The sequence below is a fragment of the Camelus dromedarius genome, chromosome 9, assembly GCF_036321535.1.
Source record: "Camelus dromedarius isolate mCamDro1 chromosome 9, mCamDro1.pat, whole genome shotgun sequence".
In the NCBI taxonomy this organism is placed as follows: Eukaryota; Metazoa; Chordata; class Mammalia; order Artiodactyla; family Camelidae; genus Camelus; species Camelus dromedarius.
In genome coordinates this window covers 70,172,242-70,287,053 of record NC_087444.1, presented here as the reverse complement: position 1 = coordinate 70,287,053, position 114,812 = coordinate 70,172,242, and the positions used below count along the sequence as shown (strand labels likewise).

At 53.6% G+C, this 114,812-nt stretch overlaps 4 protein-coding genes across 9 annotated transcripts; 1 reads left to right on the top strand and 3 right to left on the bottom strand.

The window, feature by feature from the left end:
- Positions 1–20,699: 20,699 nt before the first annotated feature.
- RABAC1 (Rab acceptor 1) lies at positions 20,700–23,500 on the bottom strand. The gene is made up of 5 exons (XM_010981455.2): positions 23,316–23,500; positions 22,812–23,024; positions 22,415–22,512; positions 21,035–21,136; positions 20,700–20,952 (listed from the first exon to the last, which is right to left on the bottom strand). The coding sequence occupies exons 1-5, from the start codon at positions 23,369–23,371 to the stop codon at positions 20,864–20,866; spliced, it is 558 nt and encodes a 185-aa protein (XP_010979757.1). The 5' UTR covers positions 23,372–23,500; the 3' UTR covers positions 20,700–20,863.
- A 3,836-nt stretch (positions 23,501–27,336) lies between these two features.
- ATP1A3 (ATPase Na+/K+ transporting subunit alpha 3) lies at positions 27,337–46,551 on the bottom strand. Of its 2 annotated transcripts, none has more exons than XM_010981454.3 (23): positions 46,416–46,551; positions 42,336–42,425; positions 42,170–42,229; positions 41,782–41,985; positions 40,439–40,552; positions 40,191–40,325; positions 39,694–39,811; positions 39,298–39,566; positions 37,705–37,903; positions 37,518–37,627; positions 37,301–37,435; positions 35,235–35,427; positions 34,773–34,948; positions 34,551–34,687; positions 33,758–33,908; positions 33,469–33,637; positions 30,720–30,874; positions 30,520–30,643; positions 29,615–29,760; positions 28,898–29,028; positions 28,380–28,481; positions 28,059–28,150; positions 27,337–27,736 (listed from the first exon to the last, which is right to left on the bottom strand). In XM_010981454.3, the coding sequence occupies exons 1-23, from the start codon at positions 46,419–46,421 to the stop codon at positions 27,708–27,710; spliced, it is 3,045 nt and encodes a 1,014-aa protein (XP_010979756.1). In that variant the 5' UTR covers positions 46,422–46,551; the 3' UTR covers positions 27,337–27,707. The 2 variants fall into 2 exon arrangements, with proteins under 2 accessions (XP_010979756.1, XP_010979754.1); XM_010981452.3 differs by having other exon boundaries at positions 42,336–42,464; positions 46,416–46,448.
- A 4,171-nt stretch (positions 46,552–50,722) lies between these two features.
- On the bottom strand, positions 50,723–102,132 carry GRIK5 (glutamate ionotropic receptor kainate type subunit 5). 4 transcript variants are annotated; one of them, XM_031456989.2, is made up of 20 exons: positions 97,968–102,131; positions 94,399–94,527; positions 93,933–94,097; positions 91,488–91,585; positions 91,227–91,392; positions 89,333–89,511; positions 87,799–87,852; positions 87,538–87,699; positions 85,840–85,992; positions 85,379–85,483; positions 85,150–85,257; positions 77,084–77,287; positions 66,364–66,480; positions 66,059–66,168; positions 65,481–65,654; positions 57,613–57,778; positions 56,871–57,096; positions 55,562–55,690; positions 55,347–55,468; positions 50,723–51,705 (listed from the first exon to the last, which is right to left on the bottom strand). In XM_031456989.2, exons 2-20 carry the CDS (start codon positions 94,475–94,477, stop codon positions 51,277–51,279), a joined length of 2,946 nt encoding a protein of 981 aa, XP_031312849.1. In that variant the 5' UTR covers positions 94,478–94,527; positions 97,968–102,131; the 3' UTR covers positions 50,723–51,276. The 4 variants fall into 4 exon arrangements, with proteins under 4 accessions (XP_031312849.1, XP_064345456.1, XP_064345457.1 ...); XM_064489386.1 differs by having other exon boundaries at positions 101,946–102,131; XM_064489387.1 differs by having other exon boundaries at positions 66,364–66,477; positions 101,946–102,130.
- Positions 102,133–102,451: 319 nt separating this feature from the next.
- On the top strand, positions 102,452–108,004 carry ZNF574 (zinc finger protein 574). 2 transcript variants are annotated; one of them, XM_010981448.3, is made up of 2 exons: positions 102,452–102,616; positions 105,030–108,004. In XM_010981448.3, the coding sequence occupies exon 2, from the start codon at positions 105,050–105,052 to the stop codon at positions 107,738–107,740; it is 2,691 nt and encodes an 896-aa protein (XP_010979750.1). In that variant the 5' UTR covers positions 102,452–102,616; positions 105,030–105,049; the 3' UTR covers positions 107,741–108,004. The 2 variants fall into 2 exon arrangements, with proteins under 2 accessions (XP_010979750.1, XP_010979751.1); XM_010981449.3 differs by lacking the exon at positions 102,452–102,616 and adding an exon at positions 103,881–104,788.
- Positions 108,005–114,812: the final 6,808 nt, after the last annotated feature.

Sequence of the window (114,812 nt, the reverse complement as noted above, 5' to 3'; positions counted from 1 at the left end):
ATGGACACGGAGAACTGGACCTGGACACGACTGGCGCACACACAGTCTGGGTAGCAGACACACAGACACGGACATGGGGACAGACGGACACAGTAACACCGACAGTGCAAACACACACACAGGACACGGCCTATGGACATATGGACACACAGCTGTAGCACACACACACACAGAGAAGCATATACACAAACAGATGGACACACACAGCCTGCACACACAGATCTACCCTGACCCACAGCCACTCCCTGATCCACTGAACTACAAACTGTACACATGGACACACACAGATCCATGGTGACATACAGCTACACTCCACCCCTGACACACAAACCCTCTGACACATGAGCCCAGGGTATGTGGACAGACACAGAGACAATCACAGACAGAACCCAGGGCAGGCACACTGACACTCCCCTTCACATGCCCACGAGGTCACAGGAGAACACACACACACACACACACACACACACACACACCTGCAATGACAAAGAAGGGCTCCGTCCCAGGATCTGATCCCATTGAAGTAACAAGTAAGTAGACACTGGCCTCAGGGCCCGAAGAGCAGCAGCCCCCAACCTCAGAATTCAGTTCCCACCCTGATGCCCTGGCCCAGCCTGGCACTCCTCCTTATGATCTACTCTCCTTTTCCCTCTCTTGCCCCTTCCTCGCCCCTTCTCCCTTCCCTCCCCCACTGCTCTCTCCTATCTCTAAGGTCAGGCTCCGCCCCCAAGCCCCAATGCCACATCCTCAGAGGATGGCCCTTGGAGTTACCTGCCTCTGGAGGGGAAAGTGTCTGGGGCAAGACAGTAGTGGCCAGGATAGCTCTGAGAGATCTCCCTAGCCCCACGGACCCCCAGGTGCCAATACTGAGGTGCTGAGGGGATGAGGAAGACTTCAGACAGGCTCCAGGCTCCACCCTCCTGATCCCCACACCTCACCTGAGCAAGTCACTAAACATCCCCCCCCACCGTCATCTCAGTTTTCTCATCTGGAAAATGGAGCAATAATGTCAACTACATGCCAGGGTTAAGAAGGGAGTGGGGAGAGCACTTGGCCCCATGCCAAGTCCCAAATAAATACCCCTGCTGTCAGCATTGCTACTTCAAAATCATGTGAAAAATGCTGCTAGAAAATTAGAACGCCTTCACTTGTCTCTGCAGAGACCAACACTCTTTCAAGAAGCTAGCAGGACGCCCCTGCCCTGGGTGTCTCTATCCCGTCATTAAGCTGTACTTGAGACCCCTCATGAGAGCCAGCATCCTCTGGATGTCTAGAACAACCCAGACTGTACACAGCATCCCGGAAGATAGCTCACCAGCTAGATCTGTACCTCTTAGATGTCTGTGACACCCACCAGGCTGTGGGGACATCTTTCTGGCACCTTCACAGTGGGTGGCTCTGACTGCCACAGAAGAGGTTCCAGAACCTCATCTGCACGTGGCATCCTTTGGGAGAGAGACAACACCCTTCAGGTGGAATTGACACCCTTTAAGAAAGCTAGAGCAGGGCGTCGAGAACACCAACTGGAATGTATTTTATGAACATTAGATGCACAAAAGGACACGTGGGGAAAGAGAAAGAACACCTTCTGAGCAGAAAGAACTCAACTGGCTGCATGTTATACCTTTCAGCAAGACAGCACACCCTCTGGGAAGATGCTGTTTATTACAGAGCATACAGCACCCATCCTTGCAATGTTTGTGGTACCCGCAAGACAGAAAAGAGCATCAGTCAAGAGGACTATCACACTCTTTATCTCCAAGCCGCCACACCTCTAGGAGAGATGAAGGCATCTTGGTGTCAGAAACACCGTTAGGTTGTAGGTAACACATGCGAGGGGCTTACAGTGCTCAATAGGGGAGTATGAAGGACCCCAAGGAGAGCTGTAATGCCCTCAGTGGCCAGGACCAGATAGGCTGTACGTCACACTGGTGTACATCACCCATCTGACTGCTCAGAACTCCCCTCCAGAGAAGACACCTTCCTGATTTCTGTAACACCTTTTGGGCTCTGCATCTTTGGGCAAGCTATGTTCCCTCTCTGAGCCCCAGGTGGTTGGGAAGATGGACATCAGAGTGTGCCCTGCTCTGTGAGCACACAGTAGCTGCTCAATAAAAGCCAGAATTCTTGCTGTACAGCATTTCCGAGGAGAGGGGGAGCGTGACACCCACTGCGGCTGTGTATTCAGTGTGTTTACTCGTTAGCAGTATCACCTACACCTACTTGACTTGAAGGAAGCATCTCACACTAGGGGAACCATTAAGCTGTACTTAACATCCCCGGGGAGGCTGCAATAGCAGCAGACTATCATTAACACCCCGCTGAGAGGGAACACCCTCAGGGTGTTTAATGCCCCGGGCAAAAGAGAGAGGGAGAGGAAGAGAGAGAATACCCTTACCAGCCTGTAGCACCCAGTGGACTGAACTTACCACCCGAGAAGGAGAGACATCTCTAGTGTCTGTAACATCCATTAGAATCTTTTTAAACCCCCAAGGAGTGCAAGGACCCCTCTGTGAGTACTAACTCATCCCTTTAGATTGCAGGTAACACCCTTGAAAGAGGCCTCCAGGTGCCTGAACATCACTAAAGGTGACTGAGGGTGAAACCAGGAAGGGTGTAAGCTGACTCCCTCCCCTCAATAATCTATCTCCCTAAACTACCCACTGCCACAGCCCTCCCTGAACCATAGGAACACAAGATTCCCGGGTGGAGGTGGGGGATGGAGGATGGGCCTGGGCTGAACAGGGTCTGTGCACAGTTACAAGAGCCATGGCAATGAGCACGTTAATGGCATTTGCTCTGAGCAGGCACTGGCCCAAACTCTACACATAGATTAACTCTTTTACTTCTCTCAGCAACAGCCCTATGACGAAGGTGCTTATATTAGCATCGTCCCAGTTTTACAGGTGAGGAAACTGAGACGCAGAAGTCCTTGCCCGCTGTTGCTCGGCTAGCTGGCGTTGGAAGCAGGCCAAGGCAGCCTGGCCAGGGCAGGAGGAGGGTGAACTGGGGGGAAGGGGGCTGTCTGTGTTCCTAACCACCTGGCTATAGTACCCTGCTGTGTACACTCCTGCAGATTAGACTCTGATTTTCAGCACTGATTGACATCCCCCCACCCTACCCCCTAGGCTCTCTGAACTTCTTCTGACACAGTGTGCCACCCCCACTCCCACCCCGGGGGTCCCTGGCTGACTCAAGTCTCCCTGAGGGCAAGGCCTGTGTCTGATTCATCTCTGGATCCCCCCTGAGGGCAGAGTTTGGCACAGGGAGGATTAGGAAGGGAGGGAGGGGAGGGTGGGGTAGAAGGGAGGGAAGGGGAGGCTGTTAAGGGGAGCAGGGAGGCTAGGAGGGGAGAAGCAGTTAAGAGGGGTTCAGGGAGGAGGACAGGCAGCCCTGAGTTCCTAGGAAGGTGGCAGGGGGAGCAGGGCTGGAACTGGCCCAGGCCACACCCAGGGTGTGGGGGAACACGGAGAGAATCCAGAGCCTGGGGAGTCAGGTCTGCTGGGGGATGGGGAGCAAATCGCATCCCACCCCTCCCGACCCCTCCCCCCGCACCCCCTGGAAGGTGGCGGGAGGATGCAAGCAGGGGATGACAGGGAGGACAGACAGACAGACAGCCACACAGGCCGTCGGGAAGACCCGTGAGGCAGCCAGCCAGGGCATTAGCCTGTGTTGGGGGTGGGGGAGTCAGACAGACGGACAAAGGCGGAGTGTTGAGAAGACTGGTGGACAGATGGGGGGAGGGGTCCCAGGAAAAGGACGGACAGACTTAGGGCTGGGGTGGGGAGGACAGACAGACGGCGGGGGAGACTGGCCACGTGCCAGGGGAGGACGGACAGAGGACATGCAGGGAGCTGGCGGACAGATGGACACCGGAGGGACGGCCGTGCAGGCGCGGCCCGAGAGGCCGGGGCCAGGCCGAGGGCGCGCGCGGCGGCGGCCAGAGCAGGGAGGCGGAGGCCGGGCGAGCGGCGGTGTTTGTGGAGCTGTCGGCTGCGGTGGAATTATGAAAAATAGCAGGCATCGGAGCCGGCCTTCAGCTTCGATTAGGGGAGATGGGACATGACAGGTGCGATCAATACGCAGCCGTTCTATAAAGTGTCAAGTAATGAATCAATTTCGACTAAATTTTCCATTTTTCAGAGGCCGTTCTCCGAGAGAAGAATATCCTCTTTTGTAAAGATATTATTATCGATTTCGGCGGCAATTTGACATCAGGGGTAGTTAATTCCACTCAGAATAAAATTGAAAACACTTGAGAGAGAAAAGAGAGAGGCGAAGAGTGAGACAGAGAGGGAGAGAGGGGGAGGGAGGGAGGGGCTGGGAGGAGAGAGAGATGGATGGACAGAGAGACAGAGACGGAGAGACAGAGAGAGGGACAGTGAGAGAGACTGTGGGGCGGGGGGGGGCGGGGGGAGACAGAGATCTGCAGAGACATGGAAACACAGAGAGAAACAGAGACTGCAAAGCCTGGAGTTATAGAGAGGGAGACAGAGACAGAGAGAGAGACATTCCGAGAGACTCAGAGATAAAGAGACAGGATGCGGGGGATAAGAAATCAAGACAGACAAATTGAGAGCGTCTCTGAGAGAGAAACCCAGATGTCAGAGACTTCCACAGAGGTACAAAGAAATGGACAAAGACGAATTCAAAGAAAGAAAGATGGAGAAAGAGGCAGGAGAAACTGACAGAGACAGACAGACAGAAAAGATACTGAAAGTGAGAGGAGAGGAGAAACTTAAGGATCTGGGGAGAGAGACTGAGGGGAGTGTGAGCAACAGAGAGGAGGGAAAAAGGAAAGGAGAGAGGAGGGGTGGGGGGCAGAGGGGAGGAGTGGGGAGAGAGGCTGCAGAGGGGGAGGGGGAGGGGCAGAGGCTGAGCAGGGTCCCTGGGCCTAGGACGCACAGAGAGATGGCGTCTGGGGAGAGCCTCCTGCTCTGCCAGTACTGTCCCCCAAAGTCACTGAAGCAGGGGGGAGTGTGTGTGTGTGTATTTATTTGTGTGGCATAGTCCAAACTACAGGGCTGGTTGAGATGTCGTGTGAGTGTGTGTGTTGTGTGTTTGTGAGCTTCTCTGGGAGGCAAGGGGTCTGACCCTGGGCTCCCGAGGTGTGCCTGGGGCAGGGGTCTCTGTGTGCCCTTGCGTGTTATGATGAAATCCCATTACTTGTGTGTTTCCCGGAATCCATCTGTATGTGTCCCTGTCCCTGTGCCTGCACACGCTGTGGGTCCCTGGCCTTGCAGTCCCATGGGTCTCAGCAGCAGGCAGTGGTGACAACATTTCTGGTTAGTGCCTGTCAGTCCCCCAGCTGAAATCTCCATTTATCCCTGAGCAGGTCACAGGCTGCTTGGAATTGAGGAAAGAGGGGGCTGGAGGATAGGATCCCTGGGTTCTGAGAGAGAAGGTGACTGGGGACCCCAGCTCCCAGGTCTGAGGGAGGAGGAGGTTGAGGGGCTGCACTCTGGGTCTGAGGGAGGAGGGGGCTGGTTGGCTTGGATACTCCTGAACCAGATGGTCTGCAGACAGGCAGTGGGACTGGCTGGGAAGCTCCTCAGCCATCCTGTCAACCTCCCCACCAGAAAAGCCTGTACCTGCTGCCCCCTAGTGGACATGAGGATTGGTCCAGCCAAGGGACTGGGAGCTGACGGTCAAGGAACCCCGGGAAGGGAAGGCAGAAGGACAGACCCCAATGGGAACAGAGACTGAGAGATTTGGGCAGAGAAACAGGTGGACACAGACAGGAAGAGAGATGAATAGAGGACAGTGAAATAGGCAGATAAAGGGACGTGGATCTGGCAGAGGACTGAGATCTTGGTTGAAAGAGAGAGGGGGAGAGAGAGGACATGGACACAGGGGCTGAATTAGAGAGGGATTGGGAAAGATGGGGGACAATGGGGGTCTGCCCACAGAGCATGGACACAGAGTAAGGGTGACAGAGAGACTGCTGTTGGACAGAGAGAGGCTGGTGGGAAGACTCAGATACAGATAGCACGAGAGACAGGAGCCACGTGGACAGAAGGACAGCATGACAGTGGGACAGCAAATAGATCTAAAGAAGAGAGATGAAGGGAGATGTAAAGAAGAAGAAAAAACCCAGGGAGCAGGCAGAGAGAAGTCAGGTGGACAGAGTGAGATGAAGGAAGTAGGGGGGGACATAGAGCAAAGGACAAACAGATGGACATGTCTCGTGGACGGACAGATGGACAAACAGTCAGACACACTCAGAAAGATAAGAAAGAGGTAGACAGAGAAAGACAGGTGGGCAGAGGGGTACAGAAAGGCCTGGGCCCCAAAACCCAAATGGACACCCAGAGCGGGAGCAGAAAGCAATAGGTGGGCGGGAGGCTGAACCCAGGACTGGGGGAGACTGGCCTGGCAGAGGTTCCAGGCTGAGGGACTTCCCGAGGCACAGCTTTGGAGTGGTGCTGGGGACAGGGCTCCCCTGGTCGGGGTCTCTGCACGCCACCCCCCTCCTAATACCCCCCCACCCGGCGGGCTGCCCGGCGGAGGCGACAGATTGAGCGATGAGACGCATTACGCACTTAATCCGCCTGATTGAATGTTTTGCTTTCGCCCAAATTGAAACATTAAACAACACGGGACGAGAAGAGGCGGCCGCAAATCACTCATGAAAGATTCATCTTCTCCCCAGCAGCCGCCACCGCCCGCCTCCACCGCCGCCCGCCCCAAGCCTGGAAGCCTTGGGGTGGGGGTGGGGGCGGGGGCCGTGCCCTGCCCACTCCGTAGGACCCCAGCCCTCCTGGCCCAGGGAAGTTCTTCCCACTGTCTGGCCTCCATCCCACAGGTGGTGCCAGAGACCAGGACCCCAGATCCCTGGATCAGCGGGGACAGTAGACCTTGACCCTGCCCTTCTCGGAGGGAACCCCTTTCGCCCCTCTGGGGTCTACCTCTCCAGCTCCCTTCCTGGCCCAGCCCAGGAACTTGGGGTGTGGAGGGGGCTATTCAGTGGGTCTAGGGCGGCGGGGATGAGGTCTGAGGGCCTCCTCCTATGCAGGAGCCTTTCTGGTTTCTGGATCCAGCAGCAGAGGTGGCATGGGGTGGGGCAGGGGAAGTCAGTGGGAGGCGGCGGTAGGTCAGGATGCGTGGGGAAGTGGGGGGAACAGGGAAGGTTCGTATGTTTTCTGTCACTCTGGAGTTCAGTCTGTGGGTCTGTCTGCCTTGCAGGGATAATGGTACTTTCTGTCTCTGTCTCACTCTGCCAGTGATGCTGTAACCGCTGTGTGACTGTACCTGTCTCTGTGTGTCACCTCCCCCATGCCTATGTGATCCTGTGTGTGTGGCTGTAACTCCTGGGCCTGTGTCTGTCTGTCTGTCTGCCTGTGGGTGTCTGAGTGTAACTTTCTTCTGTTCCTCTTGTGTGTAGTAATTGTGTGTGTGTCTCTGTGACTTTCAGGATGTGACTATATGTGACTTCCTGTGTGCATGTCTGGGAGCCTGTGTGCCTGTGTCTGTCTGTCTGCCTGGGTTTGTGTCTCTCTGTTGCTTGCTCTGGGTCTGTCTGCAGGTCTGTGTCTGGATCTGTTTTGTGCATCCCTGGGTGTCTGTGACCCTGTGTCTCTCTCTCTCTCAATCTCTGGGGCTTCCTTTCTCTGTCTCTAGCTGAGAGGGCATCTGCTGGGGTTGGAGACGAATCACCAGAACAGTCAGGGCCAGGGTGGGGAGAAGCAGGGGAGAGAGGAGGCAAGAAAGACAGAGGGAAAGACAGGACAGTGGTGACGGTGACGCCCGGGAGCAGGGAGCGAGCGTGAGGGAGCTGGGGGGGCTGTAGTGGGCGCCACGGCCGGAGCGGGTGATCAATATTCGATTTAGGTTTTAATTCCGGGGCTTTCGGAGCCTGTCAGCCCTGATGTATGAGCTCACATAGGGGCCGCCCAGCCAGCCACCCCACGGATGCCCATGGCCTGGTGGCCTGTCCTGGCCCCAGTTCCCTTGCCCGGCTGGCTGTCGGCTGTGGAAGAGGGGGAAGGGGAGAGAGGGGCTGGGGAGGAGGAGGCCCTGTCCAGGGACAGAGGGAGGGGCTGCACACACTCGTGTGCACGAGTTCACCTGAGTTCACAGTTGAGTTCACGCCTGGTCACTCACTTACCTAGTGGACCTGCAGGCCTGCTCCCACCCGCCTGTGCCCGAGGGAGATAGGAAGGGAACCCTGGCCCCGGCCCCAGAGATCTCCCCAGAGGTCCTCACTGTCTCAGGGACACCATGCTAGAGTCCCGCAGCCCTCCTGTCAGCACCGATCACACACATGGAGACACTCACAGGCTGACACACATACTGCTGGGCTCACGAATACCTGTGCATGTGCAAGCCCGGACACACGAGTCCACACACAAAGCCCAACAATCAGGTGTCCAACACTTACCCCTGGACTCAAACACACATTCACACAAACTCTGGCACCCATGTCCACATACACATTCTGACACACACGTGTCGGCACACAAAACTCCAAGATGCACACTGACACACGAATAAAGGCATCCCATTAATGGAAGGTGGGAGCAACGTGGGGAAACTGCCTTCTGGCACAAGAGATCGTAAGAGACAGAGACAGATGCAGAAACTCTGAGACAGAGACTGACAGTGACAGAGATGGAAGAGACACAGGCAGGTAAAAGGAGCAACAGAGAAAAACTCAGAGACAGAGATGCAAAGAGAAAAGCTAGGGGAGGCTGTGAGGAGAATTGCCCCCCCCACCCCACCCCCATCCCACCCCCGCCAGCAGCGGACGGGGATCAGTGAGGGAGGGGGATGGGGAGCTCTCCCTTCATCTCCAGATCCTCCCCCCAACCCTGTCTCTCTCTCAGGAAGATGGATCCACCGCCCTCCCTGATGACAATGCTGTCTGTGCAAACTTTAATTAACACTTTGAGTTAATTAGTTCGAGATCATTTAGGAGTAAAATGTTTTTATTAGGGAGGCTGCGAGCCTGTTGATGGATGGGGCGCGATTCGCTCTTCCGCCCGCCGGGGACAGCCGGTAAACAGAAATCAATCAGGGGCCTCCCAACCCAGCACCCACCGCCCCCAAGACAAGCTCCCAGCCTAGGGCCCAGGAGTCCGGGCTCCTGGCCTTCTCGGACCCCGAGTTCCGAGCCGAGTCGACCTCTCTCCCAGATCCAGGTTTCCGGACCACCCCCCCCCCAACCCGGAACTTTCTTTTCCCCCTCAAACCTCTGAAGGCCTTGACTCCTCCAGCCTTGGCAGGGACCCCCCCCCCCACTCTCACTCCCTTCCCAGTCTCTTGGGCAGAGAATTAAGGATCGATTCGCTATTGGGGGGCTCCTTTGGCTGCTAGTCAGACCCTTCCCTCAACTCCCTCCCACGGTCCCTGACTCCGCGTCCCCAGAACTTTCCCTTCGTCATCTCGGCGTCTCCGTCTGGCTGTCTCGTTCGGTCTCTGCCAGGGCCTTCTCGGTCGGCCTCCCGCCCCTCCCGCCCGGCTGACGGCTTCATCAGGTGTCCGGGCGGCGGGGGCGGGGGGAGGCCGGGCCGGGCGAGGGGGAGGCCCGGGGACGGAGGGGGCGGAGGGGGCGGGGGTTCCGGGACCGATAAATCTTCATCAGGCGGCGGCGGGGGGGCCATTAGGCGCTAATGGGAAGATGGAGGGGCCTGTCGGCCGCGCGGGCCGGGCCTCATTTGTCCTGCTTCCCGCTCCATTGGCCGCCGCCCCCGCCCCGCCCCGCCCCGCCCCCGCCGCCGCCGCGCGCCCCATTTCCGTTTCAAACCTTTGGAAGGGATGGGGCGGGGTTGGGGGGGAGAATCTGGGGGTGGGATGGAAGAAAGAGGGAGCTGAAGTGCGGGGACACAGTTAGAAAAGGAGGAGGGGTTGCAGGACGCGGAGGGAAAGGGGGTTAGGCAGCAGAGGCAGAGTTTAGAACGTGGGCGACTGAGATAGAAAGCAGGCGGAGGGGGGAGCAGATCGCTGTGCGGAGGGGTCAGGACGTGGAGAAAGTAAATAGAACTCCCCGGAGGGAGGAAGAACTCGGGAGGGGCACATAAAACGCGAGAGGGGACTTGGAACGCGGGAGGGATGGGGATGGGAACGTAGTGGGGAGGAGGGCGCGGGGCTGGAATTAGGGGAGGGGTCGGCCTCCGGGGCGGGGGCCCAGGGAAGGCCTACGGGCGCGGCCCCCGAGGCAGAGGCGCGGCCCCCACCCATCGCCCGCAGCCGCCGCCCGCTCCCGGACTCGCGCTCCCCGCGCGTCCACTCTGATTTCTCGGCCCATTTTTCTTCCTCTCCTGTCACTCCGGCGCTCGCCCTCCCGCCGCCGGCTGCCCCGCCGCGCTCTGCTTCCCGCGGGAACCCCCCGCCGCAGCCAGCCCCGGGGGCGCAGGCCGGCTCTGCACCGCAGCGCCCCGACTCCCTCCCGCCCTGGCCCCCTCGGTGCCCTCCAGAACCACGTATGCCAGGCGTGTGACCCCCAAATCAGTCACTCCAGAAATGGATTGCCACCCCCTCGAAGATCCACAGGAGAGGCCCGGCTTTGGGGGTAGCACTGGGGCTGGGGTCCCCTGACCTGGGGACAGGTCTTTAGCACTTCTGTCCCCAGTCTCAGATTCCCCCAAAGGAGGCGGCTAGAAACCCGCAAACCAGGCATGTGAATCCCCACCGTCTCTCAGAAACCCCCAAGCAGACTGGAGACCCCTAGGATCAGCCTGATAACCTTGACCTGAGTCACCCCAGGCCATATAAAGTTACCCAGACTCAGAAACGCCAAGGACAGTACCCACAGCCCAGCCGCAGACATCCCAAAATGAGGATTTGGGGCTCCATTCACCCCAAACCTCCAGCCCAAGACACTGATAAGGAAGATGGGCCTTAGATCAGCCACCCCAAAATAAGTCAGTAACTACAGGCTCCCCCTAAAATAGGCATTGATTCCCCCAGAATCAGTCACCCCAAAATTAGGCATCAGAGGCCCCGAAGTTGTTATACCTGAACCTGACTTTCCTCATTGGCCCCCAAACAAACATCAGGACCTTGAGATAAGTCACCTGTTGTCTAGACAAATGGTCCCCCAGCTGCTGTCACCGCACTCAGGGCATAACCCCCATTCTCAATACAAACTAGGACTGAAACTCAGTCACCCCTAAACTAAGCAACTCCAATCCTGACATCTGGATCCCCAGACTCAATCAACCCAAGCTTGGGATCTGGGCCCCACCCAGCTTAAGTCTCCCCTAGACTAGACAGCTGGCTCCCCAGATTGTTTCCACTAAAACAGGAACTTCCCCACCACCAGCAAGTCACCTGACAGTAGTCATCTGGGTCTCTACTGCCACCCCCAAACTTTGCATCTGGACCTGCTCACCGGTAACCCTAACCTAGGCATTTGAACAATCAGCTTTAACAGCTTCCCCACTTGGCATCTGGAACCCCTCATCAGCTGCCCTTAAAATGCACATCTGAGCTCCCCCATCAGCTCCCCTCATAAGAGTGAGGAACGCCTCGGCAAGTTAGCCCATGACCCAGGCAGCTGGCCTCCCACCCAACACATCCCCAAAGACAGGACTCTGACCCTGAAGCCGTGATACCCAGACTACACCTCTGGTTCCCAAACTTCAGTCACCTCGACACTAACCATTAGTATCTCTCAGGCTGTTACCCTAAAAGTAGCCAAATCAAGTCAAGAACCCCCAAATCAGGCATGGAGAGCTCACCTTCAAGGTCAGTCCTCCTAAAGTAAACACGGGCATTTAAATAATTAGAGGCCTCAAACGCAGAATTTAAGGTGCCTGCCTCAGAAACCCTTTCAGTGGGTTGTGGTGGCCCCCCAAAAGATATATCCATGTCCTAACCCTGGAACCTGCTAATGTGATGTTATCGGGTAAAGAGTCTTTGCAGATGCCATGAAGTGGGGGATCTCCAGATGAGACCACCCTGTGTCACCTGAGGGCGCCCTGAATCCAGTGATGATGTTGATGTCCTTATGAGAGACAGGAGAGAAGATGAGACACACAGAGGAGGAGGCCATGGGAAGACAGAGGGAGGCAGGAGGGCTGCCAGCCACCAGAGGCTGGAAGAGGCGAGGAAGGATCCGTCCCCAGAGTCTTTGGAGGGAGTGTGGCCCTGCGGACACCTTGATTTTGGACTTCTGGCCTCCAGAACTGTGAGAGAATAAATTTCTGCTGTTTTAAGCCACTTGGTTTATTACTAGCCACAGGACACTAATTCAACTCCCCAAAACCAAGCCTCTGTATCCTAAACTCAGTGACGCCCCCCAAACTGGGGATATGGACCCCCATAATCAGGTGCCCCAAACCAGCCGCTATTCCCCAGACCAAACTTCTGGATCTCAGCCCAAGTAGCCACCACAGACTGGGGCATCAGGGACTCACGGCCACCCCTAGATTTATTGACTAGATCCCAAGGCTCACTCAGCCCCGAAACGTGTTTGTGGAGTCACAGCTGGGATGACCATGAAAAAGAGCAGTGGGACCACCCACAGGCAGTAACCTCCAACCTCTTCATCACCACAGCCTCAACAGACACCTGACATTGAGACACCTCAAAAAGAGGCAGCTGGGCCCCTGGGATCAGCACCCCCAAAATAAAATAAGCACTAGATACCTTTGAATATGAAAATGAATATACGTATGTATGTGCATGACTGGGACATTGTGCTGTACACCAGAAATTGACACAGTGTAACTGACTGTACTTCAATTAAAAATAAAATAAAATAAAATAAGCATTAGAGCTCCTCTAGTTGCTAAACCCTAACTCAGCATCTGGGCTCTGAGGTTAGTTCACCCCAAACTAAGTATCCAGAACCCCCCTTTAAGCCACCCTTAAACTAGGCAGGTAGGCCCGCCACGATCTGAGCCTGCCTGTCAGTCACCCCTTAACCCCAAATTGTATGTAAGTATTAGGAACTCTTAATCAGTAACCCCCAAACTAAGCAGCTATTCCCCACTCTCAAATGCCCTCCAAAACTAGGCTTCTGATACACAAAGAATGAGAACCCCCCCACCCTGGGAGGCATCTGATGATACAGGCAATTGCAGGCAACTAAGGGGGGGGTCACAGCCAAATTTGACATCTGAGCCCCAGCTGTCATCCCAGACTGGCACCCAGTTGGTGATCACAACCTCAGCAGGAGGACCCCTCTGAATAGACATCTGAGCAGTTTGCCTTGGCTACCCCCAAACTAGGGCTCTGGGCCCCAGCCCCAGAACTGCCCATCTGGACACCAGGGTAAGTCACCTCTAATTTGGCATTTAGGGCCCCAGCCTTAGTCCTCAAATTAGAACTCAGGCCACAGTCTCACTCACCTCTAAATTTACTTGTGGGGCCCCACTGTCATAAAGCCACAGCAAGTCACTCTCAGAAGAGGCATCTGAACCCCACAGTAGTTGCCCACAAGCCCGGCATCTGGCCTCCCAGTGTCAGATACCCCCAAAAGCAGGGTGGGGAACACCCAGGCTCAGTGAGCCCCAAACTTCAGTCAGCCCTGAAGTAATCAATGGGACCCCAAAATGAACAGATGGGCTGCCAAATGTGATCACTACCAAACCCAGACTAGTCACTCTCAGCTGGAAAGCTGGGTGTCCGAACTCACCCAGACTTGACAGGAGGCTCCCCCAGTGTGGCCACCTAGGCCCCCGACTGTCAGCACTAAGGCAAGTCTCTGTGGCCACCTCTGGCCCCCCACGGAAGTCCACACTGTCACAGATCTAGAGCCTGGTTTTAGGCACCCCAGATCAGGAACATGGGCCCACAATCACCAGAACTTGGCAGGAGGGACTCCAGTCACCCCAAATTCATTATCTCTCCAAAGTAGGCATCTGGGTTCCCAGTGTTCATCACCCACAACAATGCATCTCAACCACCATAACCACCATGTGCCCTCAAACTGGACTTTGACCCTCAGGACCCTGTTGTGCTTGATAAAGGCAGCTGAGCCCCTCAAGCCAGAAAGCCCCTCAGCCCACTGTGCCCTAGCCTCAGAGACCCCGCCAGCCCAGCATCCAGCCCCGTTCTCAGCCCTCCCCACCCTGGGTATCTCTGCCCCAGTGTCCATCACCTCCACACCCATGTGCAGAGATGTCCCAGCCTTGAAAGTCATTGGCCCTTTGTGGCACTGACATCCCCAAACCCAAACACCTCTCAGGTGGATCCTGGGCCCTGGGGCCCTGACCTCTCCAGTTCCACATGTCCAGACTTCCAGCTTCAGTAACCCCCAAGCAGGGCTCCACACCCCAGGCCACACTTCCTCAGAAATCCACTTATCCGGGGTCCCCAAGCCTGCGGGCAGGAGACCCCTGACTCAGTCACCCCAGGAACACGCAGGCATCAGCACTCACACTTGGCATTTGGAAGGCCCCAGGAACCCAGGCTCTGCACCCCAACAGAGTACCCTCGGTCTGCGTCATCCACAGGAGGCAAGCTGGTTCCCCCATTGCAATTCCTTCCAACCATCCACCAGAACCCCCAATTTGTTACCCCCATACCATCACCCCCAAATATACTGTAAGAACCCCAACTCTTTCATCCTGAAGTCGGTGGCTGGCCTCCCACAGTTCTTGTCACCCTGAACAGAACCATTGTTCACACAAATTGGTCCCAGACTCGGGGACAGGAGGTCTCTGTCACCTGGAACTGAGAGACGGTACCCACCCCAATGCGTCACCTTTGGCATCTGGTCTCGTCACCTCAAGCTAGACAACTGATCCAAGTACCTGTCTCCCCCAGTGGACAACTGGACCCCAATCACTATCAACCCAAACTAGACAAGAGACCCAGCTATGATCACCCCAAATTAGAAAACAAGACCAACAGCTCCTGTCACCCCTCTGGGCAACTAGACCTACAGTCTCTGTTACCCCAAACATGACAGTGGATGAATAAGATCTGCCACATCAGACCAGACAACCAGCATGCAAACTCTCTCCACCAGTTAGCAAGCTGAGCACCGGGCCCCCACCCAGACTACACCACCAACTTCTGGTCTTAACCAGTCTGCCACCCCCTAAACACCCTGGGACTTGTCAGTCTCAGTCCCACAAAACAGAAGACCACATCCCAGACTTTGTCACCCTGAATGCTCCCTGAGACCTCCGTCTCTTTTACACACAATTAGAACCAGACCACAATCTCTGTCACCACAGATATGCCCTGGGACCTGAGTCTCTGTTCCACGAAACCAGACAATCAGACTTCAGTCTCTGCCACCCCAAAAACATTCCAAGATCCCAGTCACTATCCTAGCAAACTAGACAACCAGATGCCATTCTCTGTCACAACAAATAAACCCCCTTAGGACTCCAGTCTCTGTCCCCCCAAACTAGACAACCAGACCTCAGGGCCACAGTCTCCATCCCCACAGACTAGAGAACCAGACCCCCATTATTATCACCTCAAATCCACCCTGGGACGCTGTTCTCTGTCCCCGGAACTAGATAACCATGCCTCTGGTCTGTCACCCCAAATACACTCTGGGACCCCAGCTTGTGATCGCTAAAATTAGACAACCAGACCCACAGCCAAACCTTAAAATACTCCTTGGTAACCCCAATTTGACACTCAGCACTGGGCAGCCAGGTCCCAGCCTGTCACTCCACATACACATGGAACCCTAATCTCTGTCTCACAAAACTAGGCAAGCAGACCTCCAGAGTCTGGCAACCGAATGGATCCTGGGACCTGGTTTTTACCCCACAGAAGGATATAACCAAACCTTCAGTCTGTAACACCCCAAATATGCCCTGGGACCCAGTTTCTCTCCCCCCAAATAAGACAATGGTACCTGTAGGCTCTCTCACTCCACACTGAGCACCTGGATATATAAAATGTCACCTCAAACTAGAGACCTGGCCCTACAGCCCTGTGGCCTTCATCTTGTCAACCAAACTCCAGTCTGTCGTCCTAAACTGGACAACCAGACCCCTGGTCCCACTCGTGCCCAACTAGGAGAGCAAACTGCCATTCTGTGTCACCCTAAACTAGACCCAGAGCCCAGGCATGCAGCCCTCACTGGACCGCGGATCCTAGTCTCTGTCATCACAAACGAGACAACTAACCTCCTAGTCTCTGTCACCCCGAGCCAGGTCCTGGACCCTCAAACCTCTGCCACCTCAATCTAGGCAAATGAACCTCCACTTCTGATGCCCCAAACTGGACATCTGGACCCCCAGGCTTAGGCAATTCACACTCAAAGAAACCCCACAGTCCCTGAAATCTCATGACAGCAGCTTCGCTGCTCTCTGCCTCCCAAACCGAACAACAGGAGCCCGGTCAGTCTATCCCTGCGACCAGGCAACTGGATCTGTAGTGTCTGCTTCTTCAAACCAGCCAAGTGGTCACCCAATGTCTTTGACTTCAACCCCAGCCCCGAATCCCAGTGTCATCACCCTAAACTGAAAACCAGTCCCTTGGTCCCAAGCTAGACGATCAGCCTTGTGTCTCTGGCACCCCAAAAGGAATAACCGGACTACAACTACTAGACACCCCAGTGGGGTCTATCAGACCCCTAATTTCTGTTGCTCCAAACTAGTAACTGAACCCGCAGTCTGGCATCCCAAACTTTAATGTTTTGGTGTCTCAGTCTAGCAACTAGACTGCCATTCTATCACCCCAAAAAAGAGCAGACTCCCAACTCCGATAGCCCCAGGGAAGCCCCAGGGCTCAGTCTTGGTCACCTGAAAACTAGATAATCAGACCCCCAGGCTGTCACACCAGACTGGAATAGCTCCTATCACTCCAGCCTTGACAAGAACCCCAGACTCTGGCCCCTCCAGCAACTCCAGTCCCTGTCACTCCCAGCCAGACAAAAGAGTCTCCAATCTGTCACTTAAAATTTGAGAACTAGACCCAGTGTTTTTAACCTCAAACTAGACAAGCAGACGTTCTCCAAACTAAAAAACGTGATCTCCTAGTTGCTGTCACTTCACACTGGGCAGAGAGATTGCCCCCAATCTCTGGTGTCCCAGATGGAACAGAACCCCCAGGCTTTGTGACAGCGACCAGACAGTGTTGCTTGCTCTGCTACCTCAAGAAAACAACCAGACCCCGATCAGGTTGCCTCCAGACAAGGGGACACCTACCTTGTCACCCCACACTAGGGCCCTGCACACCCCGTGCCATCGGGAAGCCCCATCTGTCACCTCAAGCTAGATAACATGACCTCAAAGTTGGTAACAGACCCTCAGTTTCTGTTACCCCAAACCAGACACTGGACTTCAGGCTGTCACCCAAAACAACACAACAGTCTGACACCCCAGTGAGGTGTGGGCATTCCCTGGCCCTGTCACTCCACACTGGACACGTCGATCCCTTATCCCTGTCACCTCAGGCCTGGGCTCACAGGCTTTTTTAATCATGACGTTGACAATCAGATCCCCAACGTGTCACTCTCAATCAGCCAACTGGACCCCCAGCCTCTGTCACCAAAATAGACCAGCAGACTTTTGGTTTCTGTCTCCTTGATGAGATACCAAGCCCCCTAGTTTCTGTGCCCAAACCAAACCTCTCAACCCCAAGGTCATTCAGGAGGGGATAGATGGGGAACTGGATCCTCAGTCCTGACCACCCCCATGGAAGCTTCGGGTCTCAGCATCTCAATAGCTCAGCATCAGAACTAGGGACCTGTAGTTCATCACCTCCAGATTAGGCCTCTGGACTGAGTCTCAGCCTCCCACCACCAACCCCCAAACCCAGGCTGCTGATCACTTGCCTCAGTGATCTCAGCCCCAGGACGCTGGGTCCCCGGCCTCAGCCATCTCCAAACAAGTCAGATGGACCACATTCACTCCAGGCCCAGCAATGGAAACTGGACGAAGGGACCATCCTCCCTTGTGGGCAGTCTCCCCTGGGAATGCTGGCCTCTGGATTAACAAGCTAAACGCCCTGTGCCATCCTCAAGTTGGGATTGGGACCCTGGCCTCTGAGTAGACTCAGGTGCCCAACTCTCAACCTCAGGCACCTCAGGTCTCCTCCTTCAGGACAAGTCCATTTCTGGCTCCTTCCCCAGAGAAGGTCTGGAAGTAGCCCTTTTCTGCCCTCTGGTGGCAGCCACTGAAAGTGCACCTGTAGTGACTAGGAACAGTGTGGACTCTGACACTCGGGCTGCCTGGAGAAAGTCTGGAGGAAGCACTTTTCCGCCCTCTGGTGGCAGCCACTGGAAGTGCACCCCTGGTGACTGGGAACATTGTGTCCACTCAAGACACCCAGGGCCCCTGGTCTTCCCATCTTGACAGAAGCCTGAAACCTGGGGGTTACCCTTAATTGCTCCCTCCCACTCAGGTCCCACGCAGGCCAGTCACCAAGCCCCAACCCTCCTCCTTCCCTTCCTTCCCTGTCTGTCCTTTCCGTTCCATGTCCCTGCCTCATCTTCCCCAGCTTGGCTCATCCTCCCTGGTCCCACTCCCTCCAGCCCATCCCCATAAGACCCCAAAGGGATACTTCTGACGTTCACACCTGACCCTGTCCCACCCCTGCTCAAAACCTTTCCATAGTTCCACATTACCTTAAACTAAATCCAAAGACCTCTCCATGGCTTGCAGGTCCTCCATCTGGCCCCCAGCATCCTCCTCACCATCATCTCCTACATCACTCCCTTTACCGCTGTCTCGTCACTGAGTGGTCCTACCTCAGGGCCTTTGTACTTGCAGTTCCCTCTGGCTGGAACACTCTTCCCCCAGATCTTGGAGGGGCAATCTCCACCCCACTGCCCAGCAAGGCCTTGCCCCACCGCTCTTAAGTGAGCTCCACTCCCTCTTCCTCTACTCTCTAGCCTGGGCCAGTTGCCTGTTTTGTTGACTTCAGAGGCTTATCACCGTCTGAGAGCTTCCTTTTGGTTTGTTGTTTGGCCTGTGTGTCTGGAGCCTCCCCCTTGGAATGTGAGCTCCCAGAGGGCAGGGCCCCCTCCGTGTGCCACTGCTGTTTCCCCAACATCGAAGCTAGCGTGTCCAGTAGAGACAGGATAAGAGCTACAGATGTAATTTTGTATTTTCTACCTAATCATTTTAAAAAATAAAAAGTGAAAATAATCTACCCTAGCACATCCAACATATCCTTCCAACACATGACCAACATAAAACATTATTAATGAAAGATTTTCACACCCTTTTCCTACCTTAGTGTGAAATCTGGTGTGTATTTTACACTCGTAGCACATCTCGATCTGGACCAGCCATGTTTCAAGAACTCAGTGGCCACATGTGGCTGGTGGCCACCACACGTGACAGAAGGAATCCAGAAAAATCCTGGGTACTCAGTGGGCCCTTGATAAACACTGAGTGAATGATGAACCAGTGAGTTCTGGTGATGAGAACCAAGGTTGGAGAGGCTGTGTCCCGGAGCTCACTGAAATGTCGCCTCCTCAGAGAGCCCCTCCCCGGCCAGCCCCATCCGAATTCGCTTTTCAGGCCCTCTCTGTCACCTCGCTCTGTTGTCCCATCTGCCAAGGGCTTCCTCTGCCAGGTGCTTTTCTCTTTTGTCAGCATCCCCACATAGCAGCCTTCACGTTACAACAGAAAGCAAATCATGTCACTCGTACCTCACTCAGTAAAACAGAAGCCCTCACTGAAGTGAGCGCCAGTCTCCCTGTCCCCCACTTCAACTGCTCCAGCCACGCCGGCCTCGTCACTGGCCTCATCGCTGTTCCTCAAACCTCCGGCACACTGATGGCTTCAAGCCTTTGCCCTGCTGCTTCCTCGGCCCAGAATACTCTTCCTCTAAAGGATCTGCAGCTGCTCCCTCCCACAATTTAAGTCTTCGCTTTAACCTATAACTCACCTCCAGAACTTTCTCCAGAAGAGTTGACATAGTAGGCCCGAGACTGCTGTCCTGAGAGAGACCTGCTTGAGTAGCGGCCCTTGGCTGGCATTGGGAACCCAGTTTTCAGCAGGGTTCTCATCGCTCCCTGGAAGAGCGGCTCTGCTGCCTAAACTGTTTGTGCAAACGATGTTGTTGATGCTGAACACCTGTTTTCTTCTGGGAGTCTGGAATCCCGGCACACGCTAGACAGGGGATGCTTACGTGGTCACCTCCCCAGCAACAGCCCCGGCACTGGGTCTCAGAGGAGCTTCCCTTGCAGGCAACGTTTCACACGTGTTACCACTCACCGCTGGGGGAATTAAACTCAGCCTGGGTGACTCCCCTGGGAGAGGACTCTGGGAAGCCTTCACCGGGTTTCCTCTGGACTTCGCCCCTTGTGCCTTTTTCCTTTGCTGATTTTGCCTTTCATGATAATAAATCACAGGGGTTTTTTTTTTTACAACTTATTCTTTAATTAGCAACCTTTGGGGGCGGGGAGAAGTCACATCAGGACTTAAAAGCAAAGGCAGAGACCCCCACACCAGCTGGTTTTTCCTGGTCAGGCTGGAGCAGACCCACTACATCCTGGTCCCAGGCTGGTTTGATTGCAAACGGTCTTCACTTCATCTGAGGGCCTAGCTCCAGTGAATTCAAAATCATAGCTTTGAGTACAACTATATACTGAGTTTTGAGTCCCCCCAGCAAATCCCTGGACATGGGGGTGGTCCTGGGGACCCTAACATACCCTCTTCTCCTCAGAACTTGTCACCATTGGCCATCCTGTCATATTTTAGTTATTTACCTTGTTTATTGTCTCCTCCCCCCAACCCGCCCTGCCAGGCCCACCCCCACCACCTTCTTGGTCTCTGCAGGTTCCCAGCGTCACCCCACACAGACCCACAGAAGATCCTGGGAGAATATTTGCTGAATGACAACTGTAACAGCTTTATTTCTAAAGCTGGAGTCCCTCCCTGGGCTTGTGATGGGAAGGGGGTCTTTGTCCAGAGCGGCAGAGCCATGCAGGACAGGGGTGAACAGGCATGGGGCAGCTGGCTCGGGAGGCTGGCAGGTCCTGGAAGACCCCTCACACAGGTTCCATCTGCAGCTCCTCCCCCTCCACGGCCTCGGTCTGGTGGAAGGCGGCGTGGGAGCCGATGACCACGAGTGTGGCTCCTGCAGGAAAACGGGCAGTTCAGGGCCTCGCCCCCGCTCCTGGCCCCCACTGCCCACTGCTCTACCCAGACCCTGTACTCACCTAGGACCCAGAAGACAGCGGAGCCGGCACCAGCTAGCCAGAAGAAGGGAAAGGAGACGGCCCCGGCCAGAGCATACTGGTGGGCTGGGGTCACCTCTCGGCCTGGCGGGGGTCAGAACGGCATTAGGGCAGCTGTTTCAAAACTCATGCCCTCTTCCAGAGGAACCCATGATGTCCCCTAACAATCTGGTGTCACAAGTTCCTAGAGCCTCAGCATCTAAACTCCGGCCAAGGCCCTCCAAGTCCTGGCCCCACCCATTTCTCCCACAGCCCCACCCACTCTCCCCTGGAATACAGCATGCCTTCCTCGGCCCTTCACCCTCTGCCCTTCAACCCCACTTCTGCTAGGAAGTTCCCAGCCTCCGTCTCCCTCCTCTTCCCCCGATTACAGCTCTCCAGCTCCAACCTGCACTCACGTAGACCTGGAGTCTCAAACTGGTGGCCCAGAGGCCAAGTCTGACCTGCAGATGCGTGTTTTGAGTCTGCATATTATTCCACAAGAATTTGATTTGATTTGTGGCTGACCAAGAAACTGAATGATTTCACATAATACTCTGTATCCACGGATGGAAACCCACGGATCATTGTACTATACTATTTTATAAAAGGGACTTGAGCATCCTTGGATTTCGGTATCTGCCAGGGACCCTGGAACAGGCGAGGGACAGCTATATAGATATCTGGCTTCTTGTGGCAGACTGGAAGGGCAGGTCTGTATGCCATGGTGGCAGCAGAGGCTGAAGCCAAGTTGTGCTTAAACTCCATGCCTTGTGCTTGCCCAACACGCCCCTCCACCCAGCCCACCTCTGTTATGTACATAACTGGCAGGCTTCTGAAGGATTCTGTCTTAGGTGCACCTGTTTGTCTGATCCCAACTCCCCCTTATCCCTACTCCAAACCTTCAGCCTCCCCTAGTTGGAAACTCAGCCTCCATTTTCTTCCCAGTAGTGCTTGGTGCCAGTCTGGGACCACATGAGACACAGTCCTCAGCTTCCCCCTCTGAGAAGTCCCATGATGTTTCTACTCCCAACCCAGGAAGCAGGAGAGGACAGAACTAGGCCAGTGTAAGGTCGCCACCTGGTGTCCGGTGTGGGTACCAGCAACTGATGCTTTTGGCAAGAGGTGAGGGAGGGAGAGGGAAGAAAGGTTTAAGGGACAGGGCTAAGTGGAGAGTGGGCTCTGGGGTATCTTCTGGGCTTGGGGAATAGCAACTTGGGAGGCTGAGAGTGGGTGGGAGCATCAGGTTGTATGAGACTTTAAGGGATCTAGTGTAGATCTAGGCTTGGGGCACACTTGGGTTCAAAAGGAATTAGGTTTGGGCTCTAAGGCTTGCATTCCAACAGACCAGGATTTGAGGAGACTGGGCAGGGGATTTCTCACCAAACAGCACAAACTTGGACTGCAACGTGCGCAGATAGAGGATGTAACAGGCGCCAAAGAAGACAGCCAGAGCTACCAGCAGCATGGGGGATGTCACCCTGGAGGAGGACAGGGAGGCATCGGTCAGGCTGCTGGGGCTGGGTCAGACACGGGGGCCCGACCTACACCAGTGGATAGCAGGCTACATCCTTGGGGCCAGGCAAGGCTAGGTCACATCTGGTCACACTGCATCCTGGCCAGGCTATGGGGGAGTAGGGACTCGGCTCTTCAGTAAAAAGGTGCCGCAGAGCTCTCTCATAGGAGCGGGGCCTGGCCAGTGAGAGGAGGGCCAGGATAGTGAGGGCGCGGCCGGCCAGTGCCGGCCGGTCAGCCTGGTGGGGGCTGGAGAGGCACTCACACACAGTACAGGATGAGGCCCAGGAACACGAACACATAGTTGCTCTGGTAGTACTCCACATTGCGTACGAGGCGCTGGCACAGCTCGCCCAGGTTGCGGGGCCGTGAGAAGCGCCGCTGGTCCACGAACGAGCCCCAGGGCCGGATGGTCGCACGGCGCCGCTCTAGCCACTCACGGCCCGCGCCAGATGGAATCAGTTTCGGCAGCAGGGTCCTAGCGGGTGCAGAGCCAGATCAGCGGCAGACAGGATGGAGCCCGGAACCCTGCGCAAGGAGGGGACCGAGGGGGGCCCGGACTCCGGGGTTCTTGGGGGGATAAGGCCCCAAACTCCTGGATCCCAGGGGAGGAACAGACTGAGGGCCCAGACTCCAGAGTCCTCGAAGAGGACATAAGGGCCCAGACTCATGTGTCTGGAGGCCCAGATTCCTAGGACCCCAAGGAGGAGGGGGCGGGGACCCAAGACTCCCGTATCTCGGTCGTGGGTGCTAGATCTGGCTTGCTCACGTGGCGCTCAGCCCTTCCGCCTCCGCAACCTTCTGCTGGTCCTTCTCGGTTGCCATCTCTGTGTTGTGAGGGGAAGAACCGCTGTAACGAGCCTGGGGCCCTGCAGAACCCGCCGGCCCCGCCCGAGCCCGGCTTTACCAGCCGAGCGGGAGCGGACGTGGCGCCGTTCGGGAGCCGCTGGGAGCTGTAGTTCTGCCGCCGAGCATTGTGGGAGTTGTAGTCCTGATGCAGTCAGGGAGCGTGAGAGCCATGATGGTGTGGCTCGCGAAGCACATGGGAGATGTAGTCGAGTAAAGCGACGCTGAGCGTCTCTGGCATTGTGGGAATTGTAGTTTCAGAAGCTGGACTTGTGAAGTCGGGGAAGGTAGTGTGCCAGGAGTCAGGGTGTTATGGGAGCTCCAAAGTCAGAAGCAGGAGCTCTAAAGGTAGAAGCAGACGTTGTGTACTGTCCTGTGCAGGGTAAAATGGGGACTGTGTAGAGCTGCCATTCTGACTCTAGATGGTATGAAAAAACTCTTGATGAAACACTCAGATGTTCTGATTCTCAGATTTGGGGTGAGATCTGCATTTCTAACAAATTCCTAGGTGATGCTGATGCTTCTGGTCCATGGACCGCATTTTGAATAGCAAGACTGTAGACAACTCGTGGGCATCTATTCCTTCCTTCTTCGAGAGGCTAATGAGGGGGCCATGGTTGCTAGAGGTGGATATCTGAGAGGGGATCAGAGCTCCCCCACAACCCTTGGGCTCCCAGGGATAAATGGGTTAGGACTAGGGACCTAAGGACACCCCTGCTTTGGATAAGAAAAAGGGCAGTAGGGAAAAGGAAAGAGTTGAGGTTTTTGTGGGGGTTTTTTTCATTTTATCTTTTTGTCTTCCAGTTTTATTGAGGCAGGGGTGAGAATTTTTAAAGAGAGTTGTTATAACTAAAAGAGCTGGGATTCTGCAGTCAGCGGTCAAAGTCCAGGCGGGGTTGACCTCATCACCTCCCTGAACCTCAGTGACTTCATCTGAAAAGTGGGATCCTGATGGTACCACATTCATGGGGTTAAGATTGGGTTTGAATGATCCACGAAAAGTACTTGAAAGAGCCTTGATATTTCACATGCTTATTTCAAATGGTAGTCCATGTTCCTGCCACTGCATTATCATGAATATTACGATTATTTCTGGAGTTTAGCCTTCTCCAATGTAACAGAACACCTTGGATGTCCCAAAGAGTGGCTGGCATCTGAGACACGGACCTTTCTTTCTCCTAGTTCCCACAGCCATGGTTCTGTCTGTCTTTGCCCCTGCCCGAGTGAGTTGTGGGAAATTGGCCAGAATTCTAAAGGGGTGCATCAGAATGGCCTCAAGAAATGTGTGTTGGGACACTCTACATGGACTGAGGTCCTCATTTTCCAAGGCTGGGTGGGGCCGAAGGAGAAAGCCCACATGGGATGTCTAGGTGACTCTAACTCCAACTCTGTCTTCCAACATCCATATCCCTTTGGGGTTTGGGCTTTGAGACCTGCTGGGTGGCATCCCCACAAGGTGGGGAAGATGGCGCCTGCCAAAGGGGCTGGTGGCCCAGTAGGCAGGGAGGCCCCCTGTCTGGGGGGTCCCAAGCTGAAACTGAATGGGCCATAGTTGAAGATCAGGTTGGCTTGTTACTGTTATTTCCCTTTGTCAGCCCCAGGCTTTTAGTAGAAGCTTGTTCAGATTTCCCACTTGTGTCCAGCTTGGCTTCAGGAAATCAAAGGAGGACTGTGAGTACACAGCCCAGAGCATTCCTGGAGGGATCAATACCTGAGTTCAAAGTGATGGGGCCAGCAGAGGTAACCAGAGGAGCCCCCCAAGAGGAAGATGAATCTTGGGGAGAGGAGAGTTAGAGGCAGAGATCCAGCTGCCTTCTCCCATGGCCAACCTTGGTACATTGGGGTTTGACTTTTGTTATGCAAGCTCTTGGGATTTCCTTATAGGAACACAAATGAAAGCTGTTTCACTCCATAACCTGCCAGGACCTGTTCTGAACAGAGGCTATATGGGCAAAGGCCTGGAGGTATTGAGCAGCATGGGCCGTGGATAGTGGGATCCAGAAGAAGGCCATTGTGGGGAGGGACCCTCTGAGTAGGACAGGAGGGGAACTTTGAATTGGGATTTTGAGGGATGGAGACTTGATGTAGGGGCAATGTGGAGGAGGAGCCCCTTGAAACAGGGATTGTGGGTGAGGAGGCCCTACGGAGGATCTCTGAGACAGGGAGACAATGGGAGATATGGGGGGAGAAGGGGCCTAGGGCAGGTGGACCCTGAATTCAGGGGATGGTGGGAGACAAGGAGGAGGTACCTGAAAAGATTGTGAGAGATGGGCCCTGGCCCTGTGGTCCTTCCAGACTGAGGCCTTCTTCCTGCCTCTTGGATCCCTGGAGGGAACAGAGCTGGGAGGGTAGGAGGACATTACCATAGACAGTCAGAAACCTGGGTTATAGTTCTGCTGTGTGACCTCAAGGAAGCCCCTGCCCTCTCTGGGTGTCAGGTTGTCCAACTGTTTGTGGGAATATTTTTTTCCCTGTACTTGAAGAATAAAGTAGTTTCTCTGGCCTCCCTAGGAGAGGTCCAGGCTCACACAGCACTTACCAGGCCCACGCTCTGTCCTGGGCATCACAAGCAGTGTCTGGCACATGTGACCCCTGCCCTCTGACTGCCCTCCCCCTCCGACTCAGGCACTCCTCAGCATTGTCTTGTGCAGCGGGCGTGAGCGCACACTCACACTAACGTAGGCTCTCAGCATCCCGGACACCCAGACACCTGTGCTGGGAAGCAGTCGGGACTGGGTCCAGCCCCAGGCCCTCCTCTCACTCCCATCTTTGGGCTGTATTAGAAAGGCTGCCTCGAGGGAAGGGGTGGTGCTGCCCAGCCAGAGTGGCTAACATTCAGAAGACTGACAGTACCAAGTGTTGACAAGGGTGTGAAACAACTAGAACTGTCATACACCGTGGGAATGTGGAATGACCCAAGAGCTTTGAAAAGGGTGAGGCTGTTTCTATTAAAGATAAACACAGACTGTCCCCTGATCAGTAATTCCATTCCTAGGCATGTACCCAACAGAGATACATACGTGTGTCATCAGAGGATATTACTAGAATGTTTGTCTTCCTAGACGCTCCCAAAATGGAAAAAACAAATGTCCATCCACTGGAGAATGGATCAGCAAATTGTATTATAGTCACACAGTGGAATACTCTGTAGCCATGAAAAAGAGTAGACTACCAATACACGTGACACCGCTGGTGATGCTTAGAGATGTGATGTTGAGGACAAGAAACCAGACACAGGAAGCAGCCTGCTGTAAGATTTCATTTCTACAAAGTCCAAGGACAGGCACAACTAAAGAATGGTGACAGAAATCTGATCAGCAGAACTCTCCAGGTGGATGGAAACATTCCATACCTTAATATGGATGGTGGGTCCATGGATGTAATTTTTTAAATCCTTGAGCTGTGCCCTTGAGATTTGTGCACTTCAAGTTTATCTCAACAAAAAGAGGAAGAAGAGCATAGCGACTTAGAGCTTAGGCAGCCTAGGTTCACATCCCAGATTTGTCACCTCTCAGCTGTGTGACCTTGAGCAAGTCACTTTCCCTCTCTGTGCCTTGTGAGGATTAAATGAGCTAATACACGTAGAGTGCTTAGAAGAGGGCAGAGCACAGAGTAGGTTCTCAATGAATCATTGGCACATTATCATCGCCTCCCCAGGGTCCTCTCCAATATGAGAGGACACAGATTTGGATTCTCTTCTGCTTCCCTGTTCTGATCCCAGGATCCCATCACCTGGTGAATTCAAGCTGCTGTCACTCTAACTCTTGTTGGATCTAAAACTCCATGATTTGATGTCTTCGAGATTCCATGACTCCCAAGCTCCTGTGAGGCTAAATTCCTGGGGTTTCGTGAATCACCCAGCCACGGGGGCCAGCCCAGGGGATGCCGCCCTGCCCACGCCCCTGGGCCAGAAAAGAAGCACGACACACACACCGCTTCTCTCCCCACTGATATATTTGATAATTGTCCAGAACCAGAGATGGCATCAGCCAAGGGGTGAAGGGGGAGTAAAAAAGAGCCCAGGGAGGGGGTCGAGAGGGGGCTGGGAAGCAGGGGTGAGGAGAGGGAGAGGAACAGACACACACAAAAGAGAGAGGAGAGAGGCAGGGGGCGGGTGGGGGCAAGGAGAGAAGCCAGCCAGAGGGGGTGGAGAGGGAGGGAGGCGGGAGATAACTTGGGGGGGGCGAGTTGGGGCCACGGGGAGAGAGGGCCCCTTCCCCCAGAATACAAAATGGGTGGGGACTGGAGTGGGCTGTCCTGGCCTTGGGGGGCAGGGCAGGGAAGAGACAGCGATGTGGTTGTGGTGGGGTTGAGGTCAGTAGTAGGTTTCCTTCTCCACCCAACCTGGAGAGACGAAGGAGGAAAGAGACAGAGACGAGAGAGACAGGCATGGACAGCAGCACAAAGAGAGAGACAGGGGCACGGGAAGGAACCGAAAGGGGCAGAGGCACAGGGAAAGACACGGAAAGGAGGCGACCCAGACAGACAGGGAGAGAGAAAAGAGTGGGAAAGGGGTCGGAGAGACAATGCAGAAGGGAGGAGGGCGGGGGAGACAGAGAGAGTGAGGTCAGCATCCAAGTCATCCCAGTGCCGCTCCCGCCACCCCTCCAGCTGCCCTGGTCCTGTCCCCCAGCTTCCCCGGCTACCCTAGCGGTTAGCCCCTCACCCCCGGGGTTCCTGCGTAGGATGAGTTTGCGGATCTCGTCGTAGACGAAGATGAGGAAACTGTAGGGGAAGGCACAGAACCACCAGCTGGGCCTGCAGAGACAGGAGAGCAGGAGGGCGTCAGTGTGGGGCTGTGATGGGGGACACAGAGGCAGAGTCCCAGAGGATAGGAGGGGCCGCACTGGACAGGGGGATTCTCCCTTCATTCTTCGTGCCCACAGGTGAAGGGTGCCCTGCCATGGCTGCGGGCTGGGGTCTCAGAGGACCGTGGGGCTCCTCAGAGGATCCTGGAGCAGGTGGTACCAGGGGAGGGGGCACTCACTTGAGAGGGTACATGCGAAGGGCCACGTCCATGCCAGGGCAGTAGGACAGGAAGGCAGCGAGGGCTGTCTCCTCAAACAACCCGAAGATCAGGATCTTGTTCCTGGAGGCACAGGCAGGGCTGGACCCAGAGAACCCCATCCGGCACCACCACCCCACAGAGACAGAGGCACACCCAAAGGCAGACAGAGAGAAACAGACATGGAGACACACAGAGGTGGAGACAAAAAGAGGCACAGAGGCAAAGACAGATCCAGGGAGATGGTGACACTGAAAGATAAAGGCAGAAAGACAGACAGTGACCCATAGACAGGCAAGAGTATAAAAAGATGAAGCAGATCTGGGAAGGGACCCAGGGACACCCCAGTACCCCCCAGTACCCCCTCTCCCAACACACACAGAGACAGACTGAGAGAGAATCCAAGATAGATGTGAAAATCAACTCAGAGGTAAAACTGAAACACACAGACAGACATATGGGCGGGACAGAGAGCAGCGCCCAGCGCCCGTGGCCCTCACTTCATGCCCTGCTGGAAAACGGAGTTCCTCCGTGTCTTGCAGATGATCAGATCGGCCCACTGGACAACCACTATGCTCACAAAGAAGGCCGTGTGGCATGTGAACTCCACCACTTTCCTCTGCTCGTACGTCTGCAGGGGCGAAGACGCACATGCAGGACAGCAGTCAGTGTGACTGCAGCCTGGCCCCCACCCCAGGCCCATGTGCTCCTTGTCTGCACCCCTGCAAAGGGTTCCAGAGCAAAGCGGGGACCCTGTCCAGATGGGGTCCCCAGGGCCTCACACGTGTCTTCCTTCTGTAGCTCAGAGCCCCAGCGGAAGAGTCGGGAAATGTACAAGGGAGAAGACAGGTTAATGGTGACCTCAGCTGTGGACCAGGGACCCTGAGGGCCTCCCAAGGGGACTCCAGCTGGGCTTCGAAGGGACAGACACAGAGAAGAGGGTTGCCAGGCAGGACAGAGAGCATGGCCAGTGGACACGAGGACACAGGTGGGGGACACACATTGGCTGGGGCAAGAATGCCAGGAGGCTCCTTGTGGCCGACAAGGGTCTTGATGCCACCCCTGGGGCAGAGGGGCCATCGTAGGAAGCAGCCAGTGCATGGCTGGGACAGCTTGCCCTGGCCCAGGATGCTGTGGGCAGGGATGCTGTGGGCAGTGATGCTGCCTGGGAGACTCCCGGCCGTGCTGTGAGTCCCAGCCGGCCCAGCCCCACTCACCCACTGCTGCCCGTAACTGTCCTCTAGGTCATTGACGGTGCGGTCATCCCAGTTCAGCCGGATGCCCACCAGGTTGCTGGGTAAGAAGCCATTTTCTGCCAGGATCACAAAGTAGGAGAAGAAGCCACCAAGAGCCTGGATCATTCCTGGGGGAGGAGAGAAGGGAGATGCACAGAGGTTCAGGTAGTGGCCAGCAGCCAGGCCAGGGCTCCTCTGAGTCTCCTTGAGATCTGTATCCAGAGGACAATGGGCTCCGTCAGTCCTCTTGCCTGAGCATTATCCGGGGCTGGGCTCCCAGAGGGCCACCTGAGGGTGCCACCTGGTGGCGGGCACCTAGATGGGCCCCCTGGGGGCAGAAGCCTCGGGGAGGGGGCTCTCCTGGGATGGAGAACCTGGAGGCTCCCTGCCACCTGACCCAGGCCACCTGGACGTCGGGAAGTCCCTGAGGACCCGCTACGCAGGAAAGGCCTCCGCAGACCTCTGACCACCAGCACGAAGCCTCTGCTTGCTGGCACTCTCCCAATGACGGGGCTCTGCACACCTTATCTCCAGGAGGGAGGCAGGGTGGGGCTTGTTCCTGCCCTCAGAGAGCTCACACACAGGCTGTCATTCCCTTCCCATCATGGAGGGGGGTGGAGCAGTGGAGTGGCCTTCCTGGGGCCAGCCCTGATCTGCTACTGATTTCCCATGTGCTCCCCGGATGCAGCCCCAGGCCTTCCCTCCACCCGCGCCGGCCCCACCTTGGTGACCACCACCCACCTTCAGGTCACTTCTTCCAAACCTCCAAAATCCTACTTTTCACTCCACTCACTCAACACACGGGTTCTGAGTGCCCACGGTGGGCCAGGCACTGCTCCAGGCCCTGGGCATCCAGCCACAGTGAGCTGGGGTCCCCGGGTCCTCACCAATCTGCCCGTAGGCCATGCTGATGAGCCTCTCGTTGACCAGCTTGTCAGTGCGCGGGTTCCTGGGCTGTCTCTTCATGATGTCACTCTCGGCAGCCTCGTACGCCAACGAGATGGCAGGGACCTGGGCAGGAAAGGCCGAGTGAGCCGGGGAAGTGGGGGACCCTGCCCTCCTGGGGCCCCGGGTGGCCAAGGCTCACCATGTCGGTGCCCAGGTCGATGCAGAGGATGGTGATGGTGCCCAGAGGCAGTGGGATGTTGGCCATGATGAACAGCAGGAAGGGCGTGATCTCAGGGATGTTGCTGGTCAGGGTGTAGGCGATGGACTTCTTCAGGTTGTCAAAGATCAGGCGGCCTGTTAGCAGGGGCAGGTTCAGACCTCGGCACCCATACAAGGGCGCCCTATTCCTTCTGCCCCTTCCCTGCCAAGTCCATGCATCCTTTCTTTCTTTTTGGGGGGAGGAGGGGAGGTAATAAAGTTTATTTATTTATTAATGGAGGTAGTGGGGATTGAACCCAGGACCTCATGCATGCTAGGTCTGCACTCTACCACTGAGCTACACTCTCCTCACCATGCATCCTTTCTAATCCATTCCCCCACTGCCCACCTTTCCACACAGACATCCAATCATGTCGCCCCTGTTCAAATGTTCTCGAAATACAACCACTTTGGAAGACTCTTTGACAGTTTCTATTAAAGTTAAACATCCCCTACCCTATAGCCTACTTCTAGGTTTACACCCAAGAGAAATGAGTGTTTTAAGTATAAGAATGTTCACCATAGCATTGGTTATAATAGCCAAAACCCAGAACTGACCCACTGGCCATCAGTAGGTAAGTAGATAAGTAAACTGTGGTCCATCCATACAACAGAATACCACTCAGCAAGCAAAAGGATGAGCTCCTGACACTCCCAACTCCACGGATGAATCTCATGGATGTTACGTTGAGTGAAAAGAGGAGCCAGACACAGAAGCATCCGTATCACATGATTCCATTTAGAAGAGGTTCAAAACTAATCGATGGTGCTGATAGTGGTTACGTCTGGGAGAGGGGATATAGACTGGAGGGGGCCTGATGAAACCCTAATGGGAGGCTGGAAACGTTCCCTATCTTGATCGGGATCTGGTGGGTGTGTGGGTGCATGTGTGTGTAAAAGGTAAAGCTGCCTGACTTATGTATGCATCTCATATCCCAGTAAAGATTCGATCAGCATAGTGTGTATAAGGTAGAAAGAAACTACAGAAGAATCCAGCCAGCCCCTCCCTCCACTTTCCCCCATGTGCGGATGGGCAGCAAGGTGTGTCATTGAGAAGGATCAGAAAGGCAGACTGCACTGTGGTACCTATGGTATGGATGGTTTGATCACCTTTGTGTAAAAATAAGGCATCTGGTTGTTCATACCTGCTATTGCCCTGCAATTTGCTGATCTCCACAAAGTACTGGGGTCTCATCCTAAAATATTTATGGGTGAGAGGATGACTTAAGTGTGTGTCAACATAATCCAGTGCGTGTGTTGAGACTAAACAAGATGGTCCATGAGCTGAGAACTGTGGCAGCTGGGTGATGGTGACACAGAGTGTCACTGTGCCATTTGCTCTGCTTTTGGGTATACCTGGAGTTTCCCCTTCTGGAAGTTAAACTTTGGGTTTTTTTTTTTTTTCCCACTTCAGGGAGACCTTCCTTGTCCCTCCTATCTAGGCAGGACCTCTGTTCTTATCTATCATAGCACCCTGCTTGTTTTCTTTTCAGCACTTGGTATAATGTGTTCACTTGTGGAAGGCTGTCTCTCCTAGCTCTTTGAGGACAGGGACCGTGTCTGCTCTGCTCACAGCTGAATCTCCAGCACCTGGCATGATGCGCAAGGTGAGCCCAATAAATGTCCGGAAGGCGTGAACGTGTGTGTCTGTGAGTATGTGCCTTGCAGACACATAGAGGATGTCTTGGGGGATAAGAAAGGGTTAACCATGTGTTCTCTGGGTCATAGGAGACAAGGCGTAAGAACCTTTAATTTGACATTCTAGGCTTAGCTTTACTGTTTGAATTTTCTCTTATCATGAATTATTTTTTACACCAGGGACATTCCAAAGGGGAGCGGGAGGCTGGAGGAAAAGCACCACAGCATGCACGGTGATTACCTCTGGATGGTGAGGTTATGGGCGGTTCCAATTTTCTTCTTAATGCTCTTCTACATTTTCTATCATTATCATGAATGACATTTAAAAAAATTTTTTTTGGTGGGGGGAGGTAATTAGGTTTATTTATTTATTTGTTTTTTAATGGAGGCACTGGGGATTGAACCCAGGACCTCACACATGCTAAGCACGGGCTCCACCACTTGAGCTACACCCTGCCCCCACAAATGACCTTGATGATCAGAATAAAACTGAATATGAACAAGTCCCGGATGTGGCCACAGATGGAAGCAGTGCCCAGTGGCCCTGAGGCCCGGGCTTCCAGCAGCCCTGCCAGAGACACCAGGTCCTCACACAACAGCTCCTTCGCATGGGCTTACCTCTGCCTGCCACTCCCTTGCCTGGAAATTCCCACATGGCCCTGGGGACTTGGCACAGAGACCCAGGGCCACCTGGGGAAGTTTCCTTGGACCCTGACTCCATGATGGATGAGGGGCCTCCTCCCGCAGGACCCTCTGCTTCCCTGAGGTTACACTTACAAGTATTTTTTAAAAATGCTTCCAAGTCTGCCCTGCCCACCAGACTGGGCCTTCACTGGGTGACACAGGGGCCCAGAAGTGCGTTGGCTCAGTCCTTACCCCTTGGGAGCCCCTGACCCCAAGCAGGGGAGGAAAACTGAAAAGGACAAGCTCAGGCTGTGCCAGGGGCCTGTGGGATTCCACGGTCTCCCCGCGGTGCATCCGCTGCCCCTTGCCCTTCTCTGGACTCACACAGGGTTCCCAGTCTCCAGGGCCATCGTGGCCAACTCACTCACCCTCCTCCACACCCGTGACAATGGAGGCAAAGTTGTCATCCAGCAAAATCATGTCTGCAGCCTGTTTGGAGACGTCAGAGCCGGCAATGCCCATGGCCACCCCAATGTCCGCCTTCTTTAGGGCTGGGGAGTCGTTCACGCCATCCCCAGTCACAGCCACGATGGCTCCCTGGAGGGAGAGAGGGTGAGGATGACACCCACAGGCCTGGCCCCCCGCCCCCTCCTCCTCAAGGACCCAGGAGTCCAGGCGTCCTGCCCCCTCCCTTGAGGGACCCCAGCCCGAGCCCACCTGTCTCTGACAGCCTTCCACAATGATGAGCTTCTGCTGGGGGGAAGTGCGGGCAAAGACGATCTCAGTGTGGTTCTGCAGGATCTCGTCGATTTGCTCAGAGGTGAAGTCCTTGAGGTCAGTGCCGTGGATCACACAGGCCTTGGCGTCCCTGGGAAGAGCAGAGAGTGGTCAGGACATGTGGGGTGTGGTGCAGCGATGCTTGATGGACAGACTCACAGACAGGAGAGGCAGAGCACCAGGCTCTGAGAGGGAGACAGAGGCTCTGGGGGCGGTCAGAGACCAAGGGAAACGGGAGGAGAGGGGCTGCAGTAGGAGGGATGGAGGGCAGACCTCAGGAAGAACTTTGGGACAGTGGATTTAGAGGAACAGAGATATGCAGACAATTAGGAAATGGAGACAGACACAGAGAGAGGCAGGAAGATGGGAAAACTAAGGAAGTCAGAACAGAAATGAGACAAAGACATAAAAGACAGACTGGAAGACAGAAGGATGGACACAGAAATACAGGATCTCATAGAATCCTCTCAAGTGGGAATTGCTTGCAGCTCATCTTAGAGAGGAAGAAACTGAGGCTCAGGGAGGCTAAATGACTCACCCAAGGTCACACAGCACATATGTGGCTAGGCTGGGATGCAAACCTACACCTTGCTAACCCCACGCGGTACAACACCAGCTGCCCATCCTCACAATGGAAGAGGAATAGGACCCAGGTGCTGAGTCAGCAGAGGAGGCCCAGGAGGAGGGGGAGCTGCAGTCCCAGAGGGACCTGAGCCAGGCGGGAAGGGCTCACCGGGGGTTGACCTGGCTGACGGGAATGTTGAGCCGGGCTGCGATGTCTTCCACAGTCTCATTGCCCTCGGAGATGATGCCCACGCCCTTGGCAATGGCCTTTGCGGTGATGGGGTGATCACCCGTGACCATGATAACCTGCGGGCATCACGGGGAAATGGTCCAGCCTCACCACTGGCCCCTGGGGCCCTGGCCCTGCCTCCCCAGCTGCCCTGGGCCACACCTTGATGCCTGCGCTGCGGCATTTGCCCACAGCATCAGGGACGGCCGCCCGGGGAGGGTCGATCATGGACATGAGGCCCACGAAGCAGAGGTTGTCGGTGGTGAAGTTCACGTCATCGCAGTCGAAGGCAAAGCCCTTAGGGAACTGCTCCTCGGGCAGGTAGTAATGGCAGAAACCTGGTGCAGGGATGGGGGGCACGGGGGCTCCAGCCTCGGTCCTCCCTGCCTCCCACCCACAGCTCCTGGTCCCAGCAGTCAGGCTCCTCAGTTGGTCGGACAGTCAGTCAACACTCATTTCCAAAAGATGCCTTCCTCTCTCATTCACTCATTCATGGTGCATCCTGGGAGGCCCTATTCTGAGCCAGGCTCTGGGCAGTATCACATCCCTCCTTACCCTCAAGGGGTCCCCAGAGCTAGCCAGGCCCCTGCCCTAACTCAGCACCCCTCCAACCACAGTGCGCACCAAGCACACGCTCGCCCAGGCCACCGAGCTCAAGGTAGGCATTCTGGAAGGCCTCCTTCATCTCCTCATCCAGCGGTTGCTCCTTGCCCTGCAGCAGGATGGTGGAGCAGCGGTCCAGGATGCGCTCAGGGGCACCCTTCATCACCAGCAGGTACCGGTTGTCATTGGGGTCCTCGGTCTCGTGAATGGAGAGCTGTAGACAGAGCAGAGGGCAGAGGTGACTGAGCCTCAAAGGGACCTGGAGGCTGCTCACACCCAGGTGGGGGAGAGGACCCCCCTACCGCCCTGCCCAGACAGACCGTGCCAGGACAGACCACTGCTGTGCTTCCTCAGAGGGCACTGCCAAAATCTCTCTACCCAAGAGATCGTTATCTGTTTCTCCAACTGTCTCGTAGAGATCTCTGCTCATCCCTGCCCGTTTCTATCTCTCTGTCTCACAGATATCTCTGCCCCTCTGAGTCTCTCTCACAGAAATCTCAGGGATCCTTAGGATATGTGCCTCTCTCTTTGCCTTGCCTGACAACCTCTCATCCCGCATCTGACCCATCACCGAATCTGGTCAGCTCGCCTCTGAAGTACCCAGATTCTGACCTCTTCTCACCTCCCCTGCCCCTCGTCTGGCCACCACCATCTCTCCCATGAAATATCACAGCAGCCTGCACACTGAATCTCTGCCCTTCCCTCCCCACAGCAGCCAGGAGGATCTTTTAAAATACGAAAGTCAGTGAAAAATGGTGCAGCCACTTTGGAAAACAGTCTAACAGTCCCCCAAAAGATTAAATGTAGAGTTATCATATAAGTCAACAATTCCCTGGTATCCACTCAAGAGACATGCAAACTATGTCCACACAAAAACTTGCAGGCCAGTGTTCACAGAGGCATTATTCATCACAGCCGAAAGGTGCGAATAACCCAAAGGTCCATCGGCAGATAATAGATAATCAGAATGTGGAATAGCCACACGATGCAATGTTATTCAGCCATAAAAAGGAATGAAGCTTTGATCCACGCTACAACATGGTGGAAACTTGAAAACATGATGCTAAGTGAGTAGCCAGACAACAGAAGGTCACATGCTGTACGATTCCATTTGTATGAAATGTCCAGAATAGGCAAATGTGGAGAGACAGGAAGTAGACTGTGGTTGCCTAGGGCTGGGGGAGATGGGGGAGGAAGGAAAACAATAGCCAAGGAGAGTGAGGTTGCTTTTTGAGGTGATGAAAGTGTCCTAAAACTGACTGTATAGATGATTGTACTGTGAACATACTAAGTGTTGGATTACACACTTTAAGTGGGTGATCTGTGGTATGTGAACTCTATCTCCAATAAAGCTGTTTTTTAAAAAATGTGTCAGGTTCCAGCTCTCCTCTGCTCCATGGCTCATGTCCCCTTCAGGGTCACACCCAAGTCATTTCCACAGCCCAAAGCCCACAAGACCCAATGGGACCTGGCCCAGCACCCATTGCTTTTGCCTCCCACCATGCTCCCTGGCTCCACATTCCCTGGCTATTGTTCAGATACAACACATTCCTGCCTCAGGACCTTTGCACATACAGTGGCTACTGCCCCCCAGACACCTGCAGGGCTCCCTCCCTCAGCATGATGACTGGCTGACATATTCCAAATTTCCTCATGTCCTCATGCCTTTGTCATTGTCTGTCTCCTTGCACTTGAGTGCAAGTTCCATGAGAGGAGGGACTGCACTGTTTCCCTCACTGCTGTGTGTATTCCCAGCACCTGAAACAGGTGCCTCTGATGCATGGTGGCTCCTCAAAAACATATTTGTTGAATGAATGAGTGAGATCTCAGGCTGGTTCCCACGCTGCTGCAGGAAGATCTTTACTCCTCTGCCTCCCACGCCAACAGAGACCTTGCTCTCGCTCCTGGGTGTGTTCCTCTCCCAACTCAGTGGATACTATTATTCCCATTTTACAGATGGGGTAACTGAGGCTACAGGAAAATTAGTAACTTGCCCAAAGCAGGAGGGCAGTGGGCAGAGCTGACTGCTTTAGGGGCATCATACGGAAAGTGAGTCCAGGCCGGCTCTCCTGGAGAGACCAGGGTACCTGATATTTGTTGGTGGAGTTGAAGGGAATCTCGGCCACTTTCTTATTGCGTTCACGCATGAGTTTCACGGAGCCGGAGGACAGCTCGATGCACTTGAGCAGGGCAGACTCGGAGGCATCCCCGGCCACATCCCTCTGGGAGGAGAGAGGGCTGTCAGAGCAGAGCCACACAGAGCAGACAGGGGCGGGGCTGAGGTGAGTGGGAGGCTGGACCCACCTTGAGCACAGGGATGTTGTCCTGACCTCCCTTGAAGACGGCACGGTTGCAGAGCCCAGCGATGTGGGACAGGGCCACCCAGGTGTGTGAGCTTTTGTCGAACGAAGTCCCTGAAGGAGGCACTAGTCAGGGCTGGGGGCCCCTGAGGGCTAGGCACCCTCGGTCTCCACCTGGGTCCCACCCTCACCTGACTGGTCCTCAGTGGTGTCAGCCTCATGGATCTGGTTGTCAAACCACATGTGGGCGACCGTCATGCGGTTCTGGGTCAAGGTCCCTGTCTTGTCAGAGCAGATGGTGGATGTGGAGCCCAGGGTCTCTACAGCCTCCAGGTTTTTCACAAGGCAGTTCTTCCGAGCCATGCGCTTGGCAGTCAGCGTCAGACACACCTGGGGTGCGTGCAAGGGTGGCAAGTCGCAGGTAGAGCTGAGTAGCAAGGTCAGACCAGCAACACAACTGCCCAGCCCAGAGAGAATCCTGGGCAAAGAATGGGGTGTTGCCCAGCAATTCTACCCAAGGTACAGACCCACAGCAATGGGCTCAGATGCACACCAGAGAAATACACTACAGTGTTCATAGCAGTAACGTTCAGTAACAACCCAAATGTCCACTAACAGCAGAAGGGACAGTTAAACTGTGGAATAAAAGATGGAATACAATGAAAAAGAACAAGCGCCTGCTGCCTACAACTGCATGGGTAAAGGTCAGAAACATAACGTTCAGCAAAAGAGAGCCAGGAACAAGAGTTCCTGCTGAATGATTCCACCAATGTGAAGTACAACAGCTATGTTGTTAGGAGCCAGGCTATTCTAGGGGTAAGCCTTGGGCTGGGGGTAGGGGCTGAATGAGGTCTTGAGGGGGCTTCTGGGGAATTCGATTTGGGTTGTGTTCAGTGGGCTCTGACTCATGAGGCTGTACGTTCACATCTGCAACCATTGTGTGTATAGTTCATATCAGTAAAAGGCCTTTGACACGGAGTAGCTTTGAATGTGCTAGTATAGAAAACTTTGCAGGACATGTTAAGTGAAAGAATCAAGTCACAGACTAGAATTCCTAGGATGATCCCTTCTATGTACCCTGAAAATGTTTACTACACACACAGCCATATGCCCACCTCTGCCGGAAGCAGTGCGGAGAGCCCACTTCCGGAGGCCGGGCTGGTGGCTGGGCAGCGGGTCGGGACTGTTATTTTATTACCTATTTTAATGGACTATTTTAATGCGTTCTTTAGACTTTTTACCACGAAGTGGGCATCTTAATTTTGTAAGTTAACTTCAAAAGTGATAGGATGAAAAAAGAATAAGAAAACAAATATATGTATGTTCATGTATGACTGAAGCATTGTGTTGTACACCAGAAATTGACACACTGTAAACTGACTATACTTCAATTGAAAAATATATCTATATATACAAAAAAAGTGATAGAATGGTTAGTCCTTTCTGACTGGCAGTGTTCTCAAGATTTTTGTTTGTTTTGTTAATGAGGCTGTTTGAGTCCCAGGACCCTCCTCATTCAACATCTGGGAGGCTCGGCCCTCGATGCCCAAGTTGCAGTCAAGATCGTTGCCATGGGGAGGGGGGTAGGGTATTGTTCAAGCAGTAGAGCATGTGCTTAGCATGCACGAGGTCCTGGGTTCAATCCCCAGTACCTCCTCTAAAAATAAATAAATAAATAAATAAACCTAATTACCTCCTCCCACCAAAAAAAAAAAAAAAAAAAAGATCATTGCCATTGCCATCCCAGCCCCCTCCTCCCTCAGACCCAGAGGTCCGGGCCTTACAGTGACAGTGGCCAGCAGGCCCTCTGGGACATTGGCCACGATGATGCCGATAAGGAAGATGACAGCCTCAAGCCAAGTGTATCCAAGAATGAGAGAGAGGATGAAGAAGGAGACGCCCAGGAAGACGGCCACGCCGGTGATGAGCTGGATGAAGTGCTCGATCTCAATGGCGATGGGCGTCTTGCCCACCTCCAGCCCCGAAGCCAGGGTGGCAATGCGGCCCATGACGGTGCGGTCACCTGTGGCCACCACCACGCCCCGAGCCGTGCCTGTGGGGACAGAGGGGACAGGGCTGAGGCTTGGCGAGGTTCAGAGGGACCATGAGCCCCTAATGCATGTGCCTCTGTCTGTACCAGCTCAGCCCCACCTGGGTGCCCGCACTGCCCCCCGCCTCACCTTCCACACAGTTGGTGGAAAAGAAGGTGATGTTCCGAGTCTCCAAAGGGTTGTCGTGTGTGCAGTCGGGGGAGCGGGTCTGGGGCTCTGATTCGCCGGTCAGGGAGGAGTTGTCTACCTGGAGTGCACAGGAGGCAGGGATCAGCCCCCGGTCTGGGGTCAAAGGGCATTTCTCCAGAGGAGATTTCAAGATTTTTGTATGTTTGTTTTGTTAATGAGGCTGAAGCCTGTGTCCCTGGAGATCACAGCTAGAAGTCGTGGTTCCTGGAGTCTGGAAGGACAGAGGTTGGGCTCCTGAAGGTGGGGAGGGTACACGGCTTCTTGCCAAGGTCTAAAGTACCTGTGGGTCTGAGGGAGGAGGGGCTGGAGGTCAGGGGTACTGGATCTGAGGGAGGAGGGGGCCTGGACTCCTGGGCCCTGGGGGAGGAAAGGCTTGGGGTCTAAACTCCTGGGCCATTCCAGAAAGGGTAGAGCTGGCTCCCAAGCCCCAGGCCCACCTTGCAGCCATGGGCTGAGATGATGCGCAGGTCAGCTGGGACTCGGTCTCCGCCCTTGATCTCCACCAGGTCCCCAACCACCACCTCCTCAGCGTTCACCTGCATCTTCTCACCTTCCCGGATCACCAAGGCTTGCTGGGGGAGGGATGAAGAAGAGTCACCTCCCTGACTCCCTCTACCTGGGTTCATTTGGCATGGCCTTACCCACCTGTCAACCCCCACCTGGTCCCTTCCTGGGCACCCCTCACCTGGGGAACCATGTTCTTGAAGGATTCCATGATCTTGGAGCTTTTGGCTTCCTGGTAGTAGGAAAAGCAGCCGGTGATGATGACCACAGCCGCCAGCACGATGCCCAGGTACAGCTGTCGGGAGACATGGCATCACAGCCTGCCCTGGAGCAACTCCCCACCAGCCCCACCCCAAGATCTGTGGAAGCTGGGAAGGGAGTTTTGAGTCATTTCTGTGTCTGACCTCAGGTTGTATCCATTGGAGGGTCTGTGTGTCTGTCTGCCTGTGCATGCTTGAGTCCCTCTTTCAGAACATGAGTATGTTTGAGCCTCTGGGTCTGTCCATCTCTATTTTGTAGGTCTGTCTGTCTGTCTTTCTACCTGTGTTAGAGAATCTGAGTGTATGCTATTGTCTGTCCATGTGTCTGTCTGTGTTAAGGTCAGTATGCCTGTCTGTATGTCTGCATGTCTGGGTTTAAATGTGTGGGACTATTTGTGTTGGAGTCTCCGTATGTGGATCTTTGTCTCTGTCTCTGTTGGTCTGCGTAAGTCTGAGACTCTAGGTCTGTCTGTTTGCCTGTTTGGGTTTTTTTTTTTAATTGAAGTATAGTTGATTTACAATGTTGTGTTAGTTTCAGGTGTATAGCAAAGTGATTCAGATATATATATATTCTTTTTTAGATTTGTTTCCAATAGCGTGTTTAGTTAATTTCTGAGAATACTGCCTATGCTTGATTCTCATGTCTCTCTGTCACCAGGTTATGCCTGTAACTCTGTGTGTGTTTGAGTTCCTGTGTCTGTCTGTCAGTCAGTGTTTGTCTGTGCCTGTGTGTCTGAATTAGGCTGCCATGTTTAAACCTGTGTGCAAGTGTGACTGTCTGCATTGACTCTTTGCACTAGTGTGTACACGCGCATGTGTGTGTGTGCACACGAGGATCTCCATGTAGTCAGAATGTGGGTCTGGGTTTATGGGCATGGCGTGTGTTGAGACGGTGTGTGTACCCTGTGTTGGGTGGATGGGTCCTGACGGATCAGCAGGTGGGTGTGCTTGGGTGTCTGTGTGGGCCCACTCATTCTTTGGGTATCCTTCAGGCCATGACCATCCCCAAGGCCACTGAGGTCACACAGCTTTGGGATGGAGCTCCAGCTCATACTTTCTACTGTGTGACCTTGGACAAATTACTTGGCCTTTCTGAGCCCCAGGTTTTCCTCATACTTTCTCTGGTTCTCTCACTGGGTGATTGTGAAAGTTAGATGAGAAAAAGTTGGAGATTGGGTTGGAAGGGTCTAAAGAGATGGGGAGAAATGGGGCGTGCGTAAGTGTCCCTAAATGTACGAGCCCTTGCTCAGGGTAGGGCACTCACATTGTCCCCAGAGGGATCGTCCTCGGTGCCTGCCTGGATGCCGTAGGCCAGGAAGCAGAGGATGGCCCCGATCCACAGCAGGATTGAGAAGCCGCCAAAGAGCTGGCGGCAGAACTTGACCCACTCCGGGGTGGTCGGTGGCGGTGTGAGCGCGTTAGGCCCGTCGCGGGCCAGGATCTCCTGGGCTTTGCTGTGGGTCAGACCCTGGGGGACACAGGACTCACACAGAACCCTCCTGGAGCAACCCTGGTGCCCCAACACTTCATGAGCACCCCCAGGCACCCAGGAGTCACGGCTTCTTGTTCCCTACTCCCTCGGACCCAGGAGTCTCAGCACAACACCCAGCCCCCTGCTCCCTCAAACCCTCCTCCCTGGCGCCCGGCCGCACCTGCACACAGTCCGTGTTGTATTTCCGGCAGACCTCTTCCACTGACATCTTGTGCTCTGTCTGAGGAACAGGAGTTTGAGGGGATCAGGTGAGTGCCCTGGAGGCCTGGCAGGGGCGGGTGGGGCCTGCTCTGGGAGGGCACGCGGGTGCAGGGAGCGGGACTTACCATCGCCACCTCCTTTTTGAGGTCATCCAGGTCCCGGCGGTCTTTGGTGCCCTTGTTCTTCTTGGGCGAGCCCTTGTCATCTTTCTTGTCCTGCGAGGTGGCGACACGATAGCTGTCAGAGCCACCAGACTGCGGGCGAGAAGGAGTTACGAGGGGACACCGGCCCTGTGTGCCTGTCTGTGCAGATGTGACTCTGGCCAGGGGCTGACTCTGGGGCTCAGTCTGTCTCTGCCCTGTGTCTCTGGGCTTCCCTCTGGCTCTGGGTGTCTCTCAGAACTCCCAAGTCTCATCTCTTCCCTTTGGCCTCCTCGTCGCTGGCTCTGTGTATCTCTCGGTCTCTGTCCCTGAGGGTCTCTGGATCTGTCTGTGCCTCTCTCTCTCTGTGGGTCTCTCCCTTTCAGTCTCTGTGTCTTTTTATCTGTGTGTCTCTTTCTGTCTCCTTCCCTCTCTCCCTGGGCCTGCCCCACCTCCATGAGTGTCTGTCTCTCACTGTGTCTGTCTGTCTTTCTCTCCATGTATCTTTTTTTGCTGTCTGTCTCTCTCTCTGGATCTGCCTCTCCAGGTCTCTGTGCCTCTCTGCCTTATTCTATTTTGGTTCTCTCAGTCTCCTTCTACCTCTTATCTCTCCATCTCTGCATCTGTGTGTATCTCTGTGTCTCTGTGGCTGTTTCACTGATCTCTCCCTCCCTCACCATTTTGTGTTGTCTGTCTTTCTCTCTGTCTGAGTCTCTCTGCGTGTACCTCTCTATAATTTTATCTCCCTCTGATCTCTGGTTCTTTATGTTTTCTGTCTCATACAATATCTGTCTTTATCTCTTGAACTCTCCCCGAGTCTGGCTGAATCTGTCTCTCTGGGTTCTCTCTGGGTTCCTATATCTTTCCAAGTTGGTGTGTTGGGATCTCAAACTGTCTCCAAGTGTCAATATTTTCTGTCTCTATGTCTTTCTCCATCCTTATCTCTGCTTCTCCGGCACTGTGTCTCTGTCTTCATTTCTCAAGCTTCCTCCTTCTCTGTAATGCTTGGTGTGTCTCTCCTTACCTGTCTCTCCTGCTTCAATCATCTCTCACAGTCTCGCTCTGCCATCTTCCTCTCTATCCCTGTCTCTCTCTCTGAGTCCATCTCAGCATCTCTGTCCTCTGTTCCAGCTCCAGGTCTCCCCATATGCCACTCTCCTGGTCTTTTCTGTCTGGCTCTTTTCCCCAACCCCATGGATGTCTCTGTCTCTCAAAGGACCCAGAAAATCTTGGGAGACTTCACTGGCTTGGCAGAAAGGAAGGGGAAAGGGCACTCCAGATGTTAGTCACAGTTGGGAAAACAGTCCAGGAGGCAGCCTGCTGTGCACAGGGATGGTAGTCCGGCTGGATATGCAGTCAGTCTTGAGGGTCTGGATTGACAAACTGTGGGCCTTAGTCTCTCTCCTGGGAGTCGGTGGGAGCCATGAGTAGGTTTGAACAGGGGGTGGGCATAGTTAGGTCTCTGGAGGACAGACTAGGAGCTGGCTGGGATTTGGGGTGCAGTAGAGCAAGAGGCAGAGCCCGTGGCTTGAAGTGGATGTAGTGTGAGGGGGAGTGATTGAAGTTCCAGTTTGGGGGCCTGGGCAGATGGGGAGTCAGTGTCCTTGGAGACTGGCAGGAAGGGTGGGGCGAGGCCGGGTGCTGGTAGAGGGCTGCTGACAGATCCTACGGGCCCAGGGCCAAGCTGGGATCCCAGGCTCAGCACAGCTCAGTGCTAATCCCCTCGTGACCTTGTAGAGGGCTGAGCTGCCTGCTGTCTGCCCCCAGACCCAGAGGCTGAGCCTGGGGGCTACTGCAGCCTGGAGGCCTGCGAGCCCCTAAGAAGGTTTCATGGGGTGGGAGGGAGGCTTGGCCCTGCGCCAGCCCTGCAGCAGCACTGCGTCTGACATGGAAACACAGAGTTTTGGGGGACAGGGAGGACACTCCTCCACCCCTTGCCCCAGGAGGGGTCTCAGACTCCACAAAGTAGACCCAAGGATGGAGAGTGGAGATATAACGTGATGGGGTCAAGTTAAAGAAATGAGGGGGAAGGCAGGAGAGGAGAGAAATGGAGGACTGGCAGAAGTTGGTGAGAAAACCAGCTGCCCACCCCTGAAACCCAGGGAAGGCTGGGGAGCTGATGCTTGGGTCCCCGTGAGGCCTAGGGCTGGGGACTCAAGATTCCTGGGTCTGAGGGAGGAGGGGCTGGGATACCCCAGCCCCTGGCAGGCGAGCCTTGGCTCCCGCTTGCCCTTGCCATGACCAGACTCCCTTGGGGGCGGGCTTCCATCTGTTGGAGGGGGAGCTGAGGCTTTCCCAGTCAAGGCAGGAGGCCCAGATGGGTGCACTGCGGGGCGGGAGCACCTCCGAGGGTGGGGGACACGCCTGTCTCGCTGCAGCCTGCCTCTGCAGCTCCTCGCCATTTTCCATGCTGTCTGCCTCCCCTGACGCCCGCCAGCTCATGCAGCCTCTGCACCTCAGCCAGCCTCTCCCTCCCCCTTTCAAGGTGTCTGAGGCCTCAGCTCAGCATCTCTCCCTAGACCTCCTCTTTTTCCCCCCTGCTCCCTCTTGCTATCATTCAGGACACCTCTGGTTGTCTCTGGATAGGAAACATCTGTCCTTGGGTCTCTTTACCTTAGCCTTGGTTTCTCTCTTTGTCTCTCCATGTTTATGTCTCCCTCATGTCTCTCTTTATCTTTCCATGTCTCTCCGCCCGTGTCTGTCTCTCTTTGTCTATGTCTCTTTCAGAGCATCTCTCTGTCTCTGCCCATTTCCCCTTTCTATGTCTCTGCCTCTCAGTCTCTGCCTCCCATGTTTAAAGCGACTCACTTCTCCTGTCCCCATGTCTTTTCCTAAGACCCCCCTCCTTTCTTCTCTAAGTCACTTAGCCCCAGTCCTCTCCTCCAATCTGCCCACGGCTTCCCCTCCATTTTCACTTACCTGGAAGCCATCACTGTTTCCCACCTCCCCCTTCTCTCTCCCTGTCCTCTCCCCACCCAATTCTTCTTCCCCTCCCCCCTTGCCCACCCCAATCCACAGATCTGTAGCCCCATCCCCCACCTCCATCCCTGGGCCCATCAGCCTTCATCCGCCATTTTTCTCCCCACCCCTCATATTTCCTCTTCATTAGCCTCACCCATCCCGACCCTCTCTCTGTCTTCATCCCACCCCTCCCAGCCCACTCCCCTCCTTCCCAACCCCTTATGGCCCCGCCCCAGACACTCAGGGAGGAATCCAGGGCTGCAGCGGGGGTCAGGTGGTCAGCCAGGGAAGGAGGCGGCATCTGCTGGAGAGACTCACAGACAGACAAGGACACACGGACACGGAGGCAAGGGCATAGCCAGGCATGCACAACACCACCCTCCCCCAGCTGCACACACACGCATTTGCACACGTACACCCTCAGCCAGGCACTCAGTCTCCCTGCCATGGCTCTCCTGCTCCTCCCAGCACCCCATATCTGCCCCCCCCCCAGATTAGGGGCTAGACACACACGGCAGCCCCAGGCTGCTCCACACTGCAGAACCCTCCCCATCCAGGCAGGCATGGAAGGAGAAAGAGAGGTCATCTAGTGCTCACCCCATATTCTGGACTTGTCCCCACCTGGCTAGGGAAGCAGACAGGCTTCAACACCTCCAAACACAAACACCAGCTTTCAGACACACCTAGACATGGTTGTGGGCACTCAGACACAACCCAGGCCACACAATCGTAGGCAAATGGTGCTGCAGTGCTTGACAGCCAGGAGCACACACACACACACACACACACACACACACATACGACTGAGCAGGCAACCGCACTAGGTCAGGCAGATATGCTGAGGGCCGGTCCGTGCCCCGCGGATCCCGCACACAAAGGACATACCAACATGCGCCACAGACCCCCGCTGACCCAGGCGGGGCCCCGGGGACACATTCAACCAGAGACACACCACACGGACAGGCCGGGTCAGCCGGCTCCCAGGGTCCTGCACCGGGGTCCCGGAGAGCAGGGGTCCCAGAGCCCCCGCCCCCCACAGATACCCAATGTCACTGGACCCACAGTGTCACACACACGCATCTCTTGGCCGGCCCGAGCACCTACCCCCATCTTGGCGGCTCCAGGGGACAGGGGCGGGCGGGCGGGCGGGGCGGGGGCCGGGACAGGGGCCTCAGGGAGGGCTCAGGCGCGGGCTCGGGCTGGGGGCCTCTGCAGCGCCCGCGCCTTGGTCCGAGGGTCTGTCCGGCCGTCAGCCCTACCGCACAGAGTCTGCGGTGGCCGCCGCCTCCGCCTCCTCATATGCCCGCGCCCGCGGGGGGGCCGGAGCCGGCCAATCAGGGGCGCCGTCGCCCTGATGGATGGCCCACGGCCCCGCCCCCGGTACTGCAGCTGTCCTCCCCGCCCCCTAGCCTCCGCAAAGTGGCGGCGCCGCGGAGAAAGGGGAGCGCTGCGGGAGGCGGAGATTCCCGAGACCTCCGCAATGAGGGGCCTGGAGACCCCAGCAGTGTGGGGCGTCGCCTCCAAGGAGAGAGCGCTGAAGGTGGGAGGGCCCTGGAAGTTCCCTCATTGTGGGGGTATGCCACCAGATAGATGGGTGCTCGGTGGAAAGTGGACACCAGGTGGGAGGAAAGCCCCTTAAAATACAGCAATTAGGCAGGGGGCCAGAGCACCTCCCTCTGCAGTGAGGCAGGGGGAACCCTGAAGACTGGGGTGGGGGGTGCTGTTCAGGAGACACAAGAGACAAGGAAGACCCCACAATGAGCAGGGATGCTGCAGAGGGGAGAGGATCCCTGAGGCCCCCACACTGTGTGTCCTCCACACACATTATGGCCAACGAGACACAACTGCACAGGTACCCAAGAGACACATCACAGCCAGAGGATCTCACCAAGCATCACACTCACACACGACCAGTACCCAGGTAGCACAGATGCTGCAGACACACACATACACCACTTCATCACACACCACCAATTGCACAATCACATTCCATCACACACACACACACACACACACACACTATACTATCCCATCAAACAACCCAAGACTCACAAACATGTAGAAATGAAACACACATAGAACACACACCTTGCACCCTCCATCACAACAGAATCATAATCAGTCATAAAACGCTATGTAGGTTAACACATACCCTCAAAACACTACATTGCAGACACACACATCACCAACTCCATCATCACTGACCTTGAACCATCTCATATACAGACCTATAACCACACAACCCATGGACCCATGAATCAATACACATCCACCCTCAGAACCATCGCATACGCACAGGTCTCACACTGCCCCAGACCTTACATGAACCTTTGTGGACACTGTTGCATAGTCATACAACATCACACACATCATCACAAGGACTCCTCCCCAATATACCTGGGCATGAGCAAAGGCCAAAAGTGCAAAATTAGCAAGGCCAAAGCGTTGCTATTGTGAATGACAGACAAAAAGCGCACACGGACTCACACAAGACAATAATTCACAGACACAGATCACATGACACCTTCCCACACACCTCGCACACTACACACATCATATATTGCAAAATGCTATCTTATACACTTTTGTTGTAGCTCCAAACACACCCCCAATGCCCACACCCACACTCCACGCACATCCCATCTCAGTATGTGTATGCACACACAGATGCATAGCTGGCACCCACACTCCAGGCCTGCCACATAACACACAACACCTCATCAGCCACCCACTGGAGCCTGAGGAATTACAGCCTCCCACCCCCACCTCTCTGCTCTATGAGGAACAGTCCCAGACTCTCTCTGAGGATAGTAGAAGGGGCAGAGAGCTAGCAATAGCCTGTCCCTGTAGCTTTCTTAGAACGTGGGTATCCTCCCCACCTATGGGAGTGAAGGTGTGGGGGACAGACAAGCAGCCCAGAGTGAGCCTTGTGTATAGGCAGGTGGTGAAGGTTAAGGAACTGGTCACAGAAATGTGTGAAAGGCTGAAGGCGAGAGAGACAGTCAGAGATTCAGAGCCACCAAGAGATGGGCATGGACAGGGAGATGGGGCCAGAGAACAGAAGGGGGCAGGGAAATGGGTTCCCTGGCTTCCCCAAGCACCCAGAGCCTCAGCCCAATCCTGTTCTCTGACCTGTCCCCATCCCTCCCTGCTGTCCCTTGTTGCCATAGTGACAGGGAGGCTGCAGATGCAGCAAAGGAGGCTGGGCAAGCAGACCTGACCTGTCTCCATGGAGACTGGGGAGGGAGGGGAGCCACATCTTCTAGCCCTGGTAGTTGGCCTCCAGGACGCTTTCCCAACTGTGCCCCCTTCCAGGGGAAAGGAGGGAGGGAAGTCCTGTCAACACATTATCCTTTTCCTTCCTAACACCATGTCCTTCAGGGATGGGCCTGGACCAAGGGGAAGGGGGCTCAGAGAAGCCTAGAGGTGTCAGGATTCCAGGAGATTCTTGACTTTCTCTCCTGCTCTCCAGCTAGGTTGGGGGAGACCTGGTCCCCCACACCACACCCCAGACACAGGCTCATGTCCCACCTATGCACTCCCTCCTCAGTCTGTTGAGACTGATGACTGTGCATCATGCTCCCAGCGCAATGCTCTGCAGAAGTTGGGGGGGGGGTGGAGGGAAGATTTACGAAGGTCACAGGGATGGACGGGGACAGGGGAACTCAGCAAGAGAGACAGAAGGAGAGACTTAAGAGGAGAAATGGACCCACACAGTTCAGAAGCAGAGAGAGGCAGATATGAACAGAAAGACTGACAAAAACAGAATAAGAAAACACACAGAGGGAGATAGATCAACAGAATTACTTAGTGAAGGTGACAAAGAGGCACAGGGACATAGAAAGCCAGGCAGACACGTTTGGCAAACTGGGGAGACTCAGAGATAAAGACTGCAGACAGAGCAGAAATGGGGGTGAAGACTCAGAGATACCCCAGAGGAGATCTGCTGCTTGGTATTTGAACAGAGAGAGGGAGAGACCAGAAATGTCTGCAATCACATTCTAGTCACCTTGACAGACTAACAGTCCGGCCCAAGGGCAGAGACATTGATTAGGGTCTGTAAGAGATGTAGAAACAACTGAGGGACCCTGAGACACAAGTTTGCCCCCACATCTGCCTCTGAGAGGCACACATATGACAAGTGTCTGAGACACAGAAGGGGCCAGGTGGAGACTAGGGGTGCTGTGTGCCAGGCAGGGTCCCCTGGGGTGTGGCCCGCCTAAGCACTGCCAAGTTAGGCAGGCAGGCCTTGCAGGGGAGACAGGGAGATGCTTTGTGCCAGGCCCACCAGGCCGGTGCTGAACGGACAGCTCCCGTGCTCTGGGCCGCCTGCCCGAGGGGCGGGACCCAGCCTCCCTCCTTTCCCTCGCTCTGTCCGTCTCAGTCTAGCTTTTCTCACTGCTGCAGCTCCTTATTGTCACCATCTAGTTTTCTAAGGCTTCTTGTCTCCCTCCTGTCTCTGTTCGACCTCAATCTCTGTTTCTCTTAGCTTCAACTCCCTGGGTCTCAACTTCCTGCTTCCCCTGTAACCCCCTCTGCCTATCCATCTCTTCCCCTTCTACATTCTGTCTCATTCTTCTTCCATCTCATCATGGTATCTCTCCCTGTCTCCCCCTCTTTGCCCTCTCTTTTCCCATCCCTCTCTGCCTCCCATTGTCTCTCCTCATCTCTGTCTCTTCCCTATGCCTGCCCCATCTCTCTCTCCCCACCTCTCCATCTCTCCCCCTTCTACTCGGCCTCGTTTTGGCTCTCGCTGTGTGACCTTCACTCGTCCTTTCTCAGCTGCAGTTTCCACAGAAACCTCCAGCGGGGCGGGGGAGGGCGGGGACAGAAAGCAGACCCACCCGTTCTCCCAGCTCAACTAGCCCTTCAGCCTCCCTTGCGTTCCCCCCACCTCCCCCGCAACTGGGATTTCTCATTTCCTCTCTTGGGGGCTGGGGAGGTACGTTTTCCGCAGAAACAGGATCACAGTCACAGACAGCTGAAGATGGTCTCACGGACGTATACACATACACACGACTGTAAAGTCGCCAAATTACCCTAGCCCAGATACACATACAGGCCACCCCAGGCACCACCACACTGAACAGTTTACTCGCCCTCCCCTCCCCCAGCCCCATCTGGTTTCTGTCTTTGTGTCTCCTTTTCCTGGTGTCTCCGCCTCTCCAGATCCCTGCATCTCTCTCCATCTGTCTCAGGGTCTCTGTCGCAGCCTCCTTCTGTCCTGGGAGAAGGTCAGTGGTGAAGGGCCAGCTAACTGGATCTGGACTGACCTGCTGTCTGTGGGCAGGGCGGAGAATCAAAGAGAATGTCGGAGTGACCATCCAGTTTGTGGTTCTCAGCAGATTCCCGGGGGCCCCAAGCTTTCCATGTCCTCACACCCCCAGGAAACAAGACCCGGGTATCCCCAGTTTTGGGGTTTTGTACTTTTTTTTATTCCAACAGGGACTGGAGTGTGGCAGGGGGAGGGATGGGGGCCCAACTGACCCCCTCCCTGTGGGGGGGTCTCATAGAAATTCCGAGGTTTCTCCCCAAAAAAAAGAGAGAAAGAGAAGAGTCGAGGGGGCACCAGGGGACACCCATTTGCCCAGAAGCCCTCCACTCCTCCAGAAGTGGGGAGGGCTGCATCAAGTCTTGGGGAGCCTGAGCAGTCCCAGAATGAGGTTCTCCCCACGGACTGCTTCCCGCTTCCGGGAACAGCCCCTGCAGTCCCCAGCCCCTGGAGTCCTGGGTTCCTGCGCTCCCCTTGTCTGCAGTGGGGGACGGAGTGCGGGCGTCCGCGGCACTCTCTGGCGAGTCCACTAGGGGGCGCAGGCAGGCTCCGGAGCCGGGCCTCGGACTTCACAGGGAACCGAAGGCAAAATCGCGGCGTCCGGCGCGCGGGAGCACATGTCCCGTCTCTCGCCCACTGGGGAAGCGAGGGCGGCGGGAGTCAGTCCAGGCGCCCGCCCGGCCCTGCCCATGGTCACTCGTGCTCGGCCAGCTCGCGGGAACCGGCGGGGCCAGGTCGTGGCCGGGGCGGGCTGGTGGCTTCGGCAGGGGCGCCCAGGCCACGCGTGGGCGCGCCGGCCCCTGAGGCCCGCAGGGCCTGGATGCGCCGGCACTCCTGGCAGACACGCACGTGGGTGCAGGGGGTGGGGGCGGGGGGCCGGGCCCCGCCGGGCGGCCCCGGATCGTCCAGGAGGCGCTGGGGGCCCCCGTGCGCGCTGCCCGCGTCCCCGCCCGCGCCGGCCGAATAGAGCTTGCCGTTGCTAAGGCGCATCTCACGGACGGCGCGCAGCGACAGCAGGGCCCGGCTCGGGCCGCCCGGGCGCCGGCGCCGGCGGGAACGCGATGTCTTGCGGCAGGACACAGCGTGCCGCAGCTCCTGCAGCATCTCCTGGCACACGGACACCTGGGGGCGGCGCGGGCGGGGCGGGCGCGGAGGTCACCCTCCTGCACGCTCCTCGCCGCCGCCCCTGCCCCCTCCCTTTACTTCTCGTCCTCTCCGTTCTTCCAGGCCCTCTCCACACCTCCCTGCTCTACCTGCCTCACCTCTTTCTTCACCTCTTCCTCTTTCCCCGAAAGCCCTTTCACCTCCTGTCTTCCTTCTACCCTCTCCTCACTTCCCATTCTCTTTCCTCACAGTTCCCTTATTTCCCCGTGCCCTTCCACTCTCACCTCTCCAACTATCAACTCCATTCTCTCCTCCACTGCTCTCTCCTGTCTCCCTTTCTTTGAACTTGTTCTTAAACCTGCCTTTCACCTCCTACCTACGCTCCTCTCTTCCTGCTCTTTCCTCGTGTCTTTTCACGGAAAGTTCCTAATTGCCTCGTCTTTCCCTCCTGCTTGTTTTCTATCCTCTGCCACTGATTCATGCACTCAGTATTGCCAGACATATTTGTTGACCACCTGCTGTTTCCCAGGTACTGTTCTGGGCATTGAGGATACAGCAGAGAACAGAACGGATAACAAACAGTCTGCTCTCGTGGAGATTATTTTCCAGTGTGCAGAGACAAAAAAAATAAATCTGTAACCATAAGTAGTATGTTAGATGGTGGTAAGTGCTTTGGAGAGAAATAAAATTGAGAAAAGAGGTGGGCGCATAGGTGGGGAGTGATGTTCAATTTTGAGATGGGGCGTTAGGAAATACTCATTGAGAAGAGGACCTGCAAGTAGACAAAAGCAGTGAGGGATGAGCTGCATGGGGCCTGGGAGGAGGGCAGGCAGACAACTCAGTAGGACACAGGGGCACTGAGGCAGGAGCAGCATGAGGTGCTGGAGGAGCCTGCAGCAGGTGGGGGCCAGGGTGGGGTGTGCAGGGGGAGAGGAGATGAGGTCGGGGAGCAATGGGGGCCAGCTGTATAAGGCCCAAAGGACTATAAGGGTTTGGCTTTCACTCTGAGTCAGATGGGAGCCGCTGGAGAGTTTTAAGCATAGGACTGCTGTGCTTTGACAGGATCACTCTGGAGCTGTGTTGAGAACAGACTGTAGGGAGGCCAAGGGCAAGAGCAGGGAGCCCACTAGGAAGCTGCTACTGTCACCAGGCAGGAGACAGTGGTGGCTGGACCAAGGTAGCGGGGGCCAAGGAGGTGAGAAGGGGTTGAATTCTGGGTATGTTTTGAAGGTGGAGCCAAAGAGATCTATGCTAAGAGACTAGATAGAAGGTATGAGAGAGGAGGAATGAAGGGTGACTCCACATATTTTGGCATGAGCAACTGGAATTGCCTGGTGGTGAGCAGGCAGGAGCTCTGCTTTGGACACATGACATCAAGCACTACCTGTTGGACATTCATGTGGGACGTTGAGTATAGAACTGAATTTACAAACCACAGGTTCAGGGAGAAGCCTCTGTAAGGGATACACATTTGGGGGATATGGTAGGCAGCCTCCAAGATCCTGCCCCCTTGTGTAATTCCCTTTGCCTTTATATGAGGGTTGCTGTGCGACCAAGAGAATACAGCTAGGTCAGCTGACATTTTGGCTTCTGCTTGGCTCTCTCTTAGATCACTCGCTCCAGGGGGAGTCAGCTTCCACGGCGTGAAGACACTCAAGCCGCCCTACAGAAAGGTCTCTATGTGAGGAACTGAGGCCTCCTGCCAACTGCCATGTGATGAGTTTTTATTCTATCTTAGGATGTTTTGACATCTTGGCATCCAGGGAGAGACTGCCCTCCCAGAGCTAGCCAATTCTTAGGGACAGCAAAGGGCTGGGAGCCCACCTTTCATACCTTTCATATCTGACTTCCACACACCAGCTAGTATTTTCCCTGCCCTAAATCAACCCAGGACGAGAGCTGACCCAGACAACTAAAGACCACCACCCAGTAGCCCAGAGCCTGCTGACAGTATTTACACTGCCCGATCCTAAGCTGTTTTCCTACCAGCCTTGCCCTTCCCATGGAAAGCCCGAAAAAGGCTCTGGCCTGGGTTTCCCTCTCCCTCCATCTGCCCCCTGACCAAATCTGGTGCTTCCCTTGTGGCCCTAGATGGCATGGTGGACCCTCTCCTCTCAGGTAATGTGAGTAATACATTGTTTCAATGACATTGGCCCCTCCATGTCATCACTCAGTCACCTCCACAAATTAAAGCCCTACAGGTATATTCTGAGACAGTGAACCATCTTGGAAGTGGATCCTCCAGCCCCAGCCAACCTCATGACCATGACCTCACCAGAGACACTGGGCAGCCAGAACCACCCAGCTAAGCTGCTCCCAGATTCCTGACCTACAGAAACTATGAACTGATATAAGCTGGCTGTTTTAAGTTGCTAACCTGAGGGATAATTTGTTACATGGCAAAAGATAACAATACAGGAGTCATCTGCATACAGATGGTCTTATGAATCATTTGGCTGGATGGGATAACCGAGGCAGTGGAGAAAGAGAAGAGAAGTGGTCTGAGGACTGAGCCCTAGAGCCCCCTGACAGAAGAGTGCTGGAGAGGTAGGAGGACAATGGGGCAGGAGCAGGGAAGAGAGGGCTGTGAGGAGAGAGTGATTGGCTGTGCTAAAGCCCATGGCTACCTTACCATGATGAGGTCAGAGACTGGGGCACTGGATTTCAGATGTGGAGGTCACTGGTGATGAGACTGGCTTCAGTAGAGAGGTGGGGACAGAAGCTAAATGGGAGTGTGCCCAAGAATGAATGGGAGGGCAGAAACTGGAAACAGCAGAGGGACACACTCTGACAAGGCTGCAGCAGAAGGGGAGAAATGCGGTGGTGGCTGGGAGGGGCAGTGGGGTCTAGAGAAGGTTTCTTGAAGATGGGAGAAATGACAGCACCTTTATATGCTGCCAGGCTTGATCCAGTAGAAAGGAAAACTGATGATGCTGATGCAGGAGGGAAGGAGAAAACGGCTGAGGGATGTCCTTGGCAAGGTGAGAGAGGAGATGGGGCACAAGTGGAGGGTGCCTTAGCAAGGAGCATGGATATTCATTTAGAGTAACTAATGGGGCGAGTGGAGAAAGCAGGCAGGTGGCTAAATGTGGAGGTGGGTCTTGGTATGCACTTTGACTCCTGCTTTCCTCAGGCAGGAGTAGAAGCAAGGTCATCAGCTGAAAGCGAGGAAGGGGAGGAGGTGTTGGAGGCTGGCAGAGAGGGGGAAGTCACAATCCTGTAGGAGCGCAGAGGCATGACGGGCTGGACAGCACCACGCCTGAACAGAGCGTGAGACCAGCCAGCAAGTCTGTTTTCTTGCTGTCATGTTCAGCTGCATGATCCTCACCTGTCTCTCCTCCTATTTCTTCTTGCTTTACCACCTAGGCCTCTCCCTGAATCCTTCTCTCTGCCCCTCCTCACTCCCTCGCCTGCATCCTCATCTCTGCCTGCGCCCTCTTCCCCCTCTGCCCTCCCTCATGCCCGGGGACCCTGGCTCCCTCTGCTCTCACTTCTTCATGGATCTGCTCGACCCCTGGAGTCTCTTGGATCCTCTCTCACCTCCCTGGCTCCTCCCAGGCTCATCCCAGCCTCTCGCATTCCTCCCAATGCCTCAGTCTTCCTGCCCTCTGCCCCTGGGGTCCCACTTCCCCCCACACACCCTTCACCAGCCTCCTTACCTCTTCAGACTCTGCTGACCTCCGCGTGGACCATATAAACTCCATGACAGCCACAAAGACAGCAATGATGAGGCCACAGATGAGCACAACAAAAATGCCGCCAATGTTCTCCATGCCCAAACCTGGGGGCCAAGATGGGGAGCCAGGTGTGGGGCGTGTGGGCCAGGGGGCAGCAGGGGCCTTGGGGAAGGGCACGGCGTGCAGGGGTGGCTGACCTTTAGCTCGATGGTCCTCCTCCTTGGGGCATCGGCCCCCTTCCCACCACTTGCGCTTCAGGATCTCCAGCCGGTTGTTCTCCTGAAGCTGCAGGATGGCCAGTGTGATCTCATCCCGGAATGGGGAGCCTGGACCGGGCACACGATGGGGTGGACTGGCCATTGGGGCCCCGGAGCCCTGCCCACCCAAACTCCAAGTGTTCCCTCACCATGGCCTCTCCTCCTGGCTTGGCCGCATCCCCCATCTACCTTCGAGTCTGGCTGTTGCTTGCCACCTCCCCTGTGACCACCCTGGGCCAAGCCCCCAGATGTTACATCTGTCACCATCCCCTCCCTATGGCCTCCCCTCACCCCCTACCCAGGCTCTCCTCAGTACAGCAGCCAGAGTGACAATTTCAGAAACAAAAGCATAGATCATGCCTCTCTGGTGCTTAAAACTTTCCAGGGGCTTCTGGTTGCAACTTGAAAAAAACGTTCTTTCCTCAGCCAACAGGATCCTGCTTTTACTGGTCCCGCCACCTGGGGCTCCCTTAGGACCTTTGCCTCCACCTGGAATGTTCCTTTCCTCACTTCACTCCAGGCTCTAAAGTCACATCAACCTGAATTCAGATCCCAGCTTCCTCCCTGACTCAACACATGACCAAAGCAGCAGTCTCCACTGCTTCCCTGGCACAGCACTGACCCTACCACAAAGCTACTAAGACCTGGAGTAACTGATTATGCAGTTAAAGGTAGGTAATGTAGCTGTCATCTGAATATAGATGGGTTTAGAAACCAAAATGCCAAAATTTGGTGACAAAATTGGTGGTGAGGTCCCAGCACCGAGCCGTGGAAAAGCATGTCCAAGTCTCCGTGGCAGAGCCATCCATCATTCCCCTCCCTCTATCCCTTCCATCCATCCAATGGCATCCATTATCCATTTCCTGAGCACCTGCTCTGCAAGCCAGGCTGTGGGTTTGGTGCAGAGAATATGAAGCAAATAAAATCAGGTCCTCAGTCTCAGGGGCCTGAGGGCCAAAGCGGGAAGGCGGCAAGCCTCACGGCCCACGTGCACTGACACACACCGAGTTGTGTGCAGTCTCACTGGGTTCTCCCAACAGCCCTGCGGGGCTGGAACTGACTGCTGCCAGGCCTGTTTCTGCAGGTTAGGTTGAGGAAGTCACTTGCCCAAGGCCATACACGCGGGAGGCCACACACAGCACACCCAGCCTGCCACTGGGAGGGCCTGGCCCACTCCCCAGCCTGTTCGCAGGGCTTGGTTTCGGATGCCCAGGGCCCCCATGCACCCCCAGCCCCGCTGCTGCCATACCCAGCGGCATGCCGATGCCGTAGCCCTTGGTGTCGAGGAGGCCCCCGATCTGGGTGAGGTTGCAGTTGAGGCGCCGGTGGTACTCGTTCATGGTGGACTCGAGCAGGAAGGCGTAGCGGGAGTTGAGGACGCGAGCAATGCCCTCCTCTGTGCTCTTGACAAATACGCTTGGCTGCTTTGACTGCATGTAGTTCCACATACGCTGATACGTCTGATACCGTGAATTCTGGGCAGCGGGGGCACAAGGGGAAGACAGGTGAGGGTCTTTCCACTTTCCTCTCTCCTGAGCCCTGTCCCCTGCCCTCCAGGAAGTCTCCCTCAACCCAAGAGAGTGAGGAGACCAGAGGAAGACAGGCAGACTGCTCAAGGCCAAGTCCAAGTTATCCCCACACCCACCAGCCAAGCAAGGACCCTGAGGACTGAAGGCTTGGGAAGAAGGGGCCACAGTCTATTTTTCAAGCCTTTTGTTCTCTTCCACCCCTGGGCCTCAGCTCAGCTTGACACCCAGCCCTGCCTTCCTGGTGTTCCCAGGCCTTCTTCACAGAAGCTGGGAGTAGACGCTCAACCCCCATTTCTCCCCAGGGCCCAGCCTAGTTCAGGAAGACCCCCATCCATGCCAAATAGGCCAGCTGACTTCCAGTAGGCCCTGCAGGAACCTTCTGAGGAATACCCTGCCCCATCCTGAGCTGCTGTGTTTGGCGGGGATCCCAATACCAAGCCTGGGTGGCTCTGGTGGCCCCACCTGAAAGAAGGTCATGGTGGAGCCAGCGTGGATGGTGCCATACTCAATGTTGGTCTGGTCTGCCAGGTCGTCAGCCGACTCCACGGGCACCTCCATGCGCTGCACGGTGAGGAAGGCGGCCAGGTTGGCCGTGTAGGAGGAGATGATGATCAAAGTGAAGGCCCACCTGAGGGGTGGGAGGGGTGAGCTACAGGCTGGAGCCATACCTACGACCTGGCCCCAGTGGTCATGCGCCCCATTGGTGGTGTCCCCCTTCAGTAACCCCAGCATCTAGAAGGCTCACTGACTGCTGACTAGGGGAGAGGCTGAGAGGATAGATTCTGGAGCCAGACTCCCTGGGTTTAAATATTACTTCCAGAGATTTCTCTTCCCAGACACAAGAGAATAAGATGGTCTGGAAATATCCTCCCTCTGTGAACTAGAAAACTGAACAGAATATAGGAAATGACAAAGACAAAGGACAACAGGCGTCACAGGACAGCGATCCCTGAGAAAAGAGAAACAAATGAAGTGAGACTTGTCATTTCCCAGGCTGTCTGGTTGGATTTAATTTACAGACTGTAGTGCCAGGAAGGAAAACCTAAATAGTCTGGCAATGTCACTGAGTTGTGGAGATGGAGATCAGAGATCAAGAAGGCCAAGATTCCTGGAATTTGTGGGACACAATACCCAAGAGGGAGGAGTTGCACAGAGAGAGAGAGTTCTAGAAATCTGCATGGAGTCCTTTTGGCCAAATATCAATCTGTGCATGTATGGGGTAAAACGCCAAGGGGTTATGTAAGAACAGTTTGCAAAGAAAGAACAATTCCCAGGGCTCACACAGGGTTGGGACTCTTTTGAGCTCCCTCCAACCAGAGTAGAGAGACTTCACTGAATACAAAACCCATTCAGTAGAGACCCAAAAGGATAACACGTTAGAAATAGAGTTGTTAGCTGTAGAATAAAGGCCAGGCTAAACCTACCCAAAAGAGCTTAAAAACAGGCCTGGAAAGGATCAAAACAATTCAAAGTAACTAAACTGCCTTCTAGAAAGAGTCCAAGACTCTTTAAAGTAATACATTCAAAGGGGAGAGGGTATAGCTCCAGTGGCAGAGCACATACTTAGCATGCACAAGGTCCTGGGTTCAATCCCCAGTACCTCTTCTAAAACTACATTAAAAAACCTAATTACCTCCCACCCACCCACCCAAAAAAACCAAAAACAACAACAACAAAAAGCAGCTAGAAAAGGAGAAAACATATTACACACAGAGAATCAAAGTCTACTGCCAGTAGACAGAGTGACAGTAGACTTCCTGTCAGAAAGCATGCAAGCCAGAAGACAATGCAACAATGTGTGGAAAGAAGAATGAAACTGTCAACCTAGAATCCCCTGTCCAGCAAAAAGATGCTTCAAAGAAGAAAGCACACTAACAAATTATTCATACAAACAAAAGCTGGGAGAACTAATTGCCAGCAGACCTGCACTTCAAGAAATAGTAAAAGAAGTTCTTCAGGTAAAAGGAAAATACTAGATGGATAGATATGTGCACGTATATGAAGAAATGAAGAGCACCAGAAATGGTAGATGTGTGAGCAAATATAAAAGATACAGTCCTCATTTTACAGTTTCTTTAAAAGACACTGCTTAAGCAAACACACATATACACAAGCCTAATATACTGTGGGGTTCATAAGATATGCAGAAATAATATATCTGACAACAGCAGCCCAAAAGATGGCAGAGATGGAGGCATTCTATTATAAGTTCTTACATCTTATGTGAAGTGGTATAATATTACTTGAAAGCATTTTGCAGTAAGTTAAAAAATGCATATTGTAAACCCAGAGCAACTACTAAGAAAAATGTAAAAAAGAAGTATAGTTAATAAGTCAATAGTGGACATAAAACAGAACCCTAACAATCTCAATAAATCAGAAAGAAAGGAGGAAAAGAGGGAAAAAAAGAACAAAGAAGAGACAAATAAAAAACAAACAGCAAGTTGCCAGATTTAAACCCAACCATGTCAATAATTACATTATAGGTAAATGGTCTCAGCCAGGGGTAGGCAAACTATGGCGCACAGGCCAAATCTGACTTGCTGTCTTTTTGCACAGCCCACAAGCTAAGAATGATTTTCACATTTTTAAATGGCTAATGATGAAAGAAGAGTAATAGTTCATGACACATGACACATAAAATTTAAATTTCAGTGTCAGGGTCCATAAAGTTTTGTTGGAACACAGCCACACTCATTCAATCATGGCTGCTTTCGCACTACAGAGCTGAGTAGTTGCAACAGATACTGTACGTCCAGAAAAGCCTAAAAGATTTACTATTTGGCCCAATACTGAAAGTGTTTGCCAACCCTGGTCCAAGGCCTAAGTGTATGCTGCCTATAAGAAACCCAGTTTAAATGTAACAATACAGGTAGGCTGACGGTGAAAGGATGGGAAAAAGATAGACTATGCAAACACTAAGAATAAGAAAGCGAGTGCGGCTACAATGAATACCAAATAAAGGTAACCTCAGAACGAGGAATTTACCAGGAACAAAGAGGAATGTTATATAATAACAAAGGGGTCAGTTCAGCAAGAGTATGCAACAATCCTAAACATTTATGCACCTAATTACAGAGCTTCAAAAGTCATGAAGCACAAACTGATAGAACTGAAAAGAGAAATAGATACAATTTCTCCACAATTACAGGTAGAGATCTCAACACTCCTCTCTTAATAATTGATAGAACAAGTAGACAGAAAGTCAGAAAGCACACAGAAGACATGAATAACCCACTGGCCCTAATTGCCATTTATAGAACACTGCACCCACCAACAGCAGGATACACACTGTGCGAGTACATATAGCACATTTACCAGGACAGACCATATGCTGAGCCATAAAACAAGTCTCAGTAAATTGCAAAGGATTAAAATCCTACAGAGAATGTTCTCTGACCACAGTGGAGATAAAGTAGAAATCAATAACAGAAAGGTCTGTGGAAAATCCCCAAATCCTGCCTCCATCACTGGCTAGCTGTGAGACCTCGGATTCACCTGTGAGGTTAAGTATAATCGTAGGCCCCTCCTCACAGGGCTGTCGTAAGAGTGAGTTACATCTGGCACAGAGCAAGTGCCATGCACATGTGTGCTCTTGTCTTGGTGACTCAGGACTGACTTGGGAGAAGAGGCACCCACTGGCCTGGCTCAAAGACCCAAAGGCAGCTACCCTGGCCCTCTCTGTCCTCCCGCCTGGTGAGGTGAGGTGAGAGTGGCCAGTCTCCTTGCAGATGTACACATTTGTGGGGCCTCAGGACAGGGGAGATGCTCAGTGGGCCTCCCAGACCACCTCCTCCTCCAGCAGATAATGAAGAAAACAGCCGCTGTCCTTTGCTGAGCACGTATGTACAGTGCTGTGCTAGGGACTGGGATGGGGGTGGAGTGGAAGATAAGGGGATGGATAACATGCCTTCTGCAAAAGAAAACCAAAACCTAACACACACAAAGACCCGGGGTCTGAAATAGTCTCTCTGGAAACCAAATTTCTCCAAACCCATCCAATAGGTCAATGCTGTCATTCACTCGAGACAAAATTATTCAGAGCCTGACACACACAAGGCACCTCCTAGATCCTGAAGACGCAGTGTGGCTGACTGGTGGTGGTGCTGGTGGGGGAGATGGGGCCACTCACAGAGCAGGGGAACACAGGTGGGGAGTCTGATTTGGAAATAATGACGAGAGCTCGGAGAGGTATGGAGATGCAGACTTGGGAAGTGTCAGTTATGAAGAGCAAAGGAAGCCCAGGTGGACGAGATGGCTCTGGAGTGTACAGAGCGGTTGTCCCTGGGTGGATAGTGTCCCAGGGGTGGGGGGTGCTGGAGGAAGGTGCTTGGTTAGGTGTGGGGCACTCTGATGGCCAGAGTGATTGAGGTCACCTGGTGTCAGTGGGTGGGAGCAGGTATAGACCAATGCAACCCAGTCGGAACGCAGGGAAAATCTGGTATTTGATTACCTGAGTCTAACTCCTTGATACATAAAAACCAAAGTTTTGTTTGTTTGTTTGTTTAAATGGAGGTACCGGGGATTGAACCTAGGACCTCGTGCATGCTAAGCATGCGCTCCACCACTGAGCCATACCCTCCCCACCCCCAAAACCAAAGTATTTTTTGCATGGCTATAATAGAAACCAAAATCCCTAGAAATACACCTATTGTTTAGATTGAGGAACAACTGGATGTTGTTTTGTTTGAAACTTTGCCAAGAACCGTTCACCATTTTGGGAAATTGCGTCTCTGACAGCAACACTGCTTGTGGTATTTGAGTCACCAAGTGAAGACACTCAGACCAGCTGCACTGGGAAATTATCACCCTCGCGGTGATTTGTATTTGTACAAATACACTTATTTGCCAGCTATTTCAAAGTGTCAAGTCTCAGGTGTCGACATAATTCTACTAAATGGTCTTACTTCTTATAATTCCAATCGTATCCATCACCCGTAGGTGCAGCCACCTGACTGCTGCATTCGGTCTTCCAGCACAGTCCCGCCCACACGTTTACATGGTACTATCCTATTGTTTTATCATCAGTCTCTGCCCCCTTTCTCCTCTGTATTGCAATTAGAGCATTATATTGATTTTAATCAGTAGGTAGGTGTGCAGGTAGATACATTATCCTTGAGTTTCACTAGGGTGGAAAAGAGATGTTACAAAATATTTGTTATAAAAAGAGGGCACTGAGTCTGTGAGCACTGAAAAATCACTGGTGTGGAGTGAGGTGTTCCAGGTGAGAGAGAGCAAGGGCCAAAGGAACCCACAGTGAAATGAAACAGAGGATCGAAAGAGGTAGGAGGAAACCAGAAGCACACAGCAGCCTAAAAGCAAAGAGTTTCTAGAAGCAGGGTGGCTAACAGGGTATGTATTGGACACATCAATAAAGGGGGTCCACATGCCCTGGGGGAACGGAGGACGGGGGAGCCAAGCTGCCGGTCAGATGTGAGGTTTGGCAGCTTTCCTGCAGGAAGGCATGAGGAAAGGAGGAGTGGAAGGAGGAGTGGGAGAAGTTGAGGACAATGGCAAAGGAACGCCTGAAGAAATGGCCTAGGAGCCTACCTAGGTGGACAGAGATGAAAGCAGATGGGGCTCAGAGAACAGGAAAGGAGGTCAAAGGACACACCTCACGGCAGTGATTGAGGGAGAGCCCTGGAAGGACAGGGCCAGGGTCAGAATGTAAACTCAGAAACGCTGACTTTCAAGGCAGAGCTGCCCTGAACGACGCCGAGCCCTTGGGTGCAGTTTCCAGAGACAGGATCTGGCCGGGCTGCTGCTAATTCAGGTGGCAGCCAAGTCCCCAGGGTCCTGGCACCCACCCCCACTGCCCCACCACTGGCTGTGGCCTGCTCAATCACCGGGCTGAGGTCCCATTTGGAGATTAATAAACATCTATTGAAATATCTGTTGAATGAGCGAATGAGGACTCAGGGTGGAGGTAAGAGTGAGCCTGGGGTCAAAGGCCCCAGTGAAGGAGGGGGCGGGATGGGGGGCTTCCAGGTTGACAGCAAGAGAGGGGGCATAGAATGCCCAGATGGAGAAGGGGGTCCCTGGCAGAGGAGCAGAAAGGATGGCCTGTAGAGAGGCAGTCACTGGTCCCCCATCTGACTGGGGGACTCAGCCAGATTTGTCACGGCAGGTCTCCTCACGTCCTCTCAGCTACCTCCTCACACACGCAGCCCTCTCCTGTCTGGCTGGAGCGTGCCTCCCTCTCCTCGGCAGGCATGCCTCTGTTTTCACCTTCAGGACTCAGCCTAGATGTCACCTCCTCGGAGGGGCCTTCCCTGAGCACCTCCATTCTCTACTGTTCTCTCTCACTGCACCCTGTTTGGTTCTTCAAAAGCACAATTTACGCGCATCTGATACATCACTATATTGAAAACGTTAACAAAGTTCACTCGGGGTGTGAAGTAGGAGGCAGAAGAAAGCCCTGCTCCAAAGACGTCTACGTCCTAATCCCTGGAACTTGTGAGTTATGTCCCCTCACAGGGGAAAAGGGTCTTGGCAGACATGATTAAGTTAAGTATCTTGTGATGGGGAGAGTAGGCCGGATTATCCAGGGGGCCCCAGTGGAATCACAAGGGTCCTTATAAGTGGAACAAGGAGGTCAGAGTCAGAGAGAGAGATCTGAATATGCTACCCTGCTGGCTCTGAAGACGGAGGAAGGGGCCACAAGCCCAGGAACACAGGCAGCTTCTAAAAGCTGGAAAAGGCAAGGAAATGGATCCTCCCCTAGAGCCTGCAGAAGAACCGGCCCTGCCAACGCTTTGATTTTAGCACAGTGGCATCTATTTTGGACTTCTGATCTCCAGAACTGTAAGAGAATAAACTGTTGTTGTTTTTAAGCCACTGATTTTGTGGTGATTTACCGCAGCAGCCATAGGGAACGAATGCAGGGTATAACTCTCAAAATGATGCCAATTCCAAAGTGTTAAACAAAAAATCATCAAGATTCAAAAGTTTCAAAGCCAATGGACTAAGCAAATTGCAAATGACTGCCAGATAGTAGTTAGTCTCACTGGGTTGGGGGAGAGAAAAACCAGCCACCATTATGGTTAATCTCAAGTAAACAAGTTTTGAATTAGACAGTATGTTTGGGACATATTCTTGACATGAAATATGATGTCTCTGTGTTTATTTATCTGTTTGTTCATTTATTCTCAGCGACTCTGCCTCCTGAGGGCTGATTTTTCACCTGAGTGCCTGGCACATGGAGAGGCCTGAGAAGCATCTGTCGCTGAATGACTACTGATGTGTGAATTCTGACTGACGGGGAGGAGGCCAAGGAAGAAGCACTCCCTGAAAAGGCCTGATGCTTCGGCTGCCCTGGAGAGGTCACCCAAGGCCGGGGGAGCAGGGCCCGGCACAGGCAGCGCTGAGGGCCTGCCGGGGGAGCGGCACTGGGGAGAAAGGCTGGCTCTGCCTGGCCCGGCCTCTAGCTGAATGCATGCTCTTTAGCAAATTACTCTCTCTCTCCAGGTCTCAGTCTTCTAATTCATAAAACCTGGAGAATATTCCTCGTCCTAAACATTCACCTCAGCTTTCTGTGGTTCTAACGAGGAAAAGGAGGTGAGAAAGGCTACACGAGCTGCCACCAAGCCCAGCTGCTCCTGGAAGGACAGGGCAGCAAATGCAAGTGCTTGTGGATGCTGGGCCCGAAAGTGACTGACGGGGCAGAGGTGGCCGAGGCCCACGGAACGGACATCAAGGCCAGGAGGGAATGCCAGCCGAGCACTACCAGGTCTCCCGAGTCTTCAAGAAGAGTGAGAAATCTAAATGTGTGAGTGAATTTGCCCAATTTTAAAATGCCAACTAATTCAAAAAAATTTAAACTATGGGCCAGACGCCATCAGTTATCGGCATCTGCTCTCTGACATGTAGCTTCTTGAAGCTTGTCTCGGGGGCACAATAAGTTCTGTCCAAGGTTCTAGGTCCCTGTGGGACTTTGAGGGAGCAAGTGCCTCTCAGCCTCGGTCTCTGGACAGTGAAGGCTGTCCTGGCTCCAGGATCCTAAGTCCCTGTGACTTCCCGGGCAATGTCTAAGACAGTGATAACATTGATGCTGTCCTGATTATACTCCCTCAGGTCAGCAGGAGCACTTTTCCATCATAGCCTCACTGAACCCTTACAACCTGAGACATGGACATTTTTATCCCCATTTCTCAGACAAAGAGACCAAGGCATGAAGAGGGCATATGGCCAACCCAAAGTCACACAGCTAGTGAGTGGCAGAGCTGGGGCTCACTGCTTCCCACCGCATCCCTGTCACACAGCTGGCGTGGGTAACAGGAATGGGCCCCCCAGCCCCAAGCCCCAGGTGGGGCAGACAGACAGCCTCTCACCAGACTCCGCTGACGCAGCGCGTGGACAGCGCCCGGGGCATGATCTCCGAGCCCTGCTGCATGAAGCCCCCCACGGGGAACCAGAGACTGTTGCCCAACGTGTACTGATTCTCCAGGATGTGGGGTCGCGCCCGCAGGCAGGGGTGCGGGTTATACCACTCGTAGGGGCTCAGCCTGTGGAGAGACGTGGTAGGTGGGGAGAAAAGGGAGAGAAAAAGAGGAGAGAGAACCACCATGATAAGAAGAGACAGGGGAGAAAAATGGAGGAGAAGAGAGAGACAGAGATGAAGACAGACATACCCAGAGAAATAGAGAGTGGCAGTGGGGGCAAAAGGGGAGAGGGAGAGAAAGACTGGGAAGGGGACAGGCCCAGAGAGAACCACAAGCAGAAGTCAGAGCCACAAGGAGGAAACACAGAGGCAGGGCCAGAAAGGGAGAAGGGAGGGTGCAGGGAATCCAAGGCCCTGAGCGGAGGCCAGGATGGCCCAGAGAGATAACAGAATGTGCAGGTCAGGCACTGAGGCCCGGCCCATGCCTCCTCCCCGATCTCCTTCCTGGGCAGTGAGTAGTGGACTCACCTGGCGGCCAGGAACAGGACGCAGCTGACGGCCAGGTAGGCAAGAAGCATGAAGAGCCACACAGCAGGGGAGAAGGGGTCCAGGAATGAGAAGTAGCCAGGCTTGCGGCCCTGGTGGGAGAGGGAGTGAGACCCGGAGCCGCACTGACCTGAGCCACATCCCCAGCCCTGACCCGACCCTCTGGGGCCCACAAGCCCCACTGGCCCATCTGAGGTCCAGCCCACAGCCTCTGCTTCCCTTGGGGACACAGGCATTTGGCCCCAGTGCCAGCCCCTGCACCCCCCACATCTCTGGGGGAACCATACCATGTGCACTCGGTAGAGAATGCTGATCCCCAGGGTCATGAAGGGTTTGGAGAAGTCGATGACCTTCTCCCGCTCAGCTGTGATGGTGAACGCAGCCACAGCCAGGTCTGCCTTCTGCTGGAGGGGAAGCAGGGCAGGGGCAGAGGAGCGGGCCAGGGAGACAGATGTCCAGTTAGAGAGAACGCACTGAGGGAGCAACTGAGAGAGAATATCAGAAGCTGAGAGAGAGGCAAAGAGAGAGGATGGCAGAAGGAGCCAGGAGCTTGGACAGACTCCACGGGGGCACCTTGGGCCCAAAATTGTACCCGTGTCATCTCATGTCTGCTCTAACAGGCTTCTGTGGCCTCTTTCCTGACCAGTTGCCCTGCTTCATCCAATCCCTCCCACCCTACTGTCAAGTTCATCATTAAGACCCTGCTTTATAAAATCTACAGCCCACCCCCACCACCCCCACCATCCTGGGGTCCTGGAGAGAGCCCTAGATTGGAGTTGAGATGCCTGAATGCTGACCCACTCAGGACCCTCTTTCTGCCTTGACTTTCTCTTTCGTATTAACAATTAACAACAGGTAACATTTATCAAGTGCCTACTACGTGCCAGGCTCCATGCTAGATGGCACCGTGTACAGATTACCTTATAAAATCCACCCAACAGCTCCCTGAGGGGCACTACCAGTCCATTTTATAGAAGGGGAAACTGAGTCTCAGAGAGGCAAAGGCACGACGAGGGAGTAAAGGCAGGAGCTGGGACCACAGAGCTGAGATGTGACCTCCACTCTCCTGCCCCTGGCAGGTACTAGTGACCTCGATGCATGTATGAAAGCACCCCTGAGACACAGAACCATGCTCCGCTCAGTTGAGATAATGACCTCAGGGGAAGCTGCATGTGCCTTGAGTCAGGGAGGGCTAGTTGGGGTCCAGGTCTGAAGTGGTGAAGTGGTGGGTAGTGGGCAGGGTGGGATGGAGAAAAGGGTGTGGGTTGGGGTCTGGCTGGCACACCAGAATGCTTGATCCAAAAGAGCCCTCTCATTCTTGCCAGTGGACATGCCACATCCACAAATGTGTGCCCAAAGGCTGACCCAGTGGTGCGCTGCATATGTGGACGCAGGTAGACAGATGCATGCCTTGTACATAAGGATATGGAGAAGTGGTGATGTGCGGCGGGGCTTCCCTAGAGGCCCAGTGCACACATTCAAACACATGGCCTCATGTGTGTACATAAATGACAGGCAGGGTGCTGGGAAGGGCCCGGCGCAGGAGTGGGAAGCCCTGGCTCTGCCCCAAGCTCAGTGGGTGACCAAGGGCAGGCGCTTCCATGTGTCTGGGCCTGTTTGCTCCTCTGTAAAATGGGGGAGGGGGAGTTGGCCAAGATGTCTCCTGGAGGGGAGGACCCAGCTTCCAGGATGTCCCTTCCAGGCATACTGACTCCATCCCCTAGGCCTTAACTGGAACCCAGCATTAACTCCAAATTCAAGCAGAGACCTCTCCCTGGGGCTGAAATAAAAGAGTCAAGGTCCTAGATCCCTGGCCTGGGAGGAGAGACACACTCATTCCAAAGGGGCTGAGGCTGAGAGCACATGAGGTAGACAGGCTGCGACAAAACTGGGATGGCGAGAGGGGGCACAGGCCCAAAAGATACTGCAAGGTAGAGAGAAGTGGCACAGGCTGAAGACAAAACCAAGGTCAGGGAGAGATTACGTGGGTCCAAAATAAAATCCGGGGTCAGGGAGAGAATAGACAGAACTCAAAGACAATTTGATGTCACAGAAAGAGAACAGACCCAAAAGATAAACCAAGAGCAGAGAGAGATGGCACAGGTGAAACAACCTCCGCAGGGTGAGGGAGAGACGGCACCGCACCAAGGCCAAATCCACAGGCGATGTGTGGCAGGGCCCATAACACACTGGATTTGGAGCATACCCTTGGGAATTCCTAGGTGTTGAGAGTAAGGAGCAGTTTCCCCCTTTCTTGTATACTTGTCACTCTTATGACTAATATGTGAATTGTCAGGAGCAGCATATTATTTTTATGCACCCACAGGAGGTCTGTCCTGCCAAGGCCCTCCACGATAACAGTATTAGCCCCCTCACTGGCCTCCCTGCCTCCATTCATAACACCCCCAATCCAAAGTGATATTACCTGTTTAAAACCCATGGGTGGCTTTCCCCAGGGTGGGAGATAGGAGGTGGCAGAGTGGGAGGAAGCCGACTAAAGATGTCCACGGAGATGTGTGGTGTGAAAGCTAAGAGGGGTGGAGGTGGTCAGATTTGGGTTTCACTCTGAAGGGAGGACAGATCCTTAAATGCTCCAAGTTCCTTCCAGGTTTCTCTCAGAGGCTTTGGAACCCTCCTCCCATCCCCCACCCCCACCCCACCCTTCATTTCCAAGGGGAGACACCTAGTTTTTGGAGACTTCCCTCCCCAAGGGACCCCGGCAGTTTAATCTCTGAGATAAAATCAGGAAGAATCCAAATGATAAACCACCTGCAGAAATGACAGGGGGATTGTCTAAGTCCCCAACCCAAGCAAAGCACTTGTGACTGTCCCCTAGCTCCAAACCCACCCCCTACACCAGCTCAGTGCAAACCTCTGTGCTTTGCTATCAGCTAGCTATCAGGCTCTGCCACTGGGGGGCGCTAGAGGGAGGCTGCAATGCTGGGTGAAGCAGAGGAATCTGCTCCTTCCTGTCTGTTCACTGTCCCCAGTCTCCCTTCTGCACCAAAGCTGCAGTTCTTCCCCAGGGCAGCAGACAAATCCAGTTTGCAGCTTCCCAGCATTTACAGAACCAGCCTCGCCGAGCCCCTCTTGGGGTGCCACGGCCAGGTGACAAGTGCCTCCTCCTTAGGGTCTCAGTTTTAGGGTCTGAATTTCAGCCCCACAGAGCCCTTCCTCTGTTTCCAGCATTTTCAACTCTTCTCTTTCCTTCTCTGTTCCATCGGAACTAGACAGACACTTCCTGCCTTGCTCCCATGATAACTGAGAGCTAGGGTGTGTAAATTACCGCCTTCAGGCCAAGTCCAGCCCATCAGTCAGACTTTGTAAATAAAGCTTTATTGGGACATGGCCATACCCACTTGTTTAGGTCTTGTCTGACTGCTTTCCATACAACAGAAGAGTTGAGTAGCTGTAACAGTATGACCCAAAAGCTGGAAATATTTAAATCTGGCCCCCTTGCAAGAAAGGTTGCTGATTCCTGCCCTGGAGTTCAACTTTTACCTTCTTGGTTACCTAGTGAACAACTTTATTTCTAGTAAATAATTCTCTTCATTCAAAGATGTCCGGAGTGACTTGTTTCCTGGCAGGATCCTGACTGTTGCAAAAATAACAACACCCCACGCATGTGAGCGCTCAGGTCACATGGTCACTCACTATCCACAGGTCGGTGTTCAGTCTCTAGAAGGGCCCCATGGTTTCTCAAAAGAACAGCATCACGCAAAGAGCAAGATTTGCTCCAAAACCCTAGAGGTCTGCGCTGAGTCACATGGCGCCTGCACCCCTATTTGCCAGCAGCACTCTGCACATCCCTGGATCTGCCGGGTTATCAGGCCCAGGTGGCAGGTCAGCGCGCACGCAGCCAGGCCCTGCTGCAGAGTCTCTGTGTGCTCTGGGCCTCCCTCAAAATGAAAAGCCTTGTGGGTTGTTTGGTAAATGGACGGAAGTAGCACTCACAGGTTACAGCCAAGTTAAAAGTTATAAGTTGCTGCTCAAATCCAAAAAACCCAGCTAACATCCACAACACCAAACAACTCCTCCTCAGAGGTCTGAGGTTCAGCTCCGTTGGGCCCTCGTCTGAATTTCTAAGTGTGAATCTTTCCAACTTCTTCCCCTGTCCCCTCAGCTCTCGGCATGGCAATCTTAGTTTTCTTTTTACTCTTTCAGTTAGTGGGTTAACAACTTTACATCTAGTTAACAATTCTCTATATCAGGTTCTCTCAGTTCAAACAGCTGATATGATTCTGCTAAAGTAAGTGGTGCTGTTTTTAATCTCCAGATTGGACCCTGACTGACTGATGTCAGCAGCAGGTTTACTGCCAACCTCCTTCCTAAACGCTATTTCCTGCTCGTGAGAGCTGAACAGCACAATGTTGCCAATGGGCTGGACCAGTGTGATGCTGCGTGGACTGTCGGGATTACATTCTCGGTGGTCTATATGATGGCAGAAAGCAAGAGAGTCGATGTCACCCTGAGGTAAGTGAAGGTCTGAACTTCTGGCTTCTGGTGGTCCTTGGAAAGTGGTGTGGAGAAAAAAGCATTTGCCAGGTCAGTAGCTCAAATCAGCTGCCAAGGGCTGTGCTGACTTGCTGTAGCAAAGATGTTTCATGTGGGCCAGCAACTGCAATTGGAGACACCACCTGGCTGCATTTACAATAATCCACAGTCATTCTCCAAGGTCCATCTGCCTTCTGCACAGGCCAAACAGGCCAGGTGAACGGGGATGAGATCACTGCCCCTGCTTCTTTCAAGCCATTAATGGCGGCACTAATCTCTGCAATTTCCCCAAAGTATGTAGAATTGCTTTTGGATTACTATCCTGGGAAAGACGGGGAGATCTAAGGGCTCCTACTTGGCTCTTTCTACCATCATGACTCGCACTACATGGGTCAGAGAGCCAGTGTGGGATCCTGCCAGCTGTCACATATGTTTATACCAATTAGACAACCAGGACCTGGAAAAACCCAGAGTTGAGTCCATGGACCTATCAGGCCCATTCTGGGTTGAACCTGGGCTCAAACACCATCTATCACTTGGCCACAGAAGCCCCACTGTTGTCCACCAGTCAAAGCAGGAAAAATCAAAATGATCTGCCATTGATGAAGATGACAGGAGGTTGTCTGAATATCTAAACACCAATCAAACCCCTCAGTGCTGAGAAGGAGCCTGTATAGAAACTGGTGTTAAAAAAAGAAAAAGAAAAAAGAAACTGGAGTAGTCTTTCTGAAAAGCAACTCAACAATATATAACAGAAGCCATACAAAGGGTCTTCCTCTTTCCCCTCGTAATTCCACTCAGAGCTTCAATCCTAATCAGCTGCAGTGCAGGCCAAGCTTTTGTGCATAAAGATGCTTGCTTATAGTTGTTTACAACCGAACAAACAAACAAAAAAATACCTGGAAACAACTAAATATAAAAAATGCTTCAATAAATTATTATAGTACATCCACATAGCAATTAATACGCAGCCATGTAACATTCTGTTTAGGTTAAAACAATAAGATATTATTTTAGCCTTTCAGATTGACAAAGATTTTTTTAAAGGTTGATAATACCCATTGTTGGCAAGAGTGTGGGAAATTTGACATTCTTGTGCACTTCTGGTGGGAATATAAATTGGTGGAACCTTTTTGAACAGCCATTTGGCAGTATATACTTTAAAAACGTTTGTCCCCTTTGACCCAGTGCTTCCACCACTTGGAATTTATCCCTCAGGAACACGCCCATAAATTCACAGGCCCTGATGGTAGCATTGTCTATATATGAGCTAAAGCTGGAAATCACCCAAATATCCATCAATAGGGGATGAGTTAAATAATTTATGCTCAGTCACACAATGGAATCCTTTTGTCTCCACTTGAATTTCAAATAGGCATCTCAAATGATCCACCCCAGAGATAACTTTTCCACCATCCCCACCCCATCAAACTGCTCCTCCTCCCCATGTGGAAACTGGCCTTACCATCTGCCCAGCTGCTCAGGCCAAACCCTGAAGTCACCCTTGATTCCTCTCTCCCTTCTGCACACATCCCACCTGGTGGCATACCCGACTCAGCTACCCCTCAAGTGCAAGCCAGCATCTTCTCTCTTCCACATCTTCCAACGGCCTCCAAAGTGGACCATATCCTGTCTCTACTCTTGGTCCAGCCACTGTAATTATTTCTCAGAGAGCAGCCAAAATAATCATTTTAAAATTATTTTTATTTCCTTTATTTTAAAAATTTATTTATTTGGGGGGGTATTAGGTTTCTTTATTTAATGGAGGTACTGGGGATTGAACCCAGGACCTCATGCATTGCTAAGCACACACACTACCACTGAGCTATACCCTCCCCCCAACCCCCAATTAAATGATTTTTAATTAAATCAAGGTCACATATCCATATAACGGAATATTATTCAGCCCTAAAAAGGAATGCAGTACTCATCATGCTGCAACACGGATGAAACTTGAACACACTACACTGAGTGAAAAAAGCCAGACACAAAAGGCCACATATTGGATGTTTCCATTTACATGAAATCTCTAGAATAAGTAATCCATGGAGACAGAGAGCAGAGTGGTGGTTGCCAGGAGCTGGGGAAAGAGGGAATTGGGAGTGACTGCTTACTGGGTTCGGGTTTTCTTTGGGGGTCATGAAAATGTCTTGGAACTAAACAGAGGTGATGGTTGCACAACACTGTGGACATACTAAATGCCACTGAACTGTATACTTTAAAATCATTAATTTTATGTTTTATGAATTTCACCTCAATAAAAAAAGAAATAACAAATTAGACCTTGGCACACTTCCTGCTTAAAACCTTCTGGTGACTTCACAACAAATAAAAATAACCTCCAGACTCCTCACCAGCAAGACCCTAGTGTTCCAGGCTCCGCTCTGGGACCCCCCCACAAAACTCTGTGAAGGAGGTAACATCATCCCCATTTTGAGAAGGGAAACTGAGTTGAGAGAGATAAAGTGACTTGCCAGGATCATGTGGAAACAGGCAACCTGAAGCTGGCTCTGTGTGGCGCCTAACCAGCCCACAGCTGCAGTGGACACCGTGGTGGCCGCCCAGACCCTCCTTCAGCATCGGGCACTCATGACCTCAGCTGCCTATGGTGCCGGTGGCTGATGGTTCTCAGATCTGTAAGTGGAAGAACCCCCTTGCCCCAGGTCCTGACCCTCCCTGAGGATAGTCCCTGTCCAATGACAAGTCGGTCGGGGGTATAGTCTGGCCCCCACCTCAGGGGGATGTCTTTGGTGGCCACCCCAGCTCCAGGGCTGCCCGTGTGAGGCCCAGTCATGACTGCATTGCAGCTCATCTCCTCCCTCTGCCCAAGCCTGCTCCTCCACTCCCTCACAGGGCTGTTTTCCAAGGGCACACCAACACCCCTCCTGCCTGCTAATCTCCATCTCGGAATCTGCTTCCTGGAACCCCAACCTAAGATATCTGCTCTGCTTTTAAGGGCCAGACTGGAGGGTGCAGGCTTTTGTCCTGAGGGCCAGGGGGGTGAGGAGGGGTGGCAACAGCTGAAGCCTGTGAGGGATCGGTCAGACTTCCACTGTAGAAAGATCCTACTGGAGGACAAACTGGAATGAGAGAGATGGGAGGCGAGGAAGCTGGTGAGAAGGGCCAGGCCTGAGGTCACACCGTGGTGGTAATGGCAGGGAGAAAGCCAATTCTAGCACTAGCCACTGGGTGGAATAAATGGACCATAATTCGAGTCTGGCCTGCAAGCCCTGTGCCTGGCCCGGGGGTGACTAGGGGAATGCCTGTGCCCTGGGCTATCTTCCATCTGGAAGTCACTCATCAGCTCTGGGCCAGCCTGCTGGGGTGCCAGCCCTGGCTCTGCCTGTCACTAGCCGTGTGGCCTGGACATGGTACCTTGGTGCTTCACTCTGTCCATTAGAGAAAACTGGGCTAATTCCAGGCCTTCCTCAGGGGTGGCTGTGAGGAGTCAAGGAGTTAACACAAGTTCATAAAGCTTGGACAAGGGCCTGGCATGGCACAACACCTTGACCACTCCAGGCTCCCCTGCTGGGTGTCTGGAAAGGACACGGGCCTTGGGTCAGACACACATGGTTGCAGCCCTGCGTGCTGGGGGCAAGTCCCTTCGCTGCTGAGCCCCAGATCTTGCATCGGTAGGAGAGCAGTTAGCCTTCAGGCCATAAAGGACTATCAGGAGAATTAAGTAACACTTGAAAAGTTCCTGGCACACGACGTGAAGTCGGCAGCTGCCACGACTGTGTGGATGGTGGTGAGTATCAGCGTGGAGCTGGGTGTACTTGGCCATCCCCCGGCAGGCAGCTGAGCCTCGGCAAGGCCAAGCCCCGCCCATCCTTTGCACTCTCAGCCTGCTCCTCCTCCAGTGTTCTCTCCCTAAATGTCATCGCCATCGCCCAGCTGCCCAAGCCAGAAACGAGAGGAACACTCACGTCCTCTCTCTTCCATCCCCCAACCCAGGCAGTCACCAAGTCCTGGCCCTCTCCAGCCTCCCCTCAACTCCATCTCTCCCATCCCCTTACCTCCCCACAGGCCATTCAGCAGCCCCTGCCACTCCCCACCCTGATGATTCTGCTTCCTCACTTGAGTGGGTTCAAACCTTTGTGTGTAGGGGGTGCATCCCGTGGACCTCATGCTGAGGACCAAACCTTTAACCCTAAGAGCAAGGCCAGGGCTGGTCACTGCATCCTCAGGGTGTACAAGATCTGGTATACAGTAGGTACTCAATAAACACTAGCTGGCTGGAGAATGGACAAATGCATGAAGGTATGTATGTGCTGCCAGGAACAACACTAACAATGAAAGAAAGAGCACAGGCACACAGCACCCGCTCCCTGCTGGGCCCTGCTCTAAGCCCCTACATGGATTAACTCATTTCATGCTCACAACAGCCCTCCGTGCTGGCATCTTTTATTTACCCATTTTGACAGTAGAAGGAAAGACATTACAGGAAGGTTAAGTAACTTGCCTAAGGTCACACAGCAAAAGCGCAGCAGAGGTTCAAACAGGACTCAGGACCACAGTAGCAGGGACCAATCAGAAAAGCTCCCAGTCCTGCTATGCTCACCCCAAAAACCTTCATACCAAGCCCTAAGGGCTAGGCCCAAGGCACAGAAAGTTAAGATTCTTGCCTAAGGTCACACGTCTGTAAATAGGACTTCCTTGTTGATGAATAAATAGGCATCCAGTTGATGGCAACTTTGTCTGGGGGGGGGTGGGCAGGGGGCTATTCCCCCAGAGTCTCATTTCTGGGGGCCCTGATGAACAAAAAATTCTGAGCCTGCATGACTGGGGGCCAGGCTATGGCAATGGAGGTCACAGGGAATTCAGGCCACCAGTTCCTGTCTCCTGTTTCCTCAGGACCTGGCTTCAGGCTGTTAAACCCACCCAGGGCAAAAGCTTTCAACTGGTTGGCTGCCTGTAGGGCAGTGCCTCAGGCCTGCCCGTGGGGTGGGGAGACTGAGCCACCAGGACCCTGGGGACACCCCCACCTCCGCCTCCCCCAGAGCAGCTCTGCTTTGTCCAGGGTTCTGAGGGCACTGTCAATTGGAAAAAAGGTTCTGCAGTCAAAACAATTTTTGAAAATCAGTGCCCTGAGGGATAAATGTCCTTGTCAAGCAAAGTAGCCTTCTCCAGTGTATCCTGGTGACATTCAGGGAGACTTGGATGCAGTGAATTCTGGGATGGGAGAGACAGGAGGGTGAGAGTCTCCGAGGCCCTCAGCCAAGTCCAATGTCAAGACCATCCTGACTGTTCTGTGGACACACACCTGCCCTGGGTGTGCCCTAAGCCAAGCCGGGGGCCAGTTTGTCTCCCCTGGGCATTTGCCCACACAGCTTCTTGTGCCTGGAATAAAAAGAGGGACTACATACAAGTAACGTGTACAGTACTGCTCCTGCTTTCTGTAACCCTCACTACAGACCTGTCAGTGATCGTTACCCCCATATGAGGGAGGGCAAACTGAGGTTCAGAAGAGAGAAAGGATTCACCTGAGCATTCAAACTCAGGTTGGTCTGACTCCAAAATATTCTTTTCATTGTAACCTTGCCTACCACCTCTCTCCCTCCTCACCTACATTTAAATTTTGCCCACACTCAGGGCTCAGCTGCTTTCCCAGTTTATTTATTTATTTTTAATGGAGGTATTGGGGATTGAACCCAGGACCTTGTGCATGCTAAGCACACACTCTACCACAGAACCCACTGAGCTATATCCTCCCTGCCTCACCCTACTCTCTCTTACACACACCCTCCTGTTTATAAATGCTGTTTGCTCTGCTCTGAACACATTCCCCTCCTCTCATACCTCCCTTCACCCTGCTGACTCCTTCACACTCTTTGGGAATTGGCTTGGGCGTCACCTCTTCTGGGAAGCCCTCCGTGGATACCTAGCTGGGTCAGGAGCCTCTGGGTCCCTCCTCTGAGTTTCTCCCATCACAGCTCTGATGGCTCTGTCTTGCGGTCATTTGCTTTTCTGCATCTTAAGGAGGCCCTAAGCTCTCAGGGACAGGGTCTAGGTCCTCTGTAGTCACCACTATATCCTGTGCCCAGCATGGTGCAAGGCACATACTAGGTGCTCAATAAACACCTACTGAATGAGTGGAAGTGTGAGCTCAACAGGCAGCCTCGATGTCCACCTCCTGGCAGGTGCTGGGCATAGTGCACATGAGGCACAGTCCCTGCCCACCTAGCCCTAGCCCTGCCTCCACAGGAAGCCTCTCTCGACCTCCTTTCCTGATGTCTGTCCAATTCGCACACAACATCTCTTTCATCCATTCAAACCTTTGAGCACAACTGAGCCAAGGTGGCGTAAGGGAAGCATCTGAAAGTAGGACACAGAAAGTGATGCACCCCCCACCCCGCCCTAGCCCCTTGTGCCCGCCCCACGGTGCTCACCAGTTGCAGGTACACAGCACACCATCAGCCCATTCCTCCTGCATTTGCCAGGCTGATTCCGAGGCACCACTGGCCACCCGCCTGCCCGCCCTCACTTGCTCACCCAGCCCCAGCCCGGCCGTACCCGGTTGATGAGCTCGCCGACCATGCCAGTCCAGGAGCCATTGGGCTCAGGCGCCCCATACAACCCATCCTCCACCAACCGCAGGCGGTAGCGGAAGCGCAGCAGCTCGGCCAGCTCCCGCAGCATGTCCACGCAGAAGCCCTCGAAGCGCTCGTTCCCCGACAGGGCCTGGAAGTTGGGCCGGCGCATGACATATGGGTTCTCCTGGGGAAACGAGAGAAAAGAGGGGTCAGAGATTGGCTATCTGGGGGCTGGATCAGGGATCCTGGAACCCAGGCCGGGCAGCTAGATCAGGAACCTGCTCACAGAGTGGGCACGATGGAGTTGTTGCATACATCCCCTGCTGACAAATGTTCAGAGCCAGGGAAAAAGCACAAGGGCCCTGCCAGCCCCTAGCAGATTGCAGGGAGCCGGTTTTCATCTCTACCAGCTAACCTAACACTCATTTATCTCAAGTTCAAATGGCTACGAGGGAGGCAGGTAACCTGAGTGAATCAGACTGCATGGAGATTGGGCAAACTTCCAAACTGTTGACTACGACCCACAGTAAGAGATATATTTTACTTTGTAATTCACATCATACACATATATGTCCATGTGCGCACACACACACACACGCGCACACACACACTTAACTAGACTTAGTTCCACAAAACAGTCCTCTCCCTTAGACGATGGCAAAATACCCCAATATTTCGTTGTGCCAAATTCATTTTTAACACAACCAATAGTGACCCATTAAACCCATGAGCCACCAAGGGATCAAAGAGGATCTGCCCACCAGGATTTAGCTCCAACCCAATGCTGCCATGAGGGAAGCAGGCCTGAGGTGCCAGATGGTCCAATGTGAAGAGAATTTGGAAGCCCAAGTTGTTTCGTAAAATCTCCTGATTATAAAGGTTAGCAACAAGTCAAATTCTAATACCAACTTTTTTAATGCTTTGCAGGATAAACACCTGACAGTCTGCAATCTCTGGCCTATGGCTGTCTTGCTACACGGACGGTTACTTCTGAAGGGTTACGAGCAAACTTTACTGACCCTCACTGTGCCAAATAAGCACAAAAGCAGAGAGAACATCCCACGCGCTAGTAAGACATGGCACATGAAGATGATGGTACCAAAAGAGAAACTTATTTTGACACAGTTATTGTCTACAGGGTTGTTTGTACAGTGTCACTCAGGAACAAGGTGGGTTAGCACTTAGGAACCAGCCAGAACAGCTCTAGCAATAACATCCACAGTGGTAACCGTGTGGACTGAACACCTGCCGAACATCAGCCCCTGCACTGTGTGTGTTCTCTGGATTTTATCACTTCAGTTCCCTACAGTGACCTTACACGGGAGGTACTCTTAGATGCACTTTACACGCGTGGGAAGTGAGGCTCACAGAGGTCAAGTGACCTTTGCCATCTCTCATTCATTCAACACATAATTACTGAGCTCTGAGGTAGATGTGGCGACAATATTTTGCAGCTTCTCCCATCAAGAGATAATTTCCCCACTCCTTGGGTCTGAGCTGGCCTCAAGACTTGCTTTGGGCAACAGAATGTGTTGAAAGGAGTGTTTGTGAATTTCAGAGCCTAAGAAAGGAGTGCTTTGTGAATTTCAATTTCCCTCTGAGGGACCTCTTAGGACCACAGTGTAAGGAATCCTGGGCCAGCCTACTAAAGGATGAGTAAACCAAGGTGTGCTGGCCAACAGCCCAGGCTAGACACCAGCTGAACACAACCACAGTGGGCTCCGCAAAACTGCTCGGGTGACCCACAGAATTGTGAAAAATAACAATCGTTATTGTTTGAAGCCTTCAGATTTTGGGATTGTTATACAGCGATAGGTACTATGAGGTACCTATAGCCTGGATTCCAGGATCCCAACAAAGCCCCAGAATTGAGGGGCGATGGGTGGAGGAAAGTCAGTAGTTCTCTCTCTCTACGAAGCCACATTTCCAAATCCAAAATTGTAGAACTGAGAGTAGGAATGAGATAATACTAATAATAGCAGCAGCTAGCATTTCTTGTGGGCTTGCTGTGTGACAGCTCTTCTGTCAGCGTGGGAAGTCGGTATTATTACCTCTATTTTAGAGATGAGGACACTGAGGTCCCAAGAAGTGAAGTAGTAAGTGGCTGAGATGGACAAGTTGGGCTAAGTCCAAAGCTCTGCTCTTAAGCCCTGTGCCAGACTAAACTTGAGTGGACAGGATCAGACAGTGGACCTGGTAAAAGCCATACAAAGAGATGGGGGACCCAGGCCAAGTAACGAAGCTAGAGAATCAGAAATCAAAAATTCTCTAGACAAGCACCCAGTGTGAAAACTGGAAGGTTCTTGTGCAGTCCTCTTGACATACAGAGGAGGAAACCGAAGCTCAGAGAGGTCAAGTATCTTACCCAAGGTCACAAAGCTGAAGCAGGACAGTGGGAAGGGGAGCAGAGTTGGGATTCAAAACCCAGTTGCTATGCTCTCCAAAGCCCTTGCTCCTTCCACCAAGCCAAGCTGATCTCCAAAAACAAGACTGAGGCACTTGGGTTGTGGATTTGGGTGCAAGGACTCAGGATAGGGGTGGGAGCTTATAGAGCCAAAAACAGGGACTGGGGCCTGTGAACAGAACTCAAGGTCAGAAAACGATGATCTAGCATTCAACCTACAGCCCTAGACCATCAGATCTGAGGGTCTTAAGGAGTCTCTAACCCAAGGTTTTCAGACGTCTTCAAAAAGAATCTTCTTCAGAAGCACAGCACTGCAGACAAACAGTGGGATGTTGCTAAGTCTGAGTCTAAGAATTCATTCTATGAATGGCTATGCACCTCTACACAAAAAGGTACGTCCAAGAGAGTCGTGGCCTTGCTGCTCGTAGCAGGAACAAAGACTGAAACAGCCTAATTTGGAACAGGTTAAAAAGATTATTGATGTCATCAAAAATCCCTGGCAACTACTAAAATAACAAGTTCTATAAGATATATTAAAAGGAAAAAAACAAGCTACAGAACAACGTGTACAATATGCTATTCTTTGTGAAGGAAAGAGTGGTGATGTGCTTTTACATGCTCAGACATTTCCAGGAGGATAGGGAAAAAATGGGAGCCTGGAGAGGTAAGGAGACTGATTTTTTTTCACTCCTTACCCACTCTGCCCTCTTTGAATTCTATTTAATACAGAATTAAACTGAATTCTACTGAATTCTATTTAATTAACTTCTGTCCCGCCTCCAGTTAAACATTTTAAATATTAAAATATTTTAAATTTTTGAAATATGATGTTTGAGCAGATATTTGAAATGCAAAAGATCAAGAAGAGCCAAAGCGATCCTATGGAAGAACATGAAAACTGAAGGATTTCCCCTCCCAGATATTAACACTTAATTTAAAGCTATGGTATTTAAGACAACGTGGGATTTGCATAAAGACAAACAGACAATAAAATGGAGAGTTTGGAAACCCACACATAAATGGACTCTTGGGGGAGGGTATAGCTCAGTGGGTGCTTAGCATGTGTGAGGTCCTGGGTTTAATCCTCAGGAGCTCCATTTAATAAATGAACAAATAAATAAACCTAATTACCTCCCCCAAAAAGAAAAACCAAAAAAATTTTAAATATATGGACCTAATTTATGACTAGGGTAAACTGTGGTGAAGGGGGAAAAAATGACCATTTTAATAAATGGTGCTGTTCATTGAAACATCTGTATGGAAAAAATGGATTCTAGCCCCACTACCTCACATAATACATAAAAATCAACTCTTGGTAGATTGCAGATCTAAATGGAAAAGGTAAAATTATTCAGTTTTCAGGAAACAAGTAGGAGACTGTCTTTATGACCTTGAGGTAGAGAATCCTTGAATTCTAAAAACATTAACTGTAAAGGAGAAAAGAATGGATAAAGTGGCCTTTAGTAAAATTAAAAATCTTTTCATCCAAAGATACCACCGAGAATGAAAAGGCAAGCCACAAAGTGGGAGAAAGGTCTCTGCAATACATATTTCGACAAAGAAATTATATCCAGAATATATAAATAGCTTACAAGTCAATAAAAAGGTCAGATACCCCAATTTTCTAAAAATAAAGATTTGAGCAGGGACTTCCCAAAAGAAGATTCCAAACAGGCAATAAATCAAAAAGTGGTCAACTTTCCTGGTCATTAGGGAGATGTAAATTAAAAATGAAAACCCCAATACGGCCAGTACCTTTCCATGTGCAGCACTGGCAAAAGCAAGGAGCAACTGGAATTCTCATTCATATGCCGCCGGTGGGAACAGAGAAGGTGCTGCCGTTTTGGAAGGTGCTTTGGCAGTATCTACAGAGGCTGAAAAACCCAGCAATTCCACTCCTGCATATGCACTTGACAGAAATGCCTGTACAGTCACCAAAACGTATGAGGTACAATGTGCATAGCAGGACTATGCATAATAGCAAAAGAACAAGAAAAACCCCAACGTGCATCAATTTGGTGGGTAAGTAAATCGCAGTGCGTTCACAGAACAGAACAGACGAGACTAAATTACTTGCAGCAGCTTGGGTGAGTCTCACAAACACATGTTGTGCACAAGGGGAAAGACACAAGAGAGGACAAGAGCATGATGTCACTTATGTGAAGTTCAAAGTGGGTGATTAAAGTTGAGACCATTGAGGCCTTAGAGACCGGAAGAGATGTAAGAGGGCTGGGGGTAGGAGGGCTGGTTCCAAAGGTGTGTTCAGTTATGATTTGGGCAAGTTTCTGTATGTATGTTACACTTCCATGAACATCTCTTGAAACTAAAAACAAAAGTGTTAAAGTAGGATGGGTTCTAGAACATTCCTCACAAGCTGCTTGCCTGGGCCCTTTCATAAATCCAGGACCCAACTCCGTATCCAGAGCTCCCTGGAGTACAGTTTAAAGGACGCTGATCTAGTCCAACCCCTTCAGTCTATTATGAATATTGTAATACCCTCATTTTACAGGAGGGAACTGAGAAGAAAGAAGAGATCTGCCCACGTCACGTAGTGTGTGGATGGCAGGGCCAGGCTTTGCAGCCTCGAGGGCTCAGAAAGAAGCAGAAATCAAGGTGGTGTGGGGCAAAGTAGAGGCACATGGGCTCAGTCATCTTCAGGTTGGGCAACCCATGTCATCTAAGCCCTGGTTTTATCTGAAAATCAGGGGTGATAATGGTACCAGCCTCAGGGCTGCCATGAAGACTGAGTAATACCAGGAAAGGGCTCGGCACACAGCTCAGAGACTTTGGCCATGATGACTGCTATTTTTACTGAGGATGCCAGATGGGGAGAGAAAACGAACTCACATGTGCTCAGCACACCTTCCCAGCGGGGCACTGCCATGGGGAACTTCTGATCTCATGCGATTCTCCCACAGCCCTTCAAGGTGGGATTATTAGATCCATTTTACAGATGAAGGTATAGAAACTGGAGAGCTGAACGACCTGAAGTCCAGATAAAGCCAGGAATGCAAGTAAGGTCTATCTGACCCCAGAGGCACCAAAGAGCAGGATGAGACCACAGCTTGATGAAGGGAGTGCCCTGAGAAAACCCTCTGGCAAGGGGCCTGGGACTGAGGGAAGGGCCCTGCACAGCCTCACCTTCTGGGGCCTCTTCTGCACCCCCAGCTTCTCTGCGGGACCTCTCTCAGTCTTGGCGTCAGCCTACCCTCCATCAGCTCCAGACCTGTGGGACCCATCCCAGGGACAGCCCAGCCTCCACCCCACTGAGGATCTCTTGCTCCCTCCCTCAACCCAGCCCATCCTCAACAAATGCCTGTCCCCCTCCACAGCCCCAGCCCAGCTTAGGCCTGTCCTACCGACCTGGGGCACCACTCTCTCCTACAACCTCCCTCATGGGCTCAGCTTTCCTGACATCCAGATTTGGCCCTGACCTTCCTGCTGAACAGTCTCCAAGGTAGAGGGTAAGAGTAACGAAGTCCTGAGACCCTTCCCCACCCCTGCAGCAGCACTCACCACCCCTTGTCTGTTAGGTGCCAGGCACCATTCTAGGCACTGGGGACGGAGCAGGGAATAGCACAAGTCCTGACAGCTTCTTGCCCCAGGTGCCCAGGCTGACTCATGTCTCAATCCCGAAGTGCCTGGCACAGGGCCTGCCTAGAAACACAAGTCGGAAGATGTTGGTAAATGAATGGGCATGTCTGGCTGTGCACACTGAGGCCGCTGCCTCCAACTCCAACCTGGCACATACTTCCTGAGCCCCTGCTCCTGCAGTTCCTGCTGCCTGGAATGCCAGGCCCCTCCTCTATGTACCCAATTCCTACACAGCTTCTAAATCCCCATTTACCACCACCTCCTCTATGAACCCTTCCTCAGTCCTTCTAAAGTTGAGACAGTCCCTCCTTTCTGTGGGAGTCCCTTATTACCTTGTGTGGGAACGACTGTGTCCAGGTCTGTCTCCTCCATCAGACTAGGATCCCCTCTCCAGGGCCCCTCAAGGCTAGGGAAACCATGAGACCACCTGTGACTCATAAATGTACCTCCAGAACTCGTGTGAGGCCTGGCACACAGCAGCTTCAGTAAATATTTGTGGAATGAATGGACAAATGAATGAATCCATCAAGAGAAGAATGAAGGTCAGGAAGAGAACACTGGCTCATGGGCCTCAGGGAGAAGGGGAGACACAAGAAGAGACTTGAAGCCCCCCACCCCAGGGTCACAGCTCTGCTGTCCTGACATCCCCTCTGACCTCGGGCCCTGCTGCCCACCAAGAACCCCATCTCTTCCGGGTCCAGGAAGCCTTTAGGGTTGACTACACATCCCCCACCAACACACACACACACACACACACACACACACACACACACACACACACACACAAAAGAGGTACCACTTCTCCCAGCCAGCCTGGCCTGGCCCTCAGGGCCCCTCTGTGAAGCTGTTACAAAGTGTCTGGTTTCCTGTCTGCAGGCCATCTGTCCCTCCCCAGCAGGCTCACTGGCCTTTCTCCAGAGGGACGTGAGGTCCACATTAGATCAGGAGTTCCCTAGGGACTGAGAGAATGGCCCTGCAATGCTGTGCTTTAGGGGGCCTCTGATGTCCTGTGGAACTGGTGGTAATCCTCTCAACCTCGATGTCCATGGCTATTAGTGACTGAGGGGCTCTCACCGACCACGGATGCCCACAGGCCAGGGACTCGGCTGCTACGAAGAGCATGGCGGCCTCCAGGCCCAGTTGCTCAGGGCAGCCTCCTGCCCTGGTAGCAGGAGGTCCTATGCGTCACCTCCTCCCTCACCACCTGGCAAGAGGTAGCAGGGGGCAGGGGAAGGGGCAGGGGAGAGGACAGGGGCTCTGACCATGTCACTCAGCTCCACCTGGGACTTGCCCTGTTTCCTTACCTTCAAGAGGAGGAAGACAGGACAAAGTTCACCAAGTAGCGGAGAGGTTTAAAGAGCGACACCTGATAAGGACCTAGCACAGGGCCCAGAGAAGAACAGATGCTCCGTAAATACTCATTGACACGCGAAGGCACCTTGGTCTCTGATCTGGTGAAATGCAGGAATGGCACCCCCAGGGCTACAGGACAAAGTTCTTGGCTGGTGCTCAGGTAGGAAACGACTAGACATTCAAAGCGCAGTGGTTAAGACTCCATCCTGGCTATGCTTTATACTTGCAGTGTGACCTGAGCAAGTCACTCTACCTCTCAGAGCCTCTTCAAGACAGATACTAAATAATTTGACATGTGTCAACATGCTCAGTCGGCAAATGTGACAAGATAGCCGTCCTAGCAATGGTGATTTACAGGGGCCTACCGTGGGCCAGGCGCTGTGCGAGGCACCCCCTGTGCTGCCTCGTGGAGTCGTCACAAGGGCAGTCACCCCCACCTCCGCTGTGCGTCGGCAGGCTGGTAGAGCCCAGAGCCGGACCTGGCTCTGATTGCAGACTCTGTACGCACCACTGCTCCAGCAGCAATTAGGTTGGTGACATCCTGGCCACAATCAGGACTTCTGGGTACCCGGATCACATCCTTACTGGTTGGCCCTCTGTGCCAGCCAAGGCATCCCTCCACCTCACTAAGACTGGGCTGGGACATCGCTCAGGAAAGGCCCGTCCACCTACCACCTACCCCAAGGGCCACTCACCAGGATGGTCGTGACTACCAGCGTCTTGTTGGCCAGTGTCTGTGACAGGTTGATGTCCAGGGTGGTGGCATTCATGGCCAGAGTCCGGTTAGAGTACCACACTCCAATCTGAGGCAGAGAGGGCGCTGTCAGCACAGGTCCAGTCTGAGGATACCTCGGACCTCTGGGTACTGCCTTGCCCTCATCTCCCACCCCATCAAGGCTCTGGTGTCACCATGGGTCTGCTCACCTCACGGTGGCCCTGACGAGACTTCTCCAGGATGCGCAAGGTATAGTTGGTCCTCTGCCCTTTGCTGTTGAACTCGACCCGCCCAGTCAGCCCATCATACTCTACCTAGCAGGGTGGGAGGAGGGCAGAGGGAGGGGTGGCAGGGGCCCAGAGAAGAGACAGAAATGGAGGGGACAAGAGAGAGGGAGAGGGACCAGGAAGGACCACAGTTAAACAAGCAAGACAACATGCCAGCAAACGAGAGGAGATACAACAGAGAAGTAGGGCAAGAGCCGCGCAGACAGGCAGAGGAAGGCCGGGAGAAGAGAGACAGATAGAAGGGAGAGGCCCAGAGAGAGCAGGAGATGGTGGGTGGGGTTGGAGGTGCGGGGAGAGGGCAGGGGCGCCGCAGGGTGGACACAGTGAGCACCCCGCCTGAGGCAGGCTGCTGTGCCCCCTCGGCCCTCCCGCTCCTGGCTCACCATGCGCAGGTAGTTCATGAGGCTGGTCCCGTGGGGCCAAATGTTGGCCGACGTACAGGCCAGCGGCTTCACGCCAATCTCCTGGCTGCGGTTCAGCTCCCGGACGGCGCTCACCACCACATGCACGGCGTCAAACATCAGGGCAGCCGACAGCTGGGGTAGGGTGGGGGGCCAAGGTGGGGCGGGATGGGAAAGAGGCAGCTTAGCCAGGGCAGCCCCGAGGCCCTGTGGTGCTACCCTCAAGCCCTCAGACAACTCTTCTCCCTCCAGGAACATAAAACCACGTAGGTCAGGAGCAAGGAGGGGTCTCTGGGTGTCTCTCTGGGAACATAGATGACTGGGAAAGGTGTGCATGCTGCGCATGCCTTTGTGGGAGCAGCTCTACCTGACTGTGTGTGGCCTGCCTCTGTTTTGGGAAGGGCATGTCTGAAAGAGTTTGCCTGGATGGTCAGCTGTCACCCCTACAGGGGGATGTTCACAGGTGCAGGAATCTCTGTGTGTCTTTGTGGCTGATGTGGGGTAGGGGGTTGGGTGACAGCCACAGTCCCTGTCTGAGAGTGTCTGGGGATATGTTAGTGGGTAGGGCTGGATAAACATGCCTGCTTGTCTACATACAGGGTGAGCACGGTGTCCAGGAAGCAGAACATTAATGGTTGTAAGCCCGGGGCCTGGGAGGCAGGCAGCTCTGAGCTGGAGGCCTGGTCCTATTTCCTGTAGAGGGCCAAGTCCCTACCTGTCTCTGAATCTCAGTTTCCTCCCTATAAAGAAGGGATAATAGTTATCTCTGCCTCCAGGGGAGGATCAAACAAGATAATGCATGCAAAGGGCTGAAAATAGCGCCTGGCACACAGTGAGGGCTGGACATACACTGGGCACCGAGCAGTGACTGACAACACGGGCAGGTGTCTAACAGAGCGTATCTCAGCTGGGTGGGTGTGAAGGTCTGAATATCTGTGTTGTGTAGGTGGGTGCAGGGGTGCACACAAAGGCAGCCGTGTCTGTGTGACGGACCTGCACGCACATGTCCGACTGCATGGCTTGGTGTCCGTGAGAGTTTCTGTGCACGTATTAGTGTCTCAGTATCTTAGTGTGTGACTAGATGTCTGTGAACAAATACACATAAATATGCATCTCTTGTATGTTTGCATTTATTCAGCATATATTATTGGACACCTACTCTGAGCCAGCAGGTTTTAGGTGTTGGGTGTATAATGGTGAACAAAACAGAAACCACTGTCCCCATGGAACTTAACAACCTAAACATCTGTATCCATATCTAAGCAAAATATAGAACAAGTCACACGGTGATTAGATAAGCAAAGATAGGTGGTATGGAGAAAAATCTCGCAGGGAAGGGGGCTAAATAGTGGATAGTTTGCCATTTTTTAAATAGGGAGACATTTGAGCAACAACGTGGTGATGAGTGAGCAAGTTGCTAGTTCTCTGAGGAAGTGCATGAGAAGCAGTGGGGAAAGCAAGTGCAAAGGCCCTGAGGTGCACATGTGTTGGGGCAGCAGAGGCACCTGGAGACTTGTGGTTGGAGCAACTTGAAACAGATTTCAGCTCAGGGCCACACTGTGAGGCCCGTGGATGTACCCAGAAAGTAAGTGGGGCACCAGAGGGTTCTGAGCACGACAGACTGAGGCCTGAATGGGCCCAGGAAGTGCCTGTGTGCTGGGGGCGAGGGCACAAGCTCACCGCAGGGCCGGGGTAGGTGCTGGCTTCACAGTTCTCCCTCCAGGACATGTTGAGGCTGCGCACAAACTCGGGATAGAAGGGGTGAGAGGTGTTGAACATGGAGAAGCCCAAGATGTTGGAGGAGTCCTCCACGATCCCGTCCAGGTGCAGGATGGGGAAGTCCTGGGACCAAGAAGAGGGGGTGAGGCTGGGGCTGGGTCCCACGTATGGCAGATGCTGCAGAGGGAAGCAGGGGCTGGAAGGGCTGCAGGGGGTACGCACCATGGTGGTGAGGATGTACTTGTAAAATGCTGAGGTCATTCCCAGCTCTGAGGCCTGGAGAACGCAGGAAGCAGAAATAGGGAGAAGTCAAGAGAGGAAGAGAGATTTAGAGACAGGCCTGGCAAGAAGACACCCCAGAGAAAACACAGTAAGAGACACCCGAGACAGAGAGAGACAGGGAAAAGGAGATGCATGGGGGCAGAGGGAGGTCTGGTCCCTCACATCCCAATGAGTTGATCGGTTCCCCAGGAGGGACAAAAATTTTGTTGGAGGAGAGAATGATGTCCTCAAATGCCCACATCCTTAGAAGACTACCTTCTGGAGACAGTTATGCAAAGGGATACCTCAGAAACTGGATGGGTAGGGGGTGGGTAACCTTAACTTCAATCTTAACTTACCCCAGGCTGCCCCAAAGCTAAGTCTGGGCTGCTAATGTGTAGGGCTCAGCCTGGTCACAGACCAGGAAAACTACCCACTGCAATCTTTAAAAACTCTTTCCAATGAAAGGCAGCCAACTGAAATATCAAGATTCATGTTTTGAGCTCCCTTTTGCACAGTTCTCAAGGAGAACAAAGTTAAAAGACATCTCCATGCCAGGAGTGCACAATTCTGTCTCACTATGATCATTAGAACATTAAATGGCACCAGCTTGCATTGCCTGCTTGGCAGGGGCTGTTAACATGTGGGTTACAGCTCATTCTAGGAGAGAAAAGTGCAGGCTCAAGAGAAAAGTGACCACTGGTCACTGGGCTCACAGAGGAGGGGCTGGAACCCCAGCCCAGGCCCATCGTGCCTGCCTCAAACCCAAAATGCTTTCTCTGAGCCATCTGCCTCAAGAGCCCCGTGGATTCTGTCTATACGTCTCCCTGTAAGCTACTATCAGCAATGACATATGGCTTTAATTAAAAAAAAAAAAAACTGAAGAAAAATAAATGATACAGATTAGATTATAAGGATAAATTAAGAGCAGGGAAGCAATGAATGATTAATGAATGTGGGTCTCTGGTGGATGACATGTCGCAGGCCCATGAGGGGAAAGTCCTGGTGCCGGCCCTTCCTGGGTGCCTTGGGCCAGTCCATTCCCCATGGAAACCCTGTTTTTTCATCCACAAAATGGTATCATACCTACCCTGCAGGGTGGAGTGAGAGCCAAATCAAAGAAGATGTGCAGAGCACCCCAACACAGAGCAGGAGAGGCACTCAGTAAAGATAACAGGGAGCTCCCACTATGCCAGCACTTACTCTGGGCCAGGGACTGTCCCAGCGCTTCCCTGCCATTCACTCAGTAGCCCTCACAGCAACCCACTGAGGTAGCAGGTATTCACAGAGAGGGGAGGTGACTGACTGTCCAGGATCCAGCCAGGGGTGCAAGAGGGAAGAGGCTGAGCTGAAAGACAACTTCCATCATCTGCCCGCAGAAAGCAATCTCCGTACCCCCATGTGACCCTTGAGGCCTGAGGGCACTGGGTGACTTGCTCTGTCACCCATGTTTCTGTTCCTGACCCAGTAGGGCATTAGAGATGGGGGGACCCACCTTACGGAGAATGAGGTGGGAGATAGATGCGTTGGCATCAATGATGATGGTGGACACCTTGTCATCGCGGATCTCTTTGAGCAGCGGCGTGGGGTCCCGGCTGTCATCCAGCATCCTCACCGACAGCGTCTCCTTGGAGATGAGGAAGCCACGCACCAGTTCCTCCAATCGCAGCAGGCCTGAGGGAGGGGTCAGGCCCTGGGTTAGATCCTTTCCATGTGCCCTCCGTGTGCCCAGACATGGGGTGGCCACTCTCTACTCTCTGGCGTGGGATAGCCAGGGAGAGGACAAGGGCTTGCTCAGGAGGTTGGGGGGCTGTCCAGAGTGCAGCTGGCTCTGCTGGGGTGCTGGGTCTAGGAGCCTGATGCTGGGGTCCTCCCAAACTAAAATCCCAACTGAGACCTCCCCCGACTTCCAGATGCCTGTCTCCTGCCACCTCTCTGCTCCTGCTGGGATGCATGACAGGCATCGCACACTTCACACATGCAGAGCTGCAATCTGCTCTTCTCGCCCAAACCACCACTTCTCGCCGGGTCGGTGAACAAACTCCAGCCTGCCAGTCACACAGGCCAAAGCCCTTGATGGCAGCCTAGCCTCCTCCCTCTCCTTCTCCCTCTCCCTGTCTCTCACCCATGCCCAATCCACTGGCTCTACTTTCAAAATACACCCCATGGCACTGCGCCACCATCACTGCCCTGGCCCAAGCCACTGCCATCTCCTCCCTGTTACAACAGCCACACTTGCCCCAGAGAGTCTGTTCTCTCCGCAGCAGCCGGAACTGCTCTAAAGTAGATGTGCTCCTCCTCTGCTCCAAACCCTCTAACAGCTTCTCGTTCATTCAGAATGAAGCCCAAAGTCCTCACAGCCTCCAAGGCCCCACTCCACCTGCCTGCTCGCCTCATTATCTCCCTGACCCCATCTCCTCCTCTCTCACTTGCTCAGCTCTGGCCATACTGGCCTCCTTGCTCACACACTTGTACACTCATACACACACACACACACACACACACACACGACAGCCGTGCTGTGGTCCCATGGCCTTTGCACTGGCTGTTCCCACTGCCTGGAACGCCCTTCTCCATTTCCCACATGGCTCCCTTCCTCACCACCTTCAGATCTTTCCTCAAGTGTCTTCTCTTCAATGAGGTCCACACCCACTGTTCCATTTCAAATCGTACCTCCTTACTCCAGCATCCCAGGTCCCATCATCCTGATCTATCAGTCTGTAGGACTTATTACTTCTGACTCTACAACATCTCACCTATGTTCACTGTCTAGCTCCTCCCATATGAATGCAGGTTTGACAAGGGCAGCCTGGCTCACACACTGCCACATCCCGAATACCAAGAACAAGGTTTGGCCCAGGGCAGGTGTTCACTAAATACCTTTTGAAAGAGGAATTCCTCCTGGCAGTTACTGAGCAAGGCCTTCTCTCCTTCTCCAGCCGCATACCCACAAACCCACCAGCTTAAAGGTCCCTTTCTCCAGGACATGGGCTCTGAACCACCCACTCAGGTAGGATCACCCCCATGCAACTCCTGAGAGCACGGATCACACTGTATCACAACTGCTCAACCATCATGTCCTCCACTGTCCCAGAGCTCCGTGAAGTCAGGGACCACACCTAGCGTTGTTCACTGCTAAACCACTGGGACCTAGCAGGTACTTAGTCACTATCTGCTGACTAAATGGTCTCTTTGGCAGGGAGAGGGGGTCTGTGGAAGCAGAGGTCTGGGTTCCTGAGGGGGAAGGGATGGTGGGGACTAGGAGAGCCTGTGTCTGGGTCCCCCAGGCGTTACAACTAGGGGGCACCAACTAATGACTATGGGAGACTAGATCCCTTGGGAAGGGGAGTTTGCGGGAATAGAAAACAAAATATCCACTTCTTCCTCACACTCGGCCTTGGCGCAGATGAGGCTGGCCGAGGGGTAGTTGAAGGACTTGAGGATTCGGGAGACTGCCAGGCTGACGTCCTCGTTACTGGGGTACAGGCTGACAGACGCGAAGCGAAGATATTGAAGGCGGGGTGTCTCCTCAGGACCCACCTTGATGTGAGGGATCTGAACAGAGAAGGATCTTTGCTTCCATCTTGCTCCTTCTCCCCGGTCCTTACCTCCAGGACCCACCCCCACCCCACCCCATGCTCCCGCCTCACCTCCTTCTCCCCACAGATATGGCTCACGGTGGAGGCAGATGCAGGGCTGGAGGATGGTCCCAGGACAGACACGACCCCCTTGGGCAGGATCTGACACACTGTCAGGGGTGAGAAGAGACGCAGATTCAGGGACCCTCTTCCTCCTCTCTGGCCCCACCCTTCAGGGAACTGCCCTGGCCCAGGAGAGAACCCGACCCTCCGCACTGAGCTGCCTGATCCTCCTCCACCACGCAGGAGCCCCGAGGCCCGATCCCTGATGATCCCTGTCCCGGCCCACCATAGGGGACAAAAGAAGGGGGCACAAGACAGGGGGAGATGGGAAGAAATGGCAACAGAAAGCCAGGTGAGACCAAGAGAGAAACAAAGGAAGAGACAAAGAGTAAAACACCAGGGCGTCCTTCTGGCTGCAGACCCAGTGCTTGGTTTCTCAGCCTTCATCTTTCTCAACCTTTTTAACCACAGCACAACCTAGGGTGCATCTAACACCCCATCTACCCTGAACTCACAGTTGAGGTCCCCTCCAAACTATACACCCCAAACACCCTTCTTCTGTTGCATTTACTTGCTCCTCTTTCTTCCACCTTCTTTCTCCTTAATTAAAATGTGTGTGAGTCTCAAGACAGGGAGGTGGAAGCTTTTGTGGGCAGGTTGCCCATTCCTATGACAGAACCCTAACTTTTCCTCAGGGAACCACATGACATGATTCCCAGGATTGATTGACACCTGACCCAGGATCACAGAACCACATTGTCCTGGTCACAGTAATCACTTCAGAGATGGGGACAGGCTCAAACTAGGCCATTGAGAGCCTTCCCCAGGTCTTCTGCTAAAATTATTACTGAGTTTGCTAAACTGGTAAGATGTAAGTTTTGAGCATTTGAGGCCATCTTGCCACCTGCTGGGGAGTGCACTCCTAAAAATGAAGCCAACTTGGAGGAAATCAGGACTCAGAGATAAAGACAGAGTAGATTCCTGGAACATCACTTGAATGCCTTTATCAAGCTATGCCTGAAACAATCCTACAATAGCATTTGACTACCTAGATTCAACCATGCCTGAAATTAATCCTTAGGCCTTTTAGTGACATGAACCGATAACTTTTCTTTTTCCCTTAGGGCAATCTGAGTTGGGTTTCTGCCATCCAACTAAAAGCACTGGAACTAAACATCTCATCTTCCTCCAAACTTGCTCCTTCCATGCCTTCCATGTTGGTGAGGGCCCCACCGATTCACACACCAAATATCTGGAAATGGTCCTTGCCTTCGATCTTTCTTCTAATAGCCAATTAGTAACCAAACCTTATCTCTTTTTTGTCAAATCTTCTCCTATTCGTCCTCTTCTCTTTGACCTCTCCTCTCCTGCCCTACTTTAGATTTCTCAACTTAGGCATGCACCAGCCACCTCTCCAGCCATCCAAATCTAGCCTCTAGATTCCATTGTCACCAGCTCCTGCCCCAAACCCATCAATGACTCCCCACTGCCTGCAGGTGAAGGTAGCATCTTTCAGCCTGACCTGAAGGCCTCCTCGATCCCCTGACAATCTGCCCAGCCTCATCTCCCACTACCCAGTCATACTCTCGTCTATAAGACTCTCACGATCCCCCACAACATGTCCTGAGTCCACGTGGTCAGGATGGGTACAACCCCACACCCTATTCCTTGGCTCCAAATACTCAGCTCTCCCCTCCACCCCAGCTCCAGACTACAGGCACATGCCTGGAACACCATCTTTCTCCTCACCCTCCATCCCAGTCTCTCAATTTGTGTTCTGTGCTACACCAATCAAAAAAGTCCAGGAAATATTGTACCCTATCTTCCCTCTCAGTGATCTGAAACACATATGAACATGAAAAAGGCTCCGATAAGGTCTGCAGGAAAGAAATCTGTCTAAAACATGTTTGAAGGCAGCATCTCCCCATGGTCTAAGACCCCAGCACGTCTGTTAATAGGGACCCCTATTAACATTTGCTCAGTCCGTGAGTATTCAACAAATACTCATGCACCCTGACTATCCAGCTGGTCTTGTTCCACAGGGCATACCTTGAGCAACACCTCTCTTTCCATATCCTACTCATCTTTCAGAGCTCAGCTTCAGTGTAGCCTCCTCTAGAACAACTTCACTGTCCCTGCCCCTGAGCGCCCTGGCTCACTGCCTAGGCCTCTCATTACTCAGCTCTGGGGGCTAAGAGTCCCCAGCCAGCTATGAAGCTTATCTTTCAGATGAGGCCATCAGCTCCTTCAGGCCAGCACCAGGGCTGGTGCCCTCCCCACCGCCCCACGCCCATCAGCACCATCTCTAGGAAGGAGAAGGCAGTGCAGACATGAAGGAAGGGGCAGATGGAGCTAGAAGAGAGCAAGGCAAACTGAGGTGGCCAGGGCTGAGGGATGGGTTAAGGGCCACCACCCTGCCCGACCTCACCCCACGCCCCCTGTGGCCCTGCTCACTGGTGTCCGTGGTCTCGTACTGGCTGTCCCGCTGCAGCTCAAAGATGTCTACTTCCACACGAGCCTTGGCTGGGACCTCGATGATCCCATTGATCTGCTCCCGGGCCAGGGCTAGGGCCAGCCGTTCACCACGGCCACACACTGTCTGGTCATCCAGGATGGCAGCTGAGGGGATACAGGGGTTGGGGACCATACTCCTGGGTCCTGAGGGAGAAAGGGCTGGGCTCCGGGACTCCCTGGCTCTGAGGTAGGGCTGGAGATGGGGACCAGGGGTCTAGACTCCTGGATCTGAGGTTGGAGAGGGCTGGGATCTGGACTCCTGAGTCCAGGGGGAGGAAGAAGCTGGGGGCTGCTGGGCTGAAGCCCAGATCTCTGGGTCTTGAAGAACTGGCATGCCCAAAGAAGAGCCGTGGGGCCCAATAGGAGAGTCTGTGAGGAGGCAAGGGCAGGGGCTGTAGGGCCTCACCCATGCGCAGTGATGAGAGCACCTGGCAGCTGGGGCTAGCGAAGGCAACAATCAGCAGCAGCAGCAGCTCAGCCGGCATCTTCCTCCCCTCCTCATGGGGACGCAGCTGCCGCGGCCCCCACTCGCCACCTGCAAGGAGACCCCAATCCATGGGGAGACTGCTGATACGGGGGCCTCTAAGGCCCTTTTGTGCACTGCTGGATAGTGACCACAGAGCCTGGAACATTGTTGGTGAACTCTGAAGAGCCCTGCCCTCATTAGAAGCTGACAATACTGAGGGCATTGCTGGGGGGAAGCCCGGACTCAGAGAAGCCCTAGCAGGGAGAAGCTCACAGCACTCAGGCGCTGAGTGGGAGAAGCACTGCTAGAGGATGTTCACAGCTACCAAAACAGGAGGGAGGCATGATAAGGATTTCAGGTAAGAGTGAATTCCCTGGACCATCTCCACCCTAATAGGAAACCAGGAAGTGCCACCCCCAACCCAGTCCCGCCCCTGTCTCTGGGCAGGCAGCTGTTACTAGGCAACAGAAACCGGCTGGAGAGGATGCAGTGGTTGCTAGGCAACCCCATCCCAGGCCTCACTTGCCACTTTCCTGACGTCCCTGGTTCCCACAATCCCACAGGGAAAAAAGCCTAGACATCTGGGGTCTGGAGGGGAGAGTATCCAGGAGTTAGGAAACTTGGGAAGAGAAAGACACATGGAGACACACAGGTGGAGACAGATGGACAGAGACCCAAAGTGCCTAAGAGGCTAAAAAACAAAGAAGAGCAAAGAGAGAAAAGAGGGAAAAGAGAGAGACAGAACGAGGAAGAGAGCCTGGGGGTGGGAGGGATATCAAGAGACTCAGAAAAGGAGAAAGGGAAAATTGGCCAAAAAATAAGGGGTTAGAAAAATGATAAGAAAACAGAGAAGGAGAGTGATAGGGAGATAAGGATAGAGTAGGAGAAAAAGGGAAGAGATAAAAAGATAGGCAATGGAGAGAGAAAGGGCAGGGCAGGGAGAGGAAGAGCAGGCAGGCAGAAGACGAGGAAATCAAGCCACAAGAGGGACACAGAACAGAACAGGAAGAAAGGATGAAGAGAAGACACAAACCCACTTGAGATGCCACCAGAGAGAGCGGGAAGGGAAGAGTGAGCAAAGCCCGGAGTGCACTGTCTGCTGAAGCAGGTGCCAAATTGCAAACTGCAGCCCCCGACCCTGCTGTAGGGAGCTGAAGGTTGGGGGAGACAGTGAGTCTCTGCTCTCCACAGCTGCTCCCTACCTCCCAGCTTTCTGCAGGGTCACCACTGGGCAGGGATGAGATTGTTCAGATGCACAGCTCCCCCAGGCCAAGAGCCATGCCCAAAGGAAGGGACACTTGGGTTTCCATGGGAGAGGGTTACTGAAAGGCCTGGAGTGCTATGAGGTGAGCTTGGGGGTCTTTCCACACCCGACTCATCCCCACAGAAGGAGGGCTTAAGCTGGTGAGATGGCAGAATGAAACCTGCTAGTGGAGGCAGAGGTATAATGCAACACTTCAGAATGTCCCTTGTGGCCTGGAAAACCGAGGCCTGGACGGCAGGAGACCCCATCAGTCCCTGCTCTACCTCTGACTCCCACATGACCTTGAGCAAGTCCCTTTCTCTTGGGATCTCTGGGAAAGACAGGCTGGGGGTGGGAGGGCATGCTGGACAGCCTGTAGGCTGTGGACTGTAATTTGGATCTGAGGTGAAGGCTTTTCAAGGGTGGAGGAGCAAGGAAAACAGAGAGCCCAAAAGGAGACCTCCCAGAGGGATGAGGAGGGCAGGGCTAGGAAAGAGGCAGGGGTGACGGGGTCATCCTGAGACACCAGGGGCTTCTAGGGGCAAATCAGGGAGCAGAGACTAGAGGACAGAAAGACTGAGGAAGAGACAGGGGCTGGCAGGGCAGCACCCCACAGGTGGCAGACACAGGTGGGAGCCGTTAGAGAGAGTACAGGGACAGGGCTGGGGGCAGCAGATGGACACAGAGGCACAGGAAGGCCCAGAAAGAAAGACAGATAGACCAAGAGGAAGTGACTGAGGCTATAAGAGAAAGGGACACACAGACATCACCTAGAAGGGAGACACAAAGGGGACAGAGACAAGATGGGGAGCATGAGACAGGAGGAGCAGAGAATCAGGCCTGAGCCCCACAGGCCCAGAGGCTTAGGCAAAGCCAGATATAGGTGGAAACACAGCAACCAAGCGAGCGCAAGGGGCACTGCCAGGGGAAGAAGAGAGACAAGTAGGCAAGGGAGAGGGAAGGCAAAGGCCAGAGGGCAAATGGGGTGAGCGAAAGGGCAAAAAAGTTAACAGGCACAAGAACTGTGGGGAGGAGAGAAATAGCAAAACTCTGAAAAGAAGAGGGCTAGTCAGAAAGGGAGAGGCAGAGAAAAAGTATGAGAGAGCCACACAGCAGACTACAGGAGAAGGGGCAAGTGGGACAGACATGAGATGGAGAGGGACTCACAGGCAAGGGGAGAGGAGAGGCAAGAGTGAGGGAGGGAAACTGAGGCAGTAGGAAGGGTGAGTGACCCAGAGGGCATGGGCAGGGATAGGACAAGCACCTGCATCAGGGCCGCAAGTCCACAAGAGGTACATCCACACAGAATGCCTTGGAAGAGGGGTTAATTCTAGAGCCTGCAAGCCCCAAAGCGAGGGAAGGAATGGGAACCAAACGGCCAAGTAGGGGAACACAGAGGTGGGAAGAGAGAAGGGGAGGGGCAAGACCACCAAGGAAAAGACAAAGTGGACCATGGAGGGGGGCAGCGGCTAAGGAGTGAGGAATGGAGGAGACAGAACTCAGAGTGGATCTAGAGGAGAAAAGCAGAAAAGTAAGAGGATGAAGATGGCCTCCAATCCCAGAGTTCAAGAGGGAGACAGATAGGTGAGCAGAGGCACAGGCAAAGCAGTGGACAGAGGGCTAGACCTGGCGGGGGATCCTCCCAAAGAGAGAGGGAGGAGAGACAGGGGAGTTTTGAGAGAGAGAGAGGAGAAGGAGAGGGAGAGAGATCAACGGAGACACACCAAGAAAGAGTTGGGTTAACAGCAAAGAGAAAGAAGTTGGACAGAATCAGAGAGAAGCCTAAGAGACACGTGAAATGGAGATTCAAAAATGGAAAGACATTTCCAGGAGATCAAGACCAGATGGGATGGGGATGGGCCCATGGCAGGCAAAGAGGATGAGGCTCCAAGGAAAGAAGAGACTGAAACAGAGTGAGAGATCAGAGCCGGTCACCTCGGGACTGAGGCTGGAGCAAGCAGGGGCGGAGACCTGTCAGGAGTCCTGGAGAAGGAGTGAGACGGCAAGTAAGAGCCAGTCAGACCCTCAGGACCCAGGAGCAAGGCTGAAGAGCAAGGCTGAGCTGTGTACCCAGAAGGGGTGAGAAAGGCCGAGGTGAACTGAGGCTGGGAGGTGGAGGGTGCAGGGCAGGCCCCTGGTGGGGGAGGGTATTTGCCGGTCTGGTCCGGGGAGCAGGGGAATGTGGGGGCCCTGCAGGCAGCAGTGAGCCTAGCCTTCCAGGACCCAGTCCCGGCCCCAGCCCAACCCCAGCCCTGCAGACACTCACGGATCCTGGTGGGACGGAGGGCTGGGCTCCCTCGAGGCCCGAGGAACGACAACGAGGAGATGCTCTGGCACTGGGTGGTGTGGCTGGGGCGGGGGGAGAGGGCAGTCCACAGGGCCCCCTCCCCCGCCTCCGGTAATGGCCCCCAACTAATCCAAAACAGGGGCTCCCCGGGAACAGTGAGGAAGGACAGGTGGAAGAGGAGAGGGTGGGCCGGGGAGGGGAAAAAGGGGAAAGGAGAAAATGGAGGAGGGAAGGGGAGAGAAGAGAGGGGGAAGGAGCAAATGGAGGAGAAGGAGGGAGGAAAGGAGGGAGGAAGGTGAAAACGCAAGGGAGGGGGCACAGGCAGAGCCGGGGGAGGGGGAAGCCGGCCCAGGCAAGGGCCCCCACCCCCTCCCCTAGCCGGGCCGGCCTGGGGGGGCCTCTGGGGGCGAGGACTGGGTGGAGACAAGGAAGCCGGCCATCAGGAGAAGTGGGGGAGGGGAGGGCTTGGTGGGGGGGAGGGGGCCACCCCTTCCCCCCTCCCCCCTGGATCCCCGGCCCTGCCCTCCTGGAGGAGGCTAGGGCCTGGAGTCCTCAAGCCCTCAGCCCTCACGGGAAAGCATGCTGGGGGCGGGGAGAGGCTGAGGAGTGGAGGGGCTGGGGACGATAGGGTGCTGGGAGACCCGGAGAGCCAACGAAGGGGCAGGAGAGGTGGAGAGATGGGGAGGAGGGACAGGAGGAGAGAGGGAAGGATGAAGAGGAGCAGGTGGAAGAGGAAGGCGAAGGAGGGTGGGGTGTCCCGGAGGCGCCCAGTGCAGGGCCTCGGCGGGAGGGCCTGGCCACGGACTCCTGGTCCCCTGTGAGGAGCAGCCACCGGCTCCGGGTTCCCAGCTGGGCCTGCCTCCCTGCTGCTGGCCGCCACTGCTACCGCCGCCACCGCCACCGCCACCGCCACTTCTCCCCTCCGAGGCCGCCGCCTGCCTGTCCGCCCGCCCGCCTGCCGCCCGCGCTGGGTCCTGGAGCGCAGGGGGGCGGGGGGAGAGAGATGAGGGAGGGAGGGAGGGAGACAGGGAGGAGGGCGGGCAGGAGGAAGGGAGGGAGGCAGGGAGAGAGAGACCGAAGGGAGGGGAGTTGGGGGAGGGGGAGCCTGTATTGGTCCAGGCTAGGGGGCCCCCCCGCAAGGAGAATGCTGATGAGGGGAAGGCGCTGCATAGGATGGAGGGCCCACCCCTGGGCCGCCCCCTCCACCACACCATGCCACCGCCCTGCCCAGGCAGCCCTTGGGCACAGGAGCCCACGGAGACAACAGGCAGGGAGACTTGGGGAGAAGGCCATGGAGGTGGGGGGAAAGGGCCCTAGAGATGAAGAAAAATGCAGAGAAGCAGCAAGACAGCCATCAAGAGCCACAGAGGTGGACCAAGGTCCACAAACTCCACAAGGACAAGGACAGGGAAAAGCCCAGACAAAAAAAAAAAAAGGGCCATCAAGACAAGGGAGTAGACCACAGAGACAAGCTGAGGACCTAGGAGACAAGAACAGCTTGTGAACCTAGACAGCACCCCCTCCCCCTACACACAATGAAGATAGGAAGAGGGGGCAGCTTGTGAACTCAGCTCCCCAGGAAGATGGAGAGAGGCCCAGGGGAAGAGAAATGGGGAGTGGTCCGTGGTGAGAGAAGACCACGGACAGGAGGAGAGGCCCACAGAAACTGGACCAAGGATGCACATCACAGAGACAGGAAGGAGGGCCAAGGAAAGTGAGAGAAGGTCACAGAAATGGAGGGAGACGCATAAACACCAGGAAAACCACAAAGGCAGAATGTGGACACAAAAGGCCTACTGAGGCAGGAGCAGCTGGCCCATGGAGAAAAGGGAGAACCCCCCCACCCCGAAACAGAAATAGCTCCTGTGGAGGTGAAGGGATGGGTGGTGAGTATTAGAATTCTCCATAATGCAGAGAGAAATCATGGGGACCCACGGAGATAGTGGGTGGGGAGAAGAGTCACCCAAGCATAGAGACAGTGGGAAAGGGCAGGGAGCTGGAGGGCAGAGCCAGAAGAAGAGGGGAGACTCCCTCCCTCTTGGAGCTGAGCAGGGCAGGAGGGGCATGGAAGAAACAAGCAGAGACACAGATCTTGGAGTGGGGGTGGGTGGTGCAGTTAAGTGGGGGGGGGGGGGTGAAATTTGGGGGGAAAGAACATGACAGTTGGCACTGAAGGCTGAGTCTGTGACTCACCACCACCCCCAATGTTCATGATGGGGAGACACTGACACTCACGTGCAGCCCCCAGCACACGTGACCACAAGCCTCGCGCGTGCACACACACACATGGCATGTGGCAACCCTCACACCAGCCTGGTATCGGAGGCCCTCTGCAGCTGGCATGTGGGGGATCCCCAAAATACATCTGACCCTGAAGGATGACCAACTTTGCCTGCACCTCCTCACCTACTGGGGGCCCCCAATGCCCATTCTCAGCTCCAGATAGACCTGGCCTCTAGGCCTTTGCTTATGCAGGGACCCCAGCATAGAACGCCTAGCCTCTCAAAATTGAATCTGTCCCGGAAGTCCTAGCCCTGTGTCACCATCTCCAGAAAAACGGACGCAGGCCTCAGCTTAGTCCTGTATCATCTCAAGTGAAGGGACCTAGTCCATCCAGGAAAACTGGTAAGTCCAAGCAGAAGGTCACAGCAGAAAGAGACCTGACAAGTCAACCTGGACACTTCCATTTTCAAGTGGGGAAAGGAAGCCTCAGAGTCTAGCCTCCAGGTTCTCTGGCTCCTGCCCCAGGTGGCCTCACCCTGAGGGCAAACTCAGATTACCAGCTTTAGAGCTCACTGATTATCACCAACTTCTTTCCTCCACTTCTTGTATTCATCCACTCTGGACATCCCATCTGCCAGGCAGTAGAGCCTGGGAGACAAAAGTATAGACCTTGGAGTCATGGGTTGGAATCCTAGCGCTGTCTCTTCCTAACAATGGACAAGAAACTTAATTTCTGTGACCCTCAGTTTCTTTGCAAAGTGACAGCAATTGTTCCTCCCTCATAGGGTTACTGGGAGGATTAAACTGAATAATTCATGTAAAGCACTGAGTATAACACTTAGCAAGTCATAACACACTTAGGACACATTAGCTATTATTACTCGGCTCCCAGAGATTCTAATAAAAACAACTCTTACATAGCTTTTTCTCTGTACCTCACAACCATACACGGGCTGTTATTCTGCAGATGAAGAAACTAAGGCACAGTCTTGTTGACTTGTCCAAGACAACAGCTAGGAAGTGGAAGGGCCAGGATTCCAATCCAGGCAGCCCGATGTGATTACATGGGACTGGTGTTAAAGGAGTTTAATCTAGCCGAAAGTTAGGACATCCAGTTAGAATCCAACTGAAGGACACAGCAAAGACAATGGCTGAAGAGTCAGACCTAGGTGGAAGGTAAATGACTAATTCCTCTAGACTCAGTTTATTCATTTAAGAAAAGGGGTGGGGGTAAAGTTAAAACAAGCGAATCTCTTGCAGCTCTCCTGTCCCTGGGAAGTAGCTCTGGAAATAACAGTGCTGGGACAACTTGCTCCCAAGGCCCTGAAGGCCAGAAGGGGAGATGAGGGTGAACACATAGGGACTCCACCTTTCCTGAGCTGCGGGGGCAGCAGCCTGGAAAGAAGGCACCCTGGAAGGAAGAATATAGTCCAACCGTTACACGGTCACTTCCTTCAGGTTCTCATCCTGTTTGTCTTTCAAGGCATCCACTCCCTTACACTCCCTGTTTCTTCAAATGAAACTGTCAGTCCCGCTTTTACTTTTTCTCCCTCAATTTCCCATTTCCTCTCTTATCCTTCAGGTTTTCCTTATTCCCTCAGACTCCCTCTCCCCTGCTCTTCCTCCGACATTTCTTCTCCCCCCTCCCTCAAGAACTCCTCGGTTTTTCTTCCTTTCCTTCTTGCTGCCTTTATTCCTTTCTTTCTAACGAAGAAAGTCTGAGCCTTGATTTACCCTTTTTCTCTTTCCATGCAATTGGTGCTACACTTTCCCCTCTCCCCTTTGCGCTGACTGCTGATTCACTCTCTCCTTTTGCTCCTCTGGGGTTCCTGCGGCTCAATTCCCCCGCCCCTGACCTCCGAGTGTCGCGAGCCTCAATTTCCCCCATTTTCGCCCCCGACTCCGACGCGCATCCCGCCCGGCGCCCCCAAGATGGCGCCCGAAGCATCGCTCCGCCGTCTGACGTCATCGCGCTGCCCTCCCCTCTTGAGCCGTCAAGCGAAATCGATGAGGAGGTGGAGGAGGAGCATCCTTCAGGGTGCGTAATGGGGCGGGCACCATCAACCCGGGGACCGGCCGGCGCGGGAACGTCGTTAGAGGATTGGTTGGGCTCCGCAGAGGATCTCAGCGCCCCATACTATTGGCCCAGGGCTCTGAGACGTGAGCGTCGATTGGCCAAACGTCAGGGGCCAGACGGACGATGATTGGGCTCATTTCGCCATCCGCGCGGCGGCCGAGGAGGAAGGTGGGAGGGGCGTTGCTGAGGGCGATTGGGGGCGAGAGCGAGGCTGAGGAGCAGGCGAGAGGCGACGGCGAGAGCTAGAGAGGGCGCAGCGTTAGGGTGGCCGCACGAGGGGAGCGGCGGCCCGGGCCTGGGCCCGGGGCGTGTGAGACAGTGGAGGCGGGTAAGTGCGGACGGGCGCGCGAAGGGCCGGCCGGGCTCCCCTCACTGTCCCCCGCGGCCTCCTGTCGCCACCTCGCCTGCGTAGTGAGGGCCGGAGGGGGGCGCGCGCCGAGAGGTGAGGGCGGAGCGGTGCCAACGGCCCGCGGGGCGCGCGGGGGGCCGGGCAGGCGCTGGGCTGGGGCGGCGGGTGGGAAGAGGGCTAGAGTTGTGGGAAGGGCTGAGTGAGGAGGGACGGGGCTCGGGCTGCGGGCTGGCAGGAACCTGGCTGCGAAGGAGGCGTTAGAGCTGTCCTGGGGAGGGTCTCCAAGGCTCCAGGGAGTATCTCAGCAAAGAGCTTGGCGGTGGGACAGTCCAGAACCGAAGGAGGGTGGACGGTTAGAGGGCAGTTGGGTGCCCAGGGAGGGGTTTAGGCCGTGAGAACAGAGATGATTAAGTTAAAGCGAAAATCTAGTTATGCCTGAAGAGTTAGGCCAGTGAGAGGTCTTGGTGTGAAAAGATAATCAGGAAATGGATGTGCCTAGAAGGGAGATTTAGAGCTGAGTGAGAAGTAGAGGTCCAGGTGTGAAGAATGGGGTTACGTTAATGTGAAGAGGTGTTAAAGCAGAGTGTGGGGGCATTGGGTATCCTTGGAATGGGTTGAGCGGGGTCTCTGGAAAGAAGGGGAATGCTATGTGAAACAGATGTCTCTAGAATAGCTTGAGTGAAGATAGTCTTTCTGAAAAGTACAGGGAATTGGGTCAAGGTGAAGATTGGGAATTGGGTATTTTTCTGGAGGGGGTTAGGGTAGTGAGGGAGATCTATGTGTTAAGGAGGGAGGGAAGATCTGGGTATCCCCAGGGTAATAGGCTGGTGAGAGGGGCCTGGGTGTGAGGAAGAAAGATCTGGCTATCTGGGGGGACGGGGAGGGGATCTGCATAAGAAGAGAAGGTTTGGGCATTAAATAGATTTGGGCAGTCTGGGGGGTATATCTGAAAGGAGTTTAAGCCATTGTGAAGGGTAGTCTGGATATCCCTGAATTGGGTTAGCGTATATGCAGGGTCTTTTTGCAAAAAGGAGGAATTTTGATATGAAGAGGGGATGTGATCATCCCTGGAATGGGTTAGGGTGGGGTTGGGTCTTTTCTGGAATAAGAGGAGTTTAGGTTGTTATGAGGAAGGGTGTCTGGGCATCCCTAGAATGGGTTAGGGTGGGAGGAAGGGCATCTTACTGCAAAGAAAGAAAGATTAATTTAATAATCTGAAGGGGATCTGGGTGTTCCTGGAATGGGTTAGGGTAAGGGTGGGTCTTTTTGTAAAGAAGAGGAGCTTAGGTTAATATGAAGAGGGGTGTGGGTATCCCTAGAATGGGACAGGATGGGAGGAGTCTATTTTTGCAAAGAAGAAAATGCAAAGAGAGGTTCTGGGAATCCCTGAATGGTTTTGGGTGGTTGTCTATGAAGAAAATGGGTTTAAATATGAAGAGGGGGTCTGGATACCCCAGAGGGAATTAGAATCATAGATGAGGTCTCAGTGCACAGAAGAGATAGGTGATTGTGAAGAGTGCCTAGGTGCCCTGGAGATGCGAGTTAGGGTGGTAGGAAGGGTCTGAGTGTGAAGAAAGGGTTAGGCTTTTGTGAAGATGGGAATGGGTGTTCTGGATAGGGGCTTAGGGTTGTGGGAGAGGGCCTTGATTTGTAGAGGGGGATCTGAGAATCAGGGAAGTGGTTAAGGTTGAAAAGGTCTGGGCGTGGACTTGGGTTAGGCCAGTGTGAGAAAAGTTTGTTGGGAGAATGGATATTTTGACTTAAGGAACCCAGGCACCAAAGGGAGAGTTGGTGGGTGACGGGGGCTGTGTGTAAAGGAGGGGGGTTGCACCATGAGAGGGTGCTGAAAGTGGCAGGGCATTGGGACAATTTGAGTGGTTGGGTGTAAAAAGAGGTAGAGAACCTGGGGGAGGGAGGCTGGGAGAAGCGGGTGGTTAAGGGCTGTTTGAGGACTCCCCCGGGCTCCTGTGGGTGGGAATGGGGTAGTGTACAGCTGAGGAGAGGAGTCAGTGAAAGGAAGCCTTGAGTGGAGAGGACACAGATTCCTGTGTGATGTGTTGGGGCCTTGGCCCAGCTGTGAGGCATGAGAATGAGGGGTTGGACAGTTCGCAAGCATCTGATGGGTGGAGTTGAATGCACAATGCTTTGGAGGTGAGACTTGGGTAGATTCATTTGAAAGGGACTGCTGGGAAAGTTTTGTGCTTCATGCTCTTGTGTGTTCAGGAGAGAAAGGATTGTTAGTGGTGGGTGGGAGTGGAAAATATGGAAACAAGTTAGAGGGAGAAATTGATCTAAAGTTTTGGTAGGGGATGATAAAGGAAGGGAAAGAATTGTCCCTGGGAAGGACTGAGGAAGCAGTGGCTTAGATGTGATTTGTCCCCACCTCTCCCAGCCCAGGGTCTTGCCACCACCATGACTGAAGAGTCAGAGGAGACGGTCCTGTACATAGAGCACCGCTATGTCTGCTCTGAGTGCAACCAGCTCTATGGATCCCTGGAGGAGGTGCTCATGCATCAGAACTCCCATGTGCCCCAGCAGCACTTTGAGCTTGTGGGTGTGGCTGACCCTGGAGTCACTGTGGCCACAGAGGCAGCTTCTGGCACAGGCCTCTATCAGACCGTAGTGCAGGAGAGCCAGTACCAGTGCCTGGAGTGCGGGCAGCTGCTCATGTCACCTAGCCAGCTCCTGGAGCACCAGGAATTGCACCTGAAGATGATGGCACCCCAGGAGGCAGTGCCAGCTGAGCCACCACCCAAGGCGCCTCCCCTGAGCTCCAGTACCATCCACTATGAGTGTGTGGATTGCAAGGCTCTGTTCGCCAGCCAGGAGCTCTGGCTGAACCACCGGCAGACACACCTCCGGGCCACTCCCACCAAGCCTCCAGCTCCAGTTGTCCTGGGATCCCCAGTTGTACTGGGGCCTCCCGTGGGCCAGGCCCGTGTGGCTGTGGAGCACTCCTACCGCAAGGCAGAAGAGGGTGGGGAAGGGGCAGCTGTCCCCTCTGCAGCTGCCACCACTACTGAGGTGGTTACTGAGGTGGAGCTGCTTCTCTACAAGTGTTCTGAGTGCTCCCAGCTCTTCCAGCTGCCAGCCGACTTCCTGGAGCATCAGGCCACCCACTTCCCTGCTCCTGCCCCAGAGTCTGAGGAGCCTGCCTTGCAGCAGGAGACTCTGACCCCATCACCTGCGGAGGTGCCTGTGTCTCAGCCTGACCCCCTGCCATCCTCAGACCACAGTTATGAGCTACGCAATGGTGAAGCCATTGGGCGCGATCGCCGGGGGCGCAAGGCACGGAGGAACAACAGTGGAGAGCCAGCTGGGGCAGCCACCCAGGAGCTCTTTTGCTCAGCCTGTGACCAGCTCTTTCTCTCACCTCACCAGCTACAGCAGCACCTGCGGAGTCATCGGGAGGGTGTCTTTAAGTGCCCCCTGTGCAGTCGTGTCTTCCCCAGCCCTTCTAGTCTGGACCAGCACCTTGGAGACCACAGCAGCGAATCTCATTTCCTGTGTGTGGACTGTGGCCTGGCCTTTGGCACAGAGGCCCTCCTCCTGGCCCACCGGCGAGCCCACACCCCAAATCCTCTTCATTCATGTCCATGTGGAAAGACCTTTGTCAACCTCACTAAGTTCCTTTATCACCGGCGTACCCATGGCGTTGGGGGTGTTCCTCTGCCCACAACACCAGTCCCACCAGAGGAGCCTGTCATTGGCATCCCTGAGCCAGCCCCAGCGGAGACTGGAGAGCCAGAGGCCCCGGAGCCCCCTGCTGCTGAGGAGAGCTCAGCAGGGCCCGCTGCCCCAGGCACCTACCGCTGCCTCCTATGCAGCCGTGAATTTGGCAAGGCATTGCAGCTGACCCGGCACCAGCGTTTTGTGCACCGGCTGGAACGGCGCCATAAGTGTGGCATTTGTGGCAAGATGTTCAAGAAGAAGTCTCATGTGCGTAACCACCTGCGCACACACACAGGCGAACGGCCCTTCCCCTGTCCGGACTGCTCCAAGCCCTTCAACTCACCTGCCAACCTGGCCCGCCACCGGCTCACACACACAGGGGAGCGGCCCTACCGGTGTGGGGACTGTGGCAAGGCTTTCACACAAAGCTCCACGCTGAGGCAGCACCGCCTGGTGCATGCCCAGCACTTCCCCTACCGCTGCCAGGAGTGCGGAGTGCGCTTTCACCGCCCCTACCGCCTGCTTATGCACCGCTACCACCACACGGGCGAGTACCCCTATAAGTGTCGCGAGTGCCCCCGCTCCTTCTTGCTGCGCCGACTGCTGGAGGTGCACCAGCTTGTGGCCCATGCGGGGCGCCAGCCCCACCGCTGCTCATCATGTGGTGCTGCCTTCCCTTCCTCGCTGCGGCTCCGAGAGCACCGCTGTGCAGCTGCTGCCACCCAGGCCCCGCGTCGCTTCGAGTGTGGCACCTGTGGTAAGAAAGTGGGCTCAGCTGCTCGGCTGCAGGCACACGAGGCAGCCCATGCAGCTGCTGGGCCCGGGGAGGTCCTGGCTAAGGAGCCTCCAGCCCCTCGGGCCCCGCGGGCTGCTCGCACACCAGTTGCCTCCCCACCAACCCTTGGAGGCGCGGTCCCTGCAGCTCCTGCAGCCCCTGCCCGACGCCGGGGCCTTGAGTGCAGCGAGTGCAAGAAGCTATTCAGCACAGAAACGTCGCTGCAGGTACACCGGCGCATCCACACAGGTGAGCGGCCGTACCCATGTCCAGACTGTGGCAAGGCCTTCCGTCAGAGTACCCACCTGAAGGACCACCGGCGCCTGCACACAGGTGAGCGGCCATTTGCCTGTGAAGTGTGTGGCAAGGCCTTTGCCATCTCCATGCGCCTGGCAGAGCATCGCCGCATTCACACTGGCGAACGGCCCTACTCCTGCCCCGACTGTGGCAAGAGCTACCGCTCCTTCTCCAACCTGTGGAAGCACCGCAAGACCCACCAGCAGCAGCATCAGGCGGCTGTGCGGCAGCAGCTGGCAGAGGCTGAGGCTGCTGTCAGCCTGGCTGTGATGGAGACTGCGGTGGAGGCTTTGCCCCTGGTGGAGGCCATTGAGATCTACCCTCTGGCTGAGGCTGAGGGGGTCCAGATCAGTGGCTGACCCTGCCTCATTTCATTTCCCTTCAGCACCACCCTGCCCTGTTGCTGAAGAACCTTCTCCAACATCCCCTTAAGTCTCTGTACATACTGTGCCCCTTTTCCACCCCTCCCAACTGCAATGTAAGTTCTGTAACTGGATTTATTCTCTCTTCTCAGGGGGGCACTCTAGGGTCCTTGATGTGCATAAAGGAGCACCCCCACACACACCTGTTAACACTGGTGGCCCCAAGATGAAACAGTCAATAAAGACTGAGTTGGACATTTATCTGCTTCTGTCTGTCTGGGCTGTGTTGGGTGGTGGAATTTGGGACCCAGGCTCTTGGGTCTTAATTTTCATGATGGCATTCCAGTGTTTTGAGCAGGGCCTGGCAAGTAGTAGGAGTTCAGTAAACATGGGCTGAATTGAAGAGGAGGATCTGGAGCCCACGGGCCTGGCTCTCAGGGAGCCAGACTTCACTCTGGTGATAGGGGCAGCATGGTTCTCTTGCCACTAGAGGTCCCCACAGCCCCACAGAAAAGCCTGAAGCCACTTCTGCTGGTGGCAGGAATATTTAGGAAAATTTTCAGGTTCTCACCAACCCTGTCCCTCTGCTCTCTAGCCTGATGTGAGCTGTCTCCCCCAAGTCCATCTGGTTTTCTCACTGTGGGTCCCTGAGGGTAAATGCAGGTCTGGGAAAGGCATGATTTCTGGGGCAGTAGAGGAGGTGGCTTCTGGGACAAGACCCAGCTGTGGGGTTGGTGATTTTGAGTAACAGCTTTTGGGGGTAGGAAGCTTCACAAGGGAGGTGCTCTGACACTCACCTGGAGTTGGACTCTGGCTCAGCCAACAGGTGTTTGTTGTGGAGAGGCTAGTGGTTGGGGTGGCTGACTGAAATTTGAATGTCTAATTTGTCTCAAGTATTTTCCTACATTTTTTGGAAAAGTCTTCACACTGATCCTGTGAAGAGAAGAACATTTTGCAGAAAAGGAAGCTGAATTCAAAAGCAGTGAGGTGACTTACCCAAGGTCATTCAACCCAGATAGGGCAGAGCTTGAATTTAAGTGTACTTTACTTTGGTTTAATCACCTATACGCTTTACACACTTGGGGGAGGGCAGTGGAAGAAGGAGATGGTGAGCGTGTGACTGGTGGAAATGCTTGATTACTTTGCTAGTCTTATCTCTAAGAGCTACACCCCAAGAAAAATACCCCCATCCCCAAGATTACTCCAGTCTTTGTTAAAATTCTTAACTGGAACCTTATGAAATGAGAGGTGAAAGGAAGCTGTATTGAAACCAGGGGAAAGGAAGGCCTGAGAGCTGCCCACTCAGTCTCCATTACTCTCAGCTCCCTTCAGCAGTCCTGTAGCCCTGTGGGCACTGGGGCTTATGCTTATTTTCATCCTTTTTAAAAAGATAAACCACTCACCTATTTGATATCTTGACAACTTCTAATGAACAGTTATCTGTTAAGCAGTTGTTTTTGACCAGAGTGTGTTGAGCATCTTTCAGTAACCTGATAGCCTGCAGAAGGGACTCCAGCCACTTTAGCCCAGCATGCCAGACCCACTTAATTCACAGGTAATGATGCATTCTCAAACTGCCACCTTTCAAGAAGAGCCGTACCACCCAGAAAATCATATGAGATAAATGCTTGGAACAATTGGAGGATTTATCTTGGCAAAACCAGATAAAAATGAGGCTGAATCAAAGGACAGGAATGGAGGAAAAAACCCTGAGGGTTCTGGTTGACCCCAAGATAAAGATGCTTTCAGCAGAGAAGCAGCCCTAATAGCGGGATCACCCCTCTTCTGTTGCAGTCCCTTTTTAGAGCCTCAAATGAAGACCAGACTCCCAGAGAAGTTTATGTGTGCAAACATGTTTATGAACAAGAGTCACTGTTCACTGTCACCCCACTGAAATTTCCATGGCCCTCAATGGAATCACTGTCCTAAGAAAGATGGCGTTAATCAAACCCTTGTTGGGTGCTGGGGTTCGAGTTGGACAGGCAAAGTTTCTTGAACCTTAATGTCTATTAGGCAATTCACCCAGAGATTTAGATCCAGCAGGCATGTCTGGGTGAGACCTAGGAACCTGCATTTTGAATACCAATTCTGATGCAGGTGACTTGCATACTCCCAAGAAGAACCTTGTGTTGCTTGTTTTTAGTTGGATATGGAAGCTGCTTAAGCAGCACTGTGAAGGGGACAACAGTTGTCCTCTAGGGACAATATGTTCTTGACAATAGGAAGCCCAAGTGTGACTGTGCAGAGGAGGGCACGTGGAGCAGTTGGGCACGTTTACGGGGCTGCCTGCAATCTACCTAGTTCAGCTACAGAGTGCTTTCGGGTTTGCCATCTGTGCTTGTCACAGGCTGGCCTGGGTGACAAGGATTTGGGTTTGTATGCTTCTGACTGTACCCCATAGGCAGGGGGCTGGAACAGATGACCTTCCTCGGGGTACTATTCTAAACCTCCATCCAGTATTCTACTCCTCCATCTCTACTGACTTGGCTTAAGAGGTGCTTTTTTCTATCTTGCCAAAATGGTGCTGTGCAATACTTTTTCTTTCTAAATGATCAAACCCTCTCCTACTCTTTTCCTTTCTCTTGTCCCCCTGTTCCTCACTATTGAATTTGCAGAATCCCAGCACCTGTGTGCCAGGCATGCATCAGACCTGACAACAGTGAGAAAACCCAGTACTTCACACTATTTTTGATTTTCAAGGGTGAGATCTTGGGGAATCAGCCCAAGGCCTGGCCTGTGAAACAGTTGTTCCTCCCAAATGACTTAGGATAAGCACAAACATTTGAGTGAATTGAGAGTTAATGTCCTGAAAAAGAAGGCAGGCGTGTACCTTCTAGCACCAGACAACTTCCAAGTCAGCTGTTTTTAAAGGGTCTTGTTAGTCCTCTGCCGATGGAAGCTGGCAACTACTTTGCTGGTTTCCTTTCTCATAGTTCTTATTTATTGAAGTCAATCTTGTGCTAAGTGTATTTAGTTCTTACAAGCCCGCATTGTCCCCATATTACAGATGAGAACACTGAAGCTCACATATTGAAGGTCGCATATCTATAAAATGGCAGAAATTAGATATAAATTCAGGAATTCGAATTCATTCTAAGTTCCGAGACTTGTTTTTCTAATTGGTGGGGGAAATTGCTCAGGCTTTACTTCTGAACATTCACTGAGTAGAAGTAAAGCCCTCCCTTCCCCAGCACATATTCACCCACCCCATAACACCCTGATTTCCCCACCAGCCTTCCCAAGACAGAGAAGAGACCAAGGGAGAGCAAGCAACATTTTTCTCTGTACAGTTTTTAATTTTTTATTTTTTGATGTTGTTCAGATGAATGACACACTCAAGTTACAAAAATGGGGCCTTAAAAGAAGCACATTGTACAATGAACAAGCAGATTGGAGTTAAGAACACTGAAAACGCTAACCCGCTACCACGAGAAGAGACAGGGAGGGGGGTACAGGATGGGAAGGGAGGGGCTACCAACACAGGGGTCAGACAGAACTGAAAGGGGAGCTAATTTGGTGAGAATGGAAGAGAGGCAGTTCTCCCCTGGGGCCTACTCAAATTTTCAGATGCCACTTCTTGGTCTCCCTCACCCACTACTTGCTGCCACCTTCCATCCCCATTCCAACCTGGTCATTCAAATGAGTAGGTGAGGGACACCCACCCCAGAACAGGCCAAACCAGTCAGATCTTTACAAGGCGGGGTGGTTACCTTGCCCTACTGCAGCCTTGGATTTGGGAGGTGATGGTGGCAGCAGTGGGATAAGAAGCCAGAAAGGAGCTAGCAGAGAGGAATTGACCAAAGATCAGTCCCCTGCTTTTCCCCAGAAACTCCTTGCCCCTTCCCCACCCTACCATGATCCAAAGGCCCTCTCTACAAGTTGCTGAGAGAGGCCCCAAGTCACCCTGCAATTATATAAATAAATAAATACTGAGCCCCTGGGTTTGGGGGACAGGCTGGGGAAGGGGCAGCAGGGATAGAGGAAAGGAAAGAGGAGAGGAAGGGGAGGGGTCACAGACATAGTAAATAGTTGTCTCCGTCCCAGCAACACTTCCCTCTGGATTTTTCTCTCCTTTTTGTGTTTGTTTAACAAGGAGCTAACATCTCAAGGACAAAAACTTAAAAATATACATTATTTTTTCTTCTTTTTTTTGTTCGCCTTTCTCATCATCATCTTGCTTTGGAGACTGCTGAGGTCAAAGTTCAAACCGCATGAAGGAACTGCGGCTTGGAGTTTTTGTGTATTTTTTTTAATTTTTATTTTTTAATTTTTTTCACTTTTTTTTTCCAACATATAAAAAGGTAGCGGAGTTGTCTGTGGGTTTTTTTTTTTTTTTAATGGTTAAATCTTTGGTTTGTTTCTTTTTTCTCTTGGAGGCCTTTATCTCTCGCACTTGCCTTTCCCACTCAGAGGCCAGTGGGGGCCCGCGTGTCTCAGTCTTGCTCAGTCTGTCTCACTCTCTCTCTCACTCAGTTCCCCCTACCCTGGGCTAAAGGGAGACAGAGGCACCCTGGGATTTGGGTGGGTAAGGAAATCTAGCCAGGTCTAGAGGTTCCCTTGACCTCGTCCCTTACCCCATCTTCCCAGGGTACAGGGCTTGGAGACCCTCTCTTGGCCTTCCCCAGGGAGGAGATGTGTGGGAAACTCAGCCTTCCCCTCCCTCCTCCTGATCTTAGCCCCAGTTCATACAGGGGCTTGGATTCCTCTTCTCCACCCATCCTCAGTTACCCACTCCAGCCCTCCCTCCTACTTCCAACCTCCCAGAAGAGAACAGAGAGAGGTGTTTTTATTACTGGCATTTTTTTTTTTTTGGCACAATTAAAAGGCCCACCATTAGGTAGACCCAGTCTCTGTCTCTCCTTCAAATAGGAGGTCAGGGTTGGGGAGAAGAAAAATTCAGAAGGCTTCACTTTCTCCAATCCACTCATTACCCTCTCTAGCCCAGGCCCCTGGCCCCCTCCTCAGACATCTCACCTAGCCCAGAGCCTTGGCCTGGGGTCTCCCTCCCCAACCCCACATAAAGTTCCCCAGCCTCCCAACTCTCTCGCTCACACACAGACACACGGACACAGGCTCTGTACAGACCACAAAATAAAAACGATGAGATAGTTTTGTTTCCCGGAGTCAAGACGGGGGGACTGGAGTGGAAGGGGCAGAGGGGGGTGGGGGGTATGAATTCCCCCATCACCTTCCCAACCCTGGCTCCCTCCAGCCACCCAGCCCCTTGCCCTGGCTGGCCCCCAGCCAACGATATTTGGTTTCCATTTTTTAACATTAAAGTTCTATGAGGTATTTGGTGCCTTATCTCGAGTCCTCGGGGGAGGGGGGCCCAGGGGGGAGACCTGGGGCACACTTGCCCCTCCCTCCCTCCCACCCCCTTCCCAATATTTGGTTTCACAGCTGTAGTTAAAGCTTGGGATTTGGTTATTTTTCCCCCTCCCAGGAATTTTCCTTTTTTCTTGTTTTTCTTTTCCTAGTTATGGGGGTTGGATGGGGAGGGTCCCCACCACCCCGGCTGCATGGGGGTCCCTCCACCAATGTCAGGGCATTGGCCCCATCCCTGCCCCCTGCTTCCTCCTCTCCTCTCTGCCCCACTCCTGGTACACTGGGGTGGGGGAGAGGTCCCAGGTGGCAGAACTTGATGGGGAGGAAGCAGGATGAAGTGGGTGGTGGTGAGTCCTGGATTTTCTTTCCTTTTTTTTCTTTTTTTTCCTTTTTTTTCTTTTTTTTTTCTTTTTCTTTTTTTGGTCTAGAATCATAGTTTTTGTTTGAGTCATCTCCACCATGCCTTCCATGCTGCCTGTCTTCTTGGAGGGGTTTTTGGTTGTAATTCTTTTCACTTGGCTCTGCTCAAATGTCCTTCCTATCTGTTCAGGAGCCCTTGGCCCCCTCTCCACCCTTGGGCTGGGGCCTAGGCCCTCTTGCCAGTCCCTTCTCTTCAGGAAATAAAAATGGACAAACTCAGAGGTAGGGTAAGGGCAGGGAGTCGGTTCAGCGGAGATGCTTACATTCTGGCGAGGATGGGTCGACGGCTTGCCAGGCCCCATCAGTGCCAGGGTGGGAGGGGCAGCCGCTCCACCGCTGCCCAGACAAGGCACCCCAAGACCCCCGAAACAGCCAAGTCTCTGCTGTCTCCGTGGCCCAGCCCAACAGTTTCATTTCCCGGGTGGGAGAAGGGAGACAAGAAAGAAAGAGAGAACGCTGAGGCCTCGGGGCCCAGGGCGGCGTCTGTCTGAGGCTCCGTCTTCCTCTCCTCGGAGTGTCCAGCAGCACCGCCCATCTCCCAGGGCTCTCCCCTCCCTCTGCTCCTGCCCAGCGAGGGGCGGGGGCCACTCTGATTTCAATGGCTCGCGTCCTTCACAGCAAGACTTTGGTTTGAGGAGAGACACAGAAAGAAGGAGATGGAGAGAGGTGAGAGAGGAGAAAAGGAAGAGGGGTAGAGAGAAAGGAGACAGGAGAGAGGACAGCCTGAAGAGAACAGAAAAAGAACTCAAAGGAGGAATCAAACCACCCAAAAGTTTGTTAGTTTTCCTTGATCCATTCTTTTTTGCTTTCTTATTCCTTTTTTCCTGTTTGTTTTTTTTTTTAAAGCTTTTTCAGTTGATTGGGGGGGTGGGGAGCTTGGGGCTCTTCACCCCTGTCCCTGACACCCTCTCTCAGCCCTGCCCACCCGCTTCCATCCACACTGGCTGAGGGACAGGCCCTGCCCCAGCCGCCCCCCTCCGGCTTTCCCGAAGACGACGTCCATGAGGTATTTGTGAAGAGAAAGAAGCATCCGTCCTTCCATCCGCCTTGGGGACCAAGGGCCTGGACCACTGGTGCAGGGGCTTGGCTCCACCTCGCGGCTCCTTCTTATTCTTTGAAGAGTCCTCGTCTTCTTTCCCTTAAATATATATATATCTATAAATTCTTTTTTTTCTAGTTTTAATTTATTGTTTGTTTGGTTTGTTTTTGTTTTTGGTTCAAAACTTTGTTGGCCTCCACAACAGCAGGAGGGCAACGTGGCTCCCAGCAGCGTCTCTCCTCTGTCCGCCGAGATGTGTCCAGGGCTGGGCAAACACAGGGTCCA

What these genes read in the sequence shown, in the direction of transcription:
- ATP1A3 (XM_010981452.3), bottom strand. An exon ending in ACGATCCCTCTGGGGACAAT is followed by an intron (nt 40,553 to 41,781) that starts GTGAGTGCCCTA and finishes GTCTCCCGACAG; the next exon opens with CTGTACCTGGGCATCGTGCT. An exon ending in TGGAAGGCTGTCAGAGACAG is followed by an intron (nt 33,638 to 33,757) that starts GTGGGCTCGGGC and finishes CTCTCCCTCCAG; the next exon opens with GGAGCCATCGTGGCTGTGAC.
- RABAC1 (XM_010981455.2), bottom strand. Translation starts at nt 23,371, where the DNA reads ATGGCAACCGAGAAGGACCAGCAGAAGGTTGCGGAGGCGGAAGGGCTG. An exon ending in GGCCTCATCCTGTACTGTGT is followed by an intron (nt 22,513 to 22,811) that starts GTGAGTGCCTCT and finishes GTCCTCCTCCAG; the next exon opens with GGTGACATCCCCCATGCTGC. An exon ending in CGCTGTCTTCTGGGTCCTAG is followed by an intron (nt 20,953 to 21,034) that starts GTGAGTACAGGG and finishes GTTTTCCTGCAG; the next exon opens with GAGCCACACTCGTGGTCATC.
- GRIK5 (XM_064489386.1), bottom strand. Translation starts at nt 102,099, where the DNA reads ATGGGGGAAATTGAGGCTCGCGACACTCGGAGGTCAGGGGCGGGGGAA. An exon ending in GCACCTACCCCGGCCCTGCG is followed by an intron (nt 85,993 to 87,537) that starts GTGAGCTTGTGC and finishes ACCCTACCCCAG; the next exon opens with CTGTCGGCTGCCCTGATGTT. An exon ending in TCATGAACTACCTGCGCATG is followed by an intron (nt 85,484 to 85,839) that starts GTGAGCCAGGAG and finishes CCACCCTGCTAG; the next exon opens with GTAGAGTATGATGGGCTGAC.
- ZNF574 (XM_010981448.3), top strand. Translation starts at nt 105,050, where the DNA reads ATGACTGAAGAGTCAGAGGAGACGGTCCTGTACATAGAGCACCGCTAT.